At 43.0% G+C, this 139,155-nt stretch overlaps 7 protein-coding genes, 1 long non-coding RNA gene and 1 pseudogene across 8 annotated transcripts; 5 read left to right on the top strand and 4 right to left on the bottom strand.

Annotated features, from left to right (window-relative positions):
- Positions 1-6,580: 6,580 nt before the first annotated feature.
- Positions 6,581-11,159, top strand: LOC140353666 (glutamine synthetase-like). Its single transcript, XM_072438329.1, has 7 exons — positions 6,581-6,705; positions 7,348-7,530; positions 8,148-8,309; positions 8,999-9,145; positions 9,239-9,366; positions 9,801-10,000; positions 10,480-11,159. Exons 2-7 carry the CDS (start codon positions 7,365-7,367, stop codon positions 10,793-10,795), a joined length of 1,119 nt encoding a protein of 372 aa, XP_072294430.1. The 5' UTR covers positions 6,581-6,705; positions 7,348-7,364; the 3' UTR covers positions 10,796-11,159.
- Positions 11,160-33,365: 22,206 nt separating this feature from the next.
- znf648 (zinc finger protein 648) lies at positions 33,366-35,600 on the top strand. The gene has a single exon (XM_072439416.1). It carries the CDS (start codon positions 33,403-33,405, stop codon positions 35,251-35,253), a length of 1,851 nt encoding a protein of 616 aa, XP_072295517.1. The 5' UTR covers positions 33,366-33,402; the 3' UTR covers positions 35,254-35,600.
- Positions 35,601-37,590: 1,990 nt separating this feature from the next.
- On the bottom strand, positions 37,591-41,716 carry LOC140354116 (uncharacterized). Its single transcript, XR_011925950.1, has 4 exons — positions 41,620-41,716; positions 40,736-40,820; positions 39,050-39,081; positions 37,591-38,971 (listed from the first exon to the last, which is right to left on the bottom strand). It is a non-coding gene; the product is annotated as an uncharacterized lncRNA (long non-coding RNA).
- Positions 41,717-41,746: 30 nt separating this feature from the next.
- Positions 41,747-65,420, bottom strand: LOC140354326 (protein transport protein Sec16B-like). Its single transcript, XM_072439289.1, has 22 exons — positions 65,090-65,420; positions 64,904-64,990; positions 64,515-64,801; positions 62,780-62,877; positions 62,616-62,703; positions 61,616-61,830; positions 61,399-61,544; positions 61,266-61,327; positions 61,036-61,174; positions 58,270-58,494; positions 55,582-55,679; positions 49,440-49,521; positions 48,645-48,762; positions 47,447-47,558; positions 47,262-47,367; positions 47,036-47,173; positions 45,654-45,761; positions 45,502-45,553; positions 44,610-44,742; positions 42,583-42,701; positions 42,094-42,122; positions 41,747-41,905 (listed from the first exon to the last, which is right to left on the bottom strand). Exons 3-22 carry the CDS (start codon positions 64,778-64,780, stop codon positions 41,747-41,749), a joined length of 2,493 nt encoding a protein of 830 aa, XP_072295390.1. The 5' UTR covers positions 64,781-64,801; positions 64,904-64,990; positions 65,090-65,420.
- A 17,326-nt stretch (positions 65,421-82,746) lies between these two features.
- LOC140353916 (growth arrest and DNA damage-inducible protein GADD45 alpha-like) lies at positions 82,747-93,841 on the top strand. The gene is made up of 4 exons (XM_072438709.1): positions 82,747-82,952; positions 83,743-83,844; positions 92,503-92,725; positions 93,713-93,841. Exons 1-4 carry the CDS (start codon positions 82,762-82,764, stop codon positions 93,824-93,826), a joined length of 630 nt encoding a protein of 209 aa, XP_072294810.1. The 5' UTR covers positions 82,747-82,761; the 3' UTR covers positions 93,827-93,841.
- Positions 93,842-94,530: 689 nt separating this feature from the next.
- On the bottom strand, positions 94,531-103,814 carry LOC140354327 (protein transport protein Sec16B-like; annotated as a pseudogene).
- A 1,848-nt stretch (positions 103,815-105,662) lies between these two features.
- On the top strand, positions 105,663-108,084 carry LOC140353915 (growth arrest and DNA damage-inducible protein GADD45 alpha-like). Its single transcript, XM_072438708.1, has 3 exons — positions 105,663-105,767; positions 106,679-106,886; positions 107,454-108,084. The coding sequence occupies exons 1-3, from the start codon at positions 105,667-105,669 to the stop codon at positions 107,565-107,567; spliced, it is 423 nt and encodes a 140-aa protein (XP_072294809.1). The 5' UTR covers positions 105,663-105,666; the 3' UTR covers positions 107,568-108,084.
- A 1,854-nt stretch (positions 108,085-109,938) lies between these two features.
- LOC140354328 (protein transport protein Sec16B-like) lies at positions 109,939-129,840 on the bottom strand. Its single transcript, XM_072439290.1, has 16 exons — positions 129,417-129,840; positions 129,231-129,317; positions 128,842-129,128; positions 126,046-126,143; positions 125,883-125,970; positions 124,883-125,097; positions 124,666-124,811; positions 124,237-124,303; positions 123,999-124,132; positions 123,663-123,887; positions 116,153-116,250; positions 111,979-112,060; positions 111,248-111,365; positions 110,389-110,500; positions 110,204-110,309; positions 109,939-110,115 (listed from the first exon to the last, which is right to left on the bottom strand). Exons 3-16 carry the CDS (start codon positions 129,105-129,107, stop codon positions 109,939-109,941), a joined length of 1,932 nt encoding a protein of 643 aa, XP_072295391.1. The 5' UTR covers positions 129,108-129,128; positions 129,231-129,317; positions 129,417-129,840.
- A 4,043-nt stretch (positions 129,841-133,883) lies between these two features.
- LOC140353750 (growth arrest and DNA damage-inducible protein GADD45 alpha-like) lies at positions 133,884-137,022 on the top strand. Its single transcript, XM_072438465.1, has 4 exons — positions 133,884-134,087; positions 134,908-135,009; positions 135,563-135,770; positions 136,339-137,022. The coding sequence occupies exons 1-4, from the start codon at positions 133,897-133,899 to the stop codon at positions 136,450-136,452; spliced, it is 615 nt and encodes a 204-aa protein (XP_072294566.1). The 5' UTR covers positions 133,884-133,896; the 3' UTR covers positions 136,453-137,022.
- Positions 137,023-139,155: the final 2,133 nt, after the last annotated feature.

The raw sequence follows: 139,155 nt of genomic DNA on the forward strand, positions 1-139,155 counted from the left end.
AAGAATGATGGAAAAATATTTAACAGAATAGAAAATTACATGTTATTATTGTAAAACTTGGAATGCCTGTAGTAGATAATACTTGGGAACATCCTGTCTTTTTATGTAGTTTTTATGTTTTGTTGATAAATTGTCCACTAATGTACTACAATATGACCACCAATGTGCTTGAGAGATGGAGAGACGGGTCGGCACAATAAGACTTGGATTAGGCCTACATCTGATCCAGTGGCCTTCAGTGAGGTCATACACAGTCCCACCCGAATGAATCCACCTCTTATTACCATCATATTACCATCATTATGATGCCATGGCTCTAGACACTATACATTTAGACAGAAGCGCAGTTTAAACAGGCGTTGCCTCACCTTCTCCGTGCCGATGTCAGTGTGTTCTCCACTCCGCTCTCCGCAGTTGTCTGCTCGTTCTCCACATTGTTCTCCACATCGTTCTCCGTGCGTTCTTCACGCCGGTGTCCGCTCCGTGCGTTCTTAACGCCGGTGTCCACCGATGTCCGTGCATTTTCCAGCAAATGTCCGCGCGTTCTCCACGCCATTCTCTGCTCGTTGTCAACGCGTTTTCAATGGTGATCCAATCAAAAGACGTGCACGTGATGCACCTGCTAGCTGGCTCCTGTGTAACAGCTGCAGACGTACAAGAGTCAACTCTGAAGCTGATTGGTTGACACATAATTTTCATTTCCATTCACTTTAAGCTACAAGCACCCTCACTGTTGAGTCTGAAGGCCTCGGCAGATTTTAGACCCTTGACAACACATGATGGCTGAATATGATTGGATAAAGATCTAACATAAAGACCAGCCCTCCAAATCTCAACCTGGGGTACAACAGTGCAACCAAGAGGAAAGCCGCGAAATGAAGAGTACAACTCTTACTCTGGGGAATAATGTAATAAATATTTGTGGGAAAATATATATATTTTTAATCATATTCTGATTATGTTTAGGCTAGCAGAGAAGGCCTTGCTTGCCCTGACGGCCCACCACTGATCTGATCAAAAAACACACTTTTATTTCTTACCTTGTTTTTGGGCTTGAATGACCAAACCATAAATTCATTCATTTGTGTTTGGACAAAACGAACCCATCAAAAATAACGTAATTAGATATGCCCATCTCCACTGTAACAATACTGCAGCAGTAAACAGAACTGGACCCATTCTCCTTGACTCATTTGAGCTCCTTCATAAACTCGGCGAATCTCCCCACGTCGTTCCTTCTCCGCAGCTTTAATTGCCTCTGCTCGGCGCTAACAAAGGACTCATTTAGTCCTGGTACAATAGCGTTCTCAGCTGGCCTGTCCCACTTCTTACCGCAAGAAACTTTTAATTCAAAGTGCAGTGTAGATTAATTTTCTGATACGTTTTAACATTGTTCTGCATACTAATTGACACCGTTTTTTATTGTGCAAAGCTAGTCTATTCTCAAAGCTGTAATTAAAAGCGTTGGTGAGGCTTTTATGGCAGAGAAATTAGCCAATTAGCATTTTGAGTTGGAGGTGAAATGACCATGGCGGCTCCGAGTTTGCTTTTATGTGTTCACTTTAATGGTTTTCATGCCTCGCTACAAATATTTTGTATGCAAAATCCGGGGGAGAAGGACGCAGTTGGAATTAGCGGGCGATTTATCTGTCCTCGAAATGAAAGAAGAGCAGCAATGGGAGATTTTAGTTGCCTCGCTTGTCTGGCTAATGATGGCTAATGATGGTCCATGCACATAACTGGAATGTAAATAGTGTTAATATTGTTTTATTGTCAGTGTTGTAGGCAAGGCCGCTCAGAAAGCAAGTCGTGACCAACGCTGAGGCCTTGACTTGCACAAAGCTGCTAGTAATCTATTCACTCATTTTCCTAATCAACCTATTTAATAAAGAGAGCCAACGGTGCCTGAACCAATGATCTCACTTGAAAATGGAGCCCGCACTGTGTTTTCCTCTCATCACTTAAACATCAAACAGACAAAAGCCTCACATTTGGGAAAATACGCTCATTTGTCCGTGGGGAGTGCACCATTAATACTATTAAAACCTCTTTTGTGTTGTAAGTGACATCCAATCTCTAAAATTGGTCAACGGAATGTAAAAAACAACAGAAACAACATAACATTTGTCATTATGAGAGGAATGTGCTATTGATGTAAACTCTTTTCTCTTTTTTTGCATTTGGCGTTATGAAACACTTTATATACATCATTTAAGTTTCCTAAAAGTGTTTGCTTGCTATCTCCGAGATAAATGATGTCGTCCCTGATCCGGAGAGGGCCGGACTAAGCAGTTGAAGCAAATGTTTCTGTGCTAAAAAACTACAATATGATAAAATGGGACAATGGGTCAAGACTGTGACTCAGTTTTATTCAAAGTACTGTTTTTGCAGTGGAAGGCAGATTGGATTAAATGCCAATGCTATAACTTTTTTAAATGTACAATATTATCTTTTTTTTTTTTTAATATAGGCATTCGTAACATAATTGCTCTTATAGTGATCACAAAAATATATAACTACATTGTTTATGTACACTTCGTAGTCTCTCAAATCCTCACTCGTGGTATGTTATAAGCAGGGCTGGAGAGTAACTGTACAAATACTATAGTTACTGTAATTGAGTAGATTTTTTAATATGGGTATCGTGCTTTAAAACAACTTAATTCAGCCTTAAACTGTTTATTTAACTACGTTTTGTGCAAAAGATTGATCTAAAATGTATTTGCAACCATGTTAAACATTAACTAACTAGTATTATGAGTAATATGTTTCTTGCATACTTTCAAGTCAGGGAACACTGACTTGTACTTAACCATACCCTAACCTTAACAAAAAATTGTTAAATTGTCTTAAATATGATAAATATAGGTCTACTGATTTGTATGGTATTTGTATCTAAACGTACAAGAGGTAGTGTAAGGATACAGCAGAGCAAAGAGGAAAATGTGTTCTAAAAATCACTCTGACTGACATGTTAGGATAAGGCTTGATTTGTTTTACCTCTATATTATATTAAAGTAAAACAAATTATGTGATTTTGATTTTTTTTTTAATTATAGCTCAATTGTGCCACCTGGTGTTTAACAAGAGAAGCTGCAAACTTGTATTGAGCGCTGTTTAATTGTGCAGTAAATACCTGTCTGGCAGCACCTTATCACTTGTTCTTAAAAGCTGAATTATGTCATGATCATTAATAATATCCAAGCATGAAATAAAATGAGTCATAATCTGAAAGAGCCATCTGTTGTCAAACCCTTGTGTACATATGGTGACAAATTACCCGAGACACTCAATTAGAGCACAATAATAATGCCTCTGCAGGACAGGAGCTCATGCATTAAGACAAACGCAGACACTTACTCTAATATAAATGGACATAGGCCTGAATATACTGTAACTTAAGTGTATTTTATTAGCCTACACATGCTTCACATTCATAAATACAACAGCAGCAGTGTCATTAGTGTCATGGCCATGCAGAAACCTGAATATTTTTACTTCATTAAGTCTCTAAATAGGTCTGATGCAAATGGAACACCAAATAATATATGCTAAAAGTATAATTTACAAAATGTACATACATAAATAATATTCTGACTAAAGCAAACACTGTAGTTATTATAATGAATGAACTCATGGCATATGAACTGTAGCTCTTGGGCGCCCTCCGGTGGTCACTGAACATACTTTTGATCGTGTTCTTGTTGACTGAAGTAAGTTGCTCAGTATTGCTATTATACTTTGTTTTTTTGTAATAGACAAAGCAACAAACAATGAGTGACCAGACTATTTGGTCTACTTTTACATTCCTGAAGACCTTCGAAGACTCAGTGGTTTACTTGTTTAGTCTTTATTTGTCAAGGAACACGTACAAATAATTGTTCCTACAAAATAAAAGGATTTATTGTATATAAGTTAAGTTGTTTTGCGTTGCCTTCACGGTGTTTCATTTAATTTGCTGATCTGTAACTTCCCCGTTGTGGGACAAGTAAAAGTTCTCTAAAACATTATCTTAACCATACATTCAAAACCAGGCCCTGACCTCAAACAGGACCCTAAACCTACAAAGCAGCAAATTGAGACTTGAGTTGTGGGGACATAGAGCTGACCACCAGCAAGTGTTACTTTTGTTAACTAAAATATTTTGGCATAGTTTTTGTCGATGTCATATTTTTGCTGACTAAAACAAAAAAAATAATGATTAAGACTAAAACTATGACTAAAATTACATGCAGTATCTTCAACTAAAAGTGGGTATTTTTAATAATATATAATAATAATTTAGCATTTTAACTTTAAAAAATAAACAAATGTACATGTTTTGTCAAAATTAACACAAGCAAGTGTTATTGAGAGATGAATGAATAATAAATAATAGTAAAAGACCTTGCATGAAATGTGTAAAGTGCGTTATACATTATTATGCCAACAATAAACATCAATTCAAAATGTGTTATCTATCCCTGCAAGTCAAGTTTAACCTGGCTGCTGTGCCATTGTAACAAACTGCCAATGTTTACTACAACTGTGACGATGATGTAATGTTATTTTCAGCGCTGAAGTACAGTGTGTGCCAGGATAAATGTAAAGTTATGCAACATCTTCTCTGCTCAGTGGAGGTTTGTGCTGAGTTTGACTGTAAACACGAGCCGCAGCTGCAGAGGCTCGCACATGCACCGTCAGAAGAGGACAACACTTCCTGGAAGATAAAACTGAACAAAGCTAGGCAACATGGTTAGAGTGACCGGGACAGTCCCACTTTTGAGCCCTGTGTCCCATGTCCCAGCAGAGTTATCCAAAACCATGGATTTGTCTTGGTTTTAACACAAGATATGTCCCAGTCGTGCCGGTTTTTGACCACTTTGAGACCAGCCAACAGTAAAGAGGGCGATTTATTGTTGTTTCTTTGGTCAAAATAGAGAGAGAGATGGTGGAATAAATACTATTTTCTACTCTCAAAAATGTTTTGGTGTAAAGATTTTAGATAAAATAAAATTTTCATTCATCATATTTTGTCATGTGATATTCTGAGTTTTCTGAGTCCCAAATTTCCCAATTTTCACTTATTATTATTCCAATTACAGTTGCCTCCATTCTGAATTTTAGAATGTTTTCTTGGTCTCTACACCAGCTTTGGGTCTAATGTTCCCTTTTGCCACTCTAATACTCAACATACATAGGTTTAACTTACTATGCTTGTCCTGTCCACTTGTTATGTAATTCCATTGTAATTAATGTTTAAAGGTGACATTTACATTACATTTTTAGTTTTCTTTCAGGTTGGATGGGTGAGGGGTGAGAATAATCAGAGGCCGTTCACACGTCATCCTCACGGCCTATGGGCAAAAGACACTAATCACTCACACTACGCATTTGTTTGGGAGGAGGAGAACCACAAACTGCCGACAGGAGTTGGTACTTTTCCACAGTCAACAACAAGTAACGAAACAAGTGAAAATTACAGAATGTTGGCCCTCCGAGTACCACCAGGTCTAAACCGGGTCTAAAACAGGACCATTCTAGATTATTGATCTAAACTATACATAACTGATACAACTAATGTAAATAAGACTGTTTACTTTACCATTATTATTAGTATTATTTTGTCTTATGCTAGCTATTTTTATTTTATCTTTATTTTTTCCCTCCATTCCCTATTAAGATATGAGAGGTTCTGTCTACAGGTGTTTTGTTAATGAGAGTTTTTGTATATAAGAGTTTTTTTATTAAGAGTGCTTAAAAAAGAATCCTATAAGTTACCTGTTCTTTTCCTCTGTATCTACTTGCGTTGGTAACGCCGAAATTTCCCCATGTGTGGACAATAAAGGCATATCTTATCTTATCTTAACTATGGCTGAAAGAAAGGTCAAAAAGGACTCTAAACTCAAAAGAAGACAAAAATTCAGATTAAATTGATTTTATCTCCATCTGTATAGGAATTCACATACCACCATTTAAAGTAATTTTGTATCTGTTTAAGAAGGGAATATTGCATTGTTTTACTTAGTTTAAAAACGATAAGGCTACGAAAGCTATTTTGTACAAGTGACCTGTTTCACAACTGCATCCAATGTATTAGTTTGACGCTATCAAGAAACTACAGAGGCAAGAACAACACTTTTATCTGTCAACTGAAAATGTTTTACTGGAGCATGTTATGAGTGTTTTTTTTGGCCAGATGTATGAAATTGACCAACCAGGTAAAATAAATAAAATAAATAAAATAAATAAAATAAATAAAATAAATAAAATAAATAAAATAAATACAATTTCTGATGTAGATACGTATTACCGTCACCAGGGGGCGCAGCATGTGTTTACTTTCTTCCCCTTCAGTGTCGAGCAAACCCCGAACTTTATAAAAATGCTTCTGCGACAAAACACACCTTATTTGGGGGGCATTTTTTGCATCTAACGTGTTTCAACGAGTCTTTATACTTGGTTAAAATTAATAAAATCCCAAAACAGAGCATTTGAAACGCATCAATTCACACAATAGACCCCTTCCTCGTGCATACCCTGGCCACGCACTGGTCACGTTCGCTCTCAGCCAATCACAGGCGCCCGCGAGCTGTACGCTGCTATAAATCCCGCGTGCGCCTGTGTGAGAAAGCAGGAATGAACAACAAAAGAGCGCTTCTGTTCCTCCAAACCTTTAACATCTGCTCCTATAACCGCTTTATATTCTCCTACACCTAACAAACGGTAAGTTCAGCAACACATATGCTACGGGCCTGGAGCATCCTTTATTTTGTTACGCTAGATCAGGGTTTTCTGTCTTAAAATACAACGTGTTCTAATTTGCTTGCTTAGGCCACATCGATGGTGTCAAGCTTTATATCATATTTTACGTTATGTAATTTTTGTTTTTAACTTTTTTGTATTGTGTCTTATTTGTTTGGTCTTTTTGTTTGAAGATGCTGCCATACATAAACTTAAAAAAAACAACCGTTAAAAAAAATGTATTGGGTTTTTAGACTTTTAAATCTTAACATTTTATTCAGGCCCATTTAATTTTTTTTTAATCTAAAGTCAAAAACGTTTTAACGTAAATATTTGTTTACGTTAAAATGTCTACGTTACGTTAAATGTATCGATTTGTAAACATTTATTTTGGGCCCCTTAATCTAAACTGTAAATCAACTCAAGCAATTGACTACAATGCTGCTAAAGAATACTTTTTGTTCTTCTTAAGCTTTATAACCTTTTCCACCACTTTCATATAACTTGCCATTCCCACTGCAAGCTGACTAGATCTGGTTGTAACGAACACTTCTTCCACAACAGATTTGTGCCCATCTGTCACTTTATGCGTCTCCTCACACCATCTTGTTCTGTCTCCTGTAGGAATTTAAGGGCTTAAGATGGCTACCTCTTTAAGTTGCAAACTGAGCAAAGCTGTGAAGCAGCAGTACATGGACCTTCCTCAAGGGGATAAGGTCCAGGCCACGTACATCTGGATCGATGGGTCTGGAGAGGGTCTACGCTGCAAGAGCAGAACCCTGGACTCTGAACCCAAGACGATAGAGGGTGAGCTCTAATGTTACAATATCAAGAGTTTCTACTTTCAAACATGTTTATGGTTGGATTATTTATTGTAATTTTGCTGTAAATGCCTGAATAAGATTTTATTACAATTGTTGTATTTATTTTCATGTTTGTAAAGGCTGAAACTGAGCAAAGAGTTAATCGATTAATGACAACTAATTGATACTTGATATCGTCAACTAATTTAATAATAAAATTATCTGTACAATACAAACTAAAAAACTTGCTATGTGCTTAGAGAAAAGGGCAGACATTTTGAGTTCCAACCAATGATCAATTCACAAAGTAATCTGTTGCAGCCCAAGAACTTTAGTTAAGATATTTAGAAATGTTTCAATATTGGTAGTACTAAAACTGTACAATAAAAGGGTACATTTCAGATCCAGAATAAATTGCTTCTCTGATTCTATTATGCATTGTCTTATTGCAGAAACTACATAAAACATGACTTTGCTCAGTTCCAGTTCTACCCAGATGGAACATTGTGTATACAGTTATAAGTTTACATCTTTCAGTTTGAAATCTTACTTCATTGCCACAAGGTTTGATCGACGCTTAAATCATATTGCAATGTATTGATTAGTGGCTTGTTTTTCCAGATTTGCCAGAGTGGAACTTCGACGGGTCCAGTACGTATCAGTCCGAGGGGTCGAACAGTGACATGTACCTCATCCCGGCAGCCATGTTCAGAGACCCTTTCAGGAAGGACCCCAACAAACTGGTGCTGTGTGAGGTGTTCAAGTACAACCGCAAACCTGCAGGTGAGCGGAGTAATAACTAAACCATATTTTCCATGTTGTTGTTGTAGTAATTGACCTAAAGACTGGTTCATTCATGCAAAAATTGTGCCATGAGCAACAATCTGATGCAACCTTTGTCAACAAACATCCTCCTAGTTGTAAAACGTGCACATTTCAAAGTACCTTTACTCACTACTGCTTGTTGGAGTGGTGTGCTGTAATGCTTCAGTAAGAAATTGATTTATTGATCATATACAAGATCAATCATTGGTGTCTTGTGTTGTGGAGCTCTAGTCCCGTTCAAATCAGATTTACAAGAAACATGTCGCTCCAAGGATGTTGATAAATGACTGCAGAGAAAAAAAATAGTAATTAATAACTTTACATTTAGCAAAGTTCTACAGTTTCATCAAATTGATTGAATGACCTAAAATTGTGATATTTTACATGTCAGCTTTTATATAGGCTAAAGATATTCAGTTTCTTAAAGGCCCACTATATCTTCTCTATACCCTCTTATTCAAAAGGCTCATCTGGTGAAGAATAAACACTTGTCACTTGCCTCGAGCCTGTGGATGTAACTGTTGCTATAATACAGCATCTTCTACATTGTCCCTGTTTAATATAAATGCAAATAAACTTGCTACACAATTTTGAAACAAACTCATATTCTACCAATGATTAAATTGATCTCTGTTTTGTTTCTGCAGAGACCAACCTGCGGCACACATGTAAGAAGATCATGAGCATGGTGGACGCTCAGCACCCGTGGTTTGGGATGGAGCAGGAGTACACTCTCTTGGGCGTGGACGGTCACCCTTTTGCCTGGCCCTCAAACGGCTTCCCAGGCCCACAAGGTTTGGATTGAATTCCCCGTACGACACGTTAACTGATTCTAGTCCACACAAATGTTCCGTTGCCTGACAGTGTTTTGTCTTTTGGTTGGTTAGGACCGTATTACTGTGGAGTAGGAGCAGACAAGGCGTACGGCAGAGACGTGGTAGAAGCGCACTACAGGGCGTGTTTGTACGCCGGCGTTCAGATCTGTGGGACCAATGCGGAGGTCATGCCTGCTCAGGTAATTTCACTGGAATATTTAAAAAGTCAATTGTTCTGTCGGGAATAAAACTATTGCCATTTAATTTAAAGATTGAACTTATTGGCAAATGCTAAATAAAAACCCAATTGCCCGAATATAAACTCTAATTCCACTGTGGGAGATGGATTGTTTGCATTTGCCAGATCGATATCAAAAGAGGCAAGATGCTAATTAAGCTCTATGAATATTCTAGTTTTTTTTTCTTATCACGAAAGTACTGAAGTATCACCGCAACTTATTTTTTTTATCTGCTCTTTTTGCAGCCGCTTTTTTTTTTTTTAGTTTACTAAATACAACATCATAACATTTTTGCATATGTTCTTTCAAATATTACCCCCCCTGCTTGGGTCTTGGGTCCTGCTACAGTGACCCAGATAGATTAAATAATAAAGTCTTATGTTGTGTCGTCTCAGTGGGAGTTTCAAGTGGGTCCGTGTGAAGGCATCAACATGGGGGACCACCTGTGGATCGCCAGGTTCATCCTGCACAGAGTTTGTGAAGACTTTGGCGTCGTGGCTTCCTTCGACCCCAAACCCATCCCTGGAAACTGGAACGGCGCGGGCTGCCACACCAACTTCAGCACAAAGGAGATGAGAGAAGATGGCGGTCTCAAGTGAGTACTTAAAGGCCCTTAGAGTGCTATAATCCCCTCGAGTGCCCCGTGACCCTTTAGCCCCCTGGGATCAATGCTTTGTCTTATGCAACATGCTAGTTTCATCAGCATTTTACCATCTTCAAGTGTGAAGTAAAACGTAGTATACCTACTTTAAAGTGCTGTGTCTGATAACATCTGAAAACTAATTTATTCATATTAAACTCTTCCCTATTCACAACGATGAGCTCATTTCACAACTGTCAAAGATCAATGAGTGAGTTTTGTCATCGTAGTAAAGCTAACAAACATTAGCATGCTAGCAGTACACTTCCTGCTCTATAGTTGGATGCAGAGGGCACACATTGGTCTCATTTTGACCCGTGGAGCTGCGTTTACAATATATTTGTAGTTGGGGAAAGATTTTTTATTTTTTCACTATGTGGGAATGAATTAGAAAATCACGTACTACTTTTTAACCACCCATTCCTTCTCTACAGAGTCATCGAAGACTCCATCGAGTGCCTCTCCAGGAGACACATGTACCACATCCGCGCCTACGACCCTAAAGGAGGCCTGGACAACGCTCGCCGCCTCACCGGACGCCACGAAACCTCAAGCATCGACGAGTTCTCGGCCGGCGTCGCCAACAGAGGAGCGAGCATCCGAATCCCGCGCTCCGTTGGCCAAGACAAGAAGGGCTACTTCGAAGACCGCCGTCCGTCTGCGAACTGCGACCCGTACATCGTTACAGAAGCGCTTGTACGCACATGTTTACTCAAAGAAGAAGAGGAGGAGCCGACCGAGTATAAGTGAACAGGCTAAAGTAATGCCTTCAGAAGTATATGTATATTTAGCTATGTCTTTTTCAAGACTATGTCGCTGTAGACTTTTGGTACTTGAGATGGCGTGTTGTGGGCCATTTAACTCTAAAATGCAAAAATTTTGACCTCTTCCTTTAACAATGCCCTTTGACGTTTTACTTTATAGATGGTATTATTGATCATGTTTAATGTGTACTAATAAGATTAACTGTTACCAAATGATCTCTGACGTATGAATGTCTTTGTTACTACAAAACTTTTGTACTTTTTTTTTTTTTTTTTTTTAATAGCACACGTCTATTTCCTGAGATGTAATGTCACTTGAAGAAAAATAGTTTAATAAACATTTTTACTACCATACATGGCTTTTCCTTTACTGTATTCTGAGGGACGAGCTAAATAAGAACATGTGTGCAAATAGGGTGTTAGGCCTTGTACATGATTCCACTGATTATACGTTTAAAACCACTGCTAACAGATGTACACATCCTCTTAATACATGAGTGTTGAAGGACTTTCATTAATGTCCTCTGTAGATAATATGCTAGAACACTTCCTGTCCTCACTGTTTCATCAGGAGGCTCTGGATGGGAATGATTCTTTACAGGACGGCGCCCAGACCTCACTCACGATTGTTTAGAGAGGCCACAGTCTCAGATCGAAAGGAACATGTTTTTGTTCCTCAAATTTAAGAACTGCTTAAACTAGTCACATGACCAAGATGTGTTTGGAAGTAACTGAATGCATGTACAGAAAATATATATTCAGAATACTAATTTTGAGTAACCATGTACAGTTGCTTTCTTTTGGTGTGCAGAAAAAAAAAGATTTGATCATGAAATGTAAGCTTTGAACTGCACTGAATTGGTGATGCACATGCGATTAAGGTTTTCATATCTTTAAAATGCATAACAAATGGTAAAACAAAAAAGTATTAAATTGATGTCATGTTTTCACACTAGTTTAATGCAGTCTGACATTAAAGTATTCAGAATACATTTCTCTGAGATCAAGAAATAAAATATGTTGTTGTTGTTGTTTTATGGCGGTTGGCATCCGAGTGTCGTATTACCGCCAGACTTTATTCCCCAGACTTTGTCGTAGTCCTAAAAGTTGTTCTTCCAGTGCTTTGACCTCCAGTGCTTTGACAAAGCCCAAGAGGTCATGAGATGCCTTTGTCATTGTATCCTATAGAAGTTCCAGAATACATTTAAAAATGCAGGTATTCAGTATTCTGTAACACTCTATGATGTAACAAAATGCATCACCTAAGTATTTTTCCCAACACTAGAGAAGATGGAACAGGGTTTGAACCTGTTGTTGTTGTTGTTGTTTTATGGCGGTTGGCATCCGAGTGTTGCATTACCGCCAGACTTTATTCATCCATCCATCCATTTTCTACCGCTTGTTCCCTTTTGGGGTCGCGGGTGACTGGAGCCTATCCCAGTGAATTCCTGTACTGGAAAGAAGAAGAGTCGGGGGGTAATAAAGTCTACAGAATAAAGTCTGAAGAATAAAGTTTAAAGAATAAAGTCTTAAAGAATAAAGTTTAAAGAATAAAATCTGAAGAATAAAGTTTAAAGAATAAAGTCTGAAGAATATAGTCTTAAGAATAAAGTTTAAAGAATAAAGTTTAAAGAATAAAAGTCTGAAGAATAAAGTCTGAAGAATAAAGTCTTAAAGAATAAAGTTTAAAGAATAAAGTCTGAAGAATAAAGTCTTAAGAATAAAGTTTAAAGAATAAAGTCTGAAGAATAAAGTCTTAAAGAATAAAGTTTAAAGAATAAAGTCTGAAGAATAAAGTCTTAAGAATAAAGTTTAAAGAATAAAGTTTAAAGAATAAAGTCTGAAGAATAAAGTTTAAAGAATAAAGTCTAAATAATAAAGTCTGAAGAATAAAGTTTAAAGAATAAAGTCTGGCGGTAATGTTAAGATAAGATATTCCTTTATTGTCCCACATGGGGAAATTTCATTGGTGCAACGCAGGTAGATACAGAGGTAGATACAGAAGAAAAGAACAGATCACTTATAGGAAGTCTGAAAAACACTCTCAGTAGAAGATCTCCTATAAACAAAAACTCCCATAGACAAATGTTACGCCATCAAACACCAAAGAAGAATAATATATACATATCATATGGAAAAAAATATGTTTTTTTTACATGTATATGATCCAAAATGATCAAAAACAAGTAAATTGTGTTGTCTGCATTATGTTGATTTAGATGACAAGCCACAAGTGACTAATTCAACCATTTATCCTAAGGAAAAATACGAGACACAAACACTAGAAATAGTGTGTTTTGAAGTGACTGAACGTGAGAACTTCACTTCTGCCGAGTGCACATGTCCCAACGACCCAGGTCACTCCCAAAATAGTCCTGTTGTTTTCACTGCAGCAATGATAACATTGGCTTCATTTCCATTTCCTGTATGCAGACAGTAATTAAGAATAGTGCAGTGACAGGGTTAATTACATATCTTATTATTCATTTTATTCATTCAAACAAGTGAAAATACTTTATGATTTTTCTTATTCTTATATTCTTATAACATTACAAGCCTGTTACCCCAAGATTGAAAGTAAACATTTTTAAATCAAGTGGGTTTTTTTTACTAAACAATGAACAATTAGATTTAGTCTCAATTTAAAAAACAAATATTCAAAGTTGTTCATGTTTACATCTGTGCTTTGTCACGATTATTAAAGGGGACATATTCTGCAAATTGACTTTATTAAACGTTTAAACTTGTAATAACAGTGTTTTCTCATCATTAGTTGTAGGTTGTATTTTGATTGATTCTCGTGAGTTTGAGTTAATCCTGTATTGTCCTGTAGCTGAGGCTCCAGTGCTCAGATAAGTCCTGTTTTCACCTACCCCCTATCCCCGCCTACATCCCTGTTTTTGGTTCCAAATATATGACAATTAAAGAATCCAAGTGATACACAGAACATTCTAAAATGTTACGTAGCCACTTTTCAAAAATACATGTAAATGAATATCTGCTGTTACAGTGAAGCGACCCCATGGAGAGGCGGGGCTTATCACTTCTGCAGGAAGTCAATTCTGTTACCAAGTCATTTGAGATCAATATTGCAGTTTACAATGAATAAAATGTAAAAGGATGATCTACTTATGTTATAGTTCAATGCTAAGTACCTGAGCACACAAAAGCACAACATGTCTCCTGGCTTTAACCAATCAGAAAGCAGAATCGGCTCGTCACTTTGGGCGGCCAGATACTAATACAAAAAACATCTTGTATTGAAACCAAAATTACTTTTTATGATTTGATTTGATTTACATTTCTGTTTTTAATCGAGTTGCATGTTTCAGATCTTAAAAAATCAGGGGCCTATCACAATATAAATCAATAAGGACAAAAAGGCCCAAAGGAAAAATGTGAATCAGACGTACTTACTTATTTAAGAACGATGTTTGAAGGCACGCACTTCGGGGATGCTAAAATATGCAGTCTCCTCTGAGCTGGGATCAAATGAGGACACAGAAATATGGTGTGTTTGTGCTTTTGGGCAAGACATGTCAGTGTGTGAGCGTGATCATGACGGAATTGTGAAACTTTAAAGACTCTAGAAAAGCATAAAAACTGTTGCATAACTGTTTTTCTTTAAAGGTGCAGTGGCTGTGTGTGTATGTTATTAAAGAGATCTATCTCCAAGCAGGTGACACAACCTGGTCACATCTGTACAAAGACTGAATTAAAAAAGAAATACAGTAACAAAAGAAAAATACAAACAATATGTCAGTCAATATGTCCCCCTTTGTATCAGACCCATCTGTCCCTGTCTGGTAAAGTTTAAAGTAAAAACCTATGTGAAAATATCAAATAATTAGTTTTGTAATTGTTATGGCAACAGTTACAATCCATGGATAGTCCAGCCATTGAAAGAATTAAAAACAGATTGCAAATTGTTACATACATTTTTATTGCCTCACATACGTTTGAAGACAACAAATGGTCCAATTGTACGTTCTCCTTCTCACACATGGGTCACACAAACCAAAGCGCTGTGCACATGTTTTGCCACATAATTATCCAGCTTTGCACAATATATTGACTTTACGCCTTTGTCTTTTGTACTTGAGCCCGTTGGACATTTTGTACAAAGTGCTGTCAATGTGTGGCTGTGGAGACACTTCAGAGGAGATAAGGATTGTTTGTGTGGAAGAAGAGGTTACTTTTCTTTTTTTTTAAAAACATGTAGTCAAGGGCTGGGTTTCCACAGCAGCAACGCCCGGAAACGTAAAAAGTCCCTTAGCTCGTCCGAGGGTTCTGGAAATGAGCAGCAGGATGAGGCTGAAGCTATTGATATCCGGGGTGAGAGCAGAGACTGTAAGGTGATCATAAAGCTTGCACAGGACAGTGCATCCTTTAAGGAGTGGAATTCAGTGGCATTGTCAAAGAGCCTAACTGTAGCTGTGGGAGTGATCAAGAGTGCGAGTGTCCTTAGAGATGGCTCGCTGCTGGTCGTGTGCAAGGACGCGGCTCAGCAACGGAAGGCGATTGGAACTAAACGTCTGGGTGGAAAGGACATTCTTGTGTCTAATGCTGAAAGAAACACGGTCAGAGGAGTTATCGTAGGTGTCCCTACGGCGACGTCTGTGGATGAAGTTAAGGAGAATTTGACGGGAGTTACGGTGGTGGACGCTAGGCGTTTGAAGGTGACCCGGTTTGGGGTAAGATGTGACAGCTTGTCGGTAATGGTAACACTTGAAGGGAGGTGCCTGCCTAGTAAGGTGTTCATTGGGTACATGTGCTATAGCGTCAGGCCATATGTTCCGCCGCCCCTGCGTTGCTTTAAGTGCCAGCGCTTTGGGCATATTGCAGCGGTCTGTAGAGGGAGGCAAAGGTGTGGTAAATGTGCAGGAGACCACGAGTATGGGAAGTGTGACGTGGGAGCAAAACTGAAGTGCTGTAACTGTGGGGAAGAACATAGCTCTGCCTATGGGGGATGCAGGTTTAGCAAAAGAGCTGCTGAGGTGCAGAAAATAAAGGTCTCTCAAGGTATATCCTATGCAGATGCAGTCAAGAAAGTTTCAAGTAACGAGTTTAGAGTAAATACAGAGAGAGGAGCCAGCGCTGCTCCCAGCCAGGGCGAAATGAGAAAGGCCAGCGTGGCTCCCAAGAAGTGTGAAGGTTTCAAGAGTGGAGGTCCCAAGTGTGCAGGTTCCAGAATTAATGAGAATACCCTGGTTGTGGATAGAGAGGATTTTGTACTCTTTATGGTGGATGTTGTAAACTGTGCTGCTCAGACTCAAAGCAGAACTGAAAGGATCAGGATCATTGCTAAAGCTGCAGGGAGATTCCTTGGAACAAAGGAGCTTGATTGGGCAGATATAGAAAACAGGCTAAAGGCGCTAAATGGGAGTCGGAGTGATGGGGGTCTGCTTGTGGGGAGTCAGAGTGATCAGAGTGACGAGATGGGGGTGGGGGTGGTCTCCTGTCCTCGTCCAGTCTCGTAGACGCACGGCTACCAAGCGGCGACATCAGTGGACATATTAAAGCCTATAGAATGAAGCCTGAAGAATAAAGCTGTACGGTGGAAGCACCGAACGTCAAAGAAGGAGAGGAAGATGAAGAAGAGTCTCCCTGGAATAAAGCCGGTTGGTCTCTGAAACAACAACAACTATTCTAGTCACAAAGACATATCATGACCTCATGGGCTTTGTAACACCAAAGCAATGGAAGGAGTACTTTTACGGACTACGACAGAGTCTGAGGACTACGACAAAGTCTGAGGAATAAAGTCTGGCGGTAATGCAACACTTGGATGCCAACCGCCATAAAACAACAACAACAACAACAACAACAACACAGCAGCAACGTTCTGATCTATAGAAATGTTCTTGTTGTCGGGGGTGGGGCATTATGACTGCTATGACATAACAGAAGACATGCTAACGTTATATGGAGCACGCAATGAAGACAAACAGACCCAGACTGTGGTCATGGAAATAAAGCCGTGGCCAAGGACAAAATCCAAGTCCGTTTGATATCTGCTGTATCGCCTTTTGTCTTGTATGGCGTGTTTTGTGTGTCAAGTGTCTTTCCTAGGGACAGCGGCGATATGATCTGAAAGAGAGTGGAACCAGGTTTGTCTGTGGTTGTTGTGGCCTTAGACATGTTTGTACAAGAGCTATTAGTTGCCAGACAACACTGCACTGCTTGGCTTCGATAAATATAAATAGTGTTTTGCATAATATGTTCTATTGACATTAAGTTTAAAAAGTAGATTGCATTTGACCTTCTGCTGATACTAGGAAAAGTTGTCAGAAGTGATGGGAGACCTGTGAAGGGCAGCCTCAGACTCAGAGAGAACATACAATCTCCTCCACACAGAAAGATCACAGTGTTGTACAAATGATTTACACACTATCATGACGAGTTCAGCCGCCAGCTTTTAGTGAAAGAATTATCTAATAAAACAACTCCTCAGTGCAATTATTGTCATCAAATATTATCAAGGGAAAATATATATCTTAAAATAGAGTTTTATGCTATTTTAGTTTTTTTTTTTTTTTTCTGAGTAATTATTTTAAGGGCTTTTTTTTAATGTGACCTGTGTATATTTGTATCATAAAAAATGATCAGTTCTATTTCATGAATGTGTATGTTAGTTTTTGTGTGGTGTACTTTTTTCTTTTTTGTTTTATCTTTGTGTTGTGGGAATCAAACTTGGAAAAAAAGTGTGAGAATAACTTGGACAAAAACTTATTTTTGTATTCAATTTCCAAGTTGTACATGGTTAATATTATATACAGTGTTATAAATGGAATAATGTCAGCCCCAATAACTGCCCATTTAAATACATTCAAAAATATTATGTTGAGACAGTAGAAAATCTACAGACTAAAAAAGCTTCTAAAATATTATCCACCAATAAATAATTAAATGTACAATCTGAATGACTTAGTTATCCCTACATTTGATATCATATTACTGTTTTTTTTTATATTTACATCTATTGCTATTTATATACAAATGTCTGTAATTATCATTTATAGTGTATGATATAGATCATAAGTGAATCATAAGTGAATATGTATAAAGCACAACATGACAAAATATTATAAACATATATATATGCGTCAGTTGTAGTTCAGCTAAACCATTCTAATGTTTTTCAGCCGTAGGATACAGTCCAGACAATAATAATGAGCACATCAGCCGTTCCAGTCTTACATTTGTATTCAGAGACTGTCCCTGTCTGTGGATCTACAAGAAAGACTAGGAACGGTTAAGCTAAAGTGACATTTACGCAACGTTAGAAAAAAGACTCAAACACAGAACAGATGTGTGTTTATCTTACTCCAGCGGTTAAACAAAGAGTAAAGTTTGTTATTTGTTTTTAGGAAAGTAGCTTTGCTTTTGAGGGACAATTTACTGTATGTCTCGTGTTTTCATAACACCAAACGCTCAAACTCTTGCCATGGAGTGAACTCTTGGCTGTGGGATAAAGGCCCTCACGAAAAAGATGACACAAATTGTACCGACGATCCAGGACTGGACAGAAATTCTTATGGAAATTGGCAAAAATTTGAAAATGGACAATTACTTTGGACTAAATGTGCCTTAATTTTCTCTGATGTCTTCTGTTTTAATTGTATTTTTATCTCCTGTGCTCTCTCTGGTCTTGGGTTCTGTTTTTATCATTAAAAGTTCAAAATTAGAATATTATTATAATAAAGAATAACATGTTATTAATAATAATAATAATTATATAATATAAAAATATATGTATACAGTACATATGCTCGGTATGTCTTGTAGAAAAAGAAAAAGATCCTATTGGCAGTTTTCCATGTACATTATAATGAATTTCAAAATAATTAATGGTGCTATAGCCCAGGGGTTCCCAAACTGTTCAGACAAAATAACTTTTAAACCAACTCTTGATCCCTACAGCAAAATTCCAAGATATAAACCACTTAAAACGTGGTTTAATTGTGTTTATTGTTGTAGTTCATTGTGTTGCATCTTAAAATCATCTTAATTAATCATCTTAATTACATCTTAAAATCATCTCTCGACCCCCAGCGCATACATCGCGACCCCCACTGAGTGGCCCTGACCTCCACATTAGTAACCAATGCCTTTTAAAAACTTTCCAATGTTTGGTACTAAAACAAAATAACATTCTTAAATCCCGGTTCAAAGATGCAAACAGCACACAGTGTTCTCATCTTGACCCAACGAGCTGCTTTTACAGTACAAAGCACATTTTTCCTTTATTACATGAAAACCAATCAGGTGTAGTAGTGCCTTTAATATAAGGCATTTATATATGAACTTTGGCGCTTGGACGTGATGCAATGAATGGAGAAGTTGTGTGAGGGAAAATGCCTCGCCCCAGGTGTAGAGACACTGGTGATGGTGAAGAGGAGCAGATGGAGAGGCTGAGGCGGCTGATAAATCTACTGCGACAACAGAATAAGGTCAAATTCCGCCTAATTCAATTTTCTCTCTTTATTTCACAAACCAAGCTACCATATAATTTGTCGAACGCGATCCTTGGCCCTTTTCAGATGAGGCACAATCACGCTAACGCCACATGAAGCTCTGATCGGAATAGTTTGATCCTTATCTAATCTGGAGTCTGCATTTCCCTCCTCGTCTCTCATCCCAGTGTCACCACAGCCCTCCCCCGTCTTGGCCTCTGCCTTGGTTACAAACTTGGGGACAACTAACCTCAGCAGCTGTCCAAGCAAGTCCAGACCACCTTCAAACTTAGACATTTAGGTCTTATCTGTACTCTCCGAGGGAAATGAGTTTTGACTGCTTGGCTCAGTCCTGATTTGTGCCGAAAAGCCACCAATGTTTGAACAATGAGGCTTCTTGTGTAGAGTAATATTAGGTTTGTGAGGCTGATGCATGTGCACTGCAGCTGACTGTGATCAAGAACCAGAGCAGACTGGAATGGGCCTTTAAATGTCATGTCACTGCTACAAGTAAATGTATACTTTTAAAAATGGTCAAGAAGTCACTTTTCTTTTTAAATTAGTAGTTCCCAAATGATGGATTGGTACCCCAGACCTTCCTAAATTTCACAAAAGGATTTCTTGGATTGTGGAGCTTGCATGTCCTTGTGCTTCAGGAGGTTTATAGGCTAATCCTCCAGCACAATACCCCTGATGAACATGCGCACAAATGATCTGAGGAAGACCATGATATTACTGGGGGAGTGGTCAAATGAAGGGAACTATCATTTTCATAAGAAACAGTAAAGTCTGAACAAAATTAGAGTTGAAGTTATGTAATGATGAGGTGTAAGTAATGGCTTGTTTCCACTGGTTCGCTTTGGTCAGTGGCGGGCCGTGGGTCTGGGGCTTGGGCCTTCAGTGAGGTCATACACAGTCCCACCCGAATGAATCCACCTCTTATTACCATCATATTACCATCATTATGATGCCATGGCTCTAGACACTATACATTTAGACAGAAACGCAGTTTAAACAGGCGTTGCCTCACCTTCTCTGTGCTGATGTCCGTGTGTTCTCCACTCCGCTCTCCGCAGTTGTCTGCTCGTTCTCCACATTGTTCTCCACATTGTTCTCCACATTGTTCTCCACATTGTTCTCCACATTGTTCTCCACATTGTTCTCCACATTGTTCTCCACATTGTTCTCCACATCGTTCTCAGTGCGTTCTTAACACCGGTGTCCGCTCCGTGCGTTGTTAATGCCGGTGTCCGCTCCGTGCGTTGTTAATGCCGGTGTCCGCTCCGTGCGTTCTTAATGCCGGTGTCCGCTCCGTGCGTTGTTAATGCCGGTGTCCGCTCCGTGCGTTGTTAATGCCGGTGTCCGCTCCGTGCGTTGTTAATGCCGGTGTCCGCTCCGTGCGTTCTTAACGCCGGTGTCCGCTCCGTGCGTTCTTAACGCCGGTGTCCGTGCATTTTCCAGCAAATGTCCGCGCGTTCTCCACGCCGTTCTCTACTCGTTGTCAACGCGTTTTCAATGAGTTTTCATCGCGTTTTCAAACTTTGAAAGTGGGGAACAAACCCGCCTGTAACAGCATCGGCGTTGGACAACCTCTTCTTACAATGTCTAACTTTTCTTGAAAAGTTTATCTTGAGAAAGGTGTTATAATTATATCCTCGACCAAATCGATATATTGTCCTTCTTCCACATTGTGGGTTGAAAAAACAGCTTCGTAGTACACAGATTAATGTGTCTGTCAAATGCAGTTTCCTCATTCAGAGTTTCTGAGGTTTTGCATAGCCCCGCCCATAGGACCTGCTTCTCAATATTGGTGATCCAATCAAAAGACGTGCACGTGATGCACCTGCTAGCTGGCTCCTGTGTAACAGCTGCAGACGTACAATAGCCAACTCTGAAGCTGATTGGTTGACACATAATTTTCATTTCCATTCACTTTAAACTACAAGCACCCTCACTGTTGAGTCTGAAGGCCTCGGCAGATTTTAGACCCTTGACAACACATGATGGCTGAATATGATTGGATAAAGATCTAACATAAAGACCAGCACTCCAAATCTCAACCTGGGGCAGAAGCAGTGCAACCAAGAGAAAAGCCATGAAATGGGGAATAATGAAATAAATATTTGTGGGAAAATATATATATTTTTTAATCATATTCTGATTATGTTTAGGCTAGCAGAGAAGGCCTTGCTTGCCCTGACGGCCCACCACTGGCTTTGATGCAGATTGGGATGGTCCAAAAGTGTCTCCACTGTCTTAAAGGAAAAATGGAGGATTTTTCGCCGAGTTGAGATCTCAAGCGACTGTTAGTCCCTTTTTTAGAAATGCGCACACTCACCACACTCACCTCCCACCCTCCTGTTGTTTCCAAGACGCCGCCTACCGTCAAACCTCATGCAGAAGCACGCAACAATCCTGCTGCTACACGTAAGTTTGTTTATTAGCGCGACGGATCCCATCTCATCTCTCTGTCGTCATTTTGTACTATACACTGAAGGAACTTGGTAAACACACATCGGCATATCAACCACGCATGTGCAGCCAGGGAAACATGCTACTACCTGGGAAGGAGGCTGCAGGTGTGCAGTAGGACGCAAGGAATTATTGACATATGGGAGAACTACTCGGCTGTCCACGCCACGGGGAAATGAGACTCAGATTGCGCACCAAAAATCCTCTATTATAAGTAAACTATGCAAGCACGTTTAAGAGGTCCGAGGTGGAAGGACTCGTTTCCAAAGTGGTCTTGTTCACAATGGACAAAAGGTAAAGCAGATTCATGTGAAAACAGGACAGCAACACAGCCGTTATAAACACATAATATACAACATAATAATTTACACTAGTCATTTCCTGGCTTTTGTTGAGTTTTGGATGCTGACTACAACTTGTTCTATATGATAAGGGCACAATTATTTTCCAGTGACAAAATAACAATACAGTTTACTGTAACCATTACTGTATTTTGGGGCAGATGTAGTACACTAGTGTGTCCAGCCCCCACACAGTTACAGCTGCAAGTTACTGCTAACATGTCGGTAGCTACAATTGGAGTAATGATAAGATGTTAAAGACACAGTAAAGTACCAATACAATGTTAGTTTTTTTGTTTATGATTGTCACTTTCCTATTATACTTATATTGATTCAGCATATTCTTGCTTCTAAGTGGTCTAAACCACACACAAAATATGCATACTTGAGCCACACAGTAGAAGTCAAATGTTTACCCATCGACAGGGAATATACCAAGTTACATATTTTAACACTTCATGCTAAACTAAACATGACAGGAAGTTGTCTGTCCTTTTAAAGTAATTGCCCTCATAAACATTCACCTGTTTTCTGTAGGCAAGAACAGGCCAGATGTTTTCCTCCTACAAATGTTCTCTTTCTACGTCTGGGATCAAGTTACCGCTGCAAAGAACAAGTGAGAAAAAAACAGAGAAAAAACCCCACTCTGAGAACATGGCATTTGGGAACATTTTGTTATTGTCGAGGCAAGTCAATGTCAAAGAGGGGCCAAACCAATGTAAATAGACCTAAAGTCAAAGAAACTGAATGTTGTTCATAGTTTAAAGCTGAGGATTTCTAACAAACATCTAAAGTGCTTTGACACACTACTGTTATCAAAAGTATCGGTACTAAAACTAGTATCAAACCTAACTATGACACAATAACATCACATAAACAGGAAAAAATGTGACTTTTCCTGACCAGTTCAGAAAGACCTTGAGCTTAATCAGAACTGGTATAAGACCACATTGAAACATAAAGAAAGTATAATAATTTTGTGTGGAAAAAGTCTATTCTATCAAAACTTACCTACAAAGGAGCACTTTTTAATGATTGTGGTATCAAATTGAAACAGTTTGAAATGTTATTATTGTGACAGTACTACTATAGTATGTTTATATGAACTTGGACACAGATAAAGGCGTGTACTAAATAAGAGGGAAATGCAACAGATTTAGGAACTACCAGGTTTAAACAAGTACACTGGACTAAATGAGGTCCACATCAAAGTCAAACAACTGCACTGGGCCACATATAAATCAGAACCAAACAAACTCTAAATCAGGTCAAAACAAGATCCAAAAGCTCCAAATCTGGTCTAATGAAGGATTAGGCCTAAACCAGAACTAAATCGCAATAAAACTAATCAAAAACATACACAAACTGACATCAAAACATACCAGTGGCGTGTGGTCAGGGCAGTCAGGGCAATAAGTGATTGGCTAATATAATGTAAAATTACCATGAATGACAACTATATATAAATTGTTCTAAAATATATCCAAATAAGCCCTCACAGTGTCTTTTAGTGGCCTCTACAGGCCGCTGAGCTGTACTGCACGGGAAGCATGCTTCTTTTACTCCCACAGCATTCTCAGTCTGTGGCCGTGTTCAGAGGTCCGTGTTCAGAGGCCCGTGTTCAGAGGTCCGTCTTCAGAGGCCCGTCTTCAGAGGCCCGTGTTCAGAGGTCCGTGTTCAGAGGTCCGTGTTCAGAGGCCCGTGTTCAGAGGCCCGTGTTCAGAGGCCCGTGTTCAGAGGCCCGTGTTCAGAGGCCCGTGTTCAGAGGCCCGTGTTCAGAGGCCCGTGTTCAGAGGTCCGTCTTCAGAGGCCCGTGTTCAGAGGTCCGTGTTCAGAGGCCCGTGTTCAGAGGCCCGTGTTCAGAGGCCCGTGTTCAGAGGGCCCGTTCATGCTCCGCTCTCTAACACGAGCTTTTAGAACCAGAGCAGACAACAGCTTCTTTAATAGTGAGATGTCTGTCAAAAAGGAATGTGTTTTATAGGCCTGCTCTGAGGACAACACAGCCTCAAACGCATGGATCTGTGCTCAAACCACGCTGAATAAACCTGTGTGGGAGTCAAGGATGTTTGCAGGTTTTGCCCTGACTGAGCATGTGCAGAGGAGAAGAGAAGCAACAGCAGCGCCAAGTTTCAACAAACTGACTTAAAAATTATATTTTAGAGACTCTTTGTCTGTGGCTAAGGCTCTGTTCATGTTTACAATGACTAGATGTTAGTTAGAAATACAGGCATTCATTAAACAACACTGAAGTCATCTGATGTATCCATTTACCACACTCACATGGTATGAGAGGATAGCTCAACAGGATAGATGACGCCCTTTACACCAGAGATCCAGGTTTGAAGCCCCTCCTCCCCGGGTTAAATCCCAGTTTAGTCTTAGTTTAGAGAAGTAAAACAAAACTAGGCACAAACCACCCTAAAACAAGATAGTCATCCAGATTTGTAGAGAGGTGACCCCCGCCCACAGTAAAAATGCGTTTCAATGCGTTTTCGCCATAGCAACACCTGTAATTGAATAAATAAAAAATAGATACAGTTAGTGTCCTTCTGTGGGACATTTTAGGCAAAGCAACACCTTTATATAGGACGATCTACAGCAACCAAACCACAACTCGAACAGCTGCATATTAACAAACTACAGCATGAAAGTAGGAAATTATATTGGAACTAACTTTAGAGCGGTTTATGGGCCATTACCTTCCCCTTGTCTTTAACTGACCCTCCCTCGCTCCCACCCAAATTGGGACCCAATTCTCACCCCATCCCCCGATCAGACAGCAGTGGAAATTTACTGAGGCCAAAGAAAGAAAGGGGAGAGATGTCCAGGCATAGACCCACCTGACTTTAAAGTTTGAATCTGTTGTGCTACAAAAAGACATTCTCAGTACATGAGACGAGTGAGAATGGCCTTGTATGTTAATTCACGAAGCTGCAAAAAAGAAATAATCAAAAGCTAATTCACACACACAAAAGATGAATTAGTTAGAAAAATCCAAGGTGGAGGATTGACTCATTGTGCGTGTTTGTGGTCGATGTGTGGGAAACTGTGTAGACCCATGATTAAAAAACACAGAGCCAATTCTAGCTAAGCACACAATAGACTTGTTTTCACTCGCTTTGGAGCGGATCGGAACAGTCTGTGTCTTCAGTTTAATGTGAAATGCGATGCAAAACAGAGGCCTTGACACTCAGATACATCCGACCCTCAGGATAATTAAGTTGAATTGCCCGGCTTTACATTTTGAGCCGACAGATTTAGAAAAACAAACCTAGCGCTCGTTAGCATCGGCTGTTTTCTGTTTATTTATGCACTGCATTCGCGTCAAGACCGAAAATGTTTTATTTCAAATTGCATAATGCATCTACATCAGCCAAACCCAATGTATTATATAAAGAGACATTAAAACGCAAAGTGGAGGTGCAGAGAAGTGAAATAAATGCAGAAAAGCTGATGATAAAATGGTAGTAGTTTCTTGTTTACTCTAGCTTTAGCCACGTCTCACAGCCACGCAAACTTTTACTAAATGTCTTTGTGTGAATTGCTGAAATTGGCCTTATGATTAAAACATATAATTCAGACACAAGTTAGATTTTATTTATTAAGAACAACATTTGTTATGCTTGGATGACGATGTGAAGCCGGGCCCTGAGCCTGGAGAAACACACCGCCAGTGAATATTTAGCCAGATTGATACTTCACTTTTGGTATTTTTGCATGTAGCATTATCTGATTAAATATCCTCAGCTTTATTTATTTATTTTTAGTCATCCATTCATTCATCTATAGATCTTTACAAAATTTGGAATCACTCAATTATAGTTTGCTAAATGGGATCCCCAAACTACACTTGGCCTCGGACCCTTACGAAGCTAGAAACGGCCCTGTGAAAACTCCACACTGAGAAGCCACAATTGCACATTCTGTACTGACTGTACCTCAACCCCTACACTTACCCCCATACTCACCACTATATCCAGAAAGTACCGACACTATTTCCCCTGATACTACAGTATTCTGTATATCTGGCAGTGGGGGTGGACCTAAACGGTGCCACTTATGCAACTGTACCAGACCGCGGCCAATGCGATGATTTGCGCAGAAGGAAGACATTTGTGTGGAAAATTCCTGTATGTTTGGGGTTAGGTCTCTGGAGCACCGTGAAATACATTAGCCATGCACGGAATGACTCAGCACTTTCTTTACTGCTCTAAAGTTGCCACTGGGCTCATTCAAGTCAAACTCGACATCCAAACACATTAGAGTAATTTCTTCAAGTGAGTAATCGAATTTTGTTTATAGGTCTTGAGTCCAAATGGCATCGTTAATTAGGATCAGACTGGGTTGGAATTCTTCTCTTTTCCTTTCTGTTGTGTATTTCCATCGAATCCTTTGCCTCGGTCTACCTAGCACTCTTTTCTGAAACCTCCACTTCATCTTAGTCGTCACTGTGTTCTGTTTCCCAGCATCGCTCTAGATGATCTGAATATGTACAATAGGTTATAATCCTCTCATTTCAGCGACTTGTGACCTGATCTAGGCCGCAATCGATGGGTCGCCTTCTCCGGACCAATTACCCAGGACTTTGAAAGAATAAGTCAAATGCAGAGGACACATGTCCCCACAGCGTCGCTAAATTATCCCTTACATTCTTCCTTTGCACGTCTTCAAATGTCATATGTTGGTTTGGACACTCGTGCAACGTCAAAGCATGAAAGCCATAAAAACACTACACTATCGCAGCGTTTCTGTCATCCAATCACAATCTGCTCCCTTTGTCTTTCAGCCATTTACTCCTCCAGCAGTTCGTACAAAAGCTCTCTCTCCCTTCCATCTTCTGTCATCCTCTTCAACCTTTCCATCTTCTCTTCCTCCACCAGAACGTTGAAAGTCCTGTTGAAGTGAGTTGTCAAGGTAGATTTTCTGTGCATCACTCAACAAGGACATAACTGGCAATCCATATATGTTTTTTATGTTTAGTTTTTTTGTTGTTAAAGTAAAACTGGAGGTAGTACATGATTCAATGGAGATAGAAAGTTTTGTATGGCCCATTCTCCAGGCAGATAGATGCATTTTTATGCCATACTGTGGAATATTATTGCCAAAAGAAGAGCATTTCCAAAAGCCCCACCACGTAACATTTGAGCTAAAAAGAGACTAAACAACAAAAGCAAATTATTCATTGATTTTTGATATATAAAATGCAGAAAAAGCATATGTCCTTAAAGTGAGTGAGCTTGCATCTCCCCAAACCTGACTCGTACTTGGCCTGAAGGAGCCTCCACCGGCTTGTTTCCATGGAAATGTTGTTCTTTTGGCTAGAATATTACACAGTATAATATAACTTCTGCATGGAGAATGTTCAGAAGTATAATTTTATGTATAGAATCATGCATGTGTCACACCCAGTAAGTGCACTACAGCCTGTTAGTGTACAGTTAGTGTACAGTCAACCTAAGTAAGCCATATATACCACGCAAACCATAACAAAATTCTACAATTCAAAAGTATTACCAAACCATGTCATTTTGGTTAACTTATTAGTTGGTTCTCAGTTCTCTCCTGAGAGGGGACAGTTGGCCCCAGACCACCCTGACTGTCCCGTCCTCTCTGCAGGGGCCCATGGGACACTTCCAGGTGACACTCGGGTCCCTGGGAGACACTAGGACCTTTTGGACGTCCCAGCAGTGGGGCTCACGCAACACACAAGAGGTTTATTGTGACAGATTCAACATAATAAACACTCATCACAGGCAACACTCGCTCTCATTCACCTTTGACCTTTAGTGAACCTGCTACGTGCAATACTCACAACAAAAATAGGCTTTACACAAGTTATTTGACAGATTCATTTTCATTGATTCATATGGTACGACACATTTGCAAAGATCAAATGAATGTCAACATAAGACAATGTGACCGACTTGTTTTGGTCAATAAGGGGAAACCAGTGGATCAACATTTGAGAATTGAACCGCCAACCTACTTGCTGTGAGTTATGTAAGTTATGTAAGCGAGTGATAGCATTAGCAGTTAGCCTCCAACTGGTGCAATATTTGGTGGTGAGTTTTGTATGAAAATGCATTGAAACTCCTCTTTAACGTAGAGAGGCTGTAAATATTCACGCTTAAACCCATCTTGAACTGATCTAAATGTACAGATAAACTTAAAGTGCCAATAAGTAACCTTTTAGCCAACAAATATGTTTTCATTGCACTGAAAAACTTCCAAAAATAGTGTCCTGACTGTGACCGGGCTTGCATCTCCACAAACTTGACTCGTACATGGCCTGGATGAGCTTCTTCCTGCTTGTTTCCATGGAAATGTTGTTCCTTTGGCAATAATATTCCACACTATGGCATAAAATGTGTCTATCTCCTTAAAAAATGTTCCGAAGTATAGTTTTAACTTATTTATGGGATCATGCAGGTTGTGTCAGAAAGTTACCAACTGTTGCTTTAAATATGTAAATGTGTGCAAAAGTTATTAACAAATTATTAACAGTATTTTATTTGTTTATTCATTTTTCCTTTGAGAGATTTAAAGTGTTGCTAACTATGCATGAGATCTATGCATGTTTATGTATATTAAACATATGTAGAACATTCTGTTCTGAGCCTGACAGCTGTAGCCTGCAGCTCATACACTAAAACCTGATCCAATTTCAGTCATTTAATGTGGGAAAAAACAGAGAGTCCAAAACCCAAAATAACTATTTATACAACGTTAAGACTCACTTTTGTTCAGCAAATCAATGCAGTGTTAGATTTCTCTCTGTTCTCTTGGGAAAGTAAGTGGACTCATGGATTTAATCTGATGTGAAAGAAGTAGTATTTTTTATTCGCTGCAGAACTATGGCCTTTGTTTGGTAAAGGTCCATTAATTTTTTTAACAGAGGTTTTCCTCAAATAAATCATTTTTGCTGATGTTGTACCCCACTAAAATTATTTTTTACAAACAATTTAAGTATCCAAACAGTAAACACGGCTTTCCAGGAATTCGTGTTTTGAATTTAAAATTGGGAACAGAGTGTGACCTGCGGAGCCTTTGTCTCGAGTTTGGGGAGACTTTTGTTGTTGACAGTATTTTTCCAGGTACTTTTCCACAGACCTCACTTTTTGTCTCAATGTGAGTGAAAGAGAAATGGCGCCTTCTTCTGGTTGTTAAGTCACATTGCAAGTGAAAAAACAAAAAAAGCTTGATCGACTCACGTGACCAAACTTAGTCCGGAAATGCTTTGATTTGTAAAGTCTGTTAATAAAATGTGTTTTATATCTGACATCAGTGGTTCCCAAAGTGGGGGTGGAGACTCCCAGGGGGGTCGCGAGGCACGATCTGGAGATCGCGAGATCAGGCATGTCTAAACTACGGCCCGGGGGCCAAATCTTGCCCTCAGACCATTTTTTGTTGGCCCTCCAGCCTCCTGCTAAGTTGGTCCAAACAACAAAAGTAGAACTTTTTACTGTAAAATTGGAAAAATGCAAGAATATTAATGTTCCAAGTCGTTTTAAAGGTGTGGAGGCTCATGGAAACTATGTCAAATGCTAAATTTGAACGAATGATTCACTTTGTCATTCGACAAATTAGACATTGTCAGGTTGTTTTGTGGCCCTCTGCCATGTAAGTTTTAAAATGTGGCCCTCGCTGACAAAAGTTTGGACACCCCTGTTCTAAATTATGATGTATTAAATGTATATTTTTAATTGGACAAAGTATATTTGAGTTAAATAAGGTAAAATAACACAATAATTCACTAAAATAAACACAAATTAACCTTAATTTCAAATGGTAGAAAAAGCTTCAGTTGTAGTCATCTGGACTCAGTTTGAAAAAAATAGACGTTTCGACTCTCATCCAAGAGTCATTGTCAATAAAAGAATTTAGATCGAGAACTCCGATATTAATACTGTTCTGTGGTAAGATCCGCCCATTGGGAGGAGCCTTCCTGAAGTAGAAAGAGTTGTTTGTTTCAACAGAAACTCCCCACTTGTATCCACCGAGCTAGCCTATTCAGAATTTTAATTAATTTCAAATGTTATGGATCTTGAAATGATCTTAGATGCTAATTACCATTAGCTGTGGGGACCCGGATTGGTTACATAGTTATTTTGGGGGTCCCAGTCTGAAAAGTTTGGGAACACCTGTTTTATTTCACAACATAAGCCAGTATTTTGAGCACTGAAATCCGAACAAGTCCGGAGAGGTGGTTTAAAAACACAGAGGAGCGCCTAACACCAAGTAATGACACTATGGAGCCACTAGAGGGCGACATGTGCTGGATTAGTCAACTCAAATTGAATGAAACAAAACAAAACAACTTTTGAACGTGGTTTAAATGTCAACTTTGAAGTGCACATGATGAATTAGTATGTGTGGTAAATATTAATATTTCAGTCAAGTTTGTGAATCAGTTGAAAATTACAGTATCACTGAAATATATTGATTAATTAGGGAGACACCCAAAGTCTCTCACCCTTCAAACCTTAAAGCAATAGTCGTATGTAACTTTCTGGAGGTGGAAAATCCCCTGCATAATTCTATGGAATGAGGGAGTTAAAACCATACTTTGGAACATTCTTAGAGATCGATATGTTTTATGCCATATTGTAGAATATTATTGTCTGTATTGTGTTGTATTGTGCTCCTGTGGCACAATGTACTGTATTTGCATATTCTTGGTCCCTGTTGAAAACGAGATGCACCTTAAGGGGATTTACATGAACATGTTCAAATTCAGTCTGACAGTAAAAGTATAACCCACAAGAAATGCCAAATGTTATCTTAAAATACATGTTTTCGCTTTGTTTTTGTCCAATTCGTAGTCCAACTTGTCAGATGGGCATTTGAAGCAAAACATTGCAAATATAATGAATATATTTAATTCCATAAAAAGGAATAGTAGACCTACATGTAACGAGAGACAAACGAGAGAACATCTGCTATAGCACTCGATTCTATGCCATTTGGAGTTGATGACTATGAAATCCTCTTGGTGGACACATACTCTGGTCATGTTGGTCAGAGAAGGTAAGTTGAGCCTCTGGTACAGGGTGCCGCTGACCCACAGACACACACTGTCAACTCCTTCTGCTCACTCCACCTGCCAGAGACTACAAGCAGGGGACTCCTACTACATGCACTGAGCCCAAGTACTACATGTGGACTGAGACTGGAAAGCCTAAGGTAAGTACAAGTGGACTGAGGGTTCAGTATTCACAGCTTGCTTTTGTAGTGTATTTGAGTAGTATTCAAAATGTGTAAAAGGGAAGTTACATCGTCATATGGTTAGAACGTATATGTAAAATAAAAATAATTCTACGGTTAGCCTACTTTTAATACAAGGAATGATAAAAAATAAATAAAAAAAAATGTCCCTGAACAAGTTTTATGAGGAACAAAAACTAAGACTACAGTCTAGTCTACTACGGAAACAACATTTGAACGAGTGTGTTTTACTACTTTGGTTTTAGGGCTTAAACAATGATTAAAAACGGGTAAAACCAGTCAGGACTGGAATAGCACATTGTTGTCACTGTTACACACCGGGTGAGGCCCAGTAAACAAGAAAAAATATGAAACACGTAAAATTGAAAGAAGTGAAGTTAAAAAACTACGAGGGGTGCACTGATATATCGGCCCCGTATCGGTCGTTATTCAGGTCTTTGAATAATATCGGTTTCAGTCCAAAAAGCACCGATATCAGTCCACGATGTTAAGCCTTGGTAATGAAGGAGTTAACTCTGCGACGCTTCAGAAACAGGAAGAAAACAAGGGAATAAACAACAGCTTATGGACAATATGTATTCTATCAGATCAATCAGTAAACTTTCATCCGGTCTTTATTCTGCACCAAAAGACCCAGAAATGACAAAGTTACAGACTTTTAAAAGCTCTAGAAAAGGTTTAGACAAAATTTAGTGTGAGAGGTTTAAAGGTGCCTTAACATGCTTTTTTCACGTTACGTAGTCTATCCTAAGTGTATAATTGATAATAATAAGGGTTGTGCAACACCCTTAACATAATAGTTAAGAAATATCACCCAGACCTTGGACCCCCTCACCAACCCGGAAATGCAGACGGCTTGGTTTGATATTCGCCCCCACCCTTGCGAAGAGCGATCTGGCTCCCCCGCCCAACCCGTGACGTAGTCTCAGAGCGTGTGTGTGCCCCGCCCACCCGTGACGTAGTGTGTCCCCCACAGCTGTGTGCTCCGCGCTGCGCCGCTCCGCGCGAGTGACTGAGAAACGATAGAACTTCAGATCAACACTACTTTGAGACTAAATAAATCTGGTGTTTATTCTACAGCGTGCGCAGAACAGATATATCTATATGTATCTATCTATCTATCTATATATATATATATAAATATATATATAAAAGTCTTATGTCCATCGCGCTCTTATTTCCCCGTTTATTTTCCCGGTTGCTGCATCAACTGCCTCTTTGAGCCGTGTTTCGTCGTAAATCGAAGCAGAAAAACTCCGGGCTTGTAGGGAAACACGAGCAGCGCGGAGCCGGGGGGAAGGGGGCGGGAGGCAGCAGGCAGGAGGGGGAGGGGGAGGGGGGATGATGACGCGTGCCTGTGGGTATGACGCGGCCTTGTAGCTACCCCCCGTCAGTTTGGAGATTCGAGGAAAGGAGATAGTCTGTAATATAGCTAAACACTGCGGGAATCAATAAAAACACTCTGGGTACATATATGAAGCACAAATAGCAATGTAAGAAGGTTAAAAGCTCTGAAAAGTCGATTTAGCATGTTATGGGACCTTTAAAGGAGGAGAAGAGAGAGTTGTGAGTGTGTGATCAGACTGAGGAGGTTCAACACCTGATGACACAGGGACGTGAGAGGTAAAAGACACTGAAGTCTGAGAAATAAGAGACACAAAAGGAAATTCACAGATTGGAAAAGAGTGAGGGCTGATTTGAATCATACATTACAGCTTATATCTAAAAACAGTGCAGAATAAAACTTTTTCAGTTTCAAACATTTCCTCCAAATGAAGGGTATAATAAGTTCTAACTCAACATTTTAAAACACAGCATTATTTCTTAGTTAAAAATATTGAAAAACATAAATAAAAAGAAAATATCGGCCAAATATCGGTTATCGGCTCAAGCGTTTCCAATAACATCGGTATCAATGTCCATGTCGGTGCTCCACTATCAATCAAACTTATATTTGTTTTTAAAAATCTAAAATACTAATAATGCGTTATTTCCGTTCATGAGGATGTTTTGCTCTTTGGCCGCAGGTCTTGGTCTTCTCAGGACATACATTTCCCGACGTGTGTTGACTCTATACGCTGCACACTCCAGAAGCCGCCATGACTGAAACAGGGCTCTCCAAAACGGGCAAGAAAAGAAAAGTTCAACAACATTCTGTCCCCAGGTCATTTGTGGCGACAGAGCAAGAAGAGAAGGATCTACAAGACTCAATGACATGTGTGGACATTACAGTCGATTCTGGAATCTTGTATTTGAATCCACTCACTCCTAAATGGAATAGTGGCATTGCTGGAACGTCTCTTGACATTTCCTCTGAGGAAGAAGAAGAAATATGGGTGCAAAGTAAGGATAATGGTGAACTAGATTTAGCAGAAAAAGCAAAGACTTCTAACCGGCTGACATTAAAACTCAAACATGTTAAAGGCAATAAACATAATTCCATTCAACAAACTCCAAATGGGATTAGTATGAACAATATTGCTGATATTTCATCAACTTCATCAGATGAAATTTGTGTTCAAAATCTGGACAATGTTAAAGGGAGAAAGGCAAAAAAACAGCACTTAGTGTCAAAATTGAGACTACGTAAAGTCCAAAAACATCATTTGAATGAACGATATACAATTGTGAAGAGTGGGATTATCAGCAACTGTTACAATATTCCAACCTCATCGTCCGAAGAAAAGGACATTTGGGTTCAAATTGACGACAATGCTGAGAGCACATTGACAAAGACCGCCAAGCAGGTCACGCCAGAAATTAACGTCACTGTCAAAGACTGTTGTACAAATCCACAAACTAAACAATCCACAGATGAGAAGAGTCCAATAATTAAAAACTGTGCCCTAAATTTGTCATCAGAAAGTGAAGAGACGAACATTAGTGCAAAAAACAATGAAGAAACAACGATGGCGGAAAACGACAAACAGGTCATGTCCAAGCTCAAAGATCTTCACGTCAAGAATGACAACGGCGCTGACGTTTCTGCCAAAGATTTATGCAAGGACGACGCCAAAATGTCTCGACTTTTAGAAGCGATGAAAAAACGCGGCGATATCGACTCGGAACAGCGACCGTTCAAGTGCACACATTGTCACTGGGCCTTCAAGAAGTTGTGCTACCTGCAAAGCCACTTAACCACCCATTCTGGTCTCAAACCCCACGTGTGTGACAAATGTGGCAAAGCGTATTCGCACCAAGGCACTCTTCAACAACACAAACGGTTGCATACGGGAGAACGGCCTTACCGGTGCCCGTTTTGCGACCGCAGCTACATTTGGTCGTCCGATTACCGCAAGCATATCCGAACGCACACCGGAGAAAAGCCTTACGAGTGCAAAGAGTGCGGCAAAGACTTTATCCGATCTTCCGATTTGAGAAAACACGAACGCAACATGCACACCAACAACAAACCGTTTCAGTGCTCACATTGCGACAAAACATTCAATAGACCTCTGTCGTTGAAAAGACACGAGCGGAAACATCTCGGAGAACGCCCGTATTCCTGTTCCGACTGCGGTAAGAAGTTTGCTCTGGAGAGTCGCATGGTCGAACATCAAAAGATCCACAACGGGGTGCGTCCGTTCGTCTGCTCCGTGTGCGCCAAATGTTTCACGAAATCGTCGAATTTGACCGAGCACGAAGCCATCCACAGCGGGAAAAGGCCCCATAAGTGTGGGGAGTGTGGGATAGCGTTCGCGATGGCCGCCAGGCTTGTTCGACATCAGTACACGCACAATGTTGGGACGATTCACAGTTGTGGTGGGTGCAATAAGAACTTTAGCTGTTTGGCAAATCTGGAGCAGCACCAGCAGCTGAACTGTGCGGGCAGGATCTTTGTCTGTGTACAGTGTGATAAGTCCTTTAGGTGTGCAGAGAAGCTAGCACAACACATGCAGCATCACAACCACAGCAGTGAACTACTAAGGACACATGCAATGCCCCAATGAGCTGTAGTAAATCAGGTTTAGTTGAGTTTGAGCTTTCCACTTGCAAGCGTGATAACCGTTTGCCATAGTCCGCAAAAAGCCTTGGAAAAGCAAGAGGCGTCCGGCTGCAGATCTTAATTCAGAGTCCCCTCCCCGTAACCAGGGAGACGTAACCTCACGAGACTCTTATCTTCATCAAGACGTCCCTCAGGCCTGGATGTGTCAAAGTCGCCAAATCAACACCACGAGAAGAAGAAGAAGCGTGTAACATTCCTCTTTTAGTTCATTTGTGTGTGTGTGTGTGTGTGTGTATAAAGTTGAGGGTGAACAAGTTTTCCGATATTGTTTTTTGTATTCTGATTATGGTGTTTAAATTGTGATTGCTCAAATTATACGTTTGTGGAGCCTGAACCAAACCAATAAAGAGAGGGTTCAACATTTGTGGATCAGATTTTTGTGGATCAGACGTTGGGAGATTTACTGTTAATGAATGAAATATCTGTGGTTAAAGAGGCCCAGACTCCACCTGAAAGTATGTCAATGCAACTTGTATTTTAAATAAGCATTTCTTCATATGGCTCAAACTGCGCTGATATCTGCACTGACTGACCGCTGTGTGACCTTAGTTGGCAAAAAGGACAGTAGCTTGTACAACTGTCCTTGTACAATTGGAGCAGCCATGGGTCAGTTGTACAAGACTTTGCAAAATGTCCTCCTTGGTTTTGAATGTGAACAAGACTAAAGATATGGTCGTTGATTTTAGAAAAAGCACACACAATTATGAAGCGGTCAGAGTCAATGGTCAGACTGTGGTGACTCAGTATAAGTACCTGCACAATCATGCCCATCTCTGGTCTAAACTTTGATGCCAACTATGAGGTCGTGTGCAAGAAGGAACCAGCGACTGCACTGCCTCAGGAAACTGTGAGCAAGACGTATATATGCATGACAAATTGGTTTGAAAATGTGTCAGACAAGAACAAAAAATCATGCTTGTCATGCAAGAACGGAGCCACGCCCTGAACGCTCTGTTTCAGGTCCTGCCATCAGAGCAAAGACTGTTTCATCTCAGCAGTTATTATCCTTTTAAACAAGCTCCCTCAGCATAATTAATTAATTTAGTCTGTTTTTTATATTGTGTGCATGTATGTTTGATGTCTCTTAATCACTTCAAACCAATTTACCCAAGGGTACAAACAAAGACACCCAACCTAAGTCCTTTAAAGTGCTTAAACCTGTAACACGGAGTTCAGAGCGCATGCACTGGATTCAGTGGCTGCAGGCGTTCAAAACGGTTAAAAATAACGAGGTGTTCAGACCACACGCAGTGCGGTGCGGTGCTAGTGCGTCACGCATTCTCAACGTTGGAATACATTTTTGCCAGTCCAAGCAAGGCGTTAGTGTTCTTTTGCTCATAGTTGTGATGTGAATTAGCCATATGTTTAAGTTGATAACTGATTCAAAGTTAATTTACCGGAATATATTTAAGAATGAATGCAACGGACTCAGAAAATTATAATTTTATACATGTATTTATGTATCTAAATCATTTCATTTACCTTTGGATAGTTTATCTACTTGTAACTCAATTTGCATATTTGACCCTGCTCTTCTAAAGTACATATTTGTGTACAATGTGTCCTTTTTAATCAACCATGTGTGAATGTTCAGATCCTACATAGGAATCAAATTCATCCATTAGACATAGTGTATGTACAGTAAACATTTTAATTGGAGCTTTCTATAGTTCATATTACATTATAACATTTGAATAAACATATCCTATGATAAAGCGATGCATTAAGTGACAGATTATTGGCAGTCTATAGTAAACACTGACTCAGACTTATGTGCCACACCCCTCGATCTCTCCTCGCTCGCCCCTTTCACACTCCTCGCTCAGCCCTCTCTCTCCCTGGACTCTTGCAGACGAGGGGAAATCAGACCCCCACCTGCTGCTATGGGACGCTCTCCTTACATTAATAGGCAGGGCCTGTGAAAATCCTGTTATTTAACAGATGCATGTGCCAGACCATAAGTCTTCCTCAAGATCAGCTGCAGCAGAGCTCGGACAGGACCGCCAACGACACATGGAGCAGCAAACGCATTTTGGTTTTCATAAAGGTAGTAAATTGTACACCCGAGAGAATCTTCCAAAAATAAATTGCACACAATCTAAATCCATCTCCAGATGATACTCTGGAACATGGAGAATGGTCCTCAAGCAATGTCAATACATTTGACAAATATTATAGCACTATATGTTTCTTCCTTTAAAAAAAATAACTTCTCAATTGTGAATACATATAATTTATTAAAAATAAAACTTCAAGAATTGCAAAATAAAATGCCTTAAAATGTACATAATTGATCATATTTTACAAATACAGAGCCATACATACAGTTCATACTGAAAAACAAGTGAACACAAACGTATTATAGACCTATAGGTCTAAGGGCAGGAATCAGTTCTACCTTGGTCATACAAGACTGTACATTAGCCTGACATACACATACTACCGGTAGTTTGTCATCTGTGTCACCATTACTTCAAATAAATACCTATTTTTGGTACAATTCAAACTGAAAGCTCCGCGATCAGTGAGTCAGTGGTTGTAACGAGGTCAGCGTCATAGGTAAGGACATAAAGATCTGGCCCCTTACATGGAATTACATTATATTAAAGTTCATATTATACTTTTTGCCCTCTATCATTGCTTTGATCAAAAGCATTTAAATGTAAAGAGGATCAACTGAATCTGGCACTTGTTTCAACTACCGGTAAATGCTTTAAGATGCATATATGCAACAAAATCTTTATATTAACTTTGGAAGGAATTGCAGAAATTCCCATTACAAAAATATTCATTTAAAGTGACTTTCTGCAGGTAGAAAATGGCCTTCATTATTCCAAAGAAAACTAAAACCATGCATAATGTTCTCCATGGAGATAGATATGTTTTATGCCATACTGCAGAATGTTACAGCGTGTCAGGTACGTGTCAGGTTTGTGGAGATGCAAGCCCGCTCACAGTAAGGACACAGGTTTTTATAAACAAATGTATGCAAAAATACAAGCAAAAAACATGCTTTTATTTTATTATCTATATTTTGGTTAAAAGGTTGCATGTTGGGGCTTTAAGACACTTGGGAGGACCCAATAAACATATAAACATAGGGTTTTATAAGTTAAGAAAATCATAATTCCATGTGTACCAATATAGATTATATCGTTAAAGTATCTTATATTAAAAGTTGTTGTAACTTAATGAGGATCTGCAAATTCCAAAATGGCGGTAACCTAAATCTTTTGCCAATAGAGAAACAGATACAGCAGTTTGTTGCCATGTTATTGCGTCAACAGAGATATGATCCATCTGTTCTGTCTGTACAATTAATTTAGCTATGGTTAACGTTAAGTACCTGATGTGCCGCTGGGAATAGGAGTAGCTCTGGTCCAGGGTATTTGGAAACATTTTATTTTGTTTTTTAATAATTATTTTGCCCCAAGGCTTTATTAGACAGGAAAGGTGAGCGTGAAATGGGGGTGAGAGAGAAGGGAGGACATGCAGTAAATAGTTGGAGTCGGGATTTGACCTCACAACACTGGATGTGCGCTGTGCCTTAACCACTCGACCACCGGGACGGGAAAGTGGCCTTTATATTGAAGATGACTGGCAAGTCTCAATTTACAGTACTTTCACACACAAATAGTTTATACAGTGCTATGATGCCGGTCCTGCAAATGTAGAGATGTCACCTGTTCATTTGACATGTATACAGTCATTTCATGAACATATATTTTACTTTTACATACCCAACATGGGGGATTCTAGCCCAGCTGTTGCCCTAGAAAAAAATAAAATAATTGATTTAAAGTCCAAAAAAACTCAAAGCTAGCGGGAAGGTAATTAAACACATTCTTAAACACACATTCAATCTTTTTCCACCTTCTAAAATGTTTTGTTAGTGCATAAATCAAAATTTACCTGACGCCAGTGTATGACTATTACGCAAAGTAAGGGTTTAAATGGAACATTTTGCCTTTCCACCTCCTGTTACTTTTGCAATACTTCAAAATGTGCATTAAAAATAAGGGAATGGAAACGCAGTGACTGAAACAGAAGGGACAGAACTGCATTACCAGTAGCAGGAATCAAACCAGAGACCTTAGTAAGCACATATTACGGTCCAAACACTCCAAAAGTAAAGAAAAGATGGCTAGAATGCAGAAACAATACATCTCTAATCAAGATTTTGAATTGTCCAACAAATAAATACTAATAAAATCATCCCTAGTACATTCCTTAGCTTTGTAAAAGGTATCATTTTGACAGCTATAAAATGGCTTTATAATGTGCTAAGATTATCTAGACTCTGGGAAAGGCTGAGACAGGTGGCTCACAACTTCACTGCATTAGAGGAAGACTTAGTTACAGATCATATGATCATATGGACAGCGAGCGCAAGAGCAAAGATCAAATGTTTAACCTTCAGTTTCAGTTTAGTCTGCAATTTTTTATGGCATAAGCAGGATGTGCCAATGTAGTCCACTAAAGGAGTCGAATTGGCCATTTAGTTGTTAGTCATGAACAGTACTTCATCCATATATTCATGAATGTATATTCATTTGTAAGACTGGTCGTAGTAAGAGATGCTAAGAAGGCCAACCAGGAAAGAACAAAAAATAAATAAAAAAATGTTTGTATGTGTTTAATGTATAATAAACCAATAATTACATAAGCCCTATTTGAGATATATAACAATATACAATTTTATATGTTGGTGACATAAAACACTGAACCAGTTGTATGAATACATTTAGAATGTTTTCTTTCTTGTATTGACATATTAACAGCTGGAGTATCTGACATATCTTTTTGTAAATGAGTGAAGAGTATATTGTAAATGGTGCACTTGTGACAAAGTGAGACCATTGCTCGCTGTCTGCAGCTAATAAATAAAGTGTTTTATTTCTTGTCAGCCAGAGCTAAAAGCAGCACTCTGATTGGCTGTGCTTGGGTGGTCCACTAGGTTCATTTCACCTTCTGAAAAAGCTCTTCTAAAGCCGTGCATACGCCTGAAAATGCATGGGAATACAAATGTTTTTTGAGAGCAAGGGACAAGTTAATCAGCTCAAAACTATGACCAGTTTGTACAAGAATGACATGACTATATGTCCCATTGGCTAAACATATATTTGATATAGTAATAGCTGCTTAAAATATGACACAACAAACCTCAAATTAGTTCCACACATGTCAAATGTTGTACACTGTATGTGTGAGTTTCCACTAGAAGGAAATGTAAAGTGCTTGTCATGCTTCATGCGAAACAACTCAGTAACGTGTTAATGCTCTACACTGCGATGGGAGGAGGGGCCACAAACCCCTCAGGTCTCCCATAACAAATGGTCAGTGTCAACAACTTTCAACTGGCATAGCTCTGTAACAAAACAAATGAATAGTGGAGATTATCTTTATATTAACACATTGTTGCTCACCAGCTTTCCTTGAAAACGGGTTGATCCCTGTGGAGGTGGAGGTGGAGGCCTGGAACACGGCTGGAGGCGGAGGCAAAGAGGAAAACTAATGGAACAAAAAACATTTATTTTAAGAAAGCATTTGTGGAAGTATGCATGGTTAGATATTTTGAGAGGAGTTGTTTGAAGCTTTCGTGAGGAGATGGTAAAACGTATATTAGGGTCAGAGCAGCATAGCACACAGTTCAAACAGGTGCATACTTTGTTGTACTGCTCAACTACTGGGGCAGGAGTGGCTAACTAGATCAAGAGCCAAAATGTTCAGCTACACCACACACCGGGCGTCGGGGAGAAATTATTATTTAGTTATTATAATTCACAACATAGACCCCTAAAATGATTGAGGCTTAATACTACAACTTTTTATATAACCTTATTGACTTAAATAACACTGTGAATAAATGTGATTTCTTCTGTATGGGTTTATTATGTTTTTATGAAACAAAAACATGTCCATATTGTAAATGTGTGATTACATTTGAAAAATATAGGTCTCTATTGGGGTCACAACCCTTGTCCCCATCTCAGATCGGCCCCAGCAGCACAATCTGTTTGGACAACAATTTCAATTCAATTCAATTTATTTTTCTAACGCCCAAAATCACAACAACACTTGCCTCTGAGGGCGAACAAAGCTTTGACACTGCCCACAAGACACAGCCTCAAGTGGGACAGAGAGAGCATGTGTAGATATTTAAGCCTGTCAAATCTGATACGAGGCAAAGAGGATCAGGTTTGACACCCCTGGACTGGTGTCATGGTGAGGAGGACTGAGCTTGTGGACTTGCTGGAACTGTGCACGTTTGCGGTTGATGAAATACAATTAAAAAGAAATACGATCTCACCATCTGAGGTGGGCTGGTCGGTTCTGGAGCATCCTGTTGATCGTCTTTGGGTTTGGGCTTAAACCAACCACTGAACCACCCTCCTGAGGCATCAGCCTGCTCACAAAGATCAAGTTTGTAAAATAAATCAGTCTAATGACCATTGGTTCATTTGTACGTGACTCGTTAGGAGCAAACGTGCCTGTTGAGGAGGACTGCTGTGCTCTGGGCTGTCGTGGGTTATAGATGGGCCTTGCTGCATCCCATGGTGTGTGTGATGTCCTGTGACCAGCAGTGGACTGGTCACCTACAAACACACAAAAGATTATTTATCTTTATTCTATTTCGGTGATCATTCCTGTATTCTAACCTTACTATCTCTAAAAAGCAATGTTCATGGACAGGTGTACCATCCTAACAAGGTTTTAAATGTAGTCATCGGCCCAACCTCACACAAAATATGTTTTGATTTTTAAATATAAGGAAATGCCTTACTGCGAGTGATCCAGAAAGTGGAACAGCATCTGTAAAAATAAAGCATTACACATTAGGGCTGCAACGATTAATTTAGTACTCAACTGTAAAAACAACAGTATGTTGATAATCGTCATTGTTGTCTGGACTATACAGGCTCTAAAACACATACAAAAAACCCTTTTATCAGAAAGCAGAAACAGAAGAACAATTCAATGTTCATCAATAATACAGTTTATTTGGAAATATTCTCTATCTAGACACCTTCAGTCACAATATGTCAACCTTTATTTGGTTACAATTCTCTTCTTACAGTCTCAGGGTACAATAGAAATAATTGTTTGACTATTCGATTAATTGATGAATCTAGTGGACTACTGAAATAATTGTTAGCAACAACCCTATTACACATAAAAAAAATATTGCAAGGATTTTTTGTTTATTCTATGCATCCTTAATTTAGCCAGGACAGGAACACTATCTACTTACTGAGAGTCATGGAACACTGACCTGAGGGACTGTGGACTTGAGAACTGGCCGCACTCATATTAGTGTTATAATGAGTGAAGTCTCCGGGCACTGAAGGAGCAAACATCACAGGAGCTGGGACGGTGGGAGGGTTCTGAGGCCTAGAGACGGAGAGAGACCATGAAACTACACGGAAAACAGAACATTTACATGAGGATTGATTGATTATAGCTTGGATTTATTTTAAAGGCTAGATCATTGGATTTGAATCAGTATATTTGAACCTCTCCCTGTGCTAGAGGACATTATTATTATTATTATTAGGCCCGAGCGCCACAAGCTGGCGAGAGGCCTATTAATCTCGTAAGGCCGTGCGAAGCACGGCTGCGAAAGTGCGCACGTAGTGCGCACGAAATCGAGCGCGAAGCGCTCGCCCACTTCCAAACACTCACTAACGCACTCCTCCACTCACGCACGCCCCGTGCATACTAATTAGTAGTAGGAAAATGGAACATTACCGTTGTAAACGGGCAAAGCCCGTGCAAAAGTGCGCACTAAACGAGCACTTTACATTGAGATGACGACCGCGAAGCGGTCGTCATCCCCATATAAAGCACTCATTTGCGCTAAGTAGCTCACGAATACGTTCCCCATCTCTTGCATGTTCCGTGCATATAAACATGTAATGCAAAAATTGAACATTATTACTGTATAGAGGGCCAAAAACACAAAGTGGGCGGAGCCCACTTAAAATTAACGAAAGTACCCGTCAGTGACCAGGGACCCACACCATGAGGTAGGAAAGCGCGAGCGCTTTCCGAAAATGTATAGTTTATGATATTTGGAAAATGGGAAACATTGTTTTCGCATCGGAATATTATTCTTTCTTCTTCTTCTCGGGACCAACCCCCCTATTTTTCACCCAGTGAACATTGACGAAAAGTCACAAACATTTGCACACCTCTAAAAATCGTGCCTCTCTACATTCTGGCTATTTCCCTTTTCTAAAATAAAAAAAATTGGCGCGTCAGCGCCCCCAAATGTACCAAAAATGCATTGAGAGATGGGAACTGACCCAAAAAAAATTTGATCGTAGAATCATGAAATTTGGCGCAGAGGTCGATGGTGACAAGAGAAGTAAAAAATATTATTACGGCAACGCCGTCCGCCCAACCAAATGTCGGCCATATTGCTTCAAAAATGGCTAAACATGACTTCGGAGTTTTTCCAAACGTCGTACTTTTACAAACTCCTCCCAGGGCGTTGGCCCTAAAAAGCTGAAATTTGGTGAAAATGCTACTGAGGAGTGGGACATCAAAAGTTATCCAAATTACATTGATACCTGTCACGGTCTCTGTGCGGCGAAGCCGCAAACTGTAGCAAGAATTTCAGAAATCTCCCAAATTTAACATTTCTGCCGTTTGCGCAGATAAAGTCCGAATTGCGTCAAATTAGAATCAGTTGTTAAACTCTTTGCCCTAAACCTACTTGAAGTGAAATAAATTAATTTGGAGCCACAGCGCCCCCTACAGATTTTATATGGAGGTTAAATATTTAGTTTTGCGAAATTATATGAAATTTGACACACAACTCAATTTTGGCATCCCCATCAAAAAAGTCAATGAGACCCATATCATAATTGTTATGGCGTTGCCGTAGCGATGACCAAAACCTCCCATGTTATTCCAATGGGGAAATCGCCAGAACATGTTTACACTTTAGACTTTCACAAACTCCTCTTAGGGCGTTAGACATATTAACCTGAAATTTGGTGAGACTCATCTTCAGGGGTGAACCATCAAAAGTTATCCACATTTTTATTCAAAGAGTCACGGTGTCTGTGCGGCAAAGCCGCACATTTTGCCAAGAATTCAAAATAAAATTGCTTTTTGATGGTAAAACAAAGGGGAGAAGATGTGACAGCGTCACAGATTCAGCAGTAGGCGTAATAAAAGGACAATTGGGGCGCGTTAGCGCCCCCTCCTCTTGCGGCGTGGCGGCGGCGTGGCGAGGGCCGATCATTGCCGCTTGCGGCTATATTTATTATTATTATTAATACTACATTGTACCATCCATGAACTCCGCTGCAGTCTGCTGGGGCGACCTCTTGATTTCCATCTAAAATGTGATTCCCTGAGTCTTCCTCGGTGTCTCTGTAGTAAAGCAGCTCAGGCTCAGGACTCTGCACCGGGCTGTAGTCGCCTGTAGGAAAAGCACACCTTAGGACGCACAGGAAGGATGAACTGTTGAATTTTTAGCCCATAAGCTGCATTGGAACAGGTGTAAGAGCTTGTAATGGGGAAGAGATTAAGAGTAGTGCTGCAGCCTGGACTAGACTGTAGTGTCAACCCTTTAAAATGTCCCCAGAATGCTCAAAATTCCAAAATGGAGGCAGCGAAAGGCACATTTTCAACCATTAACTGACCAATTCTAATGATTTTAAGTCTTTACAATAATAAATAAGCAACACAGGGATTCCTAGTGTGGAATAAGTTAACTTTTTTCTCACAAAGAACTGAAAAATGATATTTTCTAGACTATGAGCGTCACAAAAGTATACATTGTGGTAAAGTCTGTGATATATCTGTAGAGAAAATGAAAAACGTTCGTGGTGGTGTCATAATCTCCTATAAATCTAAATAAATATATCATAAAAAACATAATAGGACATGTGTTGAACTCTGATACAGCACTCAAATGTGTCTGGGTGGTTTTCATTTGCAAAAACCACCTTGTTCTTTCATATTTTGTGATATTCTGAGGCGAATCCCATTTTTTTTATTGAACTCACATTATAATCCATCTCACTTTTGTTTCTAATTGCCTCAATTTCAGAATTTGGAGTGTTTTTACTGCCCTTTTCAGATCCGCCAACATAAAAAACATTATTTTAGACATTTTTTTAAAGGCATAATTAGTAAATGTACAATATATACAGTTCCAAGTAGTCCTGACACTCACCTGTACTTGCTGGAGGTTTCTGGCTGATTTCACTGAAGCTGTAACTGCCGGTCTGAGAATTATAACAAAGAAGCCGTTTGTGTTCAGCCAGTTAAACCTGGACATTAACACTAAGCTAAACATCTTGACTGAAACGGGCTGCAGTGGTTTACCTGTAGTCGCTGATGCCGTAAGCGCAGTTGTGTCATCCATCCTGGCTCCTGCTCCGCTCCACTCAGCCCGGCCTCGCTCACCTCAGCATGTCGCAGTCTGTCTGCCACCTGCAAAACAGCACAGACTCAGTCATACAGTAAATATCGCTAGATTACGATATGACAGGTTGGACTACACATTTGACAAAAACGTAGTGAAATGGATCTGTCAGTGAACAGCCAACCACATGAGCGCTCTGTCTCTCACATTTAGTGGTGTGACTTGGTATTTGGGAGACACTCTTATTCCTCTGTCATTTAGGTTAGAGACTGGTTTTGTTTAGAGCTATTAGTTCATTTTGGTTTTGTGTTTAGTTTTGGTTATATTTTTCCAACTCTGTAGGAGCCTCTTTTTTCATCACTTGTAATTACCCTTTTTGTTTCAACCATTTTTGTTAAATTTAACTTTGCATTCATTTTAAATAAATTATAACTTTATATTTACAATTTCACATGTCTGTATTTGTTACTTCTCCTATCCCTAGTAGAGCTGGGTCATAATAATTATATTTAAGAGTTTACTAAAGAACAAGTGCTTATTTCCCCCCAGTTTGATCATTTTTGTGGCATTTAGTATGAGCAGCAGATGTGACATAGGTAGAGGTAATTCCACAACAGTTACCTAGCAACCATACTGTAAACAAGGGCCAAACTCCATATAAATTACAAAACAGTTATGATTTGACAAATAATAATACCCTATAACACCTTTATTTTATGAAATGGATGTTTAAACGGTCAGAAAAACGTGTCAGTTGCGTGTAAATTGTCCCTTATTGATGACATCACAGAGGGATTCTGTTTTAGAACTCAACACTACTACTACTACACTAACTCAGCACTACTTCCTGTTTACACTTTATTTGTCATTTTTTCTCTTCACAAACTGCAACTTGACGGATGTAAAACTATGTTAAAGGTGGGATGGACGATTTTTTTCAGCAAATTTCTTATCATATTTCCTCGTGGCCTGGATAAATCATTTGTCCTGCCACGTATCAATCATAAAACGCACCTATCGCTCACCTGCAGCCGCGTGCGGTTCTTCCCCACGTTTTGCGTGCCTAAGCGCATGGATCTATCATAATATAGTTCCCTCAGTGTACGGGGCAAAATGAAGACGGAGAAAGACAGTTAGAGCTGACGCAGAAGTGGACAGATATCTACGGGAGACGAGCGATGCGATGCGCTCCGTTGCGCTGATAAACAAACGCACGTGTGTGTTGTATCAGTCCACACGGGGGAGTGCGCATGCGCACTTCCGCCCGTGTTCTCAAATCGCCGAAAAATCGTCCATACCGCCTTTAAATATTTACTAGAGATGCTATCCCGTCGCATTGTACCTTTAGAAGTAGATCCGTGAGCACAAACATGGGTGCGTTCTGCCGGAGTATGGCCTGTCCCACCACCTCACAGTAGTGAAAGGCCTGAGAGGGAAGTCCGCAGTCCAACAGCCGAGTGGCATACAGGAACTTATACACCTGACAACGGACCAAACATCTCAAATACAGGTCGCTCATTTGACAATATTGGAATGAACTTCTCGGATGACAATGACGCTATTTGTACCTGAAAAGAAGGTATGGAGAAGTATTTCCCTCCAAGGTTCTGGCAGTACTCCAACAGCTCCGTGCACTGGATGGCAGAGTTTGTGGCAAAGTCTTTAAATGGCCGCCTACACAGTTGGAATAGAAATGATGTAACAGTGAACATAAATAACGAAAAGCTCCTTCCAGTGATGAGTCTGGTCCCACCTGTGGCTGCTGCCCAGGAGCACCAGCCTCTCGTCCTTTTGAGTGAAGGCTCCAAAGGGCAGTCCGGCGGTCAGGTAGCACACATGAGCTGAGTGCAAGAGTCCTCTGGAGGCTGCAAGGACACGAGGGCACATCTAATCAATAAGAATTAGAGTAAGCTGGTAACCCTGAGTAACCTTGCTACAGTATGAGCATCACTCTAAATTGAGTTCTACATATTTATCAATCTGGAAAGGCGCTCACTGAAAGACGTCAGGACAAGACAGAACGTCATGAAGAACCTTTCGATCTGAGTGCTCCAAGTGTCACAACAGCGGATCATTTCGAGAATCAAACCTTTGTTGAACTCAGTTGAGAGAAAAGCACAGACGTCTTTCCTCCCCACAAATGCAAAAGCACTTCTATGTTGACAAAAACAAAATATTCAATATTTCTGTTCAAATGCCTTGTTGATGCCAGAGGTCAGAGGAGAATGGCCAGACTGGTTCGAGCTGATAGAAAGGCAACAGTAAACGAAATAACCACTCGTTACAACCGAGGTTTGCAGAAGATCATCTCTGAACGCACAACACGTTGAACTTTGAGGCGGACGGGCCACAGCAGTAGAAGACCACACCGGGTGCCACTCCTGTAAGCTAAGAACAGGAAACTGAGACTACAATTCGCACAGGATCATCAAAATTGGACAATAGAAGATTGGAAAAAGGTTGCCTGGTCTGATGAGTCTCGATTTCTGCTGCGACATTCGGATGGTAAGGTCAGAATTTGGCGTAAACAACATGAACGCATGGATCCATCCTGCCTTGTATCAACCGTTCAGGCTGGTGGTGATGGTGCAATGGTGTGGTGGATATTTTCTTGGCACACTTTGGGCCCCTTAGTACCAATTGAGCATCGTGTCAACACCACAAATCTATGCCATGAAGGATTAAGGCAGTTCTGAAGGCAAAAGGGGGTCCAACCCAGTACAAGCAAGGTGTACCTAATAAAGTGGCCGGTGAGTGTATGTTGATTCTGTGAGTTTGCAGCTGATTCTGATTTGTTTTTGAGTTGAGTCAGAAAACAGAAAATATTGTGAGCGTTTTTTGATTGGGTTAATTTTAGTATTAGATGTTTGATTTGTTAACTCAAATAAATGTGAGTAAACGTAACCCATAGTGTAGTACATAGTGTACATTACATAGAGCAGGCTGCATACCCAGAGTGTCTCCCATGGTGGAGACGGCCTTCTGTTTGACAGCAGGGTCAGAGGTCTCATTGGAGAGGATCACAGCCAGGTGAGGCCTCCAGTCGCCCCACTTCTCACTGCCACAGCACTGGACATAAGAGAGCACGGGTCAGAGAACATGCCACGCTCTGGAAAGCACTGAGAAAAAAGACACCACGAGGAAGAAGTGTTTATATTAAGCACTATAGTAGATCGTGCAAAACATGTTTGGGGCACGACACAAAATGATTAAATAAAACCATTTTTATAAAGAGTATACACTTCCATTTAAAAGTTTGGACATACTTTTTCATTTAAAGTTGGGGTATTTTTTTTTTTTTTTCCTAACTGAGTAAATTTAGTGTCCCTCAGTGCGTTCTGTCTAGAGCTAGTATAAAGTATACAGTAAAGTATTTTATTTCTCGTCAGCCTAGAAGTAAGAGCAGAAAGCAGTGCTCTGATTGGCTGAGCTTTGGGGGTCTAACCTAACTTCACTTTGGTGTCTGAAAAAAGCTATTCTAAACTAGTTAAATGAAAGGATGTGGAAGCTAACAATGGGCCAAAGGGTTTGTCAGAGTCAGGGACGAGTTAAATGTAAATACCTACTTCCTCCTTTAGCAGTGTGAAAATGACTTCATCATGAAGCATTTTGAGAGAAGCGACTTTGAGGAATCTGAATCTAAAACATATACAACCAGGGACAACAGCAGGAACATAGCCTATGTATCATGTAGACAAAGCTATATCCAGACTTAAAACAGAGTCACCTGATTGGTGTTTAGTTACCGTGGCTACAGCAGGGATCCTCCCGGACAGCAGCTGGAAGAGGGTCTGCAGTGGGTCATTGGCTGTGAGCTGTCCTGTAAATCTGTCCAAAACACAGATCTCAACTGTTTTAACTTCTCTGTAACTGATAAAACACTCTGCATTGTCACACACGCCCTTGTCGAGCTCAACATTTCAATCAAAATCACTTCCCCATCAGCCGGAGGAAGACATCTGATACATGAACCTGATTACATTAACTGAGGTATGTCTAACTAGGGTCAAAATAGACAGCAGTAATGACAGGGTTCAATGATCGAAAGACAGTGCACTTAAATACAAGTCATTAAAAGCTTACGACACCATTTTGGACCCTATAATTTACACATTGTAGAATAGGGTTAATGTTGTCTATAGACTTGATTTATTACATACATTTATGCCTAAATCCTCTTCTTTACTTTTAGATTGTCGCTTCAGGAGCTGCAATATTAAGTAATCAATTTCCTTCTCACTTCAACACTCAATTTAATATGTTTTCATTAGACCAGGGTTTTTTCAGCGAGACCAGCATATTAAAGCATTTTGTTCACTATTTATGTTTTTGTTCAAAGTTCACATTTAAACCTGTCCAGGAGCATTAACCTTTGAGAGAAAACTGAGACATGAAGTTTAAACTGAAACAAGAAGTGTTGAGCACTAAACTAAAGGATTTTACATAGAATAAGACTAGATAGTTCGCTGTTTACTAAGCTAAATATTTGCCATTATTCAAACTGTGATTTTGATTTGATGGTGACATATATTGCAGCCCTACACAGGAACACAACTTTAATAAGGCTTGGAACATTAACGTTATATCTGGTTATCTGATTTAAATGAAAGGGTTAGGGATGTCACAATATCACAATATGAAATTTTAGTGTTATTGTGAGAAGAAACATCAAATTATAATGATTATTTATGATTATTGACACAATAAAACCAAAGTGAAATCCTTAAATTTCTTCCTTTGTTTTACTGTTCCAATAGTATGTGATTAGCTTTTTTTTAGGTAAACGTTTTTGGAGTACGTGACAAAATGTACTTTCTAAAATAGTCATGATTATTATTTTTAGTTCATACGATTATATTGTAACCTGAATAAACACGACTATCCGTTAACCGAAGAATCTTGACATCCCTAGTTCTGATTACATAACATTTTTCAATTCTGCTAAAAAAGTACTACTGCTGGTCATTTTGGGCCAAAAGAAATTGGTACACAATACGTTCAACTTAATAACTTAACAGGGATGTCTACATCCCTGTTCCTTAACTTCATCGGACATTACTGCACCGTCCATCGCTCATCTCCTCCCTCACTCCTGGACTATCTACTGCCCTAGCCGCCAGCTAACAGCTGGCTTAACACCTGCGGAGGTCCGTCATGGTATCGCGGGGCCTCCCTGCCGTGCAGACAAGGTCTGGGGCAACCAACGCCACTCACTCCACCAGCTTCAACACCCGGTCCACTGCTGCTTTTTCACAACTCTCTGCCCACCAGCTTCTAGTTAACCAGCCTCTAGCCACCGCCAACATTCTAACTGGATTACTCTCATCTGCTGCTACGTTCCATCTCCTCCTCGGACTATCACTCCCGCGCCTCCAGGCCACCGCTCCACCAACTTCTCGCCTACTCACCTACACCGCTGCTGACCTTCACCTCCTCAACCATAACCACCGTCTCCCAGCTGCTGCTGCCTCTGCAGCTAGCTCAGCTGGGATCCTTCGCCGGCCCCGCTACATCCACAGGGGCTCTGGTCTCTCCCATAACCAACACTCCAACGACGGCTCACCTATCCCCTCACTCTGGACTAGTTTTCGCCCCCCTGTCACCCCCACCTGCCGCACTGCCAACCTCAGCAACCTCCGCCCCCCCACCCCTGCGCCCCCATCCATCTCCGCGCCCCCATCCATCTCCCTTGCACTGCTGAACTGCCGCTCCCTCGCCAACAAATCACCTGTTATATCTGAACTGCTACTGGACAATAACATTGATCTGCTTCTCCTCTGTGAAACATGGCAACAGCCCCTGGACTTCTATGCTCTCAACCAAGCCACTCCCTCCAACTACACTTACACTGCCAAACCCCGCCTCTCCGGGCGTGGGGGAGGTCTTGCTGTTATTCATAAAAAATCTACATCCATCACTGAACTGAACCTCAACCTTCCATCCATCTCATCATTTGAATACCTCGCCTTCTCCCTCCCCAACTCTATCACCGCTATCCTGATCTATCGTCCCCCAAAGCCCCACCCCTCTTTCCTCACTGAATTGTCTGAACTCCTCACCATCGCATCCTCTCTCTCTGCCCGCCTCCTACTCACTGGTGACTTCAACATCCACATTGACTGCCCCAACGCCCCACTGACATCCGACTTCCTCTCTCTCCTGGACTGCTTCCATCTCACCCAACATATTGACTTCCCCACCCATACCAAAGGCCACACTCTGGACTTAGTCTGTTCCTCTCTCCTACCCATATCTAAGCCCCACCCCCTCCCCTTCCCACTCTCTGATCATCTCTGCATCCTTTTCTCCGCCCCCCTACCCTCGCCCCACAACCCCAAAAAACGCACCATCACCTACCGCAATATCAAGTCAGTCAACCCCCTCACGCTCTCCCAGCTCATATCCTCTGCTTTCCCCCCTGACCCCCCCCCCTCTTCCCCCGACGACTATGCTGTCATGCTCAACACCACCCTCTCCGACTCCCTTGACTCCCTAGCCCCCTGGAAAACCTCCTCCGTCTCATACATCAACCCCGCCCCCTGGTACACCCCTGAACTCCGCACCATGAAGCAGACTGGCCGCCAACTCGAACGACTCCTCAAAAGAACCCGCCTCACCGTTCACGCCGAAGCTTTCAAATTACACATCTCCTCCTACCGTGACGCTCTCCAAGCCGCCAAATCTGCCCACCTCTCCACCCTCATCAACAGCTCCCACCGGAGCCCTCGCACCCTGTTCTCCACCGTCAACAAGCTGCTCCAGCCACCGGACATCACTCCACCCTCCTTCCCTGACCTCTGCAACTCTTTCCTCCTTGCCTTCAATGACAAAATTTCCAATATCAACAGCTCCATGACTGCCGTCTCCATTAACTCCATCACCACCCCCACCCCTGCCCCCCCTCCTCTCCCTGACCACCCACCCTTCCCTGCCCTCACCACCTTCTCCTCTGTTAACTCCTCTCATATCATAGACCTCATCACCGCTTCCAAAACCACCACCTGCTCTCTCGACCCCCTCCCAACGAATCTAACCAAGGCCTGCCTCCCTGCTCTCATCCCCCATCTCACCACCCTCTTCAACCAGTCTTTATCCCTCGGCCATGTTCCTTCCATCTACAAACTGGCCTCCATCACCCCCATCCTCAAAAAACCCACCCTAGACTCCGCCAACCTCTCCAACTACCGCCCCATCTCCAACCTGCCGTTCCTCTCAAAAACGCTGGAACGCATCGTCGCCGCCCAACTTCACACCCACCTCCAGTCAAACAACCTCTATGAACCCCTCCAATCTGGCTTCCGCCCACTTCACAGCACTGAAACAGCCCTGGTCAAAGTACTCAACGATCTCCTCACCTCTGCAGACTCCGGGGCCCTCAACATCCTGTTACTACTAGACCTCAGCGCAGCCTTTGACACTATAAACCATTCCATCCTCCTACAAAGGCTGCGCCAACTGGGTGTTGAGGGCTCTGCACTTGACTGGCTCACATCCTACCTCACCAACAGGCAAGAGTTCATTTCCCTCTCCGGTCACTCATCCACCCTCTCCCCAGTAACGCAGGGGGTCCCCCAGGGCTCAGTCCTCGGCCCCCTCCTCTTCATCTGCTACATCTTCCCCCTTGGTCACATCCTCCGCCAACTCAACCTGGACTTTCACTGCTACGCTGACGACACCCAGATATACCTCACCACCAAATCCACCCAAAACCCTCCCCTCAGCCACATTGAAACCTGCATCTCTACAATAAAATCATGGCTCACTCTCAACTTCCTCAAACTAAACAGTGACAAAACAGAGCTCCTCCTCATTGGCACCAAATCCACTCTCAATAAAACTGGTCCCTTTTCACTCAGCATCGACACCTCGACCATCACCCCCTCTACCCTGGTACGCAATCTCGGTGTCATCATGGACCCCACCCTCTCCTTCACTCCCCATGTCAGCCACATTGTCAAGACCTCATACTTCCACCTCCGCCGCATCGCCAAAATCCGACACTGCCTCACCCTCCCCGCTGCTGAATCCCTCATCCATGCCTTCATCTCCTCCCGCCTTGACTACTGCAACTCCCTCCTCACTGGCATCTCCTCCCATTCCCTCCATAGACTCCAAATGGTCCAAAACTCCGCTGCCCGCCTCCTCACCCACACCCGGTCCCGTGATCACATCACTCCCGTTCTCCGCTCTCTCCACTGGCTCCCCATCAAGCAGCGCATAAACTTTAAAATACTCCTCCTCACCTTCAAAGCTCTTCACCACCTTGCCCCCCCCTACCTGTCTGACCTCCTCATCCCCCACCGCCCCACCCGAGCTCTCCAATCCTCCTCCTCTCTCACCCTGACTGCACCAACATCCCGACTCAAAACTTTTGGCGACAGAGCGTTCTCCCGAACAGCACCCCGACTCTGGAACTCCCTCCCCCAACCTGTCCGCCACTCTCCCTCACTCACAACATTCAAATCCCGCCTAAAAACATACCTCTTCACCCAAGCCTATGACCTCCCCTACCCCTAGCCTCCTCTACCCCATTGCCTACACTTCTACCCCCTGTTACATCCCCATCTTTTTCTCTCTACTTCTTCTGTCTTGTTCATTTTATCTGTATATTAATGTGTTCTGTACGTGTTGTCCCCCCTGTCTGTAAATACCCCCCCCTTTTTTATTATGTTCAGCGTCTTTGGGTCACTGAAAAGCGCTATATAAATAAAAGTTATTATTATTATTATTATTAAAAGAGAAAAGATCTGTTAAAAGTACATTTGGTGATCTAACTTCACCACAAAATGTACCTGCCAAGTTAAACATTACATACATCAAATTAAATTGCAAATCTAAAACCCAGAGATAAGACAGAATTAACACTCCAGGGTTGATTTTGTCCTCCCATCCCAAGCCCAGTTTAATGTTCAGTGTTATGTCAGAATAGAATAATCTGTTTTTACTAAAATTACCAAATGAATAAAGCGCTAAGAGGCAGACGACTTCCACCACAGATGGTAAAAGAAAGAGGTGAGGTTCGCTAAGTTCTAGTTGGACACATTCTTATTTATTTTGGGACGTGTTGTGAGACCATGTCAGGGCCGTTCTCGGGTTTCCTCCTGCACAAGTCACATTTTTAAACGTTATGGATCCTTGAGCTGAGACACCTTTGGCATCTCTAATCTCAATGCAAGTAAATCATGGCTTCAAAACAGCTAAACCAATCAGATTTTTGCATTCATCAGGGTGTAAAAAGGAAGTAAAATTTAATACCTGTTAAAGACTTTTTTAATTCCTCATTATACCTCATTGCAACTTTAAATGTGGAATGGACGATTTTTTTCAGCAATTTTTTTTATCATATTTCCTCGTGGCGTGGATAAATCATTTGTCCTGCCACGTATCAATCATAAAACGCACCTATTGCTCACCTGCAGCCGCGTGCGGTTCGTCCTCACGTTTCCGCGTGCCTAAGCGCATGGATCTATCATAATATAGTTCCCTCAGTGTACGGGGCAAAATGAAGACGGAGAAAGACAGTTCGAGCTGACGCAGAAGTGAACAGAAATCTACGGGAGACGAGCGATGCGAAATGTGAAATGGGTCAAAAAATGTATAGCCATATATTTGTTTTTGAAATTAAAACCTTTACACCAAGATAATAAATACAAATAATGTGATTAAGTGTGATTAAGACTTTTTTAATGGCCTTAATTTCAACTAAAATAATCAAAGTTCTAAAACCTTTTAAGACCCAGCGGACACTTTGCTTATACAAGTGAACTAAGAATGCTATTGTATTACCGCATATCAGAACGTCTAAGTTTAGTCAGGGAGGGAATTTCAACAAAAATGGCTGCTCGTAATCACTTGTAAGTGACTTTTAGCAGCTGTTGTGCGCCTCACCTGTTCAGTACAGTAGTGTAGGACCTGCTGTCCATTTTGCTGGCCAGGAACAGAGCGTGTCCCCACAGGCCGCTGTTCATCGCAGACTCCAGCGCTTCCTGGAAAGCACAGTAGAGAAATGAGTGGATATATGAATGTCTACATAAACATAAGACATAGTAGAAAAAGCTTCAGTTGTAGTCATCTGGACTCAGTTAGAAAAATAGACGTTTCGACTCTCATCCAAGAGTCGAAACGTCTATTTTTCTAACTGAGTCCAGATGACTACAACTGAAGCTTTTTCTACTATGGAACACGCCTGGACGAATGAGGGATTACACCGACATAAACATAAGACATTCATTCATTCATTTGCTAACGCTTGTTCCTGTTAGGAAACTATGGGTGACTGGAGCCTATCCCTGTGACTTTGGGCCTTAGTTGGGATACACCTTGGACAGGGGCCAGCTCGTCGCAGGGTTAACGCAGGGTTAACACAGAGACATAGACACACAGACACACATTCACTCTCACATTCATTCACTAGGGCCAATTTAGAGAGGCCAATTTTGGCTAACACATGCATGTCTTTGGACGGTGGGAGGAAGCTGGAGAACCCGGAGAGAGCCCACGGTAACACGAGAAGGACATGGAGACTCCACCAAGAGAGATCACGTAATGTTTGTCTGGCCCGGGAATCAAACCCATGATATCCATATTGGGGGGTGCAATATGGAGATACTTTGTGTCAATCTTTATTTAGGTTTTAAATGTGCCACACTGTTGAAGATTCCAGGCAATAACATCTTGGTGGGGACAAGCCAGTGGTGGAGCACTCTATAGTGCAGGGGTGGGCAAACTACGGCCCGCGGGCCACACCCGGCCTGCAGGGCCTTTCAATCCGGCCCGCCAAGCTTGTCCAAGTAATATTAAAAAAAAAAATTAAAAAAGAAACTTTTTCCTTTTTTGCCCTCAGGCATCTGTCTGCACTTGTATCCTTAATAAATATGACGTGAAATGAATTAAATAATAGATTCAATAGCCTATATTTGACAGAAAAGTGATATTTTATTTCTGTATCTACCTCTGTATCTACCTGCGTTGCACCAATGAAATTTCCCCATGTGGGACAATAAAGGAATATCTTATCTTATCTTATCTTATAATTCATTTTTTTGATTTGTTTTTTTCCACACCAATGATCGCGGGCCGGCCCTCCGCTACTTGCCTGGATACGAATATGGCCCTCGAAGGAAAATAATTGCCCACCCCTGCTATAGTGCATAGTGCACCTTCATTTATATTATTAATTAAATTTGCATTCATGTAATTTTGTATTTGTTTAGATTAGTTTAACACACGAGAAATAAATAAATACTTTGTGGCATTAAAAAAAATAAGACACATTTATTTATAATTATTTATGCCATACTACAGTTTTTTACCTGTAGGCTTTATCAGGCAGGAAAGGACAGTGTGAAATGGGGATGAGAGAGAAGGGAGGACATGCAGTAAACTGTAAGAGAATGTTTTTCTTGACTCTAAGATAAATGGGGGAAACACTGCTTTAAAGGGGACATAATATTCCAAATCAACTTTGATGGGCTCATAACCTTGTTAAACAGTGTTTCCTCTTCATTAGTTTACTCAGTTGTATTTTAATTGGTTCCTGCACGTTTGAGAAATCTTGTTTTGTCCTGCAACTGAGGCTCGAGTGTTCCGAAAATTCCTGTTTTCACCTTCCCCCAATCCCCGCCCACATCCCTGAATTTAGTTGTGATTATTTGAAAATAGAAAAAGATTCAGAGTAAAGGCCCATGTGAGTAGGACGCGGTGAGCAGCAAATGCTGCTTGAAATTATGTTTTTATTGCTCGCACGTGGCAAACGTTGATGCTCACTCACACTCACATTCTTGACAACAAAGTTCTACCACCACTTCCTGATCTGCATGTCTCAGCTCTGTGTGCACAGGCCTTAGCACATGTAGGAGAAACATTTCAAAAAAGCAGTTTTAGATCAATATGGTACTCTACGAAGAACAAAATGTAAAATTATGATCTAAGATAAGATAATCCTTCAATATCCACGCAAGGGGAAATTTTGTTGTGACAACACAGTAGAAACAGGAGGAAAGGACAGATTATAGGAAGTTTCAAAAACACACTCTTAATATAACTCTTATGAACAAAACAAAAAACTCTTATTAACAAAACTCCTCTCCTATCTTAATAGGGAATGGAGGGGGGAAATAAAATAAAATAAAATAGATAATAAAAATACAGAATAAAGATAAAAATCAGATAATAATAATAAAATAATGATAATAGAATAAAATAAAATAAAATAAAAAATAATTAGCACAAGACTAGGTAATACTATTAGCAGGTAAGTAAACCGTATAAAAAACAAAATAGAACACTCTTATTTACAGGTATTTCACATGGTTGATTCAGTATTGCACATGAATATGATGGTATTGCACATGGTTACATCAGTATTGCACATGTTCGGGGCTAGCAGTGTTTGTTGTAGAGTCTGACAGCAGCAGGAAGGAAAGACCTGCGAAACCTCTCTTTTACACAGCGAGGGTGGATCAGTCTCTCACTGAAGCTGCTCTCCATCTACTTATGATATAGTTCAATACTAAATATCTGCAAAAAGCATAATAGGTCTCCCTTAATACTATGTAATGTGTTTGTGTGGTTGACCTTCTTCCTCCCGGCCAGCAGCAGCTGTGTGTAGCTCCTCAGGGCTTTATGTGCACTCTCTGAGCTGCAGTGTCCCGTCAGCAGGTCATCCTCTACGTCAGAGGGAGGAGCTTCAGCCACAGAGCCCTCACTAAAGTCTATGAGCGAGGCCGAGTCGGACTGACCACTGCCTGTCCGCCGAGAGCCCTGGACCAGCAGCTCTGCTATGTCAGAACCAACTATTTGCTGGGAAACAAAAGACAATTAGATTAAAAGTTTATAAGATAAGATAAGATATTCCTTTATTGTCCCACATGGGGAAATTTCATTGGTGCAACGCAGGTAGATACAAAGGTAGATACAGAAGAACAGATCACTTATAGGAAGTATGAAAAACACTTTCAGTAGAAGATCTCCTATAAATAAATAAAAACTCCCATAGACAAATAAATAAATAAATAAATAAATACCATTGCATGTGATCCCGACAGTAATTGCACATGAATATGTGTCACGACAGCACATAGATTGCACATGAATTTCACAGTAATTGCACATGAATTCCAACAGCAATTGCACATATGACAGAATTGCACATCAGTATTAGGTTAGGTCAGTATTGCGAGTGTTCAGTACTAACAGTTTTTGTTATAAAGTCTGACAGCAGCAGGAAGGAAAGACCTACGGAACCTTTCCTTCACACATCGAGGGTGGATCAGTCTCTCACTGAAGCTGCTCTCCAGAGCGGAGAGAGTGTCCTGCAGGGGGTGACACTCATGGTCCAGCATAGATGTGAATCTAGCCAGGACCCTTCTGTCCCCCACCTCCTGCACCGAGTCCAGAGCACAGCCCAAGACGGAGCTGGACTTCTTGATGACTCTGTCCAGCCTCTTCCTCTCCCTCTCTGTGATGCTGCTGCTCCAGCAGGCCACACCATACAGGAGGGCCGATGCCACCTCAGAGTCGTAGAAGGTCTTCAGGAGTGGCCCTGTCACTCCAAAAGACCGGAGTCTCCTCAGGAGGTAGAGCCGACTCTGGCTCTTCCTGTACAGTGCGTCTGTGTTATGAGTCCAGTCCAGTTTGTGGTTCAGATGAACACCCAGGTACTTGTATGAGTCCACTCTCTCAATGTCCCGTCCCTGGATGTTCACTGGTGAGGGGGCAGTGGGGTGGCGTCTGCGGAAATCTACCACCATCTCCTTGGTCTTCCCCGCGTTGATGAGGAGGTGGTTCCGCTGACACCAGTCCACAAAGTCCTGCGCCAGTCCTCTGTACTCCGCGTCATCGTCGTCCGTGATGAGTCCGATGATGGCAGAGTCGTCAGAGAACTTCTGCAGGACACAGCTGTCCGTGTCATGTCTGAAGTCTGCAGTGTAAAGGGTGAAGAGAAAGGGCGCGAGGACAGTGCCCTGGGGCGCCCCCACACTGCAGGTCCGAGTGTCAGACACACAGTTCCGGGCTCTCACAAACTGGGGTCGGTCTGTGAGGTAGTCCAGGATCCACTCTGCCAGGTCATACTCCACACCAGCCGTCTCCAGCTTGTCCCTCAGGAGCAGCGGCTGGATGGTGTTGAAGGCGCTGGAAAGATCGAAGAACAGAATCCTCACAGAGCTGCCAGGCTTTTCCAGGTGAGAGAGAGAGCGGTGCAGCAGGGAGATGACGGCGTCCTCCACTCCGATGCCAGACCGATATGCAAACTGCAGCGGGTCCATGGCTGAGCTCACGGTGGAGCGGAGGTGGTCCAGGACTAGCCGCTCCAGTGTCTTCATCAGGTGGGACGTGAGAGCCACTGGCCTGAAGCTGTTGAGGTCTTTGGGGCGCGGTGTCTTAGGCACAGGTACCAGACAGGAGGTCTTCCAGACCTGTGGTACCACCCTCAGCTTCAGGCTCATGTTGAAGACATGCTCCATAACTCCACACAGTTCATCTGCGCAGGAATTAAGGAGCCTGGGGCTGATGCCATCAGGTCCTGCTGCCTTCCTCACTTTAATCCTCTTCAGCTCACTCCTCACCTGTGCTGCTGTGACAGTCAGTGGTTGGCAGGGGGACCGTGTGCTGGGGGGATGGGTGAGTCCAGGCGAAGTGGGGAGCTGATGGTCTGGGGCGGAGAAATGAAGAGGAACGGATGCAGGGCATTGTCCAGCTGTGGAAGAGGGAGCATGCAGAAGTGAGCATTTAAATCATTCACCCACTGTAGATCCCCCTCTGTCTAGGCAGGGGGGATTTTGAAGCCCGAGATGGTTTTCAGGCTCCTCCACACTCCCTGAATGTTCTTTTGCTGCAGCTGCTCCTCCATCCTCCTCTTGTAGCCTGCCTCAGCCTGCCTGATCTTCCTCCTCAGCTCCTTCTGCACAGTCCTCAGCTCCTCCTTGTTCCCTGACCTGAAGGCTCTCTTCTTCTCCTTCAGCAGAGCCTTCAGTTCACGGTTAATCCATGGCTTGTTGTTTGGAAAACACCGCACCGTCCGGGAGGGAACAATGTTCTCAAAACAGAAGTTGATGTAGTCCGTGATGCACTCTGTGATGGTGTTGATGTCCTCCCCATGTGGGTCATAAAGCTCAGTCCAGACAGTGGTGCTGAAGCAGTCCCTCAGAGCCTCCTCGCTCTCAGCAGACCACATCCTCACCTCACGGGACACCACAGGCTGAGATGAGGAAGAGAGCCTGTGGATGCTGTGTTTGCAGCCTACAAGTGCAGGTGCAGGTCCATAATGCAGATCTATATCTATATCTATATCTATATATTACTAGGACAGATGGGACGGATGCATATGGGACTGAAACTCACTCCATTTTGTCTGCAGAACAGTATGAGTAAGTTCCACAAGAGGGCAGCAGAGCTCTTGTCGTGCAGCTTGACATCTCTCAAACATGCTCCTGCCATCTGGTGGGCAAACTCAATCGCATCCACTTTGTGCAAATCTTCCCTTTAAATATGAGTACAAAACAATCAAATTAAACAAACAATCAAGTATAGTATGTATTAGTCAATTCAGGACTAGGACTTTAGGACAATACCTTGTTAAGGGCCCTGGAAACTTCCTCATTTCTTGTTGTTCTTTTGTCTCACTAAGAATTACCTGTGCAATAAAAAACATTCTTATAAGATTAAAATTGGTCTCACAGAAAGACCTTGCGTAACCTACTGTACCTCCATGCTGTGTATTTCCAAGTGGCTGACATTCTTCTGAGTGGTAAAACCTGGACAGACCCGTAAAAGTTGTCCGGACGGTCCAAAACTGACCACCGCATGAGGGATGGAATACTTCAGCGGTGCGGACAGTTGGTGGCTTGGTTCTTAAGACACACACACAAAAACAAAATTGACAGTACAGTAAAATAAATAAAAGGTACAATTGAAAACGTACCTGTTTGAGATGGAGCCGGCAGAGGTGCAGGCTCGCTCTGCTCTGCCCCGGTGATGTACAGACTCAGTTCGTAGCTGCTGGAGGACAGACCGGAGATTCTGGAGTTTTCTAAAGATCCCAAATAATATGAGGAACTAGTTTCACCATTTTCTTTGTTTGCAGCATCTTCGTAGTCATCTTTGTGTGTCTGTGTACTGTCTTTCCTTTGGTGATATCTAAAAAGAAATCATCAATACATGTTTTGAGGCAGTAAGAGTACTTAGGATACTTTTTTGAGCAATCTTATTTTGTATTTCCAGGTAATGTAGTGGTAGTTGTTACTATTTCAAATCAGTAACGCAGGCCATGTGTACATTGCTAAATTATTAAGACTTGATAATGATGAATGATGAATGACTCTTCCTATGATTATACACATTATTATCTCCTTTGGTGGTGTACAACATTGAGAAGGGCCAGTGATAACGGTTCAGTCAGGGTCATTGGTTGTATGAATATTTTGAGATTTAAAGACATAACACATTTTGAAGTGTTGAACATATTGCTACAGAATATTGCAACTACTTTATGGCAATGAAACAATAACACTAAAGCAGGAAAATCCCAGAAAACTAGTTTCTAAATGTAAAATATCATTAAAAAACATAATTTTCAATATGTTACACACGGAAAAAGCTGCCGTATTCTCTGCACTATAAGGCGCACTATCAATGAATGGTCTATTTTCAATCATTTTTCATATATAAAGGCGCACCGGACTATAAGGCGCATTAAGCGAAACAAAACGATCAAAAGTAAGTTGATGCAGTAATTCTACGCATAATAGGAATACAATGCGCAGGGTTTGAAATTTGTATTAATAATATTGAGCAAACATTATTACTACTTACTTAAACTGGTAAATCAGTCAAAGAAAATGTACTACTTCAATTATTTGGACTTAATTTGAACCGCTATCATCAATTCAACAATATAAACAAACCCGGTCTTCATAACTTACTCTGTGCTGGTTGAAGTATTTTTCTGTTTTGTGTTGTCTTGATACTGTTCCCTTTGCCAGGAGTCGTGTTGACCCCACTGACCTGCATCTGTAAAACGCAAAGGTCTCTAAACGCAGCTCGACGCAAAGAATAGTATAGTTTATGAAAATATATGGGTGAATACCAGGGTGCAGGTGTTGTCCTCTGTAATGGTCGTATTGGTAGTAACCATAGCTGTCCCTGTAGTCCCACTGGGTGTATGCTGAGTGGTCATAACCATGCCTGGACACAAACACATGACAAGAGTATCAAACTAAACATTGTTACGATTATTTCTATTGTGTGTTGGGAGTTAAAATATATTATCAACCAAATAATGGTTGAATTATGGTGACTGAAAGCGTCTAGATAGAGAATATTTATGGATTTATGTGTATTATTTATGAAAATTAGAAATCGTTCATTATTTTTTGATATTTTGATTTAATAACGCTGCTGTCTTTGTTTTAAAATGTCTGTATAGTCCAGATAATGATCATGATGATCGAAATATGACTACAATCATTTTTATGGTTGACAAGTCGATAATGTCTTTTTAAATTATTCCAATAAAAAATCTGCAAATTCTAAATTTGTTTATTAATATTCTAAAAACTCTATTATTATTATTCAGCTATGTCAATCCAACCACACCACAGCTTGATCAGCTTTTACCAAACTAAAAATATACAACATTTTTCCCCATCGTAGTTAAAGTCAGCCTTTGGAATATTTGACATTTGAAAATGCTTCAACTGAAATATTCAAGGGGCTCTATCCGATTTATTTTTCATGTAATAAAGTCAAATCTGTTTGGCTCTAGAACAGCTTTATCGTAGCAGTCACTATTTGGTTGAAAATGAGACCAATTTGTGCTGACACTCTAATTATAGAAATTTCCCCATGTGGGACAATAAAGGAATATCTTATCTTTTATTCTCTGCAAAGAGGGAAGTGCGCTGTTAGCATGCTAGTTGTTGTTAGCTTTAGCCTGAGGGCAGAACTCACTCATAAAGCAAATACTTTAAAGACGTACAAGTACAGTATGTGGCAGTAAATGCACCTTGTCAGTTGGCTGCCAACCGCAATTAAAAGCAACACACACAAAATAAATATCTGTATTATAAATATAAGTGGCCTTTTTAGGCCACTACAACATAATATATCAGTGGTATTATCAGACAGATAATAAATATCAGCTCAATGCATAGCAGTTCATGTTTTTGGCTTAAAAGCTTATGTTAGTTGAAGGGCTGAAAAAAAAAGATTTGATTAATCTCAACTAATAAATTATTGAGATAATCTGGACTATACACAGAGCCCAAACATGGCACGCCCTGAAAGAAGAGGTTTTATGACATGGACAAAGCAGCTATTACATCAAAACGAACAAAACGAAACAGACATTGAATGTTTTTTTGAATAATCTATACAAGATGCATCACTTTAGCTTAATCTCAATCAAATGTAAAAATGTTGCAATGTAAATAAGTAATTAGCTAAATAATTGTTAGTTTAAGCGTATTATTGTTTTATATATACACCGGTAATGCATAGTTATGGTCAAAGTCATGTTCGTATTTATATCATCACTTAATTGCACTGCCAGTTTTGCGCTATTGTTCCTCCCATACTGTCCTTTTAAAAAATATATTTAGTCTATTCTTATATAAATTTATCGTTGCATTTATTGTTGGATTACTACTATTGTTATTCATTATTTTATGTTGCACCCGACCCATCGCTGAATTTTGTTTGTTGACAAAAAATAATAATAATTTCTACTTACAACTCTTTCAGTGCTCAAATATGCTCAAACATAACCGCAAAAATTATATATCGGTACTTTGTGAATACTGTTGCCATTATTAAGGACAAACCTTGAATGTGGCCGCTGTTGCTCTGTCCATCCATAGCCTTGGGGAAAGTGCTGAGGTCCATAGGCGTAAGGATCTCCCTGTACAGGACTGGTCACTGGGGGCCTGAAGTGTGACTCAGCATGGCCCCAGGTCCTGTCCCATTTCCTGGGGTCCGGCGGAGGGTAGTACTGACCTCTATCCTGGGTCGGATACTTGTAATAATCCGCTCTACTGTCCCTGGCTTTGGGATTTCCCATTTGTGACCTGGGATGCCCTCTGTGCTCCATCCTTCAATATCAGTTTTAAACCTGGCAAGCACAAACACACAAGTTTAAAATACAGAAATTGAAATGCAACATCTGCTATTTAAAAAAACATATGTTTTTTGCTTGTTTGTTTGGGATACTTACAATGCCAGGAAAACCCAAAGTACAACTGCAACTGCCACATCATTTCCAAAGCTGATAAGAAGCCTTCTGATAGCACATGTAGAGGCTCTAACGATAACAACAGGATAAAGTTCATTTTAGCACACGGCCAAGTTTATAAAAACACAGATTTAGTTCAAATGTCTGGACACAAAGAACCAAACTTACCATCTTCTGCACCTCACTTTGTATGTGCGAGCCCAGCCCTTGAGTCACAGGGTAAACAAAACCGAGCACGCCCGTGTTCTTTGACAGCTCAAGTTCAGTGAAAGCAGAAAAATCACTTCTGTTCTCACCAAAGCACAAAATGCATCTATTTGTGAGGTTTCCAGCTCGTCCTATGAACGGTTGCGTAAGTTAAAGTTCACGTCCATGGAAAATAAAGAGCGGTGCCTTGCCACGTTGCCTGGAAGAAGAGACACAACAAACCGGGAGAGAGAGGCAAAGTTATGCGCCGGTCTGGGATCAGTTTGAGAGGGGGAAAGGAGGGGAAAGCGACGGAAAATGTGGCTCACAGTCAGTCTTCTGCAGGAAAGGGAGAAATGGCGCCGAATGAAAAGAGCCAGTAGAGGGCGCTGTTTGACTGTGAGAGAAACGGTTGCAATAATGGGCAGTGTAGAAATAGGTTACTAGGTTAAATTTAGTCTGTATTTTATATAATCTATATCAGTCGCTCTTAAACGTTTTACACCAACTGCCACCAAAGAAAAGATTTAGCTGTAGACATTCTTCTTCTTCTTCTTCTTCTTCTTCTTCTTCTTCTTCTTCTTCTTCTTCTTCTTCTTCTTCTTCTTCTTCGGAGTTTCAAAGCCCACGACTCGCTGGCTGGTATCCAAGTTAGGCTTTATTATTTAGACTTTATTCTTCTTCCCCATGATATGGAATATTCTAGCTAAAAGAATAAAGTCTAAAGAAGTCGTTTCTTTGTTTACCATGCACTTGTAGTTAGTGGGGTGTCCAGTAGGGGGCGCGCCATATTTTGCATGGAGCGCTCCCTACTGGACACGTGATAAAGCGCACGTGATAAACGTGTGCTTTATGACGTCACCAGCATCTAAGGGTAATGTAACACTTGGATACCACTTGGATACCAACCGCCATAAAACAACAACAACAACAATTCTAAAGATTAAAGTCTGCAGAATCAAGTCTAAAGAGTAAATTCTGGCAGTATTGTAACACCAGCTGCCATACAACGACAGGAAGAAGAACTGTTAGGACTACGACACAGTCTAAGGAATAAAGTCTGGCGGTAATGCAACACTTGGATGCCAACCGCCATAAAACAACAACAACAACAACAACAACAACATACTACTAAACTACTAAAAGGATATACCGGACTCAGGGAGTACTTTTACGGACTACGATAGAGTCTGAGGACTACGATAAAACACCAAAGAAGAAGAAGAAGAAGAAGAGCTAGTCTCCGGTCTGGAGGGACGGGAGATGGCGGAGGAGAGTGGATCGGTGGTCGAAGACGTTCTGGATGGCGTGGAGGAGCAGCCTTTTCTGGCTGCACGTGCCCGGAAACGTAAAAAGTCCCTTAGCTCGTCCGAGGGTTCTGGGAATGAGCAGCAGGATGACGCTGAAGCTATTGATATCCGGGGTGAGAGCAGAGACTGTAAGGTGATCATAAAGCTTGCACAGGATAGTGCATCCTTTAAGGAGTGGAATTCAGTGGCATTGTCAAAGAGCCTAACTGTAGCTGTGGGAGTGATCAAGAGTGCGAGTGTCCTTAGAGATGGCTCGCTGCTGGTCGTGTGCAAGGACGCGGCTCAGCAACGGAAGGCGATTGGAACTAAACGTCTGGGTGGAAAGGACATTCTTGTGTCTGATGCTGAAAGAAACACGGTCAGAGGAGTTATCGTAGGTGTCCCTAAGGCGACGTCTGTGGATGAAGTTAAGGAGAATTTGACTGGAGCTACGGTGGTGGACGCAAGGCGGTTGAAGGTGACCCGGTCTGGGGTAAGATGTGACAGCTTGTCGGTAATGGTAACACTTGAAGGGAGGTGCCTGCCTAGTAAGGTGTTCTTTGGGTTCATGTGCCATGACGTTAGGCCATATGTTCCACCGCCCCTGCGTTGCTTTGGGTGCCAGCGCTTTGGGCATGTTGCAGCGGTCTGTGGAGGGAGGCAAAGATGTGGTGGATGTGCAGGAGATCACGAGTGTGGGGGGTGTGACGTGGGGGCGGGGCTGGGGTGCTGTGACTGTGGGGAGGAGTGTGGCTCTGCCTGCGGGGGATGCGGGGTTTGGCGGGGGAGCTGCTGAGGCGCATAGGGTGGGGGTCTCTCGGGGTATATCCTATGCAGATGCAGTCGGGGGGGTTTCAGGTGGCGAGTTTGGAGTGGGTGCGGAGAGGGGAGCCGGCGCTGCTCCCGGCCAGGGCGGGATGGGGGGGGCCAGCGTGGCTCCCGGGGGGTGTGAGGGTTTCGGGAGTGGAGGTCCCGGGTGTGCGGGTTCCGGAATTGATGAGAGTGCCCTGGTTGTGGATGGAGAGGATTTTGTGCTCTTTGTGGTGGATGTTGTGGGCTGTGCTGCTCGGACTCGGGGCGGAGCTGAAAGGATCGGGATCATTGCTGGAGCTGCGGGGGGATTCCTTGGAGCGGGGGAGCTTGATTGGGCAGATGTGGAAGGCGGGCTGGGGGCGCTGGGTGGGGGTCGGAGTGATGGGGGTCTGCTTGTGGGGAGTCAGAGTGATCGGGGTGGCGGGATGGGGGTGGGGGTGGTCTCCTGTCCTCGCCCAGTCTCGTAAACGCACGGCTACCAAGCAGCGACATCAGTGGAAATATTAAAGCCTATAGAATGAAGCCTAAAGAATAAAGCTGTACGGTGGAAGCACCGAACGTCAAAGAAGGAGAGGAAGATGAAGAAGAGTCTCCCTGGAATAAAGCCGGTTGTTGTTGTTGTTGTTGTTTTATGGCGGTTGGCATCCAAGTGTTGCATTACCGCCAGACTTTATTCCTCAGACTTTGTCGTAGTCCTCAGACTCTGTCGTAGTCCGTAAAAGTACTCCTTCCATTGCTTTGGTGTTACAAAGCCCATGAGGTCATGATATTTACGTCATAAGGCGCTGGTACAGCTGGCAGCCCGGTGTAAACGCTCTCTCTTCTTTCTCACACTTATTGTGCTTTATCTCCTATATTTTGTAAATATAGTTAGTATATTTTTTCTATTTTACTGTACGATAGGGACACGCGCTGGAATAGTTTTTTAATTCAACTGTTTTTGACTTTTTTCGGCTGGATTTGAGCGTTTTTCGTTGCGTTCGTTGTGTTGTTGTGACGTGAGCTAGCTCCGAGCGAGCCCCCCCGCGCCCTCCGGCCGCGCTAAAGTACGGCGTGTCGTCGGTACACGTTTATATACACGTTTATATGAAAGAGGAACTTGACGAACGATCGGGACACGCACTGGAATCGCTTTAAATTAACTTGTTTTGACTTTATTCGGCTGGATTGAGTGTTTTCGTCGTGTCGTTGCGATGTGTCTTGGCTCTGAGCCCCCCGGCTCCGGCCCCGGCCCCGGCCCCGCCCCCCGGCTCCGGCCCCGCCCCCCGCCCGGCGCCGTACCGCGTTTCCACAAAGGAGGAACTCATGAAACTGTGGACAACAGTCGTCTTACCCGGAGATCGTCACGTTATCCCGTCGCAATACTGACCTAACCTAATACTGATGTGCAATTCTGTCGTATGTGCAATTGCTGTTGGAATTCATGTGCAATTACTGTGAAATTCATGTGCAATCTATGTGCTGTCGTGACACATATTCATGTGCAATTACTGTCGGGATCACATGCAATGGTATTTATGTATTTATTTGTCTATGGGAGTTTTTATTTATTTATAGGAGATCTTCTACTGAAAGTGTTTATCAGACTTCCTATAAGTGATCTGTTCTTCTGTATCTACCTCTGTATCTACCTGCATTGCACCAATGAAATTTCCCCATGTGGGACAATAAAGGATTATCTTATCTTATCTTATCTTATATGTCTTTGTGACTAGAATAGTTGTTGTTGTTTCAGAGACCAACCGGCTTTATTCCAGGGAGACTCTTCTTCATCTTCCTCTCCTTCTTTGACGTTCGGTGCTTCCACCGTACAGCTTTATTCTTCAGGCTTCATTCTATAGGCTTTAATATGTCCACTGATGTCGCCGCTTGGTAGCCGTGCGTCTACGAGACTGGGCGAGGACAGGAGACCACCCCCACCCCCATCTCGTCACTCTGATCACTCTGACTCCCCAAAAGCAGACCCCCATCACTCCGACTCCCATTTAGCGCCTTTAGCCTGTTTTCTATATCTGCCCAATCAAGCTCCTTTGTTCCAAGGAATCTCCCTGCAGCTTTAGCAATGATCCTGATCCTTTCAGTTCTGCTTTGAGTCTGAGCAGCACAGTTTACAACATCCACCATAAAGAGTACAAAATCCTCTCTATCCACAACCAGGGTATTCTCATTAATTCTGGAACCTGCACACTTGGGACCTCCACTCTTGAAACCTTCACACTTCTTGGGAGCCACGCTGGCCTTTCTCATTTCGCCCTGGCTGGGAGCAGCGCTGGCTCCTCTCTCTGTATTTACTCTAAACTCGTTACTTGAAACTTTCTTGACTGCATCTGCATAGGATATACCTTGAGAGACCTTTATTTTCTGCACCTCAGCAGCTCTTTTGCTAAACCTGCATCCCCCGTAGGCAGAGCTATGTTCTTCCCCACAGTTACAGCACTTCAGTTATGCACCCACGTCACACTTCCCATACTCATGATCTCCTGCACATTTACCACACCTTTGCCTCCCTCTACAGACCGCTGCAATATGCCCAAAGCGCTGGCACTTAAAGCAACGTAGGGGCGGCGGAACATATGGCCTGACGCTATAGCACATGTACCCAATGAACACCTTACTAGGCAGGCACCTCCCTTCAAGTGTTACCATTACCGACAAGCTGTCACATCTTACCCCAAACCGGGTCACCTTCAAACGCCTAGCGTCCACCACCGTAACTCCCGTCAAATTCTCCTTAACTTCATCCACAGACGTCGCCGTAGGGACACCTACGATAACTCCTCTGACCGTGTTTCTTTCAGCATTAGACACAAGAATGTCCTTTCCACCCAGACGTTTAGTTCCAATCGCCTTCCGTTGCTGAGCCGCGTCCTTGCACACGACCAGCAGCGAGCCATCTCTAAGGACACTCGCACTCTTGATCACTCCCACAGCTACAGTTAGGCTCTTTGACAATGCCACTGAATTTCACTCCTTAAAGGATGCACTATCCTGTGCAAGCTTTATGATCACCTTACAGTCTCTGCTCTCACCCCGGACATCAATAGCTTCAGCCTCATCCTGCTGCTCATTCCCAGAACCCTCGGACGAGCTAAGGGACTTTTTACGTTTCCGGGCACGTGCAGGCAGAAAAGGCTGCTCCTCCACGCCGTCCAGAACGTCTTCCATCCCCGATCCACTCTCCTCCGCCATCTCCCGTCTCTCCAGACCGGGTGTTGAGCAAGGTCTCCTCACAGTTTTGTACAATAATGGCGGTTGGCATCCAAGTGTTGCATCTGTTGTTGTTGTTGTTGTTGCTCTGCCCATTTGGCTGTTATTCTCTCTGAAACAACAACAACTATTCTAGTCACAAAGACATATCATGACCTCATGGGCTTTGTAACACCAAAGCAATGGAAGGAGTACTTTTACGGACTACGACAGAGTCTGAGGACGTCTGCTTTTGGGGAGTCAGAGTGATCAGAGTGACGAGATGGGGGTGGGGGTGGTCTCCTGTCCTCGCCCAGTCTCGTAGACGCACGGCTTCCAAGCAGCGACATCAGTGGAAATATTAAAGCCTATAGAATGAAGCCTAAAGAATAAAGCTGTACGGTGGAAGCACCGAACGTCAAAGAAGGAGAGGAAGATGAAGAAGAGTCTCCCTGGAATAAAGCCGGTTGTTGTTGTTGTTTTATGGCAGTTGGCATCCAATTGTTGCATTACCGCCAGACTTTATTCCTCAGACTTTTCGAAGTCCTCAGACTCTGTTGTTGTTGTTGTTGTTGTTGTTGTTGTTTTATGGCGGTTGGCATCCAAGTGTTGCATTACCGCCAGACTTTATTCCTCAGACTTTGTCGTAGTCCTCAGACTCTGTCGTAGTCCGTAAAAGTACTCCTTCCATTGCTTTGGTGTTACAAAGCCCATGAGGTCATGATATGTCTTTGTGACTAGAATAGTTGTTGTTGTTTCAGAGACCAACCGGCGTAGTGTGACAGATGCAACACTTGGATGCCAACCGCCATTATTGTGCAAAACTGTGAGGAGACCTTGCTCAGCACCCGGTCTGGAGAGACGGGAGGTGGCGGGGGAGAGTGGATCGGGGATGGAGGGCGTTCTGGGCGGCGTGGAGGAGCAGCCTTTTCTGCCTGCACGTGCCCGGAGGCGTGGGGGGTCCCTTGGCTCGTCCGGGGGTTCTGGGGGTGGGCAGCAGGATGAGGCTGGAGCTGTTGATGTCCGGGGTGGGAGCGGAGACTGTGGGGTGATCGTGGGGCTTGCACGGGATGGTGCATCCTTTGGGGAGTGGAGTTCAGTGGCGTTGTCGGGGAGCCTGGCTGTGGCTGTGGGGGTGATCGGGAGTGCGGGTGTCCTTGGAGATGGCTCGCTGCTGGTCGTGTGCGGGGACGCGGCTCGGCAACGGGGGGCGATTGGGGCTGGGCGTCTGGGTGGAAAGGACATTCTTGTGTCTGGTGCTGAAGGAAGCACGGTCAGAGGAGTTATCGTAGGTGTCCCTGCGGCGACGTCTGTGGATGAAGTTGGGGGGAATTTGACGGGAGTTGCGGTGGTGGACGCTGGGCGTTTGAGGGTGGCCCGGTTTGGGGTGGGATGTGACTGCTTGTCGGTGGTGGTGGCACTTGAGGGGGGGTGCCTGCCTGGTGGGGTGTTCATTGGGTGCATGTGCTATGGCGTCGGGCCGTGTGTTCCGCCGTCCCTGCGTTGCTTTGGGTGCCAGCGCTTTGGGCGTGTTGCAGCGGTCTGTGGAGGGAGGCAGAGGTGTGGTGGATGTGCGGGAGATCATGAGTGTGGGAGGTGTGGCGTGGGTGCGAGGCTGAGGTGCTGTGGCTGTGGGGAGGAGGTTTGGCGGGGGAGCTGCTGGGGTGCAGAAAATGGGGGTCTCTCAGGGTGTGTCCTATGCAGATGCAGTCGGGAAGGTTTCAAGTAGCGAGTTTGGAGTGGGTGCGGAGAGGGGAGCCGGCGCTGCTCCCAGCCAGGGCGAGGTGGGAGGGGCCAGCGTGGCTCCCGGGGGGTGTGGGGGTTTCAGGAGTGGGGGTCCCAGGTGTGCAGGTTCCAGGATTGGTGAGGGTGCCCTGGTTGTGGATGGAGGGGGTTTTGTGCTCTTTATGGTGGATGTTGTGGACTATGCTGCTCGGACTCGGGGCGGAACTGAAAGGATCGGGATCATTGCTGGAGCTGCAGGGAGATTCCTTGGAGCGGGGGAGCTTGATTGGGCAGATGTGGAGGGCGGGCTGGGGGCGCTGGATGGGGGTCGGAGTGATGGGGGTCTGCTTGTGGGGAGTCGGAGTGGTCGAAGTGGCGGGATGGGGGTGGGGGTGGTCTCCTGTCCTCGTCCAGTCTCGTGGACGCGCGGCTGCCAAGCGGCGACATCGGTGGACATGTTGAAGCCTGTAGAATGAAGCCTGAAGAGTGGAGCTGTGCGGTGGAGGCGCCGAGCGTCGGAGAGGGAGAGGAAGATGAAGAAGAGTCTCCCTGGAATAAAGCCGGTTGGTCTCTGAAACAACAACAACTATTCTAGTCACAAAGACATATCATGACCTCATTGGCTTTGTAACACCAAAGCAATGGAAGGAGTACTTTTACGGACTACGACAGAGTCTGAGGACTACGACAAAGTCTGAGGAATAAAGTCTGGCGGTAATGCAACACTTGGATGCCAACCGCCATAAAACAACAACAACAACAACAACAACAACAACAACAACAACCGGCTTTATTCCAGGGAGACTCTTCTTCATCTTCCTCTCCTTCTTTGACATTCGGTGCTTCCACCGTACAGCTTTATTCTTCAGGCTTCATTCTATAGGCTTTAATATTTCCACTGATGTCGCTGCTTGGTAGCCGTGCGTCTACGAGACTGGGCGAGGACAGGAGACCACCCCCACCCCCATCTCGTCACTCTGATCACTCTGACTCCCCACAAGCAGACCCCCATCACTCCGACTCCCATTTAGCGCCTTTAGCCTGTTTTCTATATCCGCCCAATCAAGCTCCTTTGTTCCAAGGAATCTCCCTGCAGCTTTCGCAATGATCCTGATCCTTTCAGTTCTGCTTTGAGTCTGAGCAGCACAGTTTAAAACATCCACCATAAAGAGTACAAAATCCTCTCTATCCACAACCAGGGTATTCTCATTAATTCTGGAACCTGCACACTTGGGACCTCCACTCTTGAAACCTTCACACTTCTTGGGAGCCACGCTGGCCTTTCTCATTTCGCCCTGGCTGGGAGCAGCACTGGCTCCTCTCTCTGTATTTACTCTAAACTCGTTACTTGAAACTTTCTTGACTGCATCTGCATAGGATATACCTTGAGAGACCTTTATTTTCTATACCTCAGCAGCTCTTTTGCTAAACCTGCATCCCCCGTAGGCAGAGCTATGTTCTTCCCCACAGTTACAGCACTTCAGTTTTGCACCCACGTCACACTTCCCATACTAGTGGTCTCCTGCACATTTACCACATCTTTGCCTCCCTCTACAGACCGCTGCAATATGCCCAAAGCGCTGGCACTTAAAGCAACGCAGGGGCGGTGGGACATATGGCCTAACGTCATGGCACATGTACCCAATGAACACCTTACTAGGCAGGCACCTCCCTTCAAGTGTTACCATTACCGACAAGCTGTCACATCTTACCCCAAACCGGGTCACCTTCAAACGCCTAGCGTCCACCACCGTAGCTCCAGTCAAATTCTCCTTAACTTCATCCACAGACGTCGCCGTAGGGACACCTAGGATAACTCCTCTGACCGTGTTTCTTTCAGCATTAGACACAAGAATGTCCTTTCCACCCAGACGTTTAGTTCCAATCGCCTTCCGTTGCTGAGCCGCATCCTTGCACACGACCAGCAGCGAGCCATCTCTAAGGACACTCGCACTCTTGATCACTCCCACAGCTACAGTTAGGCTCTTTGACAATGCCACTGAATTCCACTCCTTAAAGGATGCACTATCCTGTGCAAGCTTTATGATCACCTTACAGTCTCTGCTCTCACCCCGGACATCAATAGCTTCAGCCTCATCCTGCTGCTCATTCCCAGAACCCTCGGACGAGCTAAGGGACTTTTTACGTTTCCGGGCACGTGCAGGCAGAAAAGGCTGCTCCTCCACGCCGTCCAGAACGTCTTCCATCCCCGATCCACTCTCCTCCGCCATCTCCCGTCTCTCCAGACCGGGTGTTGAGCGTGGAAGCACCGAACGTCAAAGAAGGAGAGGAAGATGAAGAAGAGTCTCCCTGGAATAAAGCCGGTTGTTGTTGTTGTTTTATGGCGGTTGGCATCCAATTGTTGCATTACCGCCAGACTTTATTCCTCAGACTTTTCGAAGTCCTCAGACTCTGTCGTAGTCCGTAAAAGTACTCCTTCCATTGCTTTGGTGTTACAAAGCCCATGAGGTCATGATATGTCTTTGTGACTAGAATAGTTGTTGTTGTTTCAGAGACCGACCGGCTTTATTCCAGGGAGACTCTTCTTCATCTTCCTCTCCTTCTTTGACGTTCGGTGCTTCCACCGTACAGCTTTATTCTTTAGGCTTCATTCTATAGGCTTTAATATTTCCACTGATGTCGCTGCTTGGTAGCCGTGCGTCTACGAGACTGGACGAGGACAGGAGACCACCCCCACCCCCATCTCGTCACTCTGATCACTCTGACTCCCCAAAAGCAGACCCCCATCACTCCGACTCCCATTTAGCGCCTTTAGCCTGTTTTCTATATCTGCCCAATCAAGCTCCTTTGTTCCAAGGAATCTCCCTGCAGCTTTAGCAATGATCCTGATCCTTTCAGTTCTGCTTTGAGTCTGAGCAGCACAGTTTACAACATCCACCATAAAGAGTACAAAATCCTCTCTATCCACAACCAGGGTATTCTCATTAATTCTGGAACCTGCACACTTGGGACCTCCACTCTTGAAACCTTCACACTTCTTGGGAGCCACGCTGGCCTTTCTCATTTCGCCCTGGCTGGGAGCAGCGCTGGCTCCTCTCTCTGTATTTACTCTAAACTCGTTACTTGAAACTTTCTTGACTGCATCTGCATAGGATATACCTTGAGAGACCTTTATTTTCTGCACCTCAGCAGCTCTTTTGCTAAACCTGCATCCCCCGTAGGCAGAGCTATGTTCTTCCCCACAGTTACAGCACTTCAGTTTTGCTCCCACGTCACACTTCCCATACTCGTGATCTCCTGCACATTTACCACATCTTTGCCTCCCTCTACAGACCGCTGCAACATGCCCAAAGCGCTGGCACTTAAAGCAACGCAGGGGCGGTGGAACATATGGCCTAACGTCATGGCACATGAACCCAATGAACACCTTACTAGGCAGGCACCTCCCTTCAAGTGTTACCATCACCGACAAGCTGTCACATCTCACCCCAGACCGGGTCACCTTCAACCGCCTAGCGTCCACCACCTTAGCTCCAGTCAAATTCTCCTTAACTTCATCCACAGACGTCGCCGTAGGGACACCTACGATAACTCCTCTGACCGTGTTTCTTTCAGCATCAGACACAAGAATGTCCTTTCCACCCAGACGTTTAGTTCCAATCGCCTTCCGTTGCTGAGCCGCGTCCTTGCACACGACCAGCAGCGAGCCATCTCTAAGGACACTCGCACTCTTGATCACTCCCACAGCTACAGTTAGGCTCTTTGACAATGCCACTGAATTCCACTCCTTAAGCTGCTGTCCTTATAGGGACAGCAGCGTCTTGATTTTCACAGAGACCTGGTTAACAGCAGAAATGCCAGACTCTATTGTAGGTTTGGACAATTTTCATCTGCTGCGGGCGGACAGAACGAAAGAATGCTTGAAGAAAAGAGGAGGCGGTCTGGCGGTGTATGTGAACACGAGCTGGTCCAAACCCGAACACTGCACAGTGAGGGAGCAGCTTTGTAACAAGGATATTGAACTATTGGCTATTGGCATGAGGCCATACTATCTGCCCCGGGAGTTCTCACATGTGATTTTGATCGCAGTCTATGTGGCCCCGTCTGCCAATGCTGAAAATGCTTGTGAAGCACTGCTCTCCTGCACTTGTAGGCTGCAAACACAGCATCCACAGGCTCTCTTCCTCATCTCTGGTGACTTTAACCACGCTTCTCCCTCTTCTGTTCTACCAACATACACCCAGTATGTTACCTGCCCCACCAGAGAGAATAGAACATTGGACTTGTTTTTTGCCAACACCAAGGAGGCTTATTCTTCTTCCCCCCTCCCTCCCCTGGGCAGCTCGGACCACAACCTTGTACATCTGAGGCCTGTGTATGAACCCATCGTGCGCAGGCAGCCTGTGGTGTCCCGTGAGGTGAGGATGTGGTCTGCTGAGAGCGAGGAGGCTCTGAGGGACTGCTTCAGCACCACTGTCTGGACTGAGCTTTATGACCCACATGGGGAGGACATCAACACCATCACAGAGTGCATCACGGACTACATCAACTTCTGTTTTGAGAACATTGTTCCCTCCCGGACGGTGCGGTGTTTTCCAAACAACAAGCCATTGATAAACCGTGAACTGAAGGCTCTGCTGAAGGAGAAGAAGAGAGCCTTCAGGTCAGGGAACAAGGAGGAGCTGAGGACTGTGCAGAAGGAGCTGAGGAGGAAGATCAGGCAGGCTGAGGCCGGCTACAAGAGGAGGATGGAGGAGCAGCTGCAGCAAAAGAACATTCAGGGAGTGTGGAGGAGCCTGAAAACCATCTCGGGCTTCAAAATCCCCCCTGCCCAGACAGAGGGGGATCTACAGTGGGTGAATGATTTAAATGCTCACTTCTGCATGCTCCCTCTTCCACAGCTGGACAATGCCCTGCATCTGTTCCTCTTCGCTTATCTGCCCCGGACCATCGGCTCCCCACTTCGCCTGGACTCACCCATCCCCCCAGCACACAGTCCCCCTGCCAACCACTGACTGTCACAGCAGCACAGGTGAGGAGTGAGCTGAAGAGGATTAAAGTGAGGAAGGCAGCAGGACCTGATGGCATCAGCCCCAGGCTCCTTAAGTCCTGCGCAGATGAACTGTGTGGAGTTATGGAGCATGTCTTCAACATGAGCCTGAAGCTGAGGGTGGTACCACAGGTCTGGAAGACCTCCTGTCTGGTACCTGTGCCTAAGACACCGCGCCCCAAAGACCTCAACAGCTTCAGGCCAGTGGCTCTCACGTCCCACCTGATGATGACACTGGAGCGGCTAGTCCTGGGCCACCTCCGCTCCACCGTGAGCTCAGCCATGGACCCGCTGCAGTTTGCATATCGGTCTGGCATCGGAGTGGAGGACGCCGTCATCTCCCTGCTGCACCGCTCTCTCTCTCACCTGGAAAAGCCTGGCAGCTCTGTGAGGATTCTGTTCTTCGATCTTTCCAGCGCCTTCAACACCATCCAGCCGCTGCTCCTGAGGGACAAGCTGGAGACGGCTGGTGTGGAGTATGACCTGGCAGAGTGGATCCTGGACTACCTCACAGACCGACCCCAGTTTGTGAGAGCCCGGAACTGTGTGTCTGACACTCGGACCTGCAGTGTGGGGGCGCCCCAGGGCACTGTCCTCGCGCCCTTTCTCTTCACCCTTTACACTGCAGACTTCAGACATGACACGGACAGCTGTGTCCTGCAGAAGTTCTCTGACGACTCTGCCATCATCGGACTCATCACGGACGACGATGACGCGGAGTACAGAGGACTGGCGCAGGACTTTGTGGACTGGTGTCAGCGGAACCACCTCCTCATCAACGCGGGGAAGACCAAGGAGATGGTGGTGGATTTCCGCAGACGCCACCCCACTGCCCCCTCACCAGTGAACATCCAGGGACGGGACATTGAGAGAGTGGACTCATACAAGTACCTGGGTGTTCATCTGAACCACAAACTGGACTGGACTCATAACACAGACGCACTGTACAGGAAGAGCCAGAGTCGGCTCTACCTCCTGAGGAGACTCAGGTCTTTTGGAGTGACAGGGCCACTCCTGAAGACCTTCTACGACTCTGTGGTGGCATCAGCCCTCCTGTACGGTGTGGCCTGCTGGAGCAGCAGCATCACAGAGAGGGAGAGGAGGAAGCTGGACAGAGTCATCAAGAAGTCCAGCTCCGTCCTGGGCTGTGCTCTGGACTCGGTGCAGGAGGTGGGGGACAGGAGGGTCCTGGCTAGATTCACATCTATGCTGGACCATGAGTGTCACCCCCTGCAGGACACTCTCTCCGCTCTGGAGAGCAGCTTCAGTGAGAGACTGATCCACCCTCGATGTGTAAAGGAAAGATTCCGTAGGTCTTTCCTTCCTGCTGCTGTCAGACTTTATAACAAAAACTGTTAGTACTGAACACTCGCAATACTGACCTAACCATGTGCAATTCTGTCATATGTGCAATTGCTGTTGGAATTCATGTGCAATTCATGTGCAACCTATGTGCTGTCGTGACACATATTCATGTGCAATTACTGTCGTGATCACATGCAATGGTATTTATGTATTTATTTATTTATTTATTTGTCTATGGGAGTTTTTATTTATTTATAGGAGATCTTCTACTGAAAGTGTTTTTCAGCCTTCCTATAAGTGATCTGTTCTTCTGTATCTACCTCTGTATCTTCCTGCGTTGCACCAATGAAATTTCCCCATGTGGGACAATAAAGGAATATCTTATCTTATCTTATCTTAAAGGATCAAATCAAATCAAATCAAATCAATTTATTTTTGTAAGGCCCAAAATCACAACAACAGTTGCCTCTGAGGGCCACAGGGAGAAATGAATCAACAATGTCTGTGGTGGCGATGAAGTCAGACAATGTCTGTGGTGGCGATGGAGTCAGACAATGTCTGTGGTGGCGATGAAGTCAGACAATGTCTGTGGTGGCGAGGGACGATGTCCCAGGGTCCTCTGTCCTTAGACTCTCCTTCTCGGCCAGGAAAAACTACAAAAAAAAACCTCTTTGGGAAAAAAGCGTAGAAACCTGGAGGAGTTCCAGTGAAGGAGAGATCCGACTCTCACAGACGGACAGACGGACACGAGGAGACTGGAGCTGGACCCACTCTTCAGGCAGATGAGGGACCGACTGAGGCGAACTGGACCCACTCTTCAGGCAGATGAGGGACCGTCGGAGTCGAGCAGGACCCACTCTTCAGGCAGATGAGGGACCGTCGGAGGCGAACTGGACCCACTCCTCAGGCAGATGAGGGACCGTGGGAGGCGAGCTGGACCCACTCTTCAGGTAGATGAGGCACCGTCGGAGGCGAGCTGGACCCACTCTTCAGGCAGATGAGGGACCGACTGAGGCGAACTGGAGCCACTCTTCAGGCAGATGAGGGACCGTCCACATGGGGCAGGGACCACTTCACCAGGAGAGGGACATCTGGGTCCACAGGTCCTCAGGAGTGAGAGAAAGAAAAAGAAGGCGGTGAACAAGGATGCACTATCCTGTGCAAGCTTTATGATCACCTTACAGTCTCTGCTCTCACTCCGGATATCAATAGCTTCAGCCTCATCCTGCTGCTCATTCCCAGAACCCTCGGACGAGCTAAGGGACTTTTTACGTTTCCGGGCACGTGCAGCCAGAAAAGGCTGCTCCTCCACGCCGTCCAGAACGTCTTCGACCACCGATCCACTCTCCTCCGCCATCTCCCGTCTCTCCGGTTGTTGTTGTTGTTTCATGGCGGTTGGCATCCAATTGTTGCATTACCGCCAGACTTTGTTGTTGTTGTTGTTGTTGTTGTTTTATGGCGGTTGACATCCGAGTGTTGCATTACCGCCAGACTTTATTCCTTAGACTTTGTCGTAGTCCTAAAAGTTCTTCTTCCAGTGCCTTGACTTCCAGTGCTTTGTCCTCAGACTCTGTCGTAGTCCGTAAAAGTACTCCTTCCATTGCTTTGGTGTTACAAAGCCCATGAGGTCATGATATGTCTTTGTGACTAGAATAGTTGTTGTTGTTTCAGAGACCAACCGGCTTTATTCTAGGGAGACCCTTCTTCATCTTCCTCTCCTTCTTTGACGTTCGGCGCTTCCACCGTACAGCTTTATTCTTTAGGGTTCATTCTATAGGCTTTAATATTTCCACTGATGTCGCTGCTTGGTAGCCGTGCGTCTACGAGACTGGACGAGGACAGGAGACCACCCCCACCCCCATCTCGTCACTCTGATCACTCTGACTCCCCAAAAGCAGACCCCCATCACTCCGACTCCCATTTAGCGCCTTTAGCCTGTTTTCTATATCTGCCCAATCAAGCTCCTTTGTTCCAAGGAATCTCCCTGCAGCTTTAGCAATGATCCTGATCCGTTCAGTTCTGCTTTGAGTCTGAGCAGCACAGTTTACAACATCCACCATGAAGAGTACAAAATCCTCTCTATCCACAACCAGGGTATTCTACTCTTGAAACCTTCACACTTCTTGGGAGCCACGCTGGCTCCTCTCTCTGTATTTACTCTAAACTCGTTACTTGAAATTTTCTTGACTGCATCTGCATAGGATATACCTTGAGAGACCTTTATTTTCTGCACCTCAGCAGCTCTTTTGCTAAACCTGCATCCCCCGTAGGCAGAGCTATGTTCTTCCCCACAGTTACAGCACTTCAGTTTTGCTCCCACGTCACACTTCCCATACTCGTGATCTCCTGCACATTTACCACATCTTTGCCTCCCTCTACAGACCGCTGCAACATGCCCAAAGCGCTGGCACTTAAAGCAACGCAGGGGCGGTGGAACATATGGCCTAACGTCATGGCACATGAACCCAATGAACACCTTACTAGGCAGGCACCTCCCTTCAAGTGTTACCATCACCGACAAGCTGTCGCATCTCACCCCAGACCGGGTCACCTTCAACCGCCTAGCGTCCACCACCTTAGCTCCAGTCAAATTCTCCTAAACTTCATCCACAGACGTCGCCGTAGGGACACCTACGATAACTCCTCTGACCGTGTTTCTTTCAGCATCAGACACAAGAATGTCCTTTCCACCCAGACGTTTAGTTCCAATCGCCTTCCGTTGCTGAGCCGCGTCCTTGCACACGACCAGCAGCGAGCCATCTCTAAGGACACTCGCACTCTTGATCACTCCCACAGCTACAGTTAGGCTCTTTGACAATGCCACTGAATTCCACTCCTTAAAGGATGCACTATCCTGTGCAAGCTTTATGATCACCTTACAGTCTCTGCTCTCACTCCGGATATCAATAGCTTCAGCCTCATCCTGCTGCTCATTCCCAGAACCCTCGGACGAGCTAAGGGACTTTTTACGTTTCCGGGCACGTGCAGCCAGAAAAGGCTGGTCCTCCACGCCGTCCAGAACGTCTTCGACCACCGATCCACTCTCCTCCGCCATCTCCCGTCTCTCCAGACCGGAGACTTTATTCCTTAGGCTGTTGTTGTTGCTGTTCTAGTCACAAAGACATATCATGACCTCATGGGCTTTGTAACACCAAATCAATGGAAGGAGTACTTTTACGGACTACGACAGAGTCTGAGGACTACGAAAAGTCTGAGGAATAAAGTCTGGCGGTAATGCAACAATTGGATGCCAACCGCCATAAAACAACAACAACAACAACAACAACAACAACTATTCTAGTCACAAAGACATATCATGACCTCATGGGCTTTGTAACACCAAAGCAATGGAAGGAGTACTTTTACGCACTACGACAGTCTGAGGACTACGAAAAGTCTGAGGAATAGAGTCTGGCGGTAATGCAACAATTGGATGCCAACCGCCATAAAACAACAACAACAACAACAACAACAACAACAACAACATACAACGACATAGAAGACGAAGAAGCAGACGAAGAAGAAAGAAGAACATTGCCATGGAAACAAGCAAGGAGACTCTCTTCCAGGACAAGTAAGAGTTCCTTCATAGTAAATTTGTGGGCTAGGAACTCATGTGCTTTGAACTCGTGGGCTTTGAAACGCCAACAGAACATTGCACAGACACTTAAGAGGATTTGACAATGGCAGAGCAGCAGTAACAGCCTGTTACAGGCTGACTGATCGAGAAACTATCACTTCTCAAATACATTTTCTAACTTAAAAAGCTAAATATTGAAGATACATGAGCTCTACTGTCATAATAATTAGCTACTGTGTCGACATATAACTTAATATATAGCTGGAAAAGCTGGAAGTACATTTTCGGGGCTCAATAGTCGCCCTTTTTAAATTATCTTTGCACAAGTGGGGCTTTGTTTTGTCTGCTTTTTACGCAGTAGGTTACAACAAGCTTTCAAGAGTCAAGTAACGCTTATGGCAAAAAAAGGTTTTTCCCCTTTTTTGTGGAGCTTTAAGTTTATTGTGTCAGTATTTATGTATCAATACACTTTGAAATGTGTTGATGAGACAAGCCGTGCAGTGCAGTACTAGTGACCTGAACTGGCCCCAGCTTTTTTTGTTTTCCTCTCCTCGCAGCTGAGGTCACCAGAGTGTGCAGCCGGAACCACACGGGGTCGCAGCAGTGTCCGTAGCACGGCTAGAGCAGTGTTGTTACTGTAGTATTACCGCGAGGCCACTGGGAGCAGCGCGTGTAAATGTCCCGTGGCATTGGGGGCGGCTCCTCTCTCGTCCTGCTGAGCTGATCCGTCTGTGTCAATGTGCGTATGCTGCAGATACAAGCGGTGCACGAAGCGGTAACGGTCACAGAACAGATCCCGGCAGCGCGCAGACAAGGACGCACCGTTTACGGACCGTTTACGCACAGCTCCGCTCTGGATTTTGTTGGATCTTACGCGTCTTTACGGATGTGCAATATGACTTTTGAGGAAAACAGTGGGGAAAACTCATCGGACAGGTTAGCTTACTTTTGTTTTCTTTTTTTGCAGCACCGTGCGTAAAAAATGCATATGCTAGCAATTTTACGCATTTTTTATTTGATTTTATTTTTTCAAAACAATGCATGCTTTCTGAGAATTTACTTACTTACTAATGTGGATTTAAGTGGTGGTTTTATTTCTCGGTGCTTTCCGGTGCAACACGGCATCACCGTGTGGGACATGCTCAGACAAGTGCACGGTCCAGCCGTCACGAACATGCTAATGCTAACCGGCATTAGCTCAGGGTTTTGCTAGCGTTTTTACTTTTTTGTCGTCGAACTTGAGGAAAAACTTGCCAAAATACTTGCTTCTTAGGTTTTCTTCTCTTCCAAAAATCATTCCTCGCCACAAGTATATGATTTTTATAAGTTTTGCAACTTTACATATTATTTCTGCTTATTTGTCTTAAATAGCTAATTTGCAAACTAATGATTTAGTGAAAATTTAGGCCTGCAGCAATTATTCGGAATAATTGTAACTAATTGTCAAACTAATCATATTTTGATAATCGTAATAGTTAATTTGAATTATGCAGACTCTTAAAGAGCAAATGCAAACATTTATTTTATCACAAGGACGGCAAAATTACGAAAAAAAAATCGTTCAACCTTTATTTGTGTGCATTAAAAATTATCGTTTGACCAGCTAACTTATCAAAAAATAATTACTGACTGGTTGACTATGTTAATATACTCGTTAGTTGCAGCCCTAGGTAAAGTGGCATCCTTTTAAGTGGACACAGATTGACATATGTTGTGTTTTTTCCAGTATGGAATCGGTGGCTGTTGCACTGGAGGAGGTCCTGAGCTCTGCATTGCCCCAAGGTTGCATCACTGTGGGAGTTTATGAGGCAGCCAAGTCACTCAATGCGTAAGTTTGCAACAGAACAATGGACCTAACCTTTAAATTGCCTAGTTTGAAGCAAACAGGAGTCCATAAAATGCATTGAACTGTATTATTAATTGCATACAGTTACAATCAAGGTAACTCACTTATAAGTTAGCTAAATTGATCAAGTCACTGAAGTAGGTTGCAGATTGGTTAATGTGTATTTTTGACATATTTGGAAGAGTTAAAGGTGGTATGGACGATTTTTTTCAGCAAATTTTTAATCATATTTCCTCGTGGCGTGGATAAATCATTTGTCCTGCCACGTATCAATCATAAAACGCACCTATCGCTCACCTGCAGCCGCGTGCGGTTCGTGCCCACGTTTCCGCGTGCATAAGCGCATGGATCTATCATAATATATTTCAAAATGAAGACGGAGAAAGACAGTTCGAGCTGACGCAGAAGTGGACAGAAATCTACGGGAGACGAGCGATGCGATCCATTGCGCTAATAAACAAACGCACGTGTGTGTTGTATCAGTCCGCACGGGGGAGTGCGCATGCGCACTTCCGCCTGCGTTATCAAATCGCCGAAAAATCGTCCATACCGCCTTTAATTTGAAAAAAACATGATTAATAACAGTATAGTAGTAGTTTCCTCAAAAAGGGTTGGAATAATAATGTTATTGCACTAAAAAAGATTCTAGATCCTAGACAGAGTTTATTGTAAGTCTCCAAAAAAAGACCAAACCATTATGTTATGCATTGTCTGACCTTAAAGACTCCCCCAAGGACCAAAAGGAAATGACCTGCTGCTACTGACGTAACGCTTAACTTCAAACTGTAATAAGCAGTGATAAATAATGAGTTTAAGTATTTTTTTTGTTTTATTCGTCACTATGTGCAAACTTTCTTGCCCTAAAATGTGCTACAGAAATCAAGTGTATTGCATTGAAAGAACAAGTAAGATAAGATAAGATATTCCTTTATTGTCCCACATGGGGAAATTTCATTGATGCAACGCAGGTAGATACAGAGGTAGATACAGAAGAAAAGAACAGATCACTTATAGGAAGTTTGAAAAACACTCTCAGTAGAAGATCTCCTATAAACAAAAACTCCCATAGACAAAACCTCCCATTACCCAACAAGGGATGGAGGGGAAAAAAAAATAAAGATAAAAATAAATAAATACTGTAAATGAGGCGTTGGGAAGGAGACCCAATCTTGCGACCTCTGAAGGACTGTATAATTACTGGATATATTTCCCTAATCTTCCCAGGTTGTCCGGCCAGAACAAAGGAGAACGTCAGCTTTGCTTATCACTCTTTATTTGCTTGAGGTTCGGGGTTAGATGTGGTTTGATGTTTGGTTTCTACAATACAGAAGTACAGTGAATAGTGGATATTAAAACACAATAATTCAATGAATATAGACAGATAAACATAGAATATACAGACAGTAAAGGTGTGAATAGTTTGCAACGTTAAAACAAGTTCAAATGGGAAATAAACAGTATATAAGCAGCAACATTCACAACAACACAACAGAGCAATGATCTCAAGCCATTTTCTCGCCAAAAACTATAAATTCCGATCGTCCTTGAACGCATCACTACTAGCGCCAGCGTGCTGCGGAGTGATGCTGGCCTATGGGCCGTGAACGCATCGTCGGCGCAGATTACACTGCCGAGATGGAGCCGGATAAATAAGACAAACTAACTACAGGTAATGGCTAATAGTAGCACAGTTGAAACAGACAAAGACGAAGCATTAGGAGGATTAAACTCACATTCTCAAGGACCAAACACACAGGAAAAGCACACGAGGAACGGGAAGCAGACGGAGGCACCGTGCCATACGAAGGGGGAAAACAACACAACAACTTTGCTAAACGCACAGAAGTCCCGTCAGGTGCTGAACTATGATTGGTGGAGAGTAAGAGGACGTGATTGGCTGGACTATAGCTGGAGATCAGGTTACAAATAGAGAATAGGAACGTAAAGAATAGCTCTAATAATAAACTAATAACTAAAACCAGAGTGACTAACTAAATGATGAACAAATCAAACACTATATTTACATGCAAACACTAGACCCTTGTTAACAGCCGCCCCCAACTTTGAGAAGCAAAGTTGAATAAAGTCAGTTTGAGTCATGAGGAAGAGATGGGAGTCTGATGAGCTTGGCAACTGGTCTAGTATAGGATTTATCTTTGACCTGGACATGACAAGTACGAATCCTGCCATCATGTCCAGGGAGAACAGTTGTGACACTGCCAATGAGCCACAGGGCACGTGGAAGCTGCTGGTCAATAATAAGAACAATGTCACCAACAGAGATGTCTTCAACATCCTGTTGCCACTTGGAGCGGCTTTGAAGGGATGGTAAGTAGTTCCTGATGAAGTGGATCCAGAATTGGTCCAAAAGAGCTTGGCAGTGTCTCCATCTGCGCCGGCTGAGGACCTCCGTAGCTGGATAAACGACTTGAGGAGTGGAGGGGTCCAGCCGCCCCATGAGCAGAAGATTGGGAGTGATGGGATCTGGATCTGCTACATCCGAGGAGGTGTAGCCGAGAGGCTTGGAGTTGATGATGCTCTCAACTTCCACGAGGATTGTTCTCAGGACTTCTTCTGTGACCGTTTGAGAGCCCAGTATTGCGTGCAATGCGGACTTGATTGAGCGGATTTCTCGCTCCCAGGAACCGCCAAAATGGGGTGCACTTGGTGGGTTGAAACGGAAGCGGATTTGCTGGCTGGCCAGTTGTGACTGAAGATCAGGAGCCAGGGAGTTGAAGGCATTCTGGAGTTCTGAGCTGCCACCTTTGAAATTTGTGCCTTGGTCGGACAGCAGTTCGTGAGGCTTGCCGCGTCTGGAAATGAAGCGCCGCAGACTCATAAGAAATGAATCAGTGTCCATGCTAGACAGCAGGTCTAGGTACACTGCACGTGTAGTGAGGCATTTGAAGATTATGCCCCATCTTTTCTCGTTGCGCCTCCCAATCTTGATTATGAAGGGGCCGAAGCAGTCCATCCCAGTAGAGTAGAAAGCTGGACGGTGTAAGCGTAAGCTGGACGGCGGGAGATCTGCCATTTTGGGGATAATGGGTTGGCCGCGCCACTTACGACAGTCTGCACAGTGATGCTGATGTTTGCGCACTGCCTCTCTGCCACGTAGGATCCAGAACCTTCTGCGTAGTTCGGCAAAAACTCTCTTTGGACCTGGATGGGCGAGCTTGCTGTCATAGTCTGCGATGATCAGCTTTGTGATGGGATGATGAGGGTCGAGAACGATGGGATGTAATGTTTCTGTGTTGAGGGAGTCACAGCGTCGTAGTCTACCTCCAACTCTGATTAGGTGAGTCTCCGGATCATATTCTGGGGCCAACGTGAGGAGTCTACTGCTGGACGGGATAGTCTTTTGGGAGGAGATGAGGGCAAACTCATCTGGAAAGCATTGGCCTTGTGGTCGGTGGCCGCCCCGTGACATGCCCGGACTGTAGCGTCTAGCAGCTCTTTGAAATTATTGAACTGGCTAGCGTCAGGCAAACATGTAGGAGGGGAGGAAGTGATGAGGCCACAGAACTTGGCCTTACGCAGCTCAACGGGGTCATCAGGACAGGAGAGGTCTGGACAGGGGGGCCAGGAGGAGTCACTCTCATGTAGGAAAGGGGGTCCATCACTCCAGCGGCTGTGATACTGGATCTGGGAGAGGGTCAGTCCACGAGTGATGTCATCAGCTGGATTCTCACTGGAGGGAACATAGCGCCATGAGTTGTTCTCGGTTAATTCCTGAATGTCCGCTACTCTGGCACCAACAAACACTTTATAGCGACAGGAAGGGGACAGCAGCCAATTCAACACAGTCGTGGAATCGGTCCAATATGTGACCGATGAAATGGGGATCCTGAGCTCTCTTTTCAAAACCGTGCCGAGCTGGGCGCTGGTGTGGGCGGCGCAGAGTTCCAGCCTTGGAATCGACTGCTGGCGAACTGGGGCAACCCGTGATCGAGCAGCGAGGAAGGCCACCTGGACTTCACCTTCGTTGTTGACAGTGCAAAGGTATGCGACAGACCCATATGCTCTTTCTGATGCATCTGAGAAGATGTGGATGCTCTGAATTGCAGATGAGAGGTCTGTCTCTGGGTGCACATAACCGGTTAATAGAGATGTTAGGTAGAATATGAAGCTCACTCACCCACGCATTCCACAGCTGGAGGAGGTCTTCTGGAAGGTGAGGATCATCCCAGTCATGTTTCTTTCCCCAGAGCCTCTGCACCAGGATCTTCGCTCGGGTGGTATAAGGACTGAGCAGACCTATGGGGTCATATTGTCTGGCTAAGACCCGATAGATGTTGCGCATGGTGGGAGGAGGCTGCTCTGTGTGGCGGAGGCGATATGTGATAGTGTCTGTTCCGCAGTGCCAGTGGAGCCCTAGAGTTCGTTCTGGAGGGTTTGCTGCATCCAGGGACAGCCACAGCTCTCTACTTTCTGAGGTGAGTTCGGATGACATATGACTGATGATGTCTGGAACGTTGGTGGCCCATTGCCTCAGCTCAAACCCACCCGATTGGAGGAGAGTCTGTAGCTTAGCGACAAGCTGTTTTGCCCCTGCCACCGAGGGGAAGCTTTGAAGGAGGTTGTCCACGTAGAAACAGTTCTCAACTGAATGCCGGGTATCTTCATCAGGGCTACTGTGGTCGAGGACGTGCTTTTGAAGGGCAAATGTGGCACAACAGGGACTGCAAGTGGTACCGAAGGGAAGCGCCTGCCACTGGTAAATGTCAGGCTGGGAACTGCGGTTCATGTCTCTCCAGATGAAGCGGAGGAAGGGCTGGTCCTCAGGCAGAAGGCGAACCTGATGAAACATGCCTTTAATGTCGCTGCTCACTGCGACGGGGTACTCTCTGAAACGGAGTAGGACACCAAGGAGCGTGGAGCCTAAGGTGGGCCCAGGAAGTAAATGTTCATTCAAGCTGTTGTTCTGAAAGGTGAAGGAACAATTGAAGACAATGCGGTCTTTATCATTGTGGTGAACCATATGATGTGGGATGTACCAGGAATGGCTGCTATGGTCTTCCGACGACGAGATCCTTTTGATGTAACCTGAGTCCAGCAACTTCCTGATTTCCTGACTGTAGCGAGCTGCCTTGGCAGAGTCTTTGGAGAGGTGACTCTCTGTGCCACGCAGGTGACCCATGACTGCTTCTTTCAGGGCACTGAGCGGGGGGAGTCCCTCTTTCCATAGAAGAGGAGTGGCATATCGTTGGACATTGTCGACTTCGATTCTTATCGTTTTCTCTTCCAACCTTTGGATAGCTGCATTGTCCTGCTTTGATCTGGTGATGATCTTCTCATTACGATAGGGTAGAATGTCCATCTCCCATAATTTGGATACATGATTGAGAAGGTCAGCTGAGGAAGACGATGTGTTTATCAGGAGACACTGGGGGGTCGAGGGCTGGTGAAGCAGAACCTTTGCAGGACCTTGTAGAGTCCATCCAAGACGTGTCTTGAGGGCTGCGGGACCACCTGGTGGTCCTAAGTGAACAGGCTCAACTGGTGTGAGGAGGTGAGGGTAGTCTGAGCCTATGAGGAGGAGTGGCTGAGCATTGCTGAAGGAATGGAGTGGGAGACCCCTGAGGTGACGATATGCTTTCTGAAGGGCCTCTACGGGATGAGAATGTTTCGAGAAGCCGAGTTCGGGGGCAGTGAAGGCTCTGTGAATGCGGAAGCGCTTCTGGCGATGGACGGGGGAGGATATGCAGAAGGACACTGAATTGCCTGATATTGTTGTTAAATCTTGACGGATTGTTTTCAGTGCCAAATCTTCTCTCTGTCCCTGGAGGTGCAGTGTTTGGGCCGCACTGTGGAGGATGATTGTGCGTTCGCAGCCGTCGTCCAGAATGGCATAAGTCTCCAGGCTGTGCTGGCCATTGTGGAGGATGACCTTAACCATCTTCAGCAGAACACTGCTGCTTCTCCGATCTGGATCTAGATAATAAGTGACGGGCTGCCCAGGCTCTGGAGCTGGTCGCTCTGTCTTCACTGTTGATGGAGAGTTGACCTCATGCAGAATGTCAAGGTGAGTTTGACTGCATTGGTGGCACTTAGCTTTGAGGTAGCATTGGGCAGCTAAGTGGTTCCGGCCACATCTCCAGCAACGCCTCTCCGTCTTGATCCAGGCTGCTCTTTGCCCAGGGGTGAATTTCTTGAACTCAGAACATTGATTGAAATAGTGCATGTTATTATTGCAATAGGGGCAGTATTTCTTCGGTTGTTCTGATGACATGGGGAGTTTAGGTCTAACTGGTGATGATGGGTTGATGAATTTAGAGGCAGGGTCAGAGCCAAGCAGAACTGTGGTCGGGCGAACATTGGGTCTCTGCACCTTAGGCTTGGTAGCTTTGTGGCGGTCGTCCCGAGGTGAGTGTGAGTAATGAGGTGGTACATCTTCATCCTGAACACGCACCTCACATTCCAACCAGTCTGAAAAGTCCAGCAATGTGGGTATGGGCTTACGAATGGGGTCAATGAAGCGTTTGAACTGTGTCCTCAGTTCATGTGGCAGCTTGGATAGTAGACGTGATGTGTGTGACCCACATTCTAACTCTGTCCGCCCCTCTCTTCCTAACTGCTCCAACATGCCGACAAGTGCTCTGACTTTCAGGCCAAAGTGACGGAACCCTCTGCTGTCACCACTCCTTATGGAAGGCTCTGCAAGAACCTCGTTAATGCGCTGCAGAGCTAGTTTGTGACGCTGTCCATACATCTCAGTGAGTGATGCCATTGTTTTGGAATAAGGAGTTGAGCTATTGCTATAGGAGTCAGCTACGAGGAGGGCATCTTCATGTTTGAGATGATCGACTAATATCTGGTATTTGAATCGCTCTGTGGCATCCCGGGGCAAGATATTGTCCAGTGCGATTTTGAGGCGAGCAAACTGACGAGAATCATCTTCGGTGAAAGGGGGAATATGTGGCTTCGGCCCTCTGTACGTGGTCTCGGTCAAAGGAGGAACATGAGCGGGGGTGTATGGCTGAACATACTGTGGAGTGGACTGCAGACCTGAATTATACGAGGGGTCGACGTACATTGGAGGAAACAGAGGAGCGGGAGCTGGATGGTCTGTTGCCGGAGGAGGGGGTGGAGGCAGCGGACCATCTAATGGAGGAGGTGATGATTCAGGCCACGGCGGTAGATGGACATCCATTGGTTCTCTGGAGTACTAGTAAGGAGTGGAAGTGTTCTCTGGAGGATGAGTTGGCACAAATGATACAGCGCTGACATCAAGCTGATCAGGCTGTCTTTGAGGCTGAGGTGGAGGAGCAGGTCTCTGGGAAAGAGAGCTGAACAGATTCTGCATGTCTCTCCTGAGCTGGTTGTTCTCCTCTCTCATCTCCTGAAGCGCTGACAGGACTGCTTCTGAGCTGAGGTTCTGTGGAGCACTCTCTGGAGCGGGAGAGTAGATTTGGGCAGAAGGATGAGGAGCTGCTCCCTCGTTGGAGTGATCAAGCTGACGTCTTGGGAGTGATACGAGGAAGTCGTCGAGATAGCGAGGCTGATGGACATCACGACGAGGACGAGGGTGAGCCATGGTTGGACTGGGAAAACTGAGGAAATCCGGCTCGAAGGACCATGTAAATGAGGCGTTGGGAAGGAGACCCAATCTTGCGACCTCTGAAGGACTGTATAATTACTGGATATATATTTCCCTAATCTTCCCAGGTTGTCCGGCCAGAACAAAGCAGGACGTCAGCTTTGCTTATCACTCTTTATTTGCTTGAGGTTCGGGGTTAGATGTGGTTTGATGTTTGGTTTCTACAATACAGAAGTACAGTGAATAGTGGATATTAAAACACAATAATTCAATGAATATAGACAGATAAACATAGAATATACAGACAGTAAAGGTGTGAATAGTTTGCAACGTTAAAACAAGTTCAAATGGGAAATAAACAGTATATAAGCAGCAACATTCACAACAACACAACAGAGCAATGATCTCAAGCCATTTTCTCGCCAAAAACTATAAATTCCGATCGTCCTTGAACGCATCACTACTAGCGCCAGCGTGCTGCGGAGTGATGCTGGCCTATGGGCCGTGAACGCATCGTCGGCGCAGATTACACTGCCGAGATGGAGCCGGATAAATAAGACAAACTAACTACAGGTAATGGCTAATAGTAGCACAGTTGAAACAGACAAAGACGAAGCATTAGGAGGATTAAACTCACATTCTCAAGGACCAAACACACAGGAAAAGCACACGAGGAACGGGAAGCAGACGGAGGCACCGTGCCATACGAAGGGGGAAAACAACACAACAACTTTGCTAAACGCACAGAAGTCCCGTCAGGTGCTGAACTATGATTGGTGGAGAGTAAGAGGACGTGATTGGCTGGACTATAGCTGGAGATCAGGTTACAAATAGAGAATAGGAACGTAAAGAATAGCTCTAATAATAAACTAATAACTAAAACCAGAGTGACTAACTAAATGATGAACAAATCAAACACTATATTTACATGCAAACACTAGACCCTTGTTAACAAATACATAAATACCATTGCATGTGATCACGACAGTCATTGCACATGAATATGTCACGACGGCACATGGATTGCGCATGAATTTCACAGTAATTGCACATATGACGGAATTGCACATGGTTAGGTCAGTATTGCGAGTGTAAGTAAGTAATTGTTGTTTCTACGTGGTTGACGACGTGGTTCTCTGCTTATTGGCCACAGACGACGAGGAGGACGTCGCTCTGCAGATTCACTTCACTCTGCTCCAGGCGTTCTGCTGCGACAATTACGTCGACATCCTGCGAGTGTGCAACATGCGGCGTCTGGCCGAGATTCTGGGCGGAGGGGTGAAGTCCACAGCAGACTTGGATCTACACTGTGTTCTAGTTACAGTAAGTGTTCTGCCCATTCTCAAGGTTTTAGTTGTTACAAGGGTTGTACATTAGCCTACACTGCCCTCTTGTGTTCGCCCAGTGCTATTGTTTGTTTTCGTCTAAAAATCCAAGATTGCCGCACGCCATGCCGAGTTTGTCATGTGTTGAGCTCGTGTTTCCCACATACGTGTTGTTGCTTTGGACAATATTTGTCTGTAAGTATCGTGATGTAAAAGTATAAGTTTGTTACTGATGTGTTAGCCTAGCATTTCATTTGCATGTCAGCAGCTAATTACATATTTTGTATTCCAGTTTTATGGTTGGTCTAAGAGGACAACAGCTGTATGCTGTTCTTCAATAAATGAACAAAACACCAAGACGTCTGTTTATTGGAGCGCCGTCATCTGGCAGTCTAGCCTTGCAAAGAGAGTAACTTGGGGCGAGGACAGCAAAGTAAGTGTCATTAGTCACTCACAACTGCTTACAAACTGTTTTACCAACCACTTAGGGCTGTGAAAGGCAACTATTGTTTAGCCAGGTATCTGTGAGGGCTTTGTTCCTGGCAAGGGCTGAAAATAATTGTTGCTAGCATTTGCTTTAGAGTTTGTATGAAGAAAAAAAAAAAAAAAAGCAGGGAAAAGTGGCTGTCTCCTTCTCTTTCAACAGTTTGTGCGGGATTGGCTTATGTGTCATACTAAATTATAAGTTAACTTAAAGGGGACATAGTAAGCAAAGGTTTAGCTCAATATTGTGATGTAAAATGATGACCTACTTATGTTATAGTTAAATTTTAAGTATCTGTAACAATATCTCTTTTAATTAAAGATAATGATTCATCTAAATTAATGGAATAGTATTAGTAAAACTGCATTTTACACTTAACAGTTTTAATCAAGGTTCATGTCTGCAGTGAAGAATTGTATACATTGCTGAGTGAAGCTTTATCAGTTGCAGGTTTCCTTTCGTAGCATTAACTAACCATTCTTTCCTGTCTTATTTTTGCAGAACCCTCAATCTTCTCTATGGAAAGGCCCAGCATTGAGCAAAGTCAACAGATTCTGCAGAGACAGCCGCTGCTTGGATCAATGGGTGCCGGTCATAAACCTGCCCGACCAATGAAAACCTTGTTCCAAGTAGTCCTGACACTCACCTGTACTTGCTGGAGGTTTCTGGCTGGTTGTGTTTAGTTTTGGTTATATTCTTCCAACTCTGCAGGGAGCCTCTTTTTCAGCGCTTGTAAATACCCTTTTTGTTTCAACAATGTTTGTTAAATTTACCTTTGCATTCCTTTTAAATAAATTATAATTTTATATTTACAATTTTACATCTCTGTATTTGTTACTTCTCCTATCCCTAGTAATGGGTCGTATAATTATATTTAAGAGTTTGCTAAAGAACACGTGCTTATTTCTCCCCTGTTTCATCATTTTTGTGTTATTTAGTATGAGCAGCAGATGTGACATAGGTAGAGGTAATTCCACAAGTTACCTAGCAACCATACTGTAATGTAAACAAGGGCCAAAATCCATATAGATTACACAACAGTTATGATTTGACAAATAATAATACCCTATAACACCTTTATGTTCTTAAATGGATGTTTAAACGGTCAGAAAAACGTGTCAGTTGTGTGTAAATTGTCCCTTATTGATGACATCACAGAGGGATTCTGTTTTAGAACTCAACACTACTACTACTACACTAACTCAGCACTACTTCCTGTTTACACTTTATTTGTCAATTTTTCTTCACAAACTGCAACTTGACGGATGTAAAACTATGTTAAATATTTACTAGAGATGCTATCCCGTCGCATTGTACCTTTAGAAGTAGTGAGTGAGCACAAACATGGGTGCGTTCTGCCGGAGTATGGCCTGTCCCACCACCTCACAGTAGTGAAAGGCCTGAGAGGGAAGTCCGCAGTCCAACAGCCGAGTGGCATACAGGAACTTATACACCTGACAACGGACCAAACATCTCAAATACAGGTCGCTCATTTGACAATATTGGAATGAACTTCTCGGATGACAATGACGCTATTTGTACCTGAAAAGAAGGTATGGAGAAGTATTTCCCTCCAAGGTTCTGGCAGTACTCCAAGAGAGTACTGCAGAGTTTGTGGCAAAGTCTTTAAATGGCCGCCTACACAGTTGGAATAGAAATGATGTAGCAGTGAACATAAATAACGAAAAGCTCCTTCCAGTGATGAGTCTGGTCCCACCTGTGGCTGCTGCCCAGGAGCACCAGCCTCTCGTCCTTTTGAGTGAAGGCTCCAAAGGGCAGTCCGGCGGTCAGGTAGCACACATGAGCTGAGTGCAAGAGTCCTCTGGAGGCTGCAAGGACACGAGGGCACATCTAATCAATAAGAATTAGAGTAAGCTAGAACCTTGAGTAACCTTGCTACAGTATGAGCATCACTCTAAATTGAGTTCTACACATTTATCAATCTGGAAAGGCTCTCGCTGAAAGACGTCAGGACAAGACAGAACGTCATGAGGAACCTTTCGATCTGAGTGCTCCAAGTGTCACAACAGCGGATCATTTCGAGAATCAAACCTTTGTTAAACTCAGTTGAGAGAAAAGCACAGACGTCTTTCCTCCCCACAAATGCAAAAGCACTTCTATGTTGACTTTTCCAAAAACAAAATATTCCATATTTCTGTTCAAATAGGCCAATGTACATCTGTCGGCGCCGCCATGTTTGTTTTGGTTCATTTGGCACTTCACCTCAACTTCTGCCCAAACCACAATGCTGCCCTGTGATTGGTCAGCCAACAGCAGGAGCAGGTCCAGATGACTTCTCAAGAGTGTGTGAACTCACAATCATCAGGAGAATACATTTGTTTGATCAAAATTAGAACTGTCAGTGGTGCAGTGGTTTATTGTGTTGCACATATGTTGGTTCTGTGAGTTTGCAGCTGATTCTGATTTGTGTTTGAGTTGAGTCAGAAAACAGAAAATATTGTGAACATTTTTAATTGGGTTAATTTTAGTATTAGATGTTTGATTTGTTAACTCAAATAAATGTGAGTAAATGTAACCCATAGTGTAGTATATAGTGTACATTACATAGAGCAGGCTGCATACCCAGAGTGTCTCCCATGGTGGAGACGGCCTTCTGTTTGACAGCAGGGTCAGAGGTCTCATTGGAGAGGATCACAGCCAGGTGAGGCCTCCAGTCGCCCCACTTCTCACTGCCACAGCACTGGACATAAGAGAGCACGGGTCAGAGAACATGCCACGCTCTGGAAAGCACGGAGAAAAAAGACACCACGAGGAAGAATGCTATTTCTGAGTCACATCACACAGATGGGAAAACAAAATGCGAGTCAGGCAGCCCGATCTGAGAAATGTGATTCATATTCCCTGTGAAAAGATAAAGCCCAGTCCCACTGAAACTAGTCTGAAACTTGCTGTGCTAAATGTCAGATCCTTATGTAACAAATCACTCTTAATTAATAATTGTATTTCTTCTTATAATCTTGATTTTATGTTTTTAACTGAAACGTGGCTTGATAAAAAACACAGGAAATGTAGTTCTGATAGAATCTGCCCCATCTAACTTTAAGTTTGAATCTGAAACACGAAAAAATAAAAAAGGAGCGTGAGTCTGTGCTATCTTTAGGGATGAAATAATAACCCGCAGGTTCTCTTTTGGGGTGTTTTCATCATTTGAGTATGTATCCTTTAAAATGGAGCTAAAACAGTCTCCATCCATTCTCTTCATTGTTTTATACAAGCCTCCCCAGCACTGCCAAAGTTTTATTGATGATTTTACTGAGATGCTTTCAGTCGTATGCACAGACTTTGATGGTTTGGTCATTACAGGTGATTTCAATGTGCATGTTGATAATATTTGTGACAGAAACGCTAAAGAGCTTGATGCTGTCCTTGAAACCTTCAGTCTTACTCAGCATGTGAGTGGCCCCACCCATATGAAGGCTAAAATGGTTAAAAAAAAGCAGAAGGCGCCGTGGAGAAATGATGATTCGGTCAGGGCACAGAAAAGGGAGTGCCGCAGGGCCGAACGGAAATGGCGCAAGTCAAAGCTCCAGGTTCAAAAAGAGATTTACAAAGAGAAGCTGAACATGTACAACCTCATTTTATGTAGAACTAGGGAAAGATATTTTTCTGAAATAATTGGAAGCTGCAGTAACAACTCGGGTGTCCTGTTTGCCACAGTAAACAGATTAACAAACCCTCCAGCTCAGCTGCACATCCAAGTGTAATGAGTTTGCATTATTCTTCAATTACAAAGTTCAGGGCATTAAAAATGCTATAAATCCCACAATGCAAAAAATTACCCTAAAACCACCAAGACACTTACTGTCTAGCTAACTCACTTTGCACCTGTAACTGACAAAACTGTCCAGGAGATCATCACCAGTCTGAATTCATCTACATGCTGCCTCCATGTGTTACCCACCAGATTTCTAAAGTCTGTGCTGAACAGTTTACTTGCACCATTCACTCACATAGTTAACATGTCGCTTCAATCTGGAACATTCCCAATGTCTTTGAAAACTGCGGTCATAAAGCCTCTCCTAAAGAAGAGCAGTCTTGATGCCGCAGTACTGAGTCATTACCGGCCCATCTCTAATCTGCCATTTTGGGGCAAAGTCCTTGAAAAGGTTGTTTACCAACAGCTCACAGATTTCCTCTTAATAAACAACTCATTTGATGTTTTTCAGTCAGGTTTTAGACCTCATCACAGCACTGAGACTGCTCTTGTCAAGGTGACAAATGACAGCCGCCTGAACACTGACACGGGCAAAGCCTCAGTCTTAATTCTGTTAGATCTGAGTGCTGCTTTTGACACTGTCGATCATGGGATCCTCTTACAGAGACTTGAGGACTGGGTGGGCATCACTGGCCCTGCCCTAAACTGGTTAAGGTCCTATCTGGAAGACAGGAAGTATTTTGTTGACATTGGTAGCTGTGTCTCAGACCACATGACCCTGACCTGTGGAGTGCCCCAAGGGTCAGTCCTGGGTCCCCTTCTGTTCAACCTCTACATGCTGCCGTTAGGTCAGTTGATACGCAGTGAAAATGTGTCCAATCACAATTATGCAGACGACACTCAGAGCTATGTTTCACTGTCGGCAGGTGACTATGGACCAGTAGATTCACTCTGTCACTGCATCCAACAGATCAGTTGACAAAGAGAAAGTGTTAGCGGTCACCTCCAGAGTCTCGCTCTAAAACCTACAAATCAAGTTAGAAATCTGGGGGTAATAATGGACTCAGACTTGAATTTTAACAGCCACATCAAATCAATAACATCAGCAGCTTTTTACCATCTAAAAAACATTGCCAAAATCAAAAATATAGTGTCAAAACCAGATTTAGAGAGACTTATAGAGACTCATGCGTAGATTAGACTACTGTAACAGCCTGCTCACTGGCTTATAAAACAGCTGCAGTACATCCAGAACGCTGCTGCTCGGGTCCTGACTAGAACCAGGAAGTATGATCACATTAGTCCTGTTCTCAGGTCTCTGCACTGGCTCCCTGTGGCTCAGAGAATAGACTTTAAAGCAGCTCTGCTTGTGTACAAGTCTCTCCATGGCCTAGCACCAAAGTACATCTTGGATATGTTAGTGCCATATGAACCATCTCGGACTCTGAGGACCTCAGGGACCGGCCTCCTGCTGGTGCCCAGAGTCAGGACTAAACATGGGGAATCTGCATTTCAGCTTTATGCAGCTAAAATCCGGAACAGTCTTCCTGAAGATGTGAGACAGGCTTCTACTCTAACAAAGTTCAAATCTAAGCTGAAAACAGTTTTGTTTAGCTGCGCATATGACTGAAAGGATTTTCTTTGCACTCTTCTCTTTTATGACTTAATTAGTTAATTTTATTATATCTGTAATTTCTTTGTGATTTGAATGCATTTTTCCTGCTGTGTGAAGCACTTTGAATTGCCATGTGTCTGAAATGTGCTCTACAAATAAACTTGCCTTGCCTTGCCATAATTTAAAAAAGAGAAAAGATCTGTTAAAAGTACATTTGGTGATCTAACTTCACCACAAAATGTACCTGCCAAGTTAAACATTACATACATCAAATTAAATTGCAAATCTAAAACCCAGAGATAAGACAGAATTAACACTCCAGGGTTGATTTTGTCCTCCCATCCCAAGCCCAGTTTAATGTTCAGTGTTATGTCAGAATAGAATAATCTGTTTTTACTAAAATTACTAAATGAATAAAGCGCTAAGAGGCAGACGACTTCCACCACAGATGGTAAAAGAAAGAGGTGAGGTTCGCTAAGTTCTAGTTGGACACATTCTTATTTATTTTGGGACGTGTTGTGAGACCATGTCAGGGCCGTTCTCGAGAGGGAATTTCAACAAAAATGGCTGCTCGTAATCACTTGTAAGTGACTTTTAGCAGCTGTCGTGCGCCTCACCTGTTCAGTACAGTAGTGTAGGACCTGCTGTCCATTTTGCTGGCCAGGAACAGAGCGTATCCCCACAGGCCGCTGTTCATCGCAGACTCCAGCGCTTCCTGGAAAGCACAGTAGAGAAATGAGTGGATATATGAATGTCTACATAAACATAGACATTCATTCATTCATTTTCTAACGCTTGTTCTCGTTAGGAAACTATGGGTGACTGGAGCCTATCCCTGTGACTTTGGGCCTTAGTTGGGATACACCTTGGACAGGGGCCAGCTCGTCGCAGGGTTAACACAGAGACATAGACACACAGATACACATTCACTCTCACATTCATTCACTAGGGCCAATTTAGAGTGGCCAATTTTGGCTAACACATGCATGTCTTTGGACGGTGGGAGGAAGATGAAGAATCCGGAGAGATCCCACGGTAACACGAGAAGGACATGGAGACTCCACCAAGAGAGATCACGTAATGTTTGTCTGGCCCGGGAATCAAACCCATGATATCCATATTGGGGGGTGCAATATGGAGATAATTTGTGTCAATCTTTATTTAGGTTTTAAATGTGCCACACTGTTGAAGATTCCAGGCAATAACATCTTCGTGGGGACAAGCCAGTGGTGGAGCACTCTATAGTGCATAGTGCACCCTCATTTATATTATTAATTAAATTTGCATTCATGTAATTTTTTATTAGTTTAGATTAGTTTAACACACGAGAAATAAATGAATACTTTGTGGCATTAAAAAAAAGAAGACATATTTATTTATAATTATTTATGCCATACTACAGTTTTTTACCTGTAGGCTTTATCAGGCAGGAAAGGACAGTGTGAAATGGGGATGAGAGAGAAGGGAGGACATGCAGTAAACTGTCGGTGTCGGTTCAAAACTCAAGACATTCTGTGCCATAACCACACTTCTTTATTCTTATGAAGAGAATGTTTTTCTTGATTCTAAGATAAATGGGGGAAACACTGCTTTAAAGGGGACATAATATTCCAAATCAACTTTGATGGGCTCATAACCTTGTTAAACAGTGTTTCCTCTTCATTAGTTTACTCAGTTGTATTTTAATTGGTTCCTGCACGTTTGAGAAATGCAACTGAGGCTCGAGTGTTCAGAAAATTCCTGTTTTCACCTTCCCCCAATCCCCGCCCACATCTCTGAATTTAGTTGTGATTATTTGAAAATAGAAAAAGATTCAGAGTAAAGGCCTATGTGAGTAGGACGCGGTGAGCAGCAAATGCTGCTTGGAATTATGTTTTTATTGCTTGCACGTGGCAAACGTTGATGCTCACTCACACTCACATTCTTGACAACAAAGTTCTACCACCACTTCCTGATCTGCATGTCTGCTGTGTGCACAGGCCTTAGCACATGTAGGAGAAACATTTCAAAAAAGCAGTTTTAGATCAATATGGTACTCTACGAAGAACAAAATGTGACATTATGATCTACTTGTGATATAATTCAATACTAAATATCTGAAAAAAGCATAATAGGTCTCCCTTAATACTATGTAATGTGTTTGTGTGGTTGACCTTCTTCCTCCCGGCCAGCAGCAGCTGTGTGTAGCTCCTCAGGGCTTTATGTGCACTCTCTGAGCTGCAGTGTCCCGTCAGCAGGTCATCCTCTACGTCAGAGGGAGGAGCTTCAGCCACAGAGCCCTCAATAAAGTCTATGAGCGAGGCCGAGTCGGACTGACCACCGCCTGTCCGCCGAGAGCCCTGGACCAGCAGCTCTGCCATGTCGGAACCAACTATTTGCTGGGAAACAATAGACAATTAGATTAAAACTTTATAATGCAGATCTATATCTATACAATACTAGGACAGATGGGACAGATGCATATGGGACATATATAGTTTTTCCTGTTTTGTTTTTTGGCCTAATTTTTTTTTAAATGTATGTAGTATATCTAGAAAAAACATATCCTGATCATTAAAAAAGTCTGAAACTAACTCCATTTTTGTCTGCAGAACAGTATGAGTAAGTTCCACAAGAGGGCAGCAGAGCTCTTGCCGTGCAGCTTGACATCTCTCAAACACGCTCCTGCCATCTGGTGGGCAAACTCAATCGCATCCACTTTGTGCAAATCTTCCCTTTGAATATAATATTAGTACAAAACAATCAAATTAAACAAACAATTAAGTATTATAACATGTATTCGTCAATTTAGGACTAGGACTTAAGGACAATATCTTGTTAAGGGCCCTGGGAACTTCCTCATTTCTTGTTGTTCTTTTGTCTCACTAAGAATTACCTGTGCAATAAAAAACATTTTTATAAGATTAAAATTGGTCTCACAGAAAGACCTTGCGTAACCTACTGTACCTCCATGCTGTGTATTTCCAATTGGCTGACATTCTTCTGAGTGGTAAAACCTGGACAGACCCGTAAAAGTTGTCCGGACGGTCCAAAACTGAGGGTCCAATTGAAAACGTACCTGTTTGAGATGGAGCCGGCAGAGGTGCAGGCTCGCTCTGCTCTGCCCCGTTGATGTACAGACTCAGTTCGTAGCTGCTGGAGTAGCTGCCGAGTTTTCTAAAGTTCCCAAATAATATGAGGAACCCTTTTCACCATTTTCTTTGTTTGCAGCATCTTCGTAGTCATCTTTGTGTGTCTGTGTACTGTCTTTCCTTTGGTGATATCTAAAAATAAATCATCAATAAATGTTTTGAGGCAGTAAGAGTACTTAGGATACTTTTTTGAGTAAACTTATTTTGTATTTCCAGGTAATGTAGTGGTAGTTGTTATTATTTAAAATCAGTAACGCAGGCCATGTGTACATTGCTAAATTATTAAGACTTGATAATGATGAATGATGAATGATGAATTGGTTGGTCATTGGTTGTATATTTTGAGATTTAAAGACAACACATTTTGAAGTTTTGAACATATTGCTACAGAATATTGCAACTACTTTATGGCAATGAAACAATAACACTAAAGCAGGAAAATCCCAGAAAACTAGTTTCTAAATGTAAAATATCATTAAAAAACACAATTTTCAATATGTTACACACGGAAAAAGCTGCCGTATTTTCTGCACTATAAGGCGCACTATCAATGAATGGTCTATTTTTGATCATTTTTCATATATAAGGCGCACCGGACTATAAGGTGCATTAAGCGAAACAAAACGTGTACCACACAAAAGTAAGTTGATGCAGTAATTCTACACATAATAGGAATACAATGCGCAGGGTTTAAAATTGGTATTTATAATATTGAGCAAACATTATTACTACTTACTTAAACTGGTAAATCAGTCAAAGAAAATGTACAACTTTATTATTATTCATTATTTGGACTTAATTTGAACCGCTATCATCAATTCAACAATATAAACAAACCCGGTCTTCATAACTTACTCTGTGCTGGTTGAAGTATTTTTCTGTTTTGTGTTGTCTTGATACTGTTCCCTTTGCCAGGAGTCGTGTTGACACCACTGACCTGCATCTGTAAAACGCAAAGGTCTCTAAACGCAGCTTGACGCAAAGAATAGTATAGTTTATGAAAATATATGGGTGAATACCAGCGTGCTGGTGCTGTCCTCTGTAATGGTCGTGTTGGTAGTAACCATAGCTGTCCCTGTAGTCCCACTGGGCGTACGCTGGTCATAACCATGACTGGACACAAACACATGACAAGAGTATACAACTAAACATTGTTACAGTAATTATGTATTGAGTAGGGCAGCAACAATCGATTATTTTATCAGTCAACAGTATGTGGCAGTAAATGCACCTTGTCAGTTGGCTGCCAACCGCAATTAAAAGCAACACACACAAAATAAATATCTGTATTATAAATATAAGTGGCCTTTTTAGGCCACTACAACGTAATATATCAGTGGTATTATCAGACAGATAATAAATATCAGCTCAATGCATAGCAGTTCACACATTGTCAGTAGTATTGTTTTTATGTGTAGGTTTTTAATTCCCAACAGTGGAAACAATGTAGGCACTTCGGTGTACACCATTATTGTATATTTTTGGCTTAAAAGCTTGTGTTAGTTGAAGGGCTGAAAAAAAAAAAAGATTTGATTAATTTCAACTAATACATTATTGAGATAATCTGGACTATACGCAGGGCCCAAACATGGCACGCCCTGAGAGAAGAGGTTTTATGACATGGATAAAGCAGCTATTACATCAAAATGAAACAGACATTGAATGTTTTTTTGAATAATCTATACAAGATGCATCACTTTAGCTCAATCAAATGAAAAAAATGTTGCAATGTAAATAAGTAATTAGCTAAATAATTGTTAGTTTAAGCGTATTATTGTTTTATATATACCGGTAATGCATAGTTATGGTCAAAGTTATGTTCATATTTATATTTATATCATCACTAAATTGCACTGCCAGTTTTGCGCTATTGTTCCTCCCATACTGTCCTTTTAAAAATTATATTTAGTCTATTCTTATCTAAATTTATCCAACACCTTACTTTTTATGTATGCCTTATTTTACTACTATTGTTATTCATTATTTTATGTTGCACCCGACTCATGGCTGAATTTTGTTTGTTGACAAATGTTGACAGAAAATAATGTGTACTTACAACTCTCTCAGTGCTCAAATATGCTCAAACGTACCCGCAAAAATGATATATCGGTACTTTGTGAATACATTTGCCATTATTAAGGACAAACCTTGAATGCGGCCGCTGTTGCTCTGACCATCCATAGCCTAGGGGAAAGTGCTGGGGTCCATGGGCGTAAGGATCTCCCTGGACAGGACTGGTCACTGGGGGCCTGAAGTGTGACTCAGGATGGCCCCAGGTCCCCATACTCTCGCGCCGCCTGCGCCTCTCGGCCGTGCGGATCACACTCTGCCACTTACTTAGGTATCGCGCCGTATTTCACGTGGTATTTGGCCGTGAAGGTTCGGCATTTTCCAGACCACGGCTCGGCAGCCAATCAGCGCGCAGCATGCAAACTTTCACTTGTAAACACTCAACTGTCATGGCGCCGACCGCGGCGGACTATCGTCAAACGCTTCCCGGCCCGATTTAAAAACTTTTTAAAAATGTATTAATAAAAATTACACCGTCCTTGCCCTCGAAAAAGTCCGTCCACATGTCGAGATACCGAAGACGGCCCTCTAGCTAAAAGCCTGCTCAAACCCAGTCATTTCTTTGTTTACCATGCATTTGTAGTTAGTGGGGTGTCCAGTAGGGGGCGCGCCATATTTTGCATGGAGCGCTCCCTACTGGAAACGTGATAAAGCGCACGTGATAAACGTATGCTTTATGACGTCACCAGCATCTAAGGTATAAAGCAGCTGAGAATGAATTCTAAAGATTAAAGTCTGCAGAATCAAGTCTAAGGAGGAACTTCTGGCAGTATTGTAACACCAGCCGCCATACAACGACGTAGAAGACGAAGAACCAGACGAAGAAGCAGACGAAGAAGAAGGAACAACATTGCCATGGCAACGAGCAAGGAGACTCTCTTCCAGGACAAGTAAGAGTTCATTCATAGTAAATTTGTGGGCTAGGAACTCATGTGCTTTGAACTCGTGGGCTTTGAAACGCCAACAGAACATTGCACAGACACTTAAGAGGATTTGACAATGGCAGAGCAGCAGTAACAGTCTGTTACAGTCTGACTGATAGAGAAACTCTCACTTCTCAAATACATTTTCTAACTTAAAAAGCTAAATATTGAAGATACATGAGCTCTACTGTCATAATAATTAGCTACTGTGTCGACATATAACTCAATATATAGCTGGAATAGCTGGAAGTACATTTTCGGGGCTCAATAGTCGCCCTGTTTAAATTATCTTTGGACAAGTGGGGCTTCGTTTTGTCTGCTTTTTACATAGTAGGTTACAACAAGCTTTCAAGAGTCAAGTAACGTTTGTGGAAAAAAGGAAAAAAAAGTTTTTTTGTGTCAGTATTTATGTATCAATACACATCGAAAAAGTACAAGTGCACGGTCCAGCCGTCACGAACATGCTAATGCTAACCGGCATTAGCTCAGGGTTTTGCTAGCGTTTTCACTTTTTTGTCGTCGAACTTGAGGAAAAACTTGCCAAAATGCGTGCTTCTTAGGTTTTCTTCTCTTCCAAAAAGCATTCCTCGCCACAAGTATATGATTTTTATAAGTTTTGCAACTTTACATATTATTTCTGCTTATTTGTCTTAAATAGCTAATTTGCAAACTAATGATTTAGTGAAAATTTAGGCCTGCAGCAATTATTCTGAATAATTGTATCTAATTATCAAACTAATCGTATTTTGATAATCGTAATAGTTAATTTGGACTATGCAGACTCTTAAAGAGCAAATGCAAAAATGTATTTTATCACAAGGACAGCAAAATTATGAAAAAAATTCGTTCAACCTTTATTTCGTTAAAAGGTATTTCAAAAAGTCGAAGTGTGCATTAAAAATTATCGTTTGACCAGCTAACTTATCGAAAAAGAATTGCTGACTGGTTGACCATGTTAATATACTCGTTAGTTGCAGCCCTAGGTAAAGTGGCATCCTTTTAAGTGGACACAGATTGACATATGTTGTGTTTTTTCCAGTATGGAATCGGTGGCTGTTGCACTGGAGGAGGTCCTGACCTCTGCATTGCCCCAAGGTTGCATCACTGTGGGAGTTTATGAGGCAGCCAAGTCACTCAATGCGTAAGTTTGCAATAGAACAATGGACCTAACCTTTAAATTGCCTAGTTTGAAGCAAACGTCTTATTAATTGCATACAGTTACAATCAAGGTAACTCACTTATAAGTTAGCTAAATTGATCAAGTCACTGAAGTAGGTTGCAGATTGGTTAATGTGTATTTTTGACATATTTGGAAGGGCTAATTTGAAAAAACATGATTAATAACAGTATAGTAGTAGTTTCCTCAAAAAGGGTTGGAATAATAATGTTATTGCACTAAAAAAGATTCTAGATCCTAGACAAAGAGTTTATTGTAAGTCTCCAAAAAAAGACCAAACCATTATGTTATGCATTGTCTGACCTTAAAGACTCCCCCAAGGACCAAAAGGAAATGACCTGCTGCTACTGACGTAATGCTTAACTTCAAACTGTAATAAGCAGTGATAAATAATGAGTTTAAGTAGTTTTTTTGTTTTATTCGTCACTATGTGCAAACTTTCTTGCCCTAAAATGTGCTACAGAAATCAAGTGTATTGCATTGAAAGAACAAGTAAGATAAGATAAGATATTCCTTTATTGTCCCACGTGGGGAAATTTCATTGATGCAACGCAGGTAGATACAGAGGTAGATACAGAAGAAAAGAACAGATCACTTATAGGAAGTTTGAAAAACACTCTCAGTAGAAGATCTCCTATAAACAAAAGCTCCTATAGACAAAACCCAACAAGGGATGGAGGGGAAAAAATAATAAAAATAAATAAATACATAAATACCATTGCATGTGATCACGACAGTAATTGCACATGAATATGTGTAACGACGGCACATGGATTGCACATGAATTTCACAGTACATATGACGGAATTGCACATGGTTAGGTCAGTATTGCGAGTGTAAGTAAGTAATTGTTGTTGCTATTTTTATCCCAACAGTGACCCAGACGACGTGGTTCTCTGCTTATTGGCCACAGACGACGAGGAGGACGTCGCTCTGCAGATTCACTTCACTCTGCTCCAGGCGTTCTGCTGCGACAATTACGTCGACATCCTGCGAGTGAGCAACTTGCAGCGTCTGGCCGAGATTCTGGGCGGAGGGGTGAAGTCCACAGCAGACTTGGATCTACACTGTGTTCTAGTTACAGTAAGTGTCATTAGTCACTCACAACTGCTTACAAACTGTTTTACCAACCACTTAGGGCTTCCTATTGCTCACACCCCGCGAGGCTGTGAAAGGCAACTATTGTTTAGCCAGGTATCTGTGAGGGCTTTGTTCCTGGCAAGGGCTGAAAAGAGTTGTTGCTATCATTTGCTTTAGAGTTTGTATGCAAAAAAAAAAAATCAGGGAAAAGTGGCTGTCTCCTTCTCTTTCAACAGTTTGTGCGGGATTGGCTTATGTGTCATACTAAATTATAGGTTAACTTAAAGGGGACATAGTAAGCAAAGGTTTAGCTCAATATTGTGATATAAAATGATGACCTACTTATGTTATAGTTCAATTTTAAGTATCTGTAAAAATACCTATTTTAATTAAAGACTATGATTCATCTAAATTAATGGAATAGTACAAGTAAAACTGCATTTTACAGTTTTAATTAATTCATGTCTGCAGTGAAGAATTCTATACATTGCTGAGTGAAGCTTTATCAGTTGCAGGTTTCCTTTCGTAGCATTAACTAACCATCATTCTTTCCTGTCTTATTTTTTGAAGAACCCTCAATCTTCTCTATGGAAAGGCCCAGCATTGAGCAAAGTCAACAGATTCTGCAGAGACAGCCGCTGCTTGGATCAATGGGTGCCGGTTATAAACCTGCCCGACCGATGAAGTGTTAATGTCTTGTCTTGGGACTCTCTTGGGCCCCTCAATGGATCAAACGCGGGGAAGTGAGCAGGGAAAAAAAACTAACCAAAGAGCACAAGGAAGCCAGCTGCAAACTGAACGTGGCAGAGCTGAGGCAAGGATGACTCAGCAGAAGCGCCAGGATTTCCAAAGGATGATTACGCAGTTTGCCGAGAAAGCAAACGGAAATTCAATCATGTTGGCAGATAAAGCACGTGGTTGGGGGCAAGAGTGGAAAGAAACACAGAAAGAACTAATTCACTCAGATCTTAACGCAATTCTTTCAAGACAAGTGCAACATATTTATTTATATTATTTAAGTCACTTTGATGATATTAAGAAGGGAATGTTTTCAAAGTTATTCTGAAGGCAATGCAATGTTTGGCTGTCTTGTTTTTTTTATGTGTTCAAGATGAAATTCATATTTATTGTTCAAAGTTCATAGATTTATGCATTGTTTTGTTAAGTTGTATTCAATAAAAACAACTTGTTCGGAGTGCAAGTTCTCTGTTGTCATTGTTTTTAAAGTGTAACTGCAGCCAGTGTAACTTCAGCCAGTTACATGGTGTGCTCACTTAGTACATAAAGTGATCATCTGCCCCGGTACCAGGAAAGACGGGGAGAACTCTGGAAAATGTACAAATGCCAAAAACATGAACTTGACGTGCTCATTTCACTCTTCCCTCAGGAATTTAGAGTGCACATGACAGGTTTTAATGTTTTTGTAATTATCACTTGGTTTGGCGGGATAGTCCTTGTAAACATTTATTATAATTTTGCATCGGTCAAGTTGCTGTTTGTGAAGAAAAATTAAAAAAAATAAAAGTTCAGTAAATAGTGCGGAGTTCTAAAACAGAATCCCACTGTCTATGTCATCAATAAGTGACATTCCATCCAAAATGCAAGGACTATTTACATGCAACAAACACATTTTCTAAATAAAGGTGTTATCAGGTATTAATATATGTCAAATCATAACTATTGTGTAATTGACATGGCTTTTGGCTCTTGTTTACAATTTTGGTTCCTAGCAAATATGTCACATCTGCTGCTCATGTCCAACCAGGAAGTAACAGTATAAATGCCACCAAAGCTGTCAAACTGTAGAAACACATGCAACTTCTCTAAAATACAATCATGGGCACTGCATTTTAGTGAAATGTGTTGTCTAAACTGTAATAGGCACTTTAAGCTGTCCTTGTATTTTCTATGGAATGTCGCTTATTGATGACTTACACTAGGGGAATTCCTTTTTAGAACGCACCACTACTTCCTGTACGTTTGAACGTTAACTTCTACATTTTCCTTCACAAACTGCCACTTGACCGATGTAAAACGGAAATATACTTACAATCATTTAGATACTTATCTATATTAACTAACGTATAAGGAGCGCCCCTTACTGTTAGCATATTTCTTGGCTAATACTGGCGTTGTGTTGTGTATTCACTCTAACCACCATCCAAAGGCAAGAGTTTGTGTTGAATTGGTCTAAAAGGACAGTCCCTCTTGTGCATGATTGTAGAGAGAGAGATTAGTTAAGTCAACCTGTCTGGAAACTGTCGTAAAACTTGACCTTTGGCTCGGTTAAGGTCTCCGATTTCGCTCAGAGGAGGAGAATTCCCATTGTTCACCGCTCACTCTCCACGACTGCCACGCCCATGCAATCTGAGCTACATTTACAGCTGACTCGATCAAAATAGTAGGGATGGGAACACGCAATTTTAGTTTATTTTTAGACTCAATACACCATGGGAGACTCAAAATCTGCCCTTTTGCAAAAGTACAGACACTGGACAGAAGAACATGTAACTGCTTTGCTACTATCCAAACCAGTTTTCTTGTTTACAAAGACTTAATTAATAATGAATAGGTTATTTATTAAAGATGATTCAGGCTTCAGGTTAGTTGTTCGGGTTAGTGTATTAATTAAATAGATACTAAGCCTAAATCATTCATAAGAAACTAATTTGTTCATTGTTAATTAAGTGTTTGTTCATGCTTTGTTAAGGCTATTAAAGGTGTGGTTACGGTAACAGTTATGGTAGAGGTAATTCCACAAGTTACCTAGCAACCATACTGTAAACAAGGGCCAAAATCCATATAGATTACACAACAGTTATGATTTGAGAAATAATAATACCCTATAACACCTTTATTTTCTTAAATGGATGTTTAAACGGTCAGAAAAACGTGTCAGTTGCGTGTAAATTGTCCCTTATTGATGACATCACAGAGGGATTCTGTTTTAGAACTTGACACTACTACTACTACACTAACTCAGCACTACTTCCTGTTTACACTTTATTTGTCAATTTTTCGTCACAAACTGCAACTTGACGGATGTAAAACTATGTTAAATATTTACTAGAGATGCTATCCCGTCGCATTGTACCTTTAGAAGTAGATCCGTGAGCACAAACATGGGTGCGTTCTGCCGGAGTATGGCCTGTCCCACCACCTCACAGTAGTAAAAGACCTGAGAGGGAAGTCCGCAGTCCAACAGCCGAGTGGCATACAGGAACTTATACACCTGACAACGGACCAAACATCTCAAATACAGGTCGCTCATTTGACAATATTGGAATGAACTTCTCGGATGACAATGACGCTATTTGTACCTGAAAAGAAGGTATGGAGAAGTATTTCCCTCCAAGGTTCTGGCAGTACTCCAACAGCTCCGTGCACTGGATGGCAGAGTTTGTGGCAAAGTCTTTAAATGGCCGCCTACACAGTTGGAATAGAAATGATGTAACAGTGAACATAAATAACTACAAGCTCCTTCCAGTGATGAGTCTGGTCCTACCTGTGGCTGCTGCCCAGGAACACCAGCCTCTCGTCCTTTTGAGTGAAGGCTCCAAAGGGCAGTCCGGCGGTCAGGTAGCACACATGAGCTGAGTGCAAGAGTCCTCTGGAGGCTGCAAGGACACGAGGGCACATCTAATCAATAAGAATTAGAGTAAGCTGGAACCTTGAGTAACCTTGCTACAGTATGAGCATCACTCTAAATTGAGTTCTACACATGTATCAATCTGGAAAGGCTCTCGCTGAAAGACCTCAGGACAAGACAGAACGTCATGAGGAACCTAAGTGCTCCAAGTGTCACAACAGCGAATCATTTCGAGAATCAAACCTTTGTTAAACTCATTTGAGAGAAAAGCACAGACGTCTTTCCTCCCCACAAATGCAAAAGCACTTCTATGTTGACTTTTCCAAAAACAAAATATTCCATATTTCTGTTCAAATGGGCCAATGTACATCTGTCGGCGCCGCCATGTTTGTTTTGGTCCATTTGGCGCTTCACCTCAACTTCTGCCCAAACCACAATGCTGCCCTGTGATTGGTCAGCCAACAGCAGGAGCAGGTCCAGATGACTTCTCAAGAGTGTGTGAACTCACAATCATCAGGAGAATACATTCATTTGATCAAAATTAGAACTGTCAGTGGTGCAGTGGTTTATTGTGTTGCACATATGTTGGTTCTGTGAGTTTGCAGCTGATTCTGATTTGTTTTTGAGTTGAGTCAGAAAACAGAAAATATTGTGAACATTTTTTAATTGGGTTCATTTTAGTATTAGATGTTTGATTTGTTAACTCAAATAAATGTGAGTAAACGTAACCCATAGTGTAGTACATAGTGTACATTACATAGAGCAGGCTGCATACCCAGAGTGTCTCCCATGGTGGAGACGGCCTTCTGTTTGACAGCAGGGTCAGAGGTCTCATTGGAGAGGATCACAGCCAGGTGAGGCCTCCAGTCGCCCCACTTCTCACTGCCACAGCACTGGACATAAGAGAGCACGGGTCAGAGAACATGCCACGCTCTGGAAAGCACTGAGAAAAAAGACACCACGAGGAAGAAGTGTTTATATATTAAGCACGCTAAAAGATTAAATAAAACCATTTTTATAAAGAGTATACACTTCCATTCAAAAGTTTGGACATTTCATTTAAAGTTGGGGTATTTTCTTTTTTTTTTTTACTAACTGAGTACATTTTGTGTCCCCTCAGTGCGTTCTGTCTAGAGCTAGTATAAAGTATATTATTACTCGTCAACCTAGAAGTAAAAGCAGAAAGCAGTGCTCTGATTGGCTGAACCTAACTTCACTTTGGCGTCTGACAAAAAGCTATTCCAAACTAATTAAATGAAAGGATGTGAGGCCAATGGTTCCAATGGGTTTGTCAGAGTCAGGGACGAGTTAAATGTAAATACCTACTTCCTCCTTTAGCAGTGTGAAAATGACTTCATCATGAAGCATTTTGAGAGAAGCGACTTTGAGGAATCTGAATCTAAAACATATACAACCAGGGACAACAGCAGGAACATAGCCTATGTATCATGTAGACAAAGCTATATCCAGACTTAAAACAGAGTCACCTGATTGGTGTTTAGTTACCGTGGCTACAGCAGGGATCCTCCCGGACAGCAGCTGGAAGAGGGTCTGCAGTGGGTCATTGGCTGTGAGCTGTCCTGTAAATCTGTCCAAAACACAGATCTCAACTGTTTTAACTTCTCTGTAACTGATAAAACACTCTGCATTGTCACACACGCCCTTGCCGAGCTCAACATTTCAATCAAAATCACTTCCCAGTCAGCCGGAGGAAGACATCTGATACATGAACCTGATTACATTAACTGAGGTATGTCTAACTAGGGTCAAAATAGACAGCAGTAATGACAGGGTTCAATGATCGAAAGACAGTGCACTTAAATACAAGTCATTAAAAGCTTACGACACCATTTTGGACCCTATAATTTACACGTTGTAGAATAGGGTTAATGTTGTCTATAGACTTGATTTATTACATACATTTATGCCTAAATCCTCTTCTTTACTTTTAGATTGTCGCTTCAGGAGCTGCAATATTAAGTAATCAATTTCCTTCTCACTTCAACACTCAATTTAATATGTTTTCATTAGACCAGGGTTTTTTCAGCAAGACCAGCATTTTAAGCATTTTGTTCACTATTTATGTTTTTGTTCAAAGTTCACATTTAAACCTGTCCAGGAGCATTAACCTTTGAGAGAAAACTGAGACATGAAGTTTAAACTGAAACAAGAAGTGTTGAGCACTAAACTAAAGGATTTTACATAGAATAAGACTAGATAGTTCGCTGTTTACTAAGCTAAATATTTGCAATTATTCAAACTGTGATTTTGATTTGATGGTGACATATATTGCAGCCCTACACAGGAACACAACTTTAATAAGGCTTGGAACATTAACGTTATATCTGGTTATCTGATTTAAATGAAAGGGTTAGGGATGTCACAATATCACAATATGAAATTTTAGTGTTATTGTGAGAAGAAAAAAATATAACGATTATTTATGATTATTGACACAATAAAACCAAAGTGAAATCCTTAAATTTCTTCCTTTCTTTTACTGTTACAATAGTATGTGATTAGCTTTTTTTTTAAGGTAAATGTTTTTGGAGTACGTGACAAAATGTACTTTCTAAAATAGTCACGATTATTATTTTTAGTTCATACGATTATATTGTAACCTGAATAAACACGACTATCCGTTAACCGAAAAATCTTGACATCCCTAGTTCTGATAACATAACATTTTTCAATTCTGCTAAAAAAGTACTACTGCTTGTCATTTTGGGCCAAAAGAAATTGGTACACACTACGTTCAACTTGATAATTTAAAAAAGAGAAAAGATCTGTTAAAAGTACATTTAACTTCACCACAAAATGTACCAGCCAAGTTAAACATTACATACATCAAATTAAATTGCAAATCTAAAACCCAGAGATAAGACAGAATTAACACTCCAGGGTTGATTTTGTCCTCCCATCCCAAGCCCAGTTTAATGTTCAGTTTTATGTCAGAAGAGAATAATCTGTGTTTACTAAAATTATCAAATGAATAAAGCGCTAAGAGGCAGACGACTTCCACCACAGATGGTAAAAGAAAGAGGTGAGGTTCGCTAAGTTCTAGTTGGACACATTCTTATTTATTTTGGGACGTGTTGTGAGACCATGTCAGGGCCGTTCTCGGGTTTCCTCCTGCACAAGTCACATTTTTAAACGTTATGGATCCTTGAGCTGAGACACCTTTGGCATCTCTAATCTCAATGCAAGTAAATCATGGCTTCAAAACAGCTAAACCAATCAGATTTTTGCATTCATCAGGGTGTAAAAAGGAAGTAAAATTTAATACCTGTTAAAGACCTCATTGCAACTTTAAGTAATAAATAAATGAAAAGTTTGACTCAATAAATTGTTGTGCTTAGTGATGAATAGAGAACACTAGAGATGCACCGATTCCAAAATTCTTGGCCGATTCCGATTTCCGGTTTTTAAGGAGGTCGGACCTGCCAAAACCGATTTTTCCGATACCGATTTTCTATCTAGCCACTGATTTTCAGTATCAGTATTATATATGTGAAAAAGGTGCATGTATACAGGACACACATTTTAGAATATAAACTATAATTTATTTTGTGGAAAAATAGAAAAATAAATAACTATATATAAAAATAATATATATATATATACAGAACTATATACTAACTAATATATGGCCTGGAGAAGAGTGGGGGACACAGAGGAAAAAGGAGTCCATTTCTCCTGCAGAAGATGCAGCTCCAATGGTTCCAGATTGAAATCAAATGAACTATTTTCATATAGTAATTTATACATTTGTAATTTTACACATTATTTTGAATGAGCTGGAACCCTCTGCAGGAGAGGAAGGCGATGGAACATGAGGAGGGTCAGTCCTAGAGCGCTGCCAGCAACTCCCTCTCAAAGCTGGAGGACTCTGGCTCCAGGACCTCTTCCTTGTGGGCCTACAAAAAAAACACACATTGCAATTTAGATGACACAGGCTAAAAAACAAATTGTAATCCAACCAAATGCTTTTACACACCTGTGGGTGCAGCAGAAGGGCCAGCATTCCCTGAAGGAGCAGGAGCAGCAGGAGCAGGAGCAGGAGCAACAGGAGCAGCAGGAGCAGAGGCAGCAGGAGCAGGAGCAACAGGGAGGTCTGAAGGCAAATCCAGATCTTCAAAAAGAACATTATACAGCAGTTATATTTTAGCCCAGTACATTTACTGCAATATTATTCAAACTTTTACTATTATAATACAGTATATTAAATGAGGCACATATGTTGCCAATATCATTTTCCAGTTTCATCAGCTCTTTGATAACTTCACACACTCACTAGAAGCACAATGAGCTGTGCACTATAGATTCTAGAGCACTATAGATTCTAGTGCACAGCTGATTGTGTGAACATTTCTTTGAGGCTGTGGGACAATTAAATAGTCCTGACATTAGATTGTAGTCACTCATTTCGCTGTTCGAGTCAGTAATTTAAGTTTTGTATCTACGTAATGTGATCTCAAATGCAAAGTATTTTTAAAGTCTCATTTCAGGTGGATGAGATCTCTTGTTAGCATTAGCTCGTAGCCTAGCTCTCTGCTAGTTGAGCAGAACAACAACAACAACAACAACTAACTCTTCTGACAGCCCTGCTGCTGCTGCTTCTTCTGGCCCCTTCATGTGTCCCTACTCTTCTGCAGATAACTCTGAATAAACACATGAACTCGTCATGTGTTCATGTGTTTATTCAGAACACATGAACACAAGCGCAAATTATTTGGACCGCATCAACTATCAACACGTAGATTTTACTCGTCTCAAAGTTGTAATAACTTACCCCACAGTCCAGTCTCCTCTGATCCTCCTCCAGGCTCGCTCCTTCTTGTATTCCACCAAAGTTGAACAAATCTGAACTTTTCTGCCACTAACGATTTTAACGCTTTGAAGCTTATGCCTGTCAAAGCGTCTAGAGCGGAAAACACCAAAACGCACCCTCCGCGCCGCGGGAAACGCAGGAGGTGTTCGACACACGTTTACATAGACTTTGAGTGTAAACTGGACACTTTGGCCGCCGCGCTCTGAAAGAGGCTTGTAGTTTTTAGCTGTTTTGCTCTGGGCGCGTTGAGCTGCTACGCATCGCGCATGCGCGCATGCGGGTCAGTTTGGATCAGCCGAAAACCGGCAATTACGACATGGACCGGCCGGTCACCGATTCTGGCCGATTCGACCTAAAACCGTCTTTTTTAATCGGCGGCCAATTGAGCGGTGCATCTCTAGAGAACACTGCTCTTGTAGGACAGGAAAGAAAAAACTAGACAGAATAATTTAACTAAAATGCAGTGTAGGTAATCTAATAGAAACAAAAAATACTTATAATAATATACTTATTATAGACAGTGGCTTTTCTTCTTTTGTATGCAAAGGGCTGTGAAATGGGTCTAAAAATGTATAGCCATATATTTGTTTTTGAAATTAAAACCTTTACACCAAGATTATAAATACAAATAATGTTACTTGTTAATGGCTTTAATTTCAACTAAAATAATCAATAAAGTTCTAAAACCTTTTAAGACCCAGCGGACACTTTGCTTATACAAGTGAACTAAGAATGCTATTGTATTACCGCATATCAGAACGTCTAAGTTTAGTCAGGGAGGGAATTTCAACAAAAATGGCTGCTCGTAATCACTTGTAAGTGACTTTTAGCAGCTGTTGTGCGCCTCACCTGTTCAGTACAGTAGTGTAGGACCTGCTGTCCATTTTGCTGGCCAGGAACAGAGCGTATCCCCACAGGCCGCTGTTCATCGCAGACTCCAGCGCTTCCTGGAAAGCACAGTAGAGAAATGAGTGGATATATGAATGTCTACATAAACATAGACATTCATTCATTCATTTTCAAACGCTTGTTCCCGTTAGGAAACTATGGGTGACTGGAGCCTATCCCTGTGACTTTGGGCCTTAGTTGGGATACACCTTGGACAGGGGCCAGCTCGTCGCAGGGTTAACGCAGGGTTAACACAGAGACATAGACACACAGACACACATTCACTCTCACATTCATTCACTAGGGCCTATTTAGAGTGGCCAATTTTGCCTAACACATGCATGTCTTTGGACGGTGGGAGGAAGCTGGAGAATCCGGAGAGAGCCCACGGTAACACGAGAAGGACATGGAGACTCCACCAAGAGAGATCACGTAATGTTTGTCTGGCCCGGGAATCAAACCCATGATATCCATATTGGGGGGTGCAATATGGAGATACTTTGTGTCAATCTTTATTTAGGTTTTAAATGTGCCACACTGTTGAAGATTCCAGGCAATAACATCTTGGTGGGGACAAGCCAGTGGTGGAGCACTCTATAGTGCAGGGGTGGGCAAACTACGGCCCGCGGGCCACACCCGGCCCGCAGGGCCTTTCAATCCGGCCCGCCAAGCTTTTTTTATTTTCCTTTTTTGCCCTCAGGCATCTGTCTGCACTTGTATCCTTAATAAATATGACGTGAAATGAATTAAATAATAGATTCAATAGCCTATATTTGACAGAAAAGTGATATTTTATTTGATATTTCATTTTTTTTATTTTTATTTTTTCACACCAATGATCGCGGGCCGGCCCTCCGCTACTTGCCTGGATACGAATATGGCCCTCGAAGGAAAATAATTGCCCACCCCTGCTATAGTGCATAGTGCACCTTCATTTATATTATTAATTAAATTTGCATTCATGTAATTTTGTATTAGTTTAGATTAGTTTAACACACGAGAAATAAATAAAAACTTTGTGGCATTAAAAAAAATACACATTTATTTATAATTATTTATGCCATACTACAGTTTTTTACCTGTAGGCTTTATCAGGCAGGAAAGGACAGTGTGAAATGGGGATGAGAGAGAAGGGAGGACATGCAGTAAACTGTAAGAGAATGTTTTTTTTGACTCTAAGATAAATGGGGGAAACACTGCTTTAAAGGGGACATAATATTCCAAATCAACTTTGATGGGCTCATAACCTTGTTAAACAGTGTTTCCTCTTCATTAGTTTACTCAGTTGTATTTTATTTGGTTCCTGCACGTTTGAGAAATGAAGCCTGCGTAAGTTCACCTGGAAGACCTAACCTAAATCTGCGTCGGCCTCCATGGAAGGACCCCTCTCCCCAGCGCCATCATCGCACTCAAGCGGGCGTCCGCCTGTCCGTCTGTGAGAGTCAGATCCCTCACTTCACCATGGACTCTTCCAGGTTTCTGCGCTTATCCCAAAGAGGTTATGCAGTTTTTCCCGGCCAAGAAGGATTGGTAAAAGGACAGGGGACGTCCGCGTCATGGCCCCTACACCTGCTCCTCATCCCCAATCAACGCTCTCAGTCACTCCTCCCCGCTCCAATCAACGCACAGGCGGCAGCATTTAAACGCTCAGGTTGATGGCTCAGTCGCTTCAAACCGTATCTGCGACTGATATCATGTCAGATTCCAAATCAGATTTCAAATCAGATGACCCTCCACTCAAGGCTCCCCGTCCTTTCAGGGGCCCCCCGGGCCCTCCCGCGGTCCTCCGGCTCGGAAGAGCGCATCCACCTGACCCGGCGGAAGAGCTGAGCGGCTCGCCGCGTTCTCTCATCACAGGACTCCTCACTTTCGCTCGAAACGCTTCCATCCACCAGCCGCGCGCCCCGCGGCAGGAACCAGGATATCATCAGCCGCTCCGCTCACGCTGCGGTGCCGCGGCGCCTCCTCCACAGCGAGAGTCGGGACGTCTCCTTCACTCACGTGGCTCCTCCCGCGCCACAGCGTCTCTCCACCTGATCACGCTGACACCGGGTCCAGCTGCATTGCTCAGCAGCTCCAGAACACGCTCTTCTCCACGTCAGGCTCTACCACGATGTCAGCGCTCTCATCCTCTGCTCCAGGAGGCTGGCCCCAGGTTTCGCGGCCCGGTGACGCCCCCAGTCAAAATTAAGTATTCCTAAAATGTTTTATCTGAGTATATTGCACGAATCACAATCGTAGTGATATTTTCGAGTCTCAACCACGTCGTTCTTCATAGACGACCAGAGTTGTAGAGCCGTGTAGAGGCTTAAACTGTGTCTTCACGTTTGCGGCGCACGTTCCCCTCCCGCTCCTCATGAGCACAGAGCGCACCTGACACCTGACGGAGCGCACACGCGTTGGAGTGCACACACACACGAGAAGGGAAACACAGCATACGGGTTCTCTCGTCAGCGCGTTGACGTCACATGGCTTTAGCGCCCCGCGGAGCGACACCGCAAAACGATCAGTGCAAGCACCGCACAAGTCCATGCCATTCATTCAACCCCCCGACCAAGCTGGCTCCCCCGACACCCCCGCTGCAGTCGTGCGGCCCTAATCGAATGCCCAATGCGCCGCCAGTCGAAATATTATATATATAGTATTCTCATTGGGCGTAAAATCGCACAAGTCGCTCAGTTTGCTTCAACTGTTTTTCATGTTCGTGGCTGCGTGCTCTCCCTCCCCCAAAGGCGCGGGGGAAGTGCCAAACGGCGCAGGTTCTCCCTCTTAACCAGGGATTTTCTCATTACCTGTCCCCTTGTTTTCTAGGCCGCGCTTGCCCCGCCTACTCCCCGTCCATCCCAATTTGTAATATCTATACCCGCTGTCCCGCTCCAGTCTACATCCCACAGTCAGCCTCTCCGGCCAGCTCCCGTCTGTAACTCAAGTCCCAGTTATCCCTCGCCTTCCCCGCTGCCCATCTCTGCTGTCCCGCTCCCGTTCATGTCCCACATCTCTCATGCACCCCTCCGTCCGCCTCCCGTCTGTGGCCCATGTCCCACAGGCACCCCTCTGTCCGCCCCCCGTCCGTGGCCCATGTCCCAAAGGCAGCCCTCTGTCCGCCCCCCGTCTGTGGCCCATGTCCCAAAGGCACCCATCTGTCCGCCTCCCGTCTGTGGCCCATGTCCCACAGGCACCCCCCTGTCCGCCTCCCGTCCGACCAGAAACGCGTCCAGGGTCAGATCAAGGGTCAGATCAAGGGTCAGATCAAAGAGCCGGTCTGAAACCGCACCCTTTCGTCCGCCTCCAGTCTGTGGCCCATGTCCCACAGGCAACCCTCTGTCCGCCTCCCGTCTGTGGCCCATGCCCCACAGGCACCACTCTGTCTGCCTCCCGTCTGTGGCCCATGTCCCACAGGCACCCCCCTGTCCGCCTCCCCTCTGTGGCCCGTGTCCCACAGGCACCCCTCTGTCCGCCTCCCGTCTGTGGCCCATGTCCCACAGGCACCCCTCTGTCCGCCTCCCGTCTGTGGCCCATGTCCCACAGGCACTTCTCTGTCCGCCTCCCGTCTGCGGCCCATGTCCCACAGGCACTTCTCTGTCCGCCTCCCGTCTGTGGCCCATGTCCCACAGGCACTTCTCTGTCCGCCTCCCGTCTGTGGCCCATGTCCCACAGGCACTTCTCTGTCCGCCTCCCGTCTGTGGCCCATGTCCCACAGGCACTTCTCTGTCCGCCTCCCGTCTGTGGCCCATGTCCCACAGGCACTTCTCTGTCCGCCTCCCGTCTGTGGCCCATGTCCCACAGGCACCCCCCTGTCCGCCTCCCGTCTGTGGCCCATGTCCCACATGCACCCCTCCGTCTACCTCCCGTCCGTGGCCCATGTCCCACGGCACCCCCTGTCCGCCTCCCGTCCGACCAGGTCCAGGGTCAGGTCCAGGGTCAGGTCCAGGGTCAGGTCCAGGGTCAGGTCCGACACGGCACCCCTCTGTCCTCCTCCCATCTGTGGCCATTTCCCACAGGCACCCCCCGTCCGCCTCCCGTCCGACCAGAATCAGGTAAGAGAGAGGAAGAGAGAAAAGAGGAGAGAAAAAGAAAAGGAAGAGAGATAGATAGAAGAAGAGGAAGAAAAGATAGAAAAGGAAGAAGAGATAAGAGAGAAAAAAAAAAAAAAAAAAAAAAATAAATCCCGACTGCTACCCACGTCTCAGTCGTCCCTCTCCTTCCCCGCTCCCGTCCATGTCCCGCTGCCATCTCCCACATCCCGCTCCCGTCCATGTCCCGCTGCCATCTCCCACATTCTGCTCCCGTCCGCATCTTCTGCTCACCCGCGACCCACAGCTTACCTGCCCTCGCTCGGCTCCCCGCTATCTGCAGGCAAGCCCGACTCCCCTTCCCTATGCTGCACCTCAACGCTCTGCCGTTTGCCGGCGCCTCAACGCTCTGCCGTCTGCCGGCGCCTCATCGCTCTGCCGTCTGCCGGCGCCTCAACGCTCTGCCGTCTGCCGGCGCCTCAACGCTCTGCCGTCTGCCGGCCCCTCAACGCTCTGCCGTCTGCCGGCCCCTCAACGCTCTGCCGTCTGCCGGCCCCTCAACGCTCTGCCGTCTGCCGGCCCCTCAACGCTCTGCCGTCTGCCGGCCCCTCAACGCTCTGCCGTCTGCCGGCGCCTCAACGCTCTGCCGTCTGCCGGCGCCTCAACGCTCTGCCGTCTGCCGGCGCCTCAACGCTCTGCCGTCTGCCGGCCCCTCAACGCTCTGCCGTCTGCCGGCCCCTCAACGCTCTGCCGTCTGCCGGCCCCTCAACGCTCTGCCGTCTGCCGGCCCCTCAACGCTCTGCCGTCTGCCGGCCCCTCAACGCCTGCCGTGTGCCGGCCCCTCAACGCTCTGCCGTGTGCCGGCCCCTCAACGCTCTGCCGTGTGCCGGCCCCTCAACGCTCTGCCGTCTGCCGGCCCCTCAAACGCTCTGCCGTCTGCCGGCCCCTCAACGCTCTGCCGTGTGCCGGACCCTCAACGCTCTGCCGTGTGCCGGCCCCTCAACGCTCTGCCGTGTGCCGGCCCCTAAACGCTCTGCCGTGTGCCGGCCCCTAAACGCTCTGCCGTCTGCCGGCCCCTAAACGCTCTGCCGTCTGCCGGCGCCTCAAACGCTCTGCTGTCTGCCGGCGCCTCAAACGCTCTGCCGTCTGCCGGCGCCTTCCCGTTCACGCTCTCGCATCTGCCGGCGCTTTCCCCTCTATGCCGTCCGCAGGCACCTCCCCTCTATGCCGTCTGCTAGCACCCTCACGTTCTGCCGGCGCCTTCCGTTCACGTTCTGCTGTCTGCCGGCACCTCCCCTCTACGCTCCAAGCATCTCAGTCATTCTACACGGCTCGGCCTGGCTAGCGCCGTCCCCTTCCCTTCTCGAAGAGTATTTATTTCTTCATGAAGAATCATTCAGTCTTCGATCCACTGCGCTTTTACACGGACGCTTCCGCCTCCTCTTGTTTTGGGGGGGTTATGTTAAGTCCTTCTTTAATCTAAATTTCAAATCTCTTAACACCGCACGCACACCGGTCTCTCTTGCCGCCCCATTCCTAGTCGTTCCTATGTCCAGAAGGCCAGCCCACGTCAGCACCCCGGTCTTAGAACGCCCTAGGGCCACGTCGTTCCCGCGCATCTGTCCCCTCTACTCCGGGCTCGTTTAGATTAGGAGCCACCAGGGGTACATCGCCCCGACCTGCCTCTAACTTCTACAGCCTAAATTCCCTGCACCCCGGTGCAGTCTCAACTCAAATACTGGTGGTGGTTCTAGATTTCCTCATTACCGTCCCCCTTGTCTCTTGAGCCACGCTCACGCCGTCCACTCCCGGCCTGTCCTGATTCAGTCCGCGCCCCACGTTCACGGTCCAACTCTGCTGTCCCTGCACCCGTCCCGCAGTCTACAGTCACTTCCTGTTCCGTCGACACTTCCCTTTCTGCCGTCTGCCTACACCTAGTCCCGCCGCATGCCGGCTTGTCCCGTCCTGCCGTTCTCCCGTCCACGCCCTGCCACTGCGGCACCTCCACGTCCGCTGGCATTTCCCTGCTACCCCTGCAACCTTTGACCGTTTTCTCTCAATTCCTATCCACTTCCAGGCTTTCCATTTCAGTCGCATCACTCAGACACTTCGCATCCACAGGGAGTCACCCTCACCTATACGTCAATACGCTCCCCAGTATCCGCCCCTCCCGGGACACCACTAATCACGGCGTCCTCGCGTCCCTGCCGTCCCCCTCCGTAGTCAGCTTCTACGTCTGTTCTTCCGGCGCATCAGCGATAACACGGCGGCTCAGACCCCGGGTTTTTTGGGGGAAGGTATCTAATTCAATCAAATCATGGAGTGCCCATGATCGCTACGCCTTCCACCGGGGTCTGAGCGCCAAATAAACTTTGCAATAAAGTTCGCTAAAACATCTTTTCTGCTTTTGTGTCTGAGTCTCTCCAGGGTGAAATGAAGCCTGCGTAAGTTCACCTGGAAGACCTAACCTAAATCTGCGTCGGCCTCCATGGAAGGACCCCTCTCCCCAGCGCCATCATCGCACTCAAGCGGGCGTCCGCCTGTCCGTCTGTGAGAGTCAGATCCCTCACTTCACCATGGACTCTTCCAGGTTTCTGCGCTTATCCCAAAGAGGTTATGCAGTTTTTCCCGGCCAAGAAGGATTGGTAAAAGGACAGGGGACGTCCGCGTCATGGCCCCTACACCTGCTCCTCATCCCCAATCAACGCTCTCAGTCACTCCTCCCCGCTCCAATCAACGCACAGGCGGCAGCATTTAAACGCTCAGGTTGATGGCTCAGTCGCTTCAAACCGTATCTGCGACCCACCACCTCCCCTGCTCCTCCTCTGCATCTATTATTCTCTCCACATCTACCACCACCAGTCTCCAGGCTCCGGGGGGAAGGTATCTAATTCAATCAAATCATGGAGTGCCCATGATCGCTACGCCTTCCACCGGGGTCTGAGCGCCAAATAAACTTTGCAATAAAGTTCGCTAAAACATCTTTTCTGCTTTTGTGTCTGAGTCTCTCCAGGGTGAAATCTTGTTTTGTCCTGCAACTGAGGCTCGAGTGTTCCGAAAATTCCTGTTTTCACCTTCCCCCAATCCCCGCCCACATCCCTGAATTTAGTTGTGATTATTTGAAAATAGAAAAAGATTCAGAGTAAAGGCCCATGTGAGTAGGACGCGGTGAGCAGCAAATGCTGCTTGGAATTATGTTTTTGCTGCTCAATCACGCTCACATTCTTGACAACAAAGTTCTACCACCACTTCCTGATCTGCATGTCTCAGCTCTGTGTGCACAGGCCTTAGCACATGTAGGAGAAACATTTCAATAAAGCAGTTTTAAATCAATATGGTACTCTACGAAGAACAAAATGTAAAATTATGATCAAATTATGATATAATTAAATACTAAATATCTGAAAAAAGCATAATAGGTCTCCCTTAAGACTATGTAATGTGTTTGTGTGGTTGACCTTCTTCCTCCCGGCCAGCAGCAGCTGTGTGTAGCTCCTCAGGGCTTTATGTGCACTCTCTGAGCTGCAGTGTCCCGTCAGCAGGTCATCCTCTACGTCAGAGGGAGGAGCTTCAGCCACAGAGCCCTCAATAAAGTCTATGAGCGAGGCCGAGTCGGACTGACCACCGCCTGTCCGCCGAGAGCCCTGGACCAGCAGCTCTGCCATGTCGGAACCAACTATTTGCTGGGAAACAATAGACAATTAGATTAAAACTTTATAATGCAGATCTAGATCTATATCTATATATATATTACTAGGACAGATGGGACAGATGCATATGGGACTGAAACTCACTCCATTTTGTCTGCAGAACAGTATGAGTAAGTTCCACAAGAGGGCAGCAGAGCTCTTGTCGTGCAGCTTGACATCTCTCAAACACGCTCCTGCCATCTGGTGGGCAAACTCAATCGCATCCACTTTGTGCAAATCTTCCCTTTGAATATTAGTACAAAACTCAAATTAAATTAAATCAAATTAAACAAACAATCAAGTATAGTATGTATTAGTCAATTTAGGACTAGGACTTAAGGACAATATCTTGTTAAGGGCCCTGGGAACTTCCTTGTTTCTTGTTGTTCTTTTGTCTCACTAAGAATTACCTGTGCAATAAAAAACATTTTTATAAGATTAAAATTGGTCTCACAGAAAGACCTTGCGTATGTGCAATTCATGTGCAATTACTGTGAAATTCATGTGCAATCTATGTGCCGTCGTGACACATATTCATGTGCAATTACTGTCGTGATCACATGCAATGGTTTTTATGTATTTATTTATTTATTTGTCTATGGGAGTTTTTATTTATAGGAGATCTTCTACTGAAAGTGTTTTTCAGACTTCCTATAAGTGATCTGTTCTTCTGTATCTACCTCTGTATCTTCCTGCGTTGCACCAATGAAATTTCCCCATGTGGGACAATAAAGGAATATCTTATCTTATCTTATCTTGTAACCTACTGTACCTCCATGCTGTGTATTTCCAAGTGGCTGACATTCTTCTGAGTGGTAAAACCTGGACAGACCCGTAAAAGTTGTCCGGACGGTCCAAAACTGACCACCGCATGAGGGATGGAATACTTCAGCGGTGCGGACAGTTGGTGGCTTGGTTCTTAAGACACACACACAAAAACAAAATTGACAGTACAGTAAAATAAATAAAAGGTACAATTGAAAACGTACCTGTTTGAGATGGAGCTGGCAGAGGTGCAGGCTCGCTCTGCTCTGCCCCGTTGATGTACAGACTCAGTTCGTAGCTGCTGGAGGACAGACCGGAGATTCTGGAGTTTTCTAAAGATCCCAAATAATATGAGGAACTAGTTTCACCATTTTCTTTGTTTGCAGCATCTTCGTAGTCATCTTTGTGTGTCTGTGTACTGTCTTTCCTTTGGTGATATCTAAAAAGAAATCGTCAATACATGTTTTGAGGCAGTAAGAGTACTTAGGATACTTTTTTGAGTAATCTTATTTTGTATTTCCAGGTAATGTAGTGGTAGTTGTTACTATTTCAAATCAGTAACGCAGGCCATGTGTACATTGCTAAATTATTAAGACTTGATAATGATGAATGATGAATGACTCTTCCTATGATTATACACATTATTATCTCCTTTGGTGGTGTACAACATTGAGAAGGGCCAGTGATAACGGTTCAGTCAGGGTCATTGGTTGTATGAATATTTTGAGATTTAAAGACATAACACATTTTGAAGTGTTGAACATATTGCTACAAAATATTGCAACTACTTTATGGCAATGAAACAATAACACTAAAGCAGGAAATTCCCAGAAAACTAGTTTCTAAATGTAAAATATCATTAAAAAACATAATTTTCAATATGTTACACACGGAAAAAGCTGCCGTATTCTCTGCACTATAAGGCGCACTATCAATGAATGGTCTATTTTCAATCATTTTTCATATATAAAGGCGCACCGGACTATAAGGCGCATTAAGCGAAACAAAACGATCAAAAGTAAGTTGATGCAGTAATTCTACGCATAATAGGAATACAATGCGCAGGGTTTGAAATTTGTATTAATAATATTGAGCAAACATTATTACTACTTACTTAAACTGGTAAATCAGTCAAAGAAAATGTACTACTTCAATTATTTGGACTTAATTTGAACCGCTATCATCAATTCAACAATATAAACAAACCCGGTCTTCATAACTTACTCTGTGCTGGTTGAAGTATTTTTCTGTTTTGTGTTGTCTTGATACTGTTCCCTTTGCCAGGAGTCGTGTTGACCCCACTGACCTGCATCTGTAAAACGCAAAGGTCTTTAAACGCAGCTCGACGCAAGAATAGTATAGTTTATGAAAATATATGGGTGAATACCAGCGTGCTGGTGCTGTCCTCCGTAATGGTCGTGTTGGTAGTAACCATAGCTGTCCCTGTAGTCCCACTGGGTGTATGCTGAGTGGTCATAACCATGCCTGGACACAAACACATGACAAGAGTATCAAACTAAACATTGTTACAGTAATTATGTATTGAGTAGGGCAGCAACAATCGATTATTTTAGCAGTCACGTAGTCAGTGATAATTTTTTTGATTTGTTGACTTGTCAAACGATTATTTCTATTGTGTATTGGGACTTAAAATACATTATCAACCAAATAATGGTTGAAATATGGTGACTGAAAGTGTCTAGATAGAAAATATTTATGGATGTATGTGTATTATTTATGAAAATTAGAAATCGTTCATTATTTTTTGACATTTTGATTTAATAACGCCTGTAATGTCTGTATAGTCCAGATAATGATTACGATGATCGAAATATGACTACAATCGTTTCTATGGTGACAAGTCATGATTAGTCGATAATGTATTTTTAAAGTATTCCAATTAAAAATCTGCAAATTCTAAATTTGTTTATTAATATTCTAAAAACTCTATTATTATTATTCAGCTATGTCAATCCAACCACACCACAGCATGATCAGCTTTTACCAAACTAAAAATATACAACATTTTTCCCCATAGTTAAATACTTAAGGTCAGCCTTTGGAATATTTGACATTTGAAAATGCATCAACTGAAATATTCAAGGGGCTCTATCCGATTTATCTTTCATGTAATAAAGTCAAATCTGTTTGGCTCTAGAACAGCTTTATCGTAGCTGTCACATACTTTAAAGACGTACAAGAACAGAAGACGAAGACGTACAAGAACAGAAGACGTACAAGAACAGAAGACGTACAAGAACAGAAGGAAGACGTACAAGTACAGTATGTGGCAGTAAATGCACCTTGTCAGTTGGCTGCCTGTAAATGAGGCGTTGGGAAGGAGACCCAATCTTGCGACCTCTGAAGAACTGTATAAGTTCTGAATATATTTTCCCCAATCTTCCAAGGTTGTCCGGCCAGAACAAAGGAGGACGTCAGCTTTGCTTATCACTCTTTAATGAATACTTGTGATGTATAAAGGAGTTGTTGGTGGTTTGATGGTTTGGGGTTAGGTTTCGATGTTTGGTTTCTACAATACAGAAGTACAGTGAATAATGGATATTAACACACAATAATGCAATGAATATGGACAGATACACATAGAATATATAAACAGTAAATATGTGAATAATTAGCTACATTAAAGAAAGTTCAAATGAGGCATAAACAGTATACAAGTAGCAATATTCACAACAACGCAACAGAGCAATGATTTCCAGCCATATTCTCGCCAAAGCTATAAATTCCGAGAGTCCTTGAACGCATCACCACTAGCGCCAGCGTGCTGCGGAGTGATGCTGGCCTATGGGCCGTGAACGCATCACCGGCGCAGATTACGTTGCCGAGATGTAATGCCAGAATAATGCCAGAATAATGGGACAAACTAACTACAAGTAATGACTAATAATAACACGGTTGAAACAGACAGAGACAAGACATTAGGAGGAATAATCTCACATTCTCAAGGACCAAACCCACAAGAAATCACACGAGGAGCGGGGAGCAGACGGAGGCACCGTGCCAGACGAAGGGAAAACAACACTAACTTTGCTACATCCATGTGCTAAACACACACAAGTCCCGTCAGGTGCTAAATTGTGATTGGTTGAAAGTGAGGAGACGTGATTGGCTGAACTATCGCTGGAGATCAGGTTACAAATAGTAAATAGAAATGTAAAGGAATAGCACTAGGAGTAAACTAATAACTAAACCGGAGTGATTAACTAAATGATGAACAAATCAAACATTATATTTACATACGAACACTAGACCCTTGTTAACACTGCCAACCGCAATTAAAAGCAACACACACAAAATAAATATCTGTATTATAAATATAAGTGGCCTTTTTAGGCCACTACAACGTAATATATCAGTGGTATTATCAGACAGATAATAAATATCAGATCAATGCATAGCAGTTCACACATTGTCAGTAGTATTGTTTTTATGTGTAGGTTTTTAATTCCCAACAGTGAAAACAATGTAGGCACTTCGGTGTACACCATTATTGTATGTTTTTGGCTTAAAAGCTTGTGTTAGTTGAAGGGCTGAAAAAAAAAAAAGATTTGATTAATCTCAACTAATAAATTATTGAGATAATCTGGACTATACGCAGGGCCCAAACATGGCACGCCCTGAGAGAAGAGGTTTTATGACATGGACAAAGCAGCTATTACATCAAAATGAAACAGACATTGAATGTTTTTTTGAATAATCTATACAAGATGCATCACTTTAGCTCAATCAAATGAAAAAATGTTGCAATGTAAATAAGTAATTAGCTAAATAATTGTTAGTTTAAGCGTATTATTGTTTTATATATACCGGTAATGCATAGTTATGGTCAAAGTTATGTTCATATTTATATTTATATCATCACTAAATTGCACTGCCAGTTTTGCGCTATTGTTCCTCCCATACTGTCCTTTTAAAAATTATATTTAGTCTATTCTTATCTAAATCTATCCAACACCTTACTTTTTATGTATGCCTTATTTTACTACTATTGTTATTCATTATTTTATGTTGCACCCGACTCATGGCTGAATTTTGTTTGTTGACAAATGTTACATGTTAAATGTGTACTTACAACTCTTTCAGTGCTCAAATATGCTCAAACATAACCGCAAAATTATATATCGGTACTTTGTGAATACTGTTGCCATTATTAAGGACAAACCTTGAATGTGGCCGCTGTTGCTCTGTCCATCCATAGCCTTGGGGAAAGTGCTGAGGTCCATAGGCGTAAGGATCTCCCTGTACAGGACTGGTCACTGGGGGCCTGAAGTGTGACTCAGGACGGCCCCAGGTCCTGTCCCATTTCCTGGGGTCCGGCGGAGGGTAGTACTGACCTCTATCCTGGGTCGGATACTTGTAATAATCCGCTCTACTGTCCCTGGCTTTGGGATTTACCATTTGTGACCTGGGATGCCCTCTGTGCTCCATCCTTCAATTTCAGTTTTAAACCTGGCAAGCACAAACACACAAGTTTAAAATACAGAAATTGAAATGCAACATCTGCTATTTAAAAAAACATATGTTTTTTGCTTGTTTGTTTGGGATACTTACAATGCCAGGAAAACCCAAAGTACAACTGCAACTGCCACATCATTTCCAAAGCTGATAAGAAGCCTTCTGATAGCACATGTAGAGGCTCTAACGATAACAACAGGATAAAGTTCATTTTAGCACACGGCCAAGTTTATAAAAACACAGATTTAGTTCAAATGTCTGGACACAAAGAACCAAACTTACCATCTTCTGCACCTCACTTTGTATGTGCGAGCCCAGCCCTTGAGTCACAGGGTAAACAAAACCGAGCACGCCCGTGTTCTTTGACAGCTCAAGTTCAGTGAAAGCAGAAAAATCACTTCTGTTCTCACCAAAGCACAAAATGCATCTATTTGTGAGGTTTCCAGCTCGTCCTATGAACGGTTGCGTAAGTTAAAGTTCACGTCCATGGAAAATAAAGAGCGGTGCCTTGCCACGTTGCCTGGAAGAAGAGACACAACAAACCGGGAGAGAGAGGCAAAGTTATGCGCCGGTCTGGGATCAGTTTGAGAGGGGGAAAGGAGGGGAAAGCGACGGAAAATGTGGCTCACAGTCAGTCTTCTGCAGGAAAGGGAGAAATGGCGCCGAATGAAGAGAGCCAACAGAGGGCGCTGTTTGACTGTGAGAGAAAAGGTTGCAATAATGGGCAGTGTAGAAATAGGTTACTAGGTTAAATTTAGTCTGTATTTTATATAATCTATATCAGTAGCTCTTAAACGTTTTACACCAACTGCCACCAAAGAAAAGATTTAGCTGTCTGAGTACCAGCAGATCTAAAGCAAGTCTAGAACAGGACTATTCCTTATATAGTCTCTGCAGCCATGACTTTATTCTTTACACTTTATAATTTATTCTTTAGACTTTAGTCTTCTTCCCCATAATATGGAGTATTCTAGCTAAAAAAATAAATAGGGGTTGAACCTACATTTCGTCTTTTTGTTGCTTTGAAGCTTCAATACAACGTTGTGGCAGTAATTGTTTTGAAATGCTAAAAAACTCTCTCAGCAACTAGCATTAGGCCAACATTAGTGCGGGCGCGGAGCACAGGGAGTGCTACTGCGGAGCACGGCGTGCCATGTTCGCCCGTGCGGGGATCGCAACGCACCGTGGCCCCTGCGGGGATCGCAGCGCACCGCGCTGGCCACGGTGCGCCGTGGACCATGTTGATTGAGTAAACAAACATGTGCGACAGGTGACATTATTTGGAGAGTTCATAACTTCTACTGATAAACATACCAAAGGATGTTCAGGGATGTTCACTAGAGGTGAGCAGGGTCTATCAAGCTACTATCGTTTTATCAACACGTAAAATGTTATGTGAAGCCAGTCTTAAGTCTTTTGAGGGGGGAGGGGGTCCAGAGAGAGACGAAAAATATTAAGTCTTTTCAGGTTCAACCCATTTTGAGAAGATCCCTAAGAGGATTTAACAATGACAGAGCAGCAGTACCAGTCTGTTACAGTCTGACTGATAGAGAAACTCTCACTTATCTGCTGTCCTCAGGTACAGGACTCGGAGCTGGAAGCTTCATGTATTTTAAGACAAACGTCTTCCCAGCCCAGTCGTCTTCACACTTGTCTTGCCTGGGAAGACGTTTGTTTATGTGTGGTCCCAGAGTGCAATATTGAGCAGATGTGCCCTCTACACTTGTTTTGTGCGCCTACACCTCACTCCACTCATGAGGGTCAAGAGGGTATCCCAGGACAGGCCTGCAGGACGCTCTCTGTATTATCTTAGGTCAACAGCACATGCCTCAAGGCCCGGGTTGTGTCCGTCTGCAGAGTGGTATTCTATAGTTAAATGCTTAGACTGCTGGTGGTTTTTGCCACAGTTGAGGGCATTTAATTTTTTTTTGTAAGCATTTGTGTGCAGCTAAGACCATTTCAATAGGCTACGATCCAAGGTTATGATTAAAATACATTTTCTAACTTAAAAAGCTAAATATTGAAGATACATGAGCTCTACTGTCATAATAATTAGCTACTTTGTCGAAATATCACTCAATATTATAATAGCTGGAACAACATTTTCGGGGCTCAACAGTTGCCCTGTTTAAATTATCTTTGCACAAGTGGGGCTTTGTTTTGTCTGCTTTTTACGTAGTAGGTTACAACAAGCTTTCAAGAGTCAAGTAACGTTTGTGGCAAAAAAAAAAATAGAATGTCCTTTAGTGTTTCATTCAGCTTTGCATTTACTGTAGGTCAGGTTTTGGAGCTTTAAGTTTATTGTGTCAGTATTTATGTATCAATACACTTTGAAATGTGTTGAGCCGTGGAGAAATGATGATTCGGTCAGGGCACAGAAAAGGGAGTGCCGCAGGGCCGAACGGAAATGGCGCAAGTCAAAGCTCCAGGTTCAAAAAGAGATTTACAAAGAAAAGCTGAACATGTACAACCTAATCTTATGTAGAACTAGGGAAAGATATTTTTCTGAAATAATTGGAAGCTGCAGTAACAACTCGCGTGTCCTGTTTGCCACAGTAAACAGATTAACAAACCCTCCAGCTCAGCTGCCGTTAGAACTCATTTCCACATCCAAGTGTAATGAGTTTGCATTATTCTTTAATGACAAAGTTCAGGGCATTAAAAATGCTATAAATCCCACAATGCAAAAAATTACCCTAAAACCACCAAGACACTTAGAGCTAACTCACTTTGCACCAGTAACTGACAAAACTGTCCATGAGATCATCACCAGTCTGAGTTCATCTACATGCTGCCTTGATGTGTTACCCACCAGATTTCTAAAGTCTGTGCTGAACAGTTTGTTAGCACCATTCACTCACATAGTTAACATGTCGCTTCAATCTGGAACATTCCCAATGTCTTTGAAAACTGCGGTCATAAAGCCTCTCCTAAAGAAGAGCAGTCTTGATGCCGCAGTACTGAGTCATTACCGGCCCATCTCTAATCTACCATTTTTGGGCAAAGTCCTTGAAAAGGTTGTTTACCAACAGCTCACAGATTTCCTCTTAATAAACAACTCATTTGATGTTTTTCAGTCAGGTTTTAGACCTCATCACAGCACTGAGACTGCTCTTGTCAAGGTGACAAATGACATCCGCCTGAACACTGACACGGGCAAAGCCTCAGTCTTAATTCTGTTAGATCTGAGTGCTGCTTTTGACACTGTCGATCATGGGATCCTCTTACAGAGACTAGAGGACTGGGTGGGCATCACTGGCACTGCCCTAAACTGGTTAAGGTCCTATCTGGAAGACAGGAAGTACTTTGTTGAAATTGGTAGCTGTGTCTCAGACCACATGACCCTAACCTGTGGAGTGCCCCAAGGGTCAGTCCTGGGTCCCCTTCTGTTCAACCTCTACATGCTGCCGTTAGGTCAGTTGATACGCAGTGAAAATGTGTCCAATCACAATTATGCAGACGACACTCAGATCTATGTTTCACTGTCGGCAGGTGACTATGGACCAGTAGATTCACTCTGTCACTGCATCCAACAGATCAGTTTGTGGATGCAAAACAACTTTCTCCAGCTGAACTCAGACAAGACTGAAATAATCGTTTTTGGCCCACAGAAACAAAGAGAAAGTGTTAGCGGTCACCTCCAGAGTCTCGCTCTAAAACCTACAAACCAAATTAGAAATCTGGGGGTAATAATGGACTCAGACTTGAACTTTAATAGCCACGTCAAATCAATAACATCAGCAGCTTTTTACCATCTAAAAAACATTGCCAAAATCAAAAATATAGTGTCAAAACCAGATTTAGAGAGACTTATCCATGCGTTTGTCTCCAGTAGATTAGACTACTGTAACGGCCTGCTCACTGGTCTCTCCAAACGAGCTGTAAAACAGCTGCAGTACATCCAGAACGCTGCTGCTCGGGTCCTGACTAGAACCAGGAAGTATGATCACATTAGTCCTGTTCTCAGGTCTCTGCACTGGCTCCCTGTGGCTCAGAGAATAGACTTTAAAGCAGCTCTGCTTGTGTACAAGTCTCTCCATGGCCTAGCACCAAAGTACATCTTGGATATGTTAGTGCCATATGAACCATCTCGGACTCTGAGGACCTCAGGGACCGGCCTCCTGCTGGTGCCCAGAGTCAGGACAAAACATGGGGAATCTGCGTTTCAGTTTTATGCAGCTAAAATCTGGAACAGTCTTCCTGAAGATGTGAGACAGGCTTCTACTCTGACAATGTTCAAATCTAAGCTAAAAACTGTTTTGTTTAGCTGCGCATATGACTGAAAGGATTTTTTCTTTGCACTCTTCTCTTTTGTTTGTGATTTTATTAGTTTAGAAAATCAGTTGGATTGATAATTTTTAATTTAGTTAATTGTATTGTATTTCTGTTTCTGTAATTTCTTTGTGATTTGAATGCATTTTACCTGCTGTGAAGCACTTTGAATTGCCTTGTGTATGAAATGTGCTCTACAAATAAACTTGCCTTGCCTTGCCTTGCCTTGATGAGACAAGCCGTGCAGTGCAGTACTCGTGACCTGAACTGGCCCCAGCTTTTTTGTTTTCCTCTCCTCGCAGCCGAGGTCACCAGAGTGTGCAGCCGGAACCACACGGGGTCGCAGCAGTGTCCGTAGCACGGCTAGAGCAGTGTTGTTACTGTAGTATTACCGCGAGGCCACTGGGAGCAGCGCGTGTAAATGTCCCGTGGCATTGGGGGCGGCTCCTCTCTCGTCCTGCTGGGCTGATCCGTCTGTGTCAATGTGCGTATGCTGCAGATACAAGCGGTGCACGAAGCGGTAACGGTCACAGAACAGATCCCGGCAGCGCGCAGACAAGGACGCACCGTTTACGGACCGTTTACGCACAGCTCCGCTCTGGATTTTGTTGGATCTTACGCGTCTTTACGGATGTGCAATATGACTTTTGAGGAAAACAGTGGGGAAAACTCATCGGACAGGTTAGCTTACTTTTATTTTCTTTTTTTGCAGCACCGTGCGTAAAAATATGCTAGAAATTTTACGCACTTTTTAAATTTATTTTTTTAAAACAATGCATGATTTTGAATAATTTGCTTTACTAATGTGGATTTAAGTGGTGGTTTTATTCCTCGGTGCTTTCCGGTGCAATGTCATCATCACCGTGTGGGACATGCTCAGACAAGTGCACGGTCCAGCCGACGTCAGTGCGTCACGAACATGCTAATGCTAACCGGCATTAGCTCAGGGTTTTGCTAGCGTTTTTACTTTTTCGTCGTCGAACTTGAGGAAAAACTTGCCAAAATGCGTGCTTCCTAGGTTTTCTTCTCTTCCAAAAAGCATTCCTCGCCACAAGTATTTAATTTTTATAAGTATTGCAACTTTACATAATATTATTTCTGCTTATTTGTCTTAAATAGCTAATTTGCAAACTAATGATTTAGTGAAAATTTAGGCCTGCAGCAATTATTCGGAATAATTGTATCTAATTATCAAACTAATCGTATTTTGATAATCGTAATAGTTAATTTGGACTATGCAGACTCTTAAAGAGCAAATGCAAAAATGTATTTTATCACAAGGACAGCAAAATTATGAAAAAAAAATCGTTCAACCTTTATTTCGTTAAAAGGTATTTCAAAAAGTCGAAGTGTGCATTAAAAATTATTGTTTGACCAGCTAACTTATCGAAAAAGAATTGCTGACTGGTTGACCATGTTAATATACTCGTTAGTTGCAGCCCTAGGTAAAGTGGCATCCTTTTAAGTGGACACAGATTGACATATGTTGTGTTTTTTCCAGTATGGAATCGGTGGCTGTTGCACTGGAGGAGGTCCTGAGCTCTGCATTGCCCCAAGGTTGCATCACTGTGGGAGTTTATGAGGCAGCCAAGTCACTCAATGCGTAAGTTTGCAATAGAACAATGGACCTAACCTTTAAATTGCCTAGTTTGAAGCAAACAGGAGTCCATAAAATGCATTGAACTGTATTATTAATTGCATACAGTTACAATCAAGGTAACTCACTTATAAGTTAGCTAAATTGATAAAATTGAAAAAAACATGTATCTTCAATCTTCTACAACCATGATTAATAACAGTATAGTAGTAGTTTCCTCAAAAAGGGTTGGAATAATAATGTTATTGCACTAAAATAGATTCTAGATCCTAGACAAAGAGTTTATTGTAAGTCTCCAAAAAAAGACCAAACCATTATGTTATGCATTGTCTGACCTTAAAGACTCCCCCAAGGACCAAAAGGAAATGACCTGCTGCTACTGACGTAACGCTTAACTTCAAACTGTAATAAGCAGTGATAAATAATGGGTTTAAGTAGTTTTTTTGTTTTATTCGTCACTATGTGCAAACTTTCTTGCCCTAAAGTGTGCTACAGAAATCAAGTGTATTGCATTGAAAGAACAAGTAAGCAATTGTTGTTTCTATTTTTATCCCAACAGTGACCCAGACAACGTGGTTCTCTGCTTATTGGCCACAGACGACGAGGAGGATGTCGCTCTGCAGATTCACTTCACTCTGATCCAGGCGTTCTGCTGCGAAAATTACATCAACATCCTGCGAGTGAGCAACTTGCAGCGTCTGGCTGAGATTCTGGGCGGAGGGGTGAAGCCCACGGCAGACTTGGATCTACACTGTGTTCTAGTTACAGTAAGTGTCATTAGTCACTCACAACTGCTTACAAACTGTTTTACCAACCACTTAGGGCTTCCTATTGCTCACACCCCGCGAGGCTGTGAAAGGCAACTATTGTTTAGCCAGGTATCTGTGAGGGCTTTGTTCCTGGCAAGGGCTGAAAAGAGTTGTTGCTAGCATTTGCTTTAGTTTGTATGCAAAAAAAAAAAAAAATCAGGGAAAAGTGGCTGTCTCCTTCTCTTTCAACAGTTTGTGCGGGATTGGCTTATGTGTCATACTAAATTATAGGTTAACTTAAAGGGGACATAGTAAGCAAAGGTTTAGCTCAATATTGTGATGTAAAATGATGACCTACTTATGTTATAGTTCAATTTAAAGTATCTGTAACAATATCTCTTTTAATTAAAGACTATGATTCATCTAAATTAATGGAATAGTACTAGTAAAACTGCACTTTACAGTTTTAATTAATTCATGTCAGCAGTGAAGAATTCTATACATTGCTGAGTGAAGCTTTATCAGTTGCAGGTTTCCTTTTGTAGCATTAACTAACCATCATTCTTTCCTGTCTTATTTTTTGCAGAACCCTCAATCTTCTCAATGGAAAGACCCAGCATTGAGCAAAGTCAACAGATTCTGCAGAGACAGCCGCTGCTTGGATCAATGGGTGCCGGTTATAAACCTGCCTGACCGATGAAAACCCTGGATTTTAAACTGTTGTGTGTGCAAAAAATCGGATATTAACTGCACAAGTGTTAATGTCTTGTCTTGGGACTCCCTCGGGCCCCTCAATGGATCAAACTCGGGGAAGCGAGCAGGGAAAAAAATCTAACCAAAGAGCACAAGGAAGCCAGCTGCAAACTGAACGTGGCAGAGCTGAGGCAAGGATGACTCAGCAGAAGCGCCAGGATTTCCAAAGGATGACTACGCAGTTTGCCGAGAAAGCAAACGGAAATTCAATCATGTTGGCAGATAAGCACGTGGTTGGGGGCAAGAGTGGAAAGAAACGCAGAAAGGACCAATTCACTCAGATCTTAACGCAATTATTTCAAGACAAGTGCAACATATTTATTTATATTATTTAAGTCACTTTGATGATCTTAAGAAGGGAATGTTTTCAAAGTTATTCTGAAGGCAATGCAATGTTTGGCTGTCTTGTTTTTTTTATGTGTTCAAGATGAAATTCATATTTATTGTTCAAAGTTCATAGATTTATGCATTGTTTTGTTAAGTTGTATTCAATAAAAACAACTTGTTCGGAGTGCAAGTTCTCTGTTGTCATTGTTTTTAAAGTGTAACTGCAGCCAGTGTAACTTCAGCCAGTTACATGGTGTGCTCACTTAGTACATAAAGTGATCATCTGCCCCGGTACCAGGAAAGACGGGGAGAACTCTGGAAAATGTACAAATGCCAAAAACATGAACTTGACGTGCTCATTTCACTCTTCCCTCAGGAATTTAGAGTGCACATGACAGGTTTTAATGTTTTTGTAATTATCACTTGGCGGGATAGTCCTTGTAAACATTTATTATAATTTTGCATCGGTCAAGTTGCTGTTTGTGAAGAAAATTTAAAAAAAATAAAAGTTCAGTAAATAGTGCGGAGTTCTAAAACAGAATCCCACTGTCTATGTCATCAATAAGTGACATTCCATCCAAAATGCAAGGACTATTTACATGCAACAAACACATTTTCTAAATAAAGGTGTTATCAGGTATTAATATATGTCAAATCATAACTATTGTGTAATTGACATGGCTTTTGGCTCTTGTTTACAATTTTGGTTCCTAGCAAATATGTCACATCTGCTGCTCATGTCCAACCAGGAAGTAACAGTATAAATGCCACCAAAGCTGTCAAACTGTAGAAACACATGCAACTTCTCTAAAATACAATCATGGGCACTGCATTTTAGTGAAATGTGTTGTCTAAACTGTAATAGGCACTTTAAGCTGTCCTTGTATTTTCTATGGAATGTTGCTTATTGATGACTTACACTAGGGGAATTCCTTTTTAGAACGCACCACTACTTCCTGTACGTTTGAACGTTAACTTCTACATTTTCCTTCACAAACTGCCACTTGACCGATGTAAAACGGAAAAATACTTACAATCATTTAGATACTTATTTATATTAAGTAACGTATAAGGAGCGCCCCTTACTGTTAGCATATTTCTTGGCTAATACTGGCGTTGTGTTGTGTATTCACTCTAACCACCATCCAAAGGCAAGAGTTTGTGTTGAATTGGTCTAAAAGGACAGTCCCTCTTGTGCATGATTGTAGAGAGAGAGATTAGTTAAGTCAACCTGTCTGGAAACTGTCATAAAACTTGACCTTTGGCTCGGTTAAGGTCTCCGATTTCGCTCAGAGGAGGAGAATTCCCATTGTTCACCGCTCACTCTCCACGACTGCCACGCCCATGCAATCTGAGCTACATTTACAGCTGACTCGATCAAAATAGTAGGGATTGGAACACACAATGGAGTTTATTTTTAGACTCAATACACCGTGGGAGACTCAAAATCTGCCCTCTTGCAAAAGTACAGACACTGGACAGAAGAACATGTAACTGCTTTGCTACTATCCAAACCAGTTTATTTATTAAAAAGACTTAATTAATAATTAACAGATTATTTATTAAGGATGATTCAGGCTTAAGGTTAGTTGTTAGGGTTAGTGTATTCATTAAATAGATACTAAGCCTAAACCATTCTTAAGAAACTGTTTTTTCATTGTTAATTAAGTCTTTGTTCATGCTGTGGTTACGTAAACAGTCAATTTTACATCTACAATTGACTCTCAATACAACTACTTAGAAACACTTTTTGGCCCATATCTCTTATTTTATTATTTAAAGTACAGATTGAACGATATGTCAAAAAAAGTATTGGACTTTACACCATAAGTAAAAGTATCTATGCACCTGTTGACTCTTGTGTGGAAAGAGAACACTGGAACTTATTGGTCTCTTTTTTTTTGGTGTGTGAGTGTGGAGGGACAAAGCGCTGCACACAGAGGGTCACGGGACAACGCCAGCAGCTCCTATTCATGTCTCAATGCTAGAGCCGTACAGTTCGTTAGCTCGCCTGCTAAAAATAACCTGCTGAAAAGAGGCCCTGAATGCTCACAATGCTCACGTTAGACAATAGTGGGACTTGTAATTAACAGCTTTTGGTGCAAAGAGAGAATGAGGTGGCACTGGCAGCAACGGTGGGAGAAGTGGGTCAAAAAGTATCTAGGTTGGCTGCAGACTGAGGAATGTTGGGTGTGACGGAAAAGCACTGGTTTGGTGTAATTTAAGGACATTAAAGAGTGCACTGTGTAAAAATCTGAAAGGTAAACACAAGGGAATACTGAGCTTTGGTGAGTGAAATGTAAGTACAAGGTTCAAACAGGTC

Source organism: Eucyclogobius newberryi, unplaced genomic scaffold (assembly GCF_026437365.1).
Source record: "Eucyclogobius newberryi isolate DKJ021-1_F unplaced genomic scaffold, fEucNew1.0.hap1 SCAF_9, whole genome shotgun sequence".
Lineage (NCBI taxonomy): Eukaryota > Metazoa > Chordata > Actinopteri > Gobiiformes > Gobiidae > Eucyclogobius > Eucyclogobius newberryi.

Coding starts and splice junctions, on each gene's coding strand:
- LOC140354328 (XM_072439290.1), bottom strand. CDS start 129,107: ATGGAGCACAGAGGGCATCCCAGGTCACAAATGGTAAATCCCAAAGCC. Junction 124,133..124,236: donor AGGGCCCTTAACAAGATATT/GTCCTTAAGTCC, acceptor TTCAAAGGGAAG/ATTTGCACAAAGTGGATGCG. Junction 110,501..111,247: donor CACCATGGGAGACACTCTGG/GTATGCAGCCTG, acceptor GTGTCCTTGCAG/CCTCCAGAGGACTCTTGCAC.
- znf648 (XM_072439416.1), top strand. CDS start 33,403: ATGACTGAAACAGGGCTCTCCAAAACGGGCAAGAAAAGAAAAGTTCAA.
- LOC140353750 (XM_072438465.1), top strand. CDS start 133,897: ATGCTGCAGATACAAGCGGTGCACGAAGCGGTAACGGTCACAGAACAG. Junction 134,088..134,907: donor GGGGAAAACTCATCGGACAG/GTTAGCTTACTT, acceptor TGTTTTTTCCAG/TATGGAATCGGTGGCTGTTG. Junction 135,010..135,562: donor GCAGCCAAGTCACTCAATGC/GTAAGTTTGCAA, acceptor TTATCCCAACAG/TGACCCAGACAACGTGGTTC.
- LOC140353916 (XM_072438709.1), top strand. CDS start 82,762: ATGCTGCAGATACAAGCGGTGCACGAAGCGGTAACGGTCACAGAACAG. Junction 82,953..83,742: donor GGGGAAAACTCATCGGACAG/GTTAGCTTACTT, acceptor TGTTTTTTCCAG/TATGGAATCGGTGGCTGTTG. Junction 83,845..92,502: donor GCAGCCAAGTCACTCAATGC/GTAAGTTTGCAA, acceptor AGTGTAAGTAAG/TAATTGTTGTTTCTACGTGG.
- LOC140353666 (XM_072438329.1), top strand. CDS start 7,365: ATGGCTACCTCTTTAAGTTGCAAACTGAGCAAAGCTGTGAAGCAGCAG. Junction 9,146..9,238: donor CGGCTTCCCAGGCCCACAAG/GTTTGGATTGAA, acceptor TTGGTTGGTTAG/GACCGTATTACTGTGGAGTA. Junction 10,001..10,479: donor AGAGAAGATGGCGGTCTCAA/GTGAGTACTTAA, acceptor CCTTCTCTACAG/AGTCATCGAAGACTCCATCG.
- LOC140353915 (XM_072438708.1), top strand. CDS start 105,667: ATGGAATCGGTGGCTGTTGCACTGGAGGAGGTCCTGACCTCTGCATTG. Junction 105,768..106,678: donor GCAGCCAAGTCACTCAATGC/GTAAGTTTGCAA, acceptor TTATCCCAACAG/TGACCCAGACGACGTGGTTC. Junction 106,887..107,453: donor TACACTGTGTTCTAGTTACA/GTAAGTGTCATT, acceptor TATTTTTTGAAG/AACCCTCAATCTTCTCTATG.
- LOC140354326 (XM_072439289.1), bottom strand. CDS start 64,780: ATGGAGCACAGAGGGCATCCCAGGTCACAAATGGGAAATCCCAAAGCC. Junction 61,175..61,265: donor TTTCCAGGGCCCTTAACAAG/GTATTGTCCTAA, acceptor TCATATTTAAAG/GGAAGATTTGCACAAAGTGG. Junction 58,495..61,035: donor TGTTCTGCAGACAAAATGGA/GTGAGTTTCAGT, acceptor TTTGTTTCCCAG/CAAATAGTTGGTTCTGACAT.